General features: G+C 41.4%; 1 protein-coding gene across 1 annotated transcript; it reads left to right on the plus strand.

Moving 5' to 3' along the window:
* Positions 1–3,782: 3,782 nt before the first annotated feature.
* Positions 3,783–116,897, plus strand: MBOAT1 (membrane bound glycerophospholipid O-acyltransferase 1). Its single transcript, XM_082848485.1, has 13 exons — positions 3,783–4,029; positions 59,431–59,576; positions 60,462–60,539; positions 64,202–64,297; positions 86,168–86,223; positions 88,498–88,552; positions 89,998–90,181; positions 92,075–92,267; positions 96,917–97,020; positions 98,990–99,054; positions 101,156–101,288; positions 103,845–103,996; positions 115,558–116,897. The coding sequence occupies exons 1-13, from the start codon at positions 3,934–3,936 to the stop codon at positions 115,682–115,684; spliced, it is 1,485 nt and encodes a 494-aa protein (XP_082704611.1). The 5' UTR covers positions 3,783–3,933; the 3' UTR covers positions 115,685–116,897.
* Positions 116,898–144,179: the final 27,282 nt, after the last annotated feature.

The raw sequence follows: 144,179 nt of genomic DNA on the forward strand, positions 1-144,179 counted from the left end.
TAAATATCGTTCTGTGTATTTTTAGTTAATGGTGTTTTGTTAGTGAGATTTATTTCTACATTTGCTTATCCGTGACTAATTTCTGCTTCGTATTTCTCATAACTGGCTTCTTTCAGAGGTTGGCATATTATTTTGGATTCTTTTGTCTTTAGACATATCAGCATCTCCCTGATGTAAGTACAGAGGTTAGCAGGCTGAGAGGACTTGTGTCGATTTATCTGGAATGACTAAATGATAGTATTCTCAGGGGAAAATGCTATATTATGCAGCAGTAAGAGCTAAATCTAGTAGGTGTTTGGTTATATTAATTTCTTAATTTTTCTGAACATGAACAATTATAAAAACGATGTTTAACTGTGACCTCAACTCAGAAAATACGTTAGGCAGGTAGGAGGTAACAGATGGTCCAAGCAAACGCAGAATGGTTGAGCTAAGACGTGACGGAGTAGGGCACTGATTGCAAAATCTAAATTCCCTATGGTTTTGTGTGGATGATGCTTAAAGAAACTGCTTAAAAAGCAGGAGTGATACCCATCGTGGGTCAGTTCAGACCATTCTCCAGATCAGATCTCAAATGTTAGGTGTGGAGTTAAATGTTCTATGCAGGCAACAGTTTCTGCCGTTTTCCTGAAGGTGGACTCCTAGTATAATAAAAAGATCTCTGTGTAATAAAAAGAACAATGGAATAGCCAAGTTTGCATCCTACTTTTGCTGTTTACCAGCTGGATAAGCTAACTGCGATGTACCAGAAACTTCGTACTCTCGTGAATAAAAATGGAGAGGGTGATGACATAATAATAAAAGTGATAACACCTGCCCTTTCAACCTCAGAATTGTTGGGAGGATCAAAAGGGATGATATAACTGAGTGTGCTCTGTGAATACACAATATCATTACACGAATATGTGGTATTATTATCATGGTATTTTATTTTTACGTGGGTTATGTCCTTATAGATGGTTTTAATTAGTTTTTGTTGGTGATTATTTTTGATTGAATCATGAGAATTTATCTTCTTGAAGGGTTACACCTTTGTAAACTCTGAGGCTGATTTTCATTCAATTTTGTTGTTTGAGCATCTTTGGCTGGGTCTGGATTGGCATGAGACTGGTGTTGAATTTTTATCAGTCGACAGTATCATGCTGCCTCCCTGAAATACGCCAGATCCTTTTTCAGGTCTTTTTGTCTGGCCTTTAATTTTAGACCAGTCATCGGGATCAGCACTGGATCTTCTGGATGACTTCACATTCTGAGTATAGCTTCAGAAAGGAGATTAGAAACTTGACCTTGAAATCAAGCCTCATTCTACGGCAGACAGAAAACAGGTGAGACCGAGCGCCTGTAGCATCACCCCAAGCCACCTCATTTTTGAACAGTAAATACAGTGCTTTGTCCACAGGAATGACAGGCCTGTGGGTGTATGAGTGGGCCTCTTGATAAAGAGAGAAATGTTTTGTTTCCGAGGAGGCAACGTGGCATAATGACTGAGGGCCCAGGTTCTGGAATCAGACAGGCATGTTTTATTCAACCTCCCTAAACACAGCCAAGATACTTAAACTCTCCAAACTCCAGGCTTCTCATCTATAAAATAGAGATTATAATAACAACCACGTGGGTTATTGTCACTGGTAAATGAGAGAGCTTTTTAAAAGGTATATCTAACATGTAATAATTATTATTATGAATTGATCTCTGATGGAAACAGAGATAAAGGGGAAGGAAAAGAGAGTGATGAGTCCATGGTACAGCTCTTATACATCTTAGAATCATATCCCATCCTCCAGAAGCCAGCTGAATTAACCTATAGTGTAACTGATCCATTCTTTTGAGGCTGCATCACCTGATAGTTCTTTGAACGTTAATTGTACTACAGTATCAGTAAAACAGAATTAAGATTTAAGTTCTGTGATGTTTTGTTTTCAAGATCTAAGCGTACTTCCTCCATTTTTAAGGGGAAATCTTAGACTAGATGATAATCTGTGTTTTGTTGAGCAGAAGAAAATCCGTGTAGGGCTAATCTTCTGTTTTTAAACCTACGCCAATGTGAAGACTAGTTTTTGAAGTCTGAAGAGCATAGCTTTGCGGAAAATTATGAGTGGTCTGAGCATTTGCTTCGTAAATACTACCCAAACTGGCCTACTTTTCTTTTCTGGCAGTTCACGTTTAAGTGTTGATTTTTTTTTTCTTTTAACAACGCTTTCTAGCTCCTTCTGCCCTCAGACACCTCATGTAAGCTGTCATTTTGCTCAAGATAAGAGGAACATTGCTTCAATTCTGGTCAGTTTCTAGAACTGTGTGATATTTAATGAGCCTGTCTAGCCTAACTGAGCCTCAGGCATATGCCTGTGTGTGTGTGTGTGTGTGTGTGTGTGTGTGTGTGTGTGTGTGTGGTGTGAAAAGCAGATTGTCATCTGGTGGCGGTGGCTTCCTATAAAATCTCCATGGGGACAGGGAGTGGTGGGGACATGAGTTGAGAAACTCTGGCCCGGCCATTTAAAGTTCTGTGCAGCTTTTTGGTGATGAAGCTCTTCCAGAAGGCCAGGGTGAGGCCCAGCCTTGGAGGGGAAGTTGTTGTGACCATCTGACAGGCCTTCAGTTGGATTTGAAGCTGGAAGCCATGTTGATGACAATGTTAGTTCTGCCCCAAAGTTACTGGCCCCCTGTTTGGTCGGATTCTCCACCAACTAATCCGCGGCTCTGTGGCTCCTACCAGCTCCCAGGAAACTGCTGATGCAAAGCTTTGGGCTTGGTTACCTGGTGAAGCCTAGAGATTGACAGCAACTCAGTTTTCTTTGTTTTTTCCTACCCATCTGATTTCCTGCTTTCCTGAAAGCCGCCTTCATCAGCGAGCATACAACAGTTCTTGGAAAGGATCAAGACGTTTATGATTCTCAGAACCTATTAATCAACTAAAGTTTTCCAAGTGCCAGTGATACACTTGGGTGTCTGAGGACAGAGAAGCGAAGGGGCCAGGTAACTCTTTTTAGAACCGGTTCTGGCAAAAGCTGATCAGAATGCACATAACTGTAGCACCGTTTCTTACAGGGGTGAAAAGAATTCACAATCCAAAGGGCCGAACATTAATGGTCAGAAGCTAGCAGTCCTGGTGTCTGCGCCTGTGTGACACAGACCATGTCAGATCAGGGTGTAGGAAACTATGTCTTGCCCACAGGCACGTAAGGAGAAAAGGAGGCTGGGTGCTGGGGTGCTGGCTGGGAGCCCCGGGGTGTCCTTGGGCTTCGAGCCCCTGGCAGATTAACCCTTTGCCGCAAGGACTGCGAGGGAGAAGCCTTGCAAGGAAAGTGCAGGAAATCTTAGCCGGCGCGGGGACCGGGAGGGCCGCGGTGCCGACGCTGCGACGGAACCAGAACGGGGTGGGGTCAGGGTGCTCCCTAGCGCAAGGAGCCCGCCGGGGTGACCGGGATGGAGGTCGTTTCTTGTGGCGGGGAGGGAGGATGGGGAGCTCGGGCGAAGTAAGAGCAGAGGATCCTCCCGCCCCCGGGGCCGCGCGCCGCCAGGCGCCGGGCTAGGCGGCGGCGTCCTTGTCGTCGCTTTCCCTCTCGGGTTGGCCCGGGCAGGGCGGGCCGGGTGGCGCTCGAGGGCCGGCCTCCGAGTCCGCACTTTTCCTCCCTCCCTTCCTCCCTCCTCCCGGGCAGTCCCGGGCGGCCGGGCCAATGAGCGGCGAGAGGAGGGGAGCGGGAAGCAAACGCTCTTGGCCGCAGCCCTCCTGCCGCGCCCGCGGCCACTGCGCCAACGCCAAGTTTGCGCCCCGAGAGTTTGCGCTGGGTCGCGTCCTCCGGCTCGCCGCTCGGTCCCCGCGAGCCAGGCGGCCGCGCGGCCCTCGGGACAGCCACCCGCGCGCACTCGGGCGGGAGGACGCCGAGCGGGGTGGCGCGGCCTGGGGCCGGGGCTGCCGCCTCCCGAAGATGCAGGATGGCAGCAGAGCCTCCTCCCAGCCTCTCCTACCGCACCACGGGCTCCACCTGTCTGCACCCGCTCAGCGAGCTCCTGGGCATCCCTCTGGACCAGGTAACGGCGGGCGGGCGGGCGGCCCTCGGCTGGAGCGGGAGCGCGGGAACCCTCCCGGAGCCGGAGCGGGCGTGAAGCCTGCGGGGGTGTTGGTGGGGATGTTATCTACCTCCGTCCCCGCCCCCATAGCAGATTTCACTGCTACAAACTAGACAGGTGGAGTTTTGTTTGTTGGTTTTAAATTGATGTTTTTCTCCTGTAAGTGTGAAAAAAATTGGTATACCTTGCACAGAAGGTTCGAATAAACTTTTTTGTTTTGTTTGAAGTTTTGGGTTTCCTCGTTTCCTGTAACCCAGGGCTAAAACATTCTGATAAATGACTCAAGTGTTTCTTTCATCAGTGTAGTCAAGTCTTTATTATTTTTAAGTTAGATGAAACTCCTTAGAAACTGAACCTGAGTGATCTATATGCAAAAGCCTGTAGCTTTTGAATGAGAGACCTGGGTTTTCTGCAGTGAGGCTTGTGAAATCGGGCTGACAGTTATTTTGTACCACCTGTGATCAACATCGTCAAGGGAGGAGGGACACAGGATGCTGTGGTTTTCCCAGGGCCTTAGGTTATTCAGTCAGTCTACCCTCGGGGGTCCAGGCTCCCTAGTAGGACAGGTTAGTGGGAGAAGAGAGGCACTGTTGCAGGTATTTGGACTGTCCAGCAACTGTCTGCTACCATTAAAACTGAAAATGGCAGCAAACAACGGTAATTCCAGGTAAGAAATTTTCTCGAGGGTTGAGGCTATCTTAACCCCTTTTCTTGTCTCCTTAGGTGCTGCAGGCTAGATAGGCCCTGTATTTAGCAGTGAGTCAATAAATATACAGTTGACCCGCGAACAACACGGGTTTGAACTGCATGGGCCCACTTATATGTGTATATTTTTCAGTAGAAAATACCACAGTACTGTACCATCCGAGGTTGCTTGAATCCACAGTTTCCGAGGAACCACAGATACAAGGGGCCGACAGTAAATTATAGACAGATTAACCCCATGTAGTTCAAGGGTCAGCTGTATGTTATTTAAATGGAATTGGGTAAGGCATGCTGGAGGACGGCCCACTAGTGATCTTTTAAAAAATTCTTCTTTCCTTCAAACAAGAGTATACCTGCTGCTCTTTCCACTCACATTCCCTCAGCAACGAGGAAGTGAGACCTAGATGTTTCCCGTATTCAGATGCTGTTTACTGAGCCACCCTTCCACCTGGCTCCCTCTGAGGATCTGATTCAGAACTCCACCTGATCTGACTGTCGGCCATCAACTGTAAAATCCAGACGGTCAGGAAATTGGGAGAGGTATCAGCTGCTAACGCCTGTTCTTGTAGTGAGAGTGTAGTGACTGCCAGGGACCTGCAAAGGCAGAAATAATACCAAATTCTTTAGCCCTGAAATGAAATATAACTCAGAGCTGAATTTCCTTCAGGGGAGTTCGTTGGTACTTACCCCTCTACTCTCCATCACAATTTATTTTAATTGCATTTTCCATTTTCAGCAATTCAGCACAGCTACAGAGAAGAGGAATCCAGGGAGGTTTTTTGTATGGAAAGAGTTAGATTGTTAATGAATCCCAGAGATTGACGACTGAGAGGTGCCTAGGATGATGTTATTAAGTGCTTTGTAACTGCCTCCACCCTCATCCTCCATCTCCTGGATTTCTGGCAAAAGGAATTCTGGTTTTAATTTATAAAAAAGAACAAGAGAGCCTGTGGGATGTTTAAGGCTGGAAGGAAGGGATTTCTGGGATGAACTGAAGGAAAAATTGTGGGCGATAGGCAAGGAAGGAGCACCTGTGATCTCTTAGATCTTAGGAAACCCCACTGCCCTCCAGCAGGGTCAAATCTAAGCGACTCTCAGTGGAAGAAGCACTGAAAGGGCAGTGCCCCAGCTGGCTCATTTCAGGCCGAGGGAGAATCCCAAACCATAAATAATGTGGTTTGAGGCTAAACTGCGGCTTGAGAGTTTGGAAGCTTGATGTGTTTTTCTCCCTCGCACTTTCAGGGGCTTTTTAGTTGTTAGACTGACTTGGGAGTAATTTGTGCTCTGCCAGAAAACTTCCTTTATGACTGCTGGCTGGTATTCTACCCTCCTGGAGCCTCAGAGTCTTCACGTGTAAAATGGGAGATGACAAAAAGACCTACATTTTGGAGCCGAGACATTTTATATACATATAAAATGCCCTACAGTCCTTGTATCAGACAGGGTCCTGGCAGGAAACAATTCAACTCAATGGATGGCAATGAAGAAACTTTGATGAACTACTTAGAGAGGTGTGGGTGGCATTAAGGGAACCAATAAAGGAGGTTCAGGTACCAAGACCTGGGCAAGGGAAAGGGAAGAAAGTCCTCTTGCCAGGATACAGGGGGGAAGTAGAGAGAGAACCTCAGCCCTTCTGCTCCCCATCTCCTGGCCTTTCCATCTCTTTTTTCTTGCGGTACGCGGGCCTCTCACTGTTGTGGCCTCTCTCGCTGCGGAGCACAGGCTCCGGATGCTCAGGCTCAGCGGCCATGGCTCACGGGCCCAGCTGCTCCGCGGCATGTGGGATCTTCCCGGACTGGGGCACGAACCCGTGTCCCCTGCATCGGCAGGCGGACTCTCAACCACTGCGCCACCAGGGAAGCCCCCTTCCATCTCTTGCAGTGGCCCCCAGTGGGTGGCTGGCCTGGGGCACCTGGGCGATGTGGTCTGCAGGGGCTCCCCCTGGGGCACAAAATTGGGAAGAGAAAAATGGAGCCAGGTCTGGAGGACAGTCCTAGGGTGAGAGCCCAGTCCTTGATACATGTTTGCTCCTGGCCCATTAAAGAGTGACTTTTTATTGGCCTTCGATTTGCTAACAGTGATAAAACATATACCTCACGTTGTCCAAGTGGTTCTTCATATGCCACTTAAAGATAGTGAATCCTTTTCTTAATGTCTTAACATTTCACACGTGTATTTTTAATTTCTGTATTGATTGCACTTGTGAGAATGTCTTTGGCTTCTGGGTCTCCCTGTGTCAAGTTGTTTATTATTTGCAAAACCTGAAATATCTGTTGAGCATTCTACTATGTGAGTGAAGAACTCTTTTTTTAAATATTTTTACTGGAGTACAGTTGATTTAAATGTTATGTTAGTTTCAGGTGTACAGCAAAGTGAATCAGTTATACATATATCTACTCTTTCTTAGGTTATTTTCCCATATAGGTTATTACAGAGTATTGAGTAGAGTTCCCTGTGCTATACAGTAGGTCCTTATTAGTTATCTATTTTATAAATAGTAGTGTGTATATGTCAGTCCCAATCTCCCAATTTATCCCTCCCCCAACCCTTTCCCCCTGGTAACCATGTTTGTTTTCTATATCTGTGACTCTGTCTTGTAAATAAGTTCATTTGTACCATTTTTTTTAGATTCCACATATAAGCGATATCATATGATATTTGTCTTTGTCTGACTTACTTCACTCAGTATGACAGTCTCTAGGTCTATTCATGTTGCTGCAGATGGCATTATCTCGTTTTTTTTTATGGCTGAGTAACATTCCATTGTATACATGTACCACCTCTTCTTTATCCATTCATCTGTTGATGGACATTTAGGTGGCTTCCATGTCCTGGCTATTGTAAATAGTGCTGCAATGAACTTTGGGGTTGCATGTATCTTTTCAAATTATGGTTTTCTCTGGATATATACTCAGGAGTGGGATTGCTGGATCATATATATGGTAGCTCTATTTTTAGTTTTTTAAGGAACCTCCATACTGTTCTCCATAGTGGCTCTCTTTAATTATTTTTCATCTGATTCTTCCATTTATCTGTTCTGTTAGCTCATGGGGGGAGCCTGTGTGCAATTGTGACTATACTCAGGAAAAGTCTATGGTTTTAGTTTCCAGGGACTTTTACTAGCCTGGCCTCCTCCTAAAGATGTTAAATGCAAAATCATCTTATTTAATTAGAGACTAGAGCACAGCAGTTCAGATCCAGAGTATAGGAAATGGATGACTTAGGGGCCTTCACAGGTGCCTCACAGATGAGTTTGATGAAAACTGCGTTTCTAGAATGAGTTTCTTTCGAGCAGATGTGGAGCTCGGGCAAAGAACTGAGGATGACTATTTTGTTTGATTTTTTTGTTTAAATCATCTGCTCATGCCCTCTCCACTCAGTTTTGGTCGTGGGGTATGGCATGATCTGTCTTTAAACTATCCTAGCCTTCGAAGTTTGCAAAGTTGACTCAGCTACCAGGATAGACGCGGTAATACTGACGTTGCTAATTTGTGTGGTACACGGTCGTATCCTAGGAGCTGTGCAAGAGGAGAAATTCCTGGCTTTAAGGAATTTGCAATTTGGTGGTGGGGAACCCTGAGTGCCAGGAAATGATTTTTGAGATTAAAGCAGTCCAGGTTTAGGCCTATTTATGTAAGCTTGTGTTACAGTTTAAAAGGCAAGATCAGTGAAGACCAGCTCTGAAGGCCTGACCCTCTCGACTTATGGTGATATCAGCAGTGGGTTTTGATGACTCCACCGGGGCCTCTGACCACAGTGTCTGTACCTGCCTGGAGCTTTCAGTCACCTGGTTGGTTCTTTTGCCTATTCTTGGAAAGCCCAACCCTTAATTTTCTCTTCTTATCTAAGTCTTGCCCTTGGTTAAAAGCCCAGCTCACATTCCACAGTCATTATTAAATCAATTAAATATTTATTTAACACTAGTAGTACCAGGGACTTGGTCAGGTCTTAAAAAAAAAAATCAAGGTTCCTATCCTTGAAGAGTTTATACGCCCATGGAGGAGACAAAAGACCTATAGAAGTGCTGTGTCCTCACAGACCTATGTAGGTACTAATAGAGGTTTGTAGGTGGTACCTTAGTGGAACAGAGAAGGGAAAAGCCACAGGACACCTTGGACTCTTGTGGAATTTACTGTTTACCTTTGACACGGTTTATATTTGACACTTGACACAAAATGTTACCTTATTTTGTTAGGTATCCTGCCTGGTTTATAATACTGAGTTTCAAACTAATTTAAAGTCTCCTTGAAGTCTAGGTTTTATCTATCCTGGTATTCCAAGCAAGTAGTAGCGTGCTCAACAAATGCTTTTCATTAGTAGCAATATATGCCAATGCTGACGATATACATGATCAGACTTTGATACAGAATCTTCTGTTTTTAAAGTGGAGAGAGATGGATCTTTGTGGGAGGGGTGGGGAGGGTCCTCTACCGAACATTCCCCCTGTGGGTGCTGCCTCCAGGCTGTACTCTTGGGTTTCTGACTTGAACAATCTACTCTCCACCCTGGGGCTTTCCAGCTGACCCCAGGCTCAGGATGCATACGGCAGGTCACAGAATGTCCATCCTGCAGAGAGCCACTTCATTCATTTTTTTGAACTACGAGGCTAGGTCTCCTCTCCCCACTTAATTTCCCTTTCACTGTCTGATAGTGAAATCATCGGCTCATGGGAGGAGCATCATTTGGCTAGACTACAAACAGCAAATACTGAGTTTCTGCCATGTTCCAGGAATTCCTGGGACTGGGTGAGGCTGTTATCATTCAAACATGAATAAAATAGGGTCCATCCTCGAAAAACTCATTGTTGGGTGGGGTGGGGACACAGAAGTCAACCAATGTTGCTCCTGTGTGGTGCCTGGACCTGCAGCATCAGCCTTGAAACTTGTTAGAAAAGTTATTCTCTGCCTGGCACCCTGTCTGCTGCTCTGGGCACAGACCCAGCCAGCGGGGGATTTCATGAGCCCTCTCGGTGATGCTGGGATGCCCAAAAATTTGAGAACCACTGCTGTATGCAGATAAATGGGATACAAATTAATTAAGCGCAGTGGAGGCGGGTGAGGTGTGGTTGTCAGAGAGCATCTCACAGGTGAGGAGGACCACGAACTGAGTCTTGAAGGCCGAAGAGGTATTTGTCAGGCAAAGTGGGTAGAAAGAACAGCACATACAGAGGTGGGGAGGTGTGAAACTGTGCACTTCGTTCAAGGAACTGAGTCCACTGAAGTGGCTGGTGAGGCTGCCCTTGTGAAGATTTTGGGACTCTAGGCTGGGGAGGGAGGCAGGGGTCACATCATGAGGAAGCTGGGAGGCTCTGGTGAGGTGTTTGTACTTCACCCTGCAGAGACCAGGGGGAAGCAAACTATTTCTATAACGGGCCAGACAGTAAATATTTTCGGCTTTGCAGGCAGTACAGCCTTTGTTGCACGACTCAACTGTGCCATTGTGCGGTGAGAGCAGCCATAGACAGTATGTAAATCGTTGGGCCTGGCTGTGTTCTCATGAAACTTTATTTATGGACTGAAATTTGAATTTTATGTAATTTGCACATTTTGTGAAATTTTCTTCTTTTGATATTTTTTTCCCAACCCTTTAAAGATGTAAAAACACGTAGTTAACATGCAGGCCACACAAAACAGGCAAGGGCTGGATTTGGCCTGAGGACTGGAGTTTGAGACCCCTGTTATAGATAATTTTCCTCACATTTGGCGGATGGACCGTCATCAGTATCTATTGTGAAATATGCTTCTGGGATTTGACTCAGACCTAGTGAATCCAAATACATTTCCGAGTGACAGGGCTGCCCAGGTGATCCTTGTGCTACCTGAAGTTTAGAGGCATTACTACCATCCAAGGGAAGGCGTTGAAGGGTTTAAGATGTGAAAGGATTTTCATTTTGTGAAGTGGGGCAGGAGGTCCTGGCTGAAGGAGGCAGGGATGGAGCAGGGGTTTTTGACAATGAGTGGATGTTTGGAGCAGTCTTAATGGGGGAGCAGAGAAGGAGCGGCCTGGGGTCAATTTAATGGGTTGCTGAGTATAATCGACGCACTGAAAATCAAAAATTTCAGGATTGGTGCCAATATGTGGTTTTTGTCTTTCAGCAGCTCCTTGTAGGAGCAAAAGTAAAATAAATAGCTGGACGTTTGCAGGGAAGGTTGTTGGAACGTTAAGAAGTAAGGGTGTTGAAAGATGCTGACAGGTAGCTGGAGGTGATGGCAGTGAAAAGGGAAACATTTGGAGATTGGAGGGACTTTGAGGGGCGGGTGCAGGGGAAGTGAGAGAGCCGGGGGCCAGGGTATTTAAGATGAAGATTCCTAGGGAAGCTTCCCTGGGCAAGGATGAAAGTCAAGGTGTGGCCATGGGAGAAGGGGTGAAAGTCGATTCAGTTTAGCAAGTCGAGGAACTGGGGAATTTGGTTGATCGTCCTAAACGTTGAAGCTGCCTAGGTGACTGGGGGTGTGAGGTGGAGAGAAAGACTCTGTGCTACCTAAACTCTCCAGGAATGTGGAGGTAGATTGGTAGATCCTGACAATGAAGAAGGACCAGAGAGGGTATGACAGGCTCTGCTATCAGGCACTCAGCCAGCCACTCTCCAGGGCGCATCTCATTTAATGTTAGAACGCAGAGTGGGGTCTGGAGGGAGGTACTTCCTGGCTGGAAGGACGGTGCCTCTCAAAGGGCGTTGGAAGGGCTCTCTTAGCCCCTTTATCAAAGGAGGCAGCAGCTGAGCCTGTTGAGCGGGGGTCAGCCTGCTCTGTTCTTTCAGTCCCACCACCCCCTGTTCCCTCCAACCGACACCATCCTAGGGCCCAGTTCACACTTGGCACTACTTAAACACTTTATTGAATAAATACAATACCAAACAAAATACATTCAAATGCTTTCTAAAGAAGTCAATTTTAAAGGTCTTTCCGTTCAGGTTAATGACAAACACAGTAAAGGCAGATACGCTACTTTCACATAATTGGCTGATTCTATACAGCACTTACATCTTTTAGTCCACAAGTATATTCTTAAATGACAGAAGGATGGTGGAAGAAAAATGGTCCAAAGCAGCAATGGGGGAATCTGGAAAAGCAGTGACTTTCTTCTCTCTCCTTGCCGTTTGTGGTGGTAAAATGGGAAAGCAGACGCCTGGGGGCGGACAGTTCTCCCTCAAGGCTAAGAGGGAGGGAGAGAGCTGGGAAGACACCGAGGCTTCCGGGAGCAGAGCAGACTGAGGGCTTTGAGGAGGACCTCGGAGCCCATGACTGCAAGCCTGCATGCCGGGCACAGGAGGCTCAGGGATGAGCGGCGGGGTGCTCGGCAGGTAGAGGTGTCCCCGGGGGCCCCAGAGTCCTGGTAAGGCCGCGGCCAGCGACTGACCCTGGGCCTTGTGGTCTTTCCTGGAGCTGCACACAAAGAGGGTGGGCAGCCTGGGAGCTGGGCAGGGCTCGAACCCAGGACTGCCTCTGCAGACTTTGCTCATAGTCACTGCCCTGCATCCCAGCCGCTGCTTCCCTGGGCGCTGTACCATCAGTGCAGCGGATGAGTTCTTTCCTGTGCCTCAGATCCACTGCGTCGTTCACACCTTCCAGCTTCTGCTCACACTTTTCCCTCTGCCTGACATTAGTCCTCATCCTCATCCTCATTTCCTTTTTCATCCCCTCCTGTCTGCTCTCTGGAACCCTGGCCTTGCTCTCTCCTCTCCCCTTATAGATCATCCCCCCGCCTCCCCCAGGGCCAAATGGATCCGATTTTATTTTCTTTTTTTCTCCATAGCACTCTCTCCATACTGTATGTGCTTCTCTTTTTGGTGGGAGAGATTATGTTTATTGACTTTGTATATGCATATCTACTTGTCTGCATATTGGTTATGTGTGTGTTTCTGTCTTTTTTAAAAAATTGAAATATATAGTTGATTTACAATGCTAGTTTCAGCTGTACAGCAAAGTGATTCAGTTATATGTATATTTTTCAGAGTATATTCCATTGTAGGTTATTACAATATAGTGAATATACAGTACATATATTCCCTGTGCTATACAGTACATCCTTGTTGCTTACCTATTTTATGTATAGTAGTTTGTATCTGTTAATCCCATACTTGTAATTTATCCCTCCCCCCGCCCTTTCCCCATTGGTAACCATGAATTTGTTTTCTATGTCTGTGAGTCTCTTTCTGTTTTGTATATAAATGCATTGGTATTATTTTTTAGGTTCCATATATAAGTGATATCATGTAATATTTGTCTTTGTCTGACTTACTTCACTTAGTAGGATATACGCTAGGTCCATCCATGTCGCTGCAAATGGCAATATTTCATTCTTTTCTCCCACATGGTGCCTCTTACTTTATGTCTCAGATATTTATCATCTTGCTGCCCTGCCTGATTCTGAGAGGCTTCTCTCTGTACTGGCTTATGGAGTACCGGATGCCAAATATTGGGCCAGAAGGGGATACAGAGATTAATTAGGATCTCTGCCTTCTAGGAGACAAACCAATGCGCACTTGGTAAATTACTTTATTACGTGTAAACTCTTGTAAAGCAGTGTGTTCAATGCTCCAGAAAATGTGTACGTGTGGGCCTCAGCACTCCTGGGCCTGTCCTGGGGAAGGTGAGGGGAGCTTCCTGGGAGCTGCTGCTTTAGAAGGAGAAGGGGAAGGTGCAGCGGTGAGGCCAGGTGGGACAGGCAGAATATGCCAGGAAGAGGAAGCTGTTTGAGCAAAGGTACTGAGGCTGAGGAAAGATGACCTTTCTTCTTGGGCAGGGAGTGAGGCTGCATCTTAGTCATCTTGGTATGCTTGTTAGTACGAAGTAAGAACTAAATAAACTTGGTTCCCTTGAAGTGGAATTTTATTTACATAATTTGCACTGGAATGGATGACTAAGTGATGATAAAATTAGGAGCCGGTTCTTTTTACCAACTGGTTAAACCTGTTTATTATTTGGACCCTACACTTCAGATCGAATAGGCCTAATTTCTGATTTGAGAGTTAATTAATGGCCCCATTACTGATAGTTAAATGTGAATCTTGGGTTGTTTAAATATAAAATTCTCCATTCCCGTTTTCATTATGTGGAGTTGATAGATGCATTACTTACCATTATAAAGGCAGATATTAATATCATTTTTTGGGACCAGTTGTCTCAAGTGTGTGTGAACACCATGTACAGTTTTCCTTTTGCAGTTTGAAGTCAAGTCACTTACATACAGAAAGTGCTGTATACCCAAGTACTCCCAAGTGTTTTTGAAGCACAGCCTCTGAATTACATTTATAAAGAAAAATTTCATGGAAAGATTATAAGGAGATACAATCTGGAAATATCTTTTTGTAGCAGCAACTTGTAAAAAGAATTCAGCCTGTGTAATTTAATAACAGTATTTGGTTGTATGCTTTTCAGAAGCTTTCTATTTTAGGTAAGTCAACCCTTTCAGTAAACAAGACAAAGGGAGAACTTGCTGCAGTCTTGTTAATGACAATTTCTAGTAGTTTTGCCAGGATAGCAGAAGGTTAGAGAATAATCAGCGGGAAAAGTAACTTCAAGTAGTTTATTCGGGTTAAAAATATGCTTTATTAAAAGCCCACTGTCCCATAGGGCTTAGAAATGTGATCATCTGCCACAAGATGAACTCATTAACCCATTTTAGTTAGCCAAAAAATAGGCACTCGGTTAATCATTTACCGTCTTCCTTATAATAGTGGGGCTCTGCCTATAACTTTGTTATCAGTGGTTAATCATTTTTTGAAGTATGGTTTTGAAAGTCCACACAGCATAAAAGGGGCTCTCAGTGTTGCGTTAGGATTTCTGGCTGGGGGATGGTGCTGGGGATTTTGCAACCATCGTATTATTACAGATACTCCATTCTCCAGCCTATTTACCAAAACGACACCACAAAGCTCGGGTTTGAAAGCTGCATTTGAAAAAGGAGCAGGGGTACATTGGAAAAGTTTTGTTCAGAGAGTTCTAACTTCTTATTTCAAACAAGTAATTAAAAAATGAGTGGTTGTCTCCCCCCCACCCCTATTTTTGTCTCATTCTGTACTTCTCATTTGAAACAGTCAGCAGAGGTATACAACACAAGGTTGCTAAGGCCTAGAGGGAGTTGCTAAATTCAAAAGTCATTTTGTGAAATTTTATGAAGTGGTTTAACTGTGAGTGTCCCTGGGTTGAGACTTCTTTCGTCCAGCGACTTTTTTTTTTTTATCCCTGGCATCATTTTTTGCTCTGTCTTTTTAAAAATTTAATTTCATTTATTTTAAATATTTATTTATCTGTAATGTTTTGTGTTTGATTAATTTTTTTGGTTTTTATTTTGTATAAATACAGTTTAAAAAAATGAGTTTTCTGACTAGGTAGCTTATGGACTTAGTATCAAACCACAAGGCAGAAAAGGGGGTGTAATGAAAGGTCAGTCCCTGTGGTGTACACCCCCCTCACGCCCCGCCCCCAGTTTGCAGCTGCTCAGATCCGCTCCCCGCTGGTGGCCAGAGGTAGGCGAGGCTGCCATGTACACAGAATCTTTTTGTCTTTTCTGACACAAACGAGAGTGTACGGTTCTTCCACTCTTCGCCTTTTTAAAAAAACTTAACAGTGTCTCTTAGGGATTGATTCATATCTGCATCTACAGAGTTCTTGTGACGTTGACTTCCTTTCTGCCTTTTCTGAGAGTTCTGCTTCTCTGCTTCCAGGAACGGCCTTGTCCTTTAGCAGACGCTGAAAGACGCTGGTGGGGGTGGGTGATGAGTTTGGGGAGGGGTCTCCCACATTGGCATGGTCCCCAGGAACATGGAGAACATGGGGACCACGTTCAGTGGGGCAGGTGGGGCGACGGGATGGGCACTGAGCTCAGGGCGAGCAGAAGATGGGCTTTGCCTCCAATTTCCCTGGGAGGGAGAGCGCACACTCTGGACTTAGGCATGAGGACATTAAAGATTCCCTTTCCCTTGTGCCCCAGGGATGAAAATGGTTCTGCCTCCCACTGACCCGGAGTCAGCGGAAGTTTTGGTCTCTCCGTCTGCTGGAAATGATGCTCTTTAAGCCCAATGCAGCTCTAAAATTCTGTGATTCCAAGATCTTCAACAGTAGCAAGGACGGCTGGGTTTTAGATTGTAAAGAAACACTTCTTGAGGGTAAAGGCCCCCCTCCAAGGCCTTTTCTTTCTTTCTCTTTTTACTTTTCAGTGGATGTAGCTAAAAGGATTGTATCTGTATATTTTCCTTTCTTGTTTCTCCCAGTGAAATGAGTGCATTTCCATGCATGTTGGCTGAAGCGAATTGACCTTCAGGGCTCTGGAATCTCTCTTCTTCCACCTCCTCGTTAGAGCAAGGTCAGAACGCCTTAGGAATTTGTGTGCTTTACAATGGAAATAAGACCGTGTGAAAAAGAGCTTCTGTTTCTTGTTTACTAGAGATGTTGAGCTGGTTTTCCTCCCTTCTCAATTCCAAAAGAGAATCGCCATTCATCTCCAAACAGTAAGTGTTAACCTGCCTGCAGGTTACTGAACAAAAGGGAAGCAAATCAATTTGTATATGAAATTCTACTCAGAGAGCTGTTTTCTACACATTGTGGAGGGAAGAACAAGAAGATTTTTCATTTTCTTAATGTGTAGGGTCTGGGGTTGGAGTTTACAAAAAGAGTATAATAAAGGACTGTTTTGTAACCTCAGCCTTATCGAGTTAACATTTACCTCAGTTTTATAGTGAACCTAAGTTGCAAAACTTAAGTTGACTTATGTGTTTATCTTTCTGCTGAGGTATTGAGAGCCGTCATAGATATCTTTATCCGACGGCCAGTTTTGTTATCTTAGTTTGAAAGAAGGGCGAAAGGAGGCTATAAACTAAAAGTAATCATTTCATCAAGATGCCAGGTGGGACCCAATTTCACTGTCATAACCAGTAATGAATTATGCCTGTGCATCTTAGCTAGTGGAAACTGCAGAGAGAATTAGAAAGACAGTAGTGGGCTGTAAACTGATTTAGAAATTGACCACTTACAAGTTTTTAGGAGAGCTGGAAAACCAGCTCTTGTGTGCTTGGCGACCCTCAAATATTTATTAGAGTTATATGTGTCGAGACTTGGTTCTCTGTTGCAGAGTTTCTAGATGCTATGGAGAAGTTAGAAACGAGCAGGAAAAATGGTCTAAGAACAACTGGACTGAAGGTTCCTAAACAAAAAAGGAAATGAACTTGAGTAAAAGAGTTGACGAAAGATGGCAAGAGCCACAGACTGTGGAGTAGCCATCAGTGAGGACCATAAAATGCCGGTTAGGTAACCATGGATGGGGTGTGCCACTGATGCGCCTCATTTCCTGAAGAAGGCCTTGAACTTGATGGCCTCAGAGAAGTCCTTTGTCGTGTCATTTTGTAATTATCCCTCTTTAGCTCGAGGGAAAATACTAAGGGTCTCACCAATATTTCAAGAAGCGACTTGCACCTCATCTAAGGTTTGCCCTTTGCTTCATAATAATAGATCACATTCTATGGTAATTAAAGAAAAACAAACTTATTTTGGAATAATTTAAAATTCACAGAAAAACTGTACTGATAGTACAGACAGTTTTTATATGTGCCTCCCCCGGTTTTCCTCAATGTTAGGTACACTTGTCAAAAGTCAAACATCAACACTGATAGAAAACCATTAAATAAATTCCAGACTTTTTGAATTTCACCAATTTTTCCACTAATGTCCTCTTTCTAGTCTAGGATTCTGTACCTTACAATTCACCCATTTCAAGTGTACCAGTCAGTGTTTTTTTTTAGTATATTCACCAGTTTGTATAACCATTGGCATAACCAAGAGAAGTCTCAGGAGACATGACACGTGAATGCAATGTGGTGTCCTGGATGGGATCCTGGAGCAGAAAAAGGGCATTGGGTAATAAGGAAATCTGAATAAAGTATGGGCTTTAGTTAATACTAGTGTATCAATATTGGTTCATTAACTATGACAGATGAAACCTTTATATGTAAGGTGCTAATAATAAAGGAAATACGTTGTAGGATATATGAGAACTCTCTGTATTATCTTTGCAATTTTTCTGTAAATCTAAAACTGTTCTGAAAAATAAATTTTATTTAAGACATGATGCTTTTTATTTTAAATCAAGGATTGTTAGTTGTGCTATGTCTGTGAACATTGGGACCAGCGTGCTTTTAGAGAATTTTCGAGTCAGAAGAATGGAAAGAAAGCACACAGTTACACTGGTATGTGTCTGTGCTTTACTTTAAAGTCAGATTTATTAAAATCATTGCATGCATCTAAGTCACTTTCAGTAAAGATATAAAGGACTTTTGGTTCATCCTGAATCCATCCGGTAATCTTCATGAATGAATAGTTGTTTAGTAAGATAAATATTTCTCTCCCTGTAACATCAAACAGCAGAACCACCCCCGGACAAAACTCTCCAGGCATTTACCATTGCTCAATGAGATATTTCCTCATTATTTTGACCACAGAAATGCTATTCTGCATCTCAGTTGTCCATTCAACCGGACCATTCTGAGTGTATATTGCTTAAGCCACAAGAATTCACGCGAAAATCTTCTCAAGGCATTATGGAGTGCAAGCTGTAAAAAGTGACTAAATTTTAGACCCAGGCTGTGTAATGAATGTTTGTGTTTCCTTCTGGGTTCTGTCCTGTGAACTTACCTTGCTCTAACATAGTAGGAACAATGCTGGAATAGACTTTGAAGAGCCGGGTTCTAGGCTTAGAGCCAGTCTTTTGTAGATGTGTGACCTTGGACAAGCTATTTAACCTTTCAGAGCCTGATTCCTTATTTGTAAAATGAGCTAATATATATACATTAGGGGTGTTTGTGTATTTCAAATGAGGCAGGTGATCCATAGGGAAGATTTTAGTAAACTGCTCAGTAATTATGTGGATGTTGTTTGCTATCATTTCCCCATCACCACCTTCATCACATTTTTGAAGCTCATAGGGAAAAATGCTTATGTCATAGCACTGAGCTTAAGTGAGGTGAGTGTAGGTGGCATTTGGAGGGGAAGTTGGGTTTTCAGTTAGAATCTGGTGAAGAGTAAGAAAAGACTCGACTTTGGGGATTCTATGGGATGAAGGAATTTCATACTTCAAGGCAGAAAAGATGGGGCCAGAAGAAGGCAGTGAGTAAAGAAAGGGGTGACAGCTGGAAAGAAAACTTTTTTTTTTGACTGTAGTGAAATGGGAAGGTGGGGATCCAAGCTGAAACATTAGTAAACTTAGTGAACCCAGGAAGTGAGAAAGAATCTCGCATAGGAATGACTCTTTTTATCAGGTAAACATTACCTGTGTTGGAATCAGATAAGGTGAGAGGGAAGGTGAGAGATTTTGAACCTAGTTCCTATGAGGAGGATTACAGAAGGAAGAAGAGGTGTTTAACTTAAAGAAGAAAAGCCTTAGATAGGATATAATAGTAGTTTTCAGATATTTGAAGAATATAATTATGATGTGTCCTCTGCAGAATTAAAGGATGGAAACTTCAGCGAGGTAGGTTTCAATTGTCAGAAATTTCTTATTAATGAGAGTTGTGTAGATAAAAGAATTGATCATCATTGGAGTTCATGAGTCCCCCATCCCAGGCAGTATTCAAGCAGAGGCTGTGTGGTGATGACTCCTATTGTCAGGGTCTACTCCCTTCCTTCCTGATGTCCTTCCCTGCTTGCCCTGAGTTCTTTCTTTATCTAGCTGTCAGTCCACAGTGATCCTAGTTTCAGTATTAATTCACAAGTAAGTCAGTGGTTTAAAGAGTGACCTTTCTCAATGGGCATTTAAAGATAGAAAGATCCCTAAATGTTAAGCAGTAGAGGAATAGTTAGATTGAATTATGGTATACTCTAGCTGTGGAATTATATACAAGTGTTAGAGAAAATAAAGTCAGATTGAAAGATATTCATCATATTGAGTGAAAAGAGCAAGTTGAAGAACAGTATGTATATTATGATCCCATGTCCTGTTTAAATTTAAAAAAATAAAAATGCTCTCTCTTTCATCTATTTATCTATCTGGTTTTGGAATGATAGTCACCAATGTGTAGCTAGTGGTCACAGTGACCTTGACCCTCTTAACAGTCACCCCGATTGCTGCAGAGGATAAAGGAAACTTTAAATTTTTTACATCTGTGTTTTCTTAATTAAACATAGTATTTGGGTATTTAAAAACATTAAAAGGAAAGGTCTTCAAGACCCAAAGGAGTGAAATAATTGTGCAAAATATCAGGTTGTCTGGTGGTTATTTTGGGGCTCTCCCAGTCATAAAGCAATGGGGTTGCAGAGGGGAGTATAAGAGTGTCTTGGCAAACGGAACTTCTTCTGACAGAAATGGAGAAACTGGAAACAGAGGTTGACTGAGAGGTGAACTAATGACTTCTGCTTGAGCCATATTAAGATGAGAGCAGGATTTCAAAAAAGAAATGCCCTGAAGGCAGTGTGAGGCATGAGAGATCAGAGCTGGGGAGATGGAGACTTGGAAGTCATTGGCATGGGTTGGGGTGGGGTGAATGAAACCAGGAAAAGGAACAAACTCACTGAGGGCGGAAATGAGATGAGACCACAGCAGAGACTTGTTCTGGTGAACACTCCCCATTGAATGCCTGTGGAGGAGCCCAGAGAGAGTGCAGCATTAGGAAGGTAATTTAGTAGCACAGAAATGGGTGAGGGTGGGAGGGGTGTTGCAGGGCCCTCAAGGGAGGAGGAGGGTTGAATTTTTTGAGAAAAATATTGTTTGGGATGGTGGAGAAGGCAGTTTTAGAGAAGTGGTGAAGAGGGAAAATGATACAGTGTTTAGGGAAGAAATGGACATATGTGTAGACCATTCATAAGAGGAATCTGATGGCTTTGAAGAAGAGAGATGAGACAATGGCAGGAAGGGCCAAAGGGAGGTTTGTTTTCGGTTTTAAAGATAGAGGGGAGGGCCTCCCTGGTGGCACAGTGGTTGAGAGTCCGCCTGCTGATGCAGGGGACACGGGTTCATGCCCTGGTCTGGGAAGATCCCACATGCTGCGGAGCGGCTGGACCCGTGAGCCATGGCCGCTGAGCCTGCGCGTCCGGAGCCTGTGCTCCGCAAAGGGAGAGGCCACAACAGTGTGAGGCCCGCATACCACAAAAAAAAAAAAAAAAAAAAAAGAGGGGAGTTATCCATATCTGAAGACAGGAGTGAAGAAATCACAAAACCTGTGGAAAAGAAGTTGACAGAGACTCGATGCAGAGTGGGTTAAGTGTGAGAGGGGACAGGATCCAGCACATGGTCAGCTGAGGACATGGAGACAAGGTCCCCTCTGCACCTGGAAGGGTGGGTGTGGGCCTGAATCACTTCAAGATGGAGACAGGAAGAAGCACAGGTTGCTCCTCCTGAATAGCCTTGGCTTTGGTTCTTCATTTGACTGAAGAATACCTGGATGAACATGTGAAAACAGATTTATCAGCATTTGTTCTTCAGAAAGAGCCGAGTAGATGGGAACCATCAAAAGGGTGGGACAGGGCTCAAAGTATCATAAGGACTTAAGGCATCCTAAGGACATAAGGTGTCATGAGGTGACTCAAGTTGTCCTTGTTTACAGTGGTCACCATCAGAATCACCCGGGCAACACTTTAAACGCAGGGATTCCTAGGCCCCACCCCTGATCTTTCTGAGTCAGAATTTCCTAAGAAGTCCCAGTCTAAGACTGAGGGAGTCTAAAGAATCGACCTACATCAGCGAGCAGGGAGACAGAGTAGTGGAAATCAGTGAAGAAAAACAGAAAAAAAGAATAAAAAGAAATGAGGACAGTTTAAGAGACTTCCAGGACAGCATCAAGCATACTAATATTCACATTTTACTGGTCCCAGAAAGAGAAGAGAAAGAGAAAGGGGCAGAGAACATATTTGAAGACATAATAACTGAAAACTTCCCTAACCTGAGAAAGGAAACATATATTCAGATCCAGGAAGCACACAGAGTCCCAAATAGGATCAACCCAAAGAGGACTACATCAAGAGACATTGTAATTAAAATGGCAAAAATTAAAGATAAAGAGAGAATCTTAAAAGCATCAAGGGAAACACAAGTTACAGGCAAGAAGGGAGTGGCATGATCAAATTGGATTTATCCAAGGGGTACAATATGGTTCAATATTCACAAATCAATCAGTATGATACACCACATTAACTGAAGAATAAAAATCATATGATTGGGGCTCGTTGGTGGTCCAGTGGTTGGGACTCCGTGCTTCCACTACAGTGGGCAATGGTTTGATCTCTGGTTGGGGAACTGGGACCCTGCATGCCATGCGGTGCTGCCAAAAAAAAAAAAAAAAATCATATGATCATCCTAATAGATGCAGAGAAAGCTTTTGACAAAGTCAACATTCATTTATGATAAAAACTCTCAACAAAGTGGGTATAGAGGGAACATACCTCAAAATAATAAAGGCCATATGTGACAAGCCCACAGCTAACATCATACTCAGTGGTGAAAAGCTGAAAGCATTTCCTCTAAGATCAAGACAAGGCTGCCCATGCTTGCCACTTTTATTCAACTACTATTAGAAGTCTTAGCCACAGCAATTAGATAAGAAAAAGAAATAAAAGGAATCCAAATTGAAAAGGAAGAAGTAAAACTGACACTACAGATGACATGATACTCTACATAGAAAATCCTAAAGACACCACCAAAAACTACTAGAGCTCATTAATGAATTTAGTAAAATTGCAGGATACAATTAATATACAGAAATCTGTTGCATTTCTACATACTAACAATGAACTATCAGAAAGAAAAATTACAAAATTAATCCCATTTATAATTGCATCAAAAAGAATAAAATACCTAGAAATAAATCTAACTAAGGAGGAAAAAGACCTGTACTTGAAAAACTGTAATACACTGCTGAAAGAAATTGAATATGACACAAGCAGATGGAAAGATATACTGTGCTCATGGATTGGAAGAATTAATATTGTTAAAATGACCATACTCCCCAATGCAGTCTACAGATTTAATGCCATCTCTGTCAAAAAACCAATGACATTTTTCATAGAACTAGAACAAATAATTCTAAAATTTGTATGGAAAAACAAAAGGTCCTGAATAGCCAAAACAATCTTGAGAAAGAAGAACAAAGCTGAAGGTCATGTTCCCTGATTTCAAACTGTACTACAAAGCTACAGTAATTAAAATAGTATGATATTGGCACAAAACCAGACACACAGATTAATGGAACAGAATAGAGAGCCCAGAAATGAGCCCACACTTAAATGGGAAATTACGACAAAGGAGGTAAGAATTTACAGTGGGGAAAAGACAGCCTCTTCAATAAATGGTGTTGGGAATTTTGGACAGCTTCATGCACAAGAATCAAACTAGACTACTCTCTCTTACCGTGCACACAAAAAAATTGAAAATGGATCAAAGACTTAAATGTAAGATCTGAAACCATAAAACTTCTAGAAGAAAACATAAGCAGTGAGCTCTTTGACATCGGTCTTAGGCAATATTTTTTTGGGTATGTCTCCTCAGGCAAGGGAAACAAAAATGAAAATGAACATATGGGACTACATCAAACTAAAAAGCTTTTTAGGGCTTCCCTGGTGGCGCAGTGGTTGAGAGTCTGCCTGCCAATGCAGGGGACACGGGTTCGTGCCCTGGTCCGGGAAGATCCCACATGCCGTGGAGCGGCTGGGCCCGTGAGCCATGGCTGCTGAGCCTGTGCGTCTGGAGCCTGTGCTCCGCAACAGGAGAGGCCACAACAGTGAGAGGCCCGTGTACCGTGAGAAAAAAAAAAGCTTTTTCACATTGAAGAAAACTATCAACCACACAGAAAGGTCACCTAATGAATTGGGGATGACATTTACAAGCAGTATATCTGATAAGGGGTTAGTAACCAAAATATACAAAGAACTCAGAAAACTCAATGTCAAAAAACTAAACAACCTGATTAAAAAATAAGCAGATGTTCACATCCCTGTTTGGGTCCCAAAAATGGGGGGGCAGACAATCTGCATAGACATTTTCCCAAAGAAGACATACAGATGGCCAACAGGTACATGAAAGGATGTTCAACATCACTAATCACCAGGGAAATGCAAATCAAAACCACGGTGAGATACAACCTCACCCCTGTCAGAATGGCTATTTCAGAAAGACAATAATTAACAAGTATTGACAAGGATGTAGAGAAAAGAGAGCCCTTCTGCACTGTTGGTGGGAATATAAACTGGTGCAGTCATCATGGAAAACAGTATGGAGATTCCTCAAAAAATTAAAAATAGAATTATATAATCCAGCAATTCCTCTCCTGGCTATTTACTCAGAGAAAACAAAAACACTAATTAGAAAAGATATATGCACCCTTATGTTCACTGCAACATTATTTACAATAGTCAAGATATGGAAGTGACCTAAGTGCCTATAAATAGATGAATGGATAAAGAAGATATGATATATATACACAATGGAATATTACTCAGCCATGAAAATAATGTAATCTTGCCATTTGTGACAACATGGGTATACCTAGAGGGTATTATGCTAAGTGAAATAAGTCAGACAGAGAAAGATAAATACTGTGTGATTTCACTTATATGTGGAATCTAAAAAACAAAACAAATGACCAAACATAGCAAAACAGAACAGAGTTATAGATACAGAGAACAAACAAGTGGTTGCCAGAGGGGAGGGTAGTGGAGGGAGAAAAGAAATAGGTGAGGGAGATTAAGAAATACAAACTTCCAGTTCTAACACATATATATGGAATCTAGAAAAAAAAAAAAAATGGTTCTGAAGAACCTAGGGGCAGGACAGGAGTAAAGACGCAGACGTAGAGAATGGACTTGAGGACATGGGGAGTGGGAAGGGTAAGCTGGGACGAAGTGAGAGAGTAGCATGGACATATATACACTACCAAATGTAAAATAGATAGCTAGTGGGAAGCAGCCACATAGCACAGGGAGATCAGCTCGGTGCTTTGTGATCACCTAGAGGGGTGGGATAGGGAGGGTGGGAGGGAGATGGAAGAGGGAGGGGATATGGGAATATATGTGTACGTATAGCTGATTCACTTTGTTATACAGCAGAAACTAACACACCATTGTAAAGCAATTATACTCCAATAAAGATGTTTAAAAAAAAAAAGTTACAGTAACCAAAAATGAGTTACAGGTATAAAATTTACAGAATGGGGAATATAGTCAATAGCGATGTAGTATCATTGTATGGTGATGTAACTAGACTCTTTGTGGTGATCATTTTGAAATGTATAGAAACATCGAATTATTATGGTGTAAATGGAGCTAGCATAGTGTGATAGGTCAATTACACTTCAAAAGCGAACAAACGATCTCATAGAGAAAGAGATCAGATTTGTTGTTATCAGAAGCAGGGGGTGGAAAGAGGCGGAACTGGATGAAGGTGGTCAAAGGGTACAAACTTCCAGTGTAAGACAAATAAGTACTAGGGATGCAATGTACCACATGATAAACAGAATGAACACTGCTGTACGTTATATATGAAAGCTGTTAAGTGAGTAAACCCTAAGATTGCTCATCACAAGGAAAATCTTTGTTTCTTTCATTTTGTATCTATAAGAGATGATGGATATTCACTAAACTTATTGTGATAGTTGTTCATGATGTACGTAAGTCATATCATTATGTGGTACACCTGAAACTTCTTCGGTGCTGTATGTCAATAATATCTCAATAAAACTGGAAGGAAAAAAACCAGACTCAGTCTACACTTCAGGATCTGCCTGGGATGCTAGGAGTCATTTAAGAGGAAGCATGCCTTTCTGGAGCATAAATACGTTGCATATTGTCTGAAGGTTTGTCTGAGCCTTTACTTCTCTGGGGGCTTGTTCTGAATTTTTGCTCACTTAGGGATGTCAAGTCTTCCATGGTGATCAGGCACCTTGCTATTTCTAAGGCTGGGCTGGCGTTTGTAGGTGTGGATATGTGTTTGGTTGTTTACTGTTCTTAGCCTGCCGTGTTGTGTCTTGTTCCCACAAAGATTCCAAGGCATTTCTGAGCACCGTGGAGTCCTTTTCTCTAGGTGCTCTTCCAGGTTCACAGGGTTGCCTCTTACGCCTCACACAGGCAGACCTCAGATATCTTGGGGGCTCAGTTCCAGACCACTGCAATAAAGCGAGTATCTCAATATAGCAATTTTTTCTGGTTTCCCGGTGCATGTAAAAGTTATATTTACACTATGCTATAGTCTGTTAAATGTGCAATAGCATTATGTCTAAAAAAACCAATGTGCCCACCTTAATTAAAGAATACCTTATTGCTAAAAAATGCTAACCATCATCTGACTACACAAGGTTGCCACAGACCTTCAATTCGTAAAAAACATTATCTGCAAAGCACAGAAAAGTGAAGTGCAATCAGACGAGGTATGCCTGTATAGTGTTCCCATTTCACTTTTAAACTTAGGTAGAAAACCAGTGCGTTGTTAAGTTTCTTCCTTTCTTGACCTGACTTATGGAAATTCTTCTTTTTCTGCTTATTCTTTCACATTAATTAATCCAGGAGTCTAACTCTTAGTGCCGAGACTCTCTTTTCTTCCTTCTTGCCGAAGGTAGAGATTGCTGAACCTCTTCTGGTGTTGTAAATTGTTTTAAATTTGTAAAATAAGAATTTGGAACTATTTTTGTAGGGGAAGTGGGAAGAAGAAAGTGAGCTCTATGGAACCATAGTAGACATTTGCCCCGGAGAGCACTCCCCATAAACTGTGGAAGAGCCGTTTAGGTGCTTGTACGAGATGTGATCCCTATATTTTGTTATGGAATTTGCAGAATTATCCTAACAATTATTTTTTTCCCGTCCTCATTTTAAACACAAGCAGATCTAGGCTCATTAAGATTAGATCACTTGTCCAAGGACACCCGAGCTAGCTAGTGGCAGAACTGGTTGTCTGACACCAAAATTGATGCTCTTTCCTATATGGCATGCTTACTATTTTGTTCATATCTTCGGAATTAATAAAATGTGGCCATGGTGAGAAGGCTAGACCTCTGTATTACATGGTCATTGCACACAGAGTTGCTGTTGGTCGGTGTTTAAACATTCCAGGAAGCTTGGGAATCCTCTCTTATGTCTCAGAAGGACGTTATATTCGTATCTGAATGAACAAGTTGTGACGGTCCAAGATGTTTTAGCGGAAAAACATAGGAAGGTATTTTTATCCCAAAGATGTTTAGGTTTGAAATAAATGTTTCCAACCAACTTGGTAAATAGTTTTATAACCATATTTACAGGCTGCAGGTTTTGCTTAAAACGGAGTGGCTTATGCTTTGCTTTCCACATGTCAGAGTGTAGAACTTGTTTAATTAACTAGAAATTAGTCATTGGGAATAACTCAAGGTTCTATGTTTTTTCTTCTGAATTTCTGGTTAGTTTATTTACTTTCAGAAGTAGATGTTCTCTTTCTCATGTGGTTTTCTTAAGTCCCAGACTCAGATAGAGTTAAAAAGCCTTTACATTGTCCAAGGTGTACCTTTGATGGAATATTCTGATCTGTGCTACTTCTTCAAAGGTTCCGCCAGGGCTCTGGTTCAAAGTGATGGCATTTCAGTCTGGCCTCATTGACCCTCCAGATTCAGGCCCGGCAGCCAGCCAGGGAAGAACTTGCCCGGCAAACTTGCTTCAAAGAGCAAGTGCTTATCTATTCTACACAGGGTCACACTATTGCCTCTCTTTCTGTTTCTCATTCCCTTACCCTAGGCTGTAGGAAGGGTGGTGAAACTCAGGACACGTGGATTTGTAAGTGGTTGGACCTGGAGAATGAGGACAGTAGGGATAGGTATGCTAGAAGCATCACTGAAGATGGAACACTTGTTGGTACAGCCACTATGAAAAACAATGTGGAGGTTCCTCACAAAACTAAAAATAGAATCACTGTATGATTGAGCAATCCCACTTCTGGGCATATTTACAGAGGAAATGAGATCTCTATCTAGAAGAGATATCTGCATCCCCATTTTCACTGCAGCGTTATTCACAATAGCCAAGACATGGAAACAACCCGTGTCCAATGACAGATGAATGGATAAAGAAAGTGTGGTTTGTATATGTACAATAGAATATTACCCAGCCCTCCCCGCCCCCCCCCACCAAAAAAGGAAGTCTTGCCGTTTGTGACAACATCGATGAACCTTGAGGGCATTATGCTAAGTGAGATGAGTCAGATACAGATAAGCACTGTATGGAAGCTTCCGGCAAACTCCAGCCCTCTTACCCACATTTCCTTCCTCCCAATCATTTATTGATGTACAATAGTAGTTAAAGGCAGGGAGTCAGAGCTGGTATTAACTCCCTGTGAGGGCAATTGGCTAACCCTCCCTGCATTTTAAAAAAAATGTTTTATTTTACATTGGAGTATAGTTGATTAACAATGTTGTGTTAGTTTCAGGTATACAGCAAAGTGATTCAGTTATACATGTATCTATTCTTTTTCAAATTCTTTTCCCATTTAGGTTATTACAGAATACTGAGCAGAGTTCTCAGTGTTACATAGTAGGTCCTTGTTGGTTATCTATTTTAAATATAGCACTGTATACATGTCAGTCCCAAACTCCCAGTCTATCCCCCCTTTCCCCCAGTAACCATAAGTTCCTTCTCTAAGTCTGTTTCTGTTTTATAACTAAATTCATTTGTATCATTTTTTTAGATAATGCATATAAGTGATATGATATTTGTCTTTCTCTGTCTGACTTCACTTAGTATAATAATCTCCAGGTCCATCCATATTGCTACAAATGGTATTATTTCATTCTTTTTAATGGCTGAGTAATATTCCATTGTATACATGTACCACATCTTTTTTTTTAACACCTTTATTAGAGTATAATTGCTTTACAATGGTGTGTTAGTTTCTGCTTTATAACAAAGTGAATCAGCTATACATATACATATATCCCCGTACTCCTCCCTCTTGCATCTCCCTCCCACACTCCCTATCCCATCCCTCTAGGTGGTGGCAAAGCACCGAGCTGATCTCCCTGTGCTATGCGGCTGCTTCCCACTAGCTACCTGTTTTACATTTAGTAGTGTGTATATGTCCATGCCACTCTCTCACTTCATCCCACCTTACCCTTCCACCTCCCCGTGTCCTCAAGTCCATTCTCTACTTCTGCGTCTTTATTCCTGTCCTGCCCCTAGGTTCTTCAGAACCTTTTTTTTTTTTTTTAGATTCCATATATATGTGTTAGCATACGGTATTTGTTTTTCTCTTTCTGACTTACTTCACTCTGTATGACAGACTCTAGGTCCATCCACCTCACTACAAATAACTCAATTTCATTTCTTTTTATGGCTGAGTAATATTCCATTGTATATATGTGCCACATCTTCTTTAACCATTCATCTGTCAATGGACACTCAGGTTGCTTCCATGTCCTGGCTATTATAAAGAGAGCTGTAGTGAACATTGTGGTACGTGACTCTTTGAATTATGGTTTTCTCAGGGTATATGCCCAGTAGTGGGATTGCTGGGTCATATGGTAGTTCTCTTTTTAGTTTTTTAAGGAACCTCCATACAGTTCTCCATAGGGGCGGTATCAATTTACATTCCCACCAACAGTGCAAGAGGGTTCCCTTTCTCCACACCCTCTCCAGCATTTACTGTTTGTAGATGTTTTGATGATGGCCATTCTGACCCGTGTGAGGTGATACCTCATTGTAGTTTTGATTTGCATTTCTCTAATGATTAGTGATGTTGAGCATCCTTTCATGTGTTTGTTGGCAATCTGTATATCTTCTTTGGAGAAATGTCTGTTTAGGTTTTCTGCCCATTTTTTGATTGGGTTGTTTGTGTTTTTTGATATTGAGCTGCATGAGCTGCTTGTAAATTTTGGAGATTAATCCTTTGTCAGTTGCTTCATTTGCAAATATTTTCTCCCATTCTGAGGGTTGCCTTTTCATCTTGTTTATGGTTTCCTTTGCTATGCAAAAGCTTTTAAGTTTCATTAGTTCCCACTTGTTTATTTCTGTTTTTATTTCCATTTCTCTAGGAAGTGGGTCAAAAAGGATCTTGCTGTGATTTATGTCATAGAGTGTTCTGCCTATGTTTTCCTCTAAGAATTTTATAGTGTCTGGTCTTACATTTAGGTTTTTAACCCATTTTGAGTTTATTTTTGTGTATGGTGTTAGGGAGTGTTCTAATTTCATTCTTTTACATGTAGCTGTCCAGTTTTCCCAGCATCACTTATTGAAGAGGCTGTCTTTTCTCTACTGTATATTCTTGCCTTCTTTATCCAAAATAAAGTGACTATATGTGCGTGGGTTTATCTCTGGGTTTTCTATCCTGTTCCATTGACCTGTATTTCTGTTTTTGTGCCAGTACCATACTGTCTTGATTACTGAAGCTTTGTAGTATAGTCTGAAGTCTGAGAGCCTAATTCCTCCAGCTCCGTGTTTCTTTCTCAAGGTTGCTTTGGCTATTCGGGGTCTTTTGTGTTTCCATACAAATTGTGAAATTTTTTGTTCTAGTTCTGTGAAAAATGCCATTTGTACTTTGATAGGGATTGCATTGAATCTGTAGATTGCTTTGGGTAGTATAGTCATTTTCACAATGTTGATTCTTCCAATCCAAGAACATGGTATATCTCGCCATCTGTTTGTATCATCTTTAATTTCTTTCATCAGTGTCTTATAATTTCTTATAATTGTCTCCGTAGATAGGTTTATTCCTAGGTATTTTATTCTTTTTGTTGCAGTGGTAAATGGGAGTATTTTCTTAATTTCTCTTTCAGATTTTTCATCACTAGTGTATAGGAATGCAAGAGATTTCTGTGCATCAATTTGTATCCTGCTACTTTCCAAGATTCATTGATTAGCGCTAGTAGTTTTCTGGTAGCATCTTTAGGATTCTCTATGTATAGTATCATGTCATCTGCAAAAAGTGACAGCTTTACTTCTTCTTTTCCGATTTGGGTTCCTTTTATTTCTTTTTCTTCTCTGATTGCTGTGGCTAAAACTTCCAAAACTATGTCAAATAAGAGTGGTGAGAGTGGGCAACCTTGTCTTGTTCCTGATCTTAGTGGAAATGGTTTCAGTTTTTCACCATTGCGGACGATATTGGCTGTGGGTATGTCATATATGGCCTTTATTATGTTGAGGCAAGTTCCCTCTATGCCTACTTTCTGGAGGGTTTTTATCATAAATGGCTGTTGAGTTTTGTCGAAAACTTTTTCCGCATCTATTGAGATGGTCATATGGTTTTTTTCCTTCAATTTGTTAATTTGGTTTATTACGTTGATTGATTCTGTATACTGAAGAATCCTTGCATTCCTGGGAAAAACCCCACTTGATCATGGTGATATCCTTTAATGTGCTGTTGGATTCTGTTTGCTAGTATTTTGTTGAGGATTTTTGCATCTATGTTCATCAGTGATATTGGCCTTTAGTTTTCGTTTTTGTGACCTCTTTGTCTGGTTTTGGTATCAGAGTGATGGTGGCCTCGTAGAATGAGTTTGGGAGTGTTCCTCCCTCTGCTATATTTTGGACGAGTTTGAGAAGGATAGCTGTTAGCTCTTCTGTAAATGTTTGGTAGACTTGGCCTGTGAAGCCATGTGGTCCTGGGCTTTTGTTTGTTGGAAGATTTTTAATCACAGTTTCAATTTCAGTGCTTGTGATTGGTCTGTTTATATTTTCTGCTTCTTCCTGGTTCAGTCTTGGAAGGTTGTGCTTTTCTCAGAATTTGTCCATTTCTTCCAGGTTGTCCATTTTATTGGCATAGAGTTGCTCGTAGTAATCTCTCATGATCCTTTGTATTTCTGCAGTGTCAGTTGTTACTTCTCCTTTTTCATTTCTAATTCTATTGATATGAGTCATCCCTTTTTTTCTTAATGAGGCTGGCTAATGGTTTATCAATTTTGTTTATCTTCTCAAAGAACCAGCTTTTAGTTTTATTGATCTTTGCTATCGTTTCCTTCATTTCTTTTTCATTTATTTCTGATCTGATCTTTATGATTTCTTTCCTTTTGCTAACTTTGGGGTTTTTTGTTCTTCTTTCACTAATTGCTTTAGGTGTAAGGTTAGGTTGTTTATTTGAGGTATTTCTTGCTTCTTGAGGTAGAATTGTATTGCTATAAACTTCCTTCTTAGAACTGCTTTTGCTGCATCCCATAGGTTTTGGGTCGTCGTGTTTTCATTGTCATTTGTTTCTAGGTATTTTTTGATTTCCTCTTTGATTTCTTCAGTGACATCTTGGTTATTAAGTAGTGTATTGTTTAGCCTCCATGTGTTTGTATTTTTTACAGATTTTTTCCTGTAATTGATATCTAGTCTCATAGTGTTGTGGTCGGAAAAGATACTTGATAACGATTTCAACTTTCTTAAATTTACCAAGGCTTGATTTGTGACCCAAGATATGATCTATCCTGGAAAATGTTCCATGAGCACTTGAGAAGAAAGTGTGTTCTGCTGTTTTTGGATGGAATGTCCTATAAATATCAATAAAGTCCATCTTGTTTAATATATCATTTAAAGCTTGTGTTTCCTTATTTATTTTCATTTTGGATAATCTGTCCATTGGTGAAAGTGAGGTGTTAAAGTCCCCTTCCATGAGTGTGTTACTGTCGATTTCCCCTTTTTGGCTGTTAGCATTTGCCTTATCTTGAGGTGCTCCTATGTTGGGTGCATAAATATTTACAATTGTTATATCCTTTTCGTGGATTGATCCCGTGATCAGTATGTAGTGTCCTTCTTTTTCTCTTGTAATAGTTTTTATTTTAAAGTCTATTTTGTCTGATATGAGAATGCTACTCCAGCTTTCTTTTGATTTCCAATTGCATGGAATATCTTTTTCCATCCCCTCACTTTCAGTCTGTATGTGTCTCTAGGTCTGAAGTGGGTCCCTTGTAGACAGTATATATACGGGTCTTGTTTTTGTATCCATTCATCCAATCCATGTCTTTTGGTTGTAGCATTTAATCCATTTACATTTAAGGGTGTTATCGATATGTATGTTCCTATTACCATTTTCTTAATTGTTTTGGGTTTGTTATTGTAGGTCTTTTCCTTCTCTTGTGTTTCCTGCCTAGAGAAGTTCCTTTAGTAATTGCTGTAAAGCTGGTTTGGTGGTGCTGAATTCTCTTAGCTTTTGCTTGTCTGTAAAGGTTTTAATTTCTCCATTGAATCTGAATGAGATCCTTGCTGGGTAGAGTAATCTTGGTTGTACGTTTTTCCCTTTCATCACTTTAAATATATCTTGCCACTCCCTTCTGGCTTGCAGAGTTTCTGCTCAATGATCAGCTGTTAACCTAATGGGGATTCCCTTGTATGTTACCTGTTGTTTCTCCCTTGCTGCTTTTAATATTTTTTCTTCGTATTTAATTTTTGATAGTTTGATTAATATGTGTCTTGGCGTGTTTCTCCTTGGATTTATCGTATATAGGACTCTCTGCACTTCCTGGACTTGGTTGACTATGTCCTTTCCCATATTAGAGATGTTTTCAAGTATAATCTCTTCAGATATTTTCTCAGTCCCTTTTGTTTTCCTGTCTTCTTCTGGGACCCCTATAATTCGAATGTTGGTGCGTTTAATGTTGTCCCAGAGGTCTCTGAGACTGTCCTCAATTCTTTTCATTCTTTTTTTTCTTTATTCTGCTCTGCAGTAGTTATTTCCACTACTTTATCTTCCAGCTCACTTATCCATTCTTCTGCCTCAGTTATTTTTCTATTGATTCCTTCTAAAGAATTTTAAATTTCATTTATTGTTTGTTCATCATTGTTTGCTCTTTAGTTCTTCTGTGTCCTTGTTAAAAGTGTCTTGTATTTTCTCTATTCTATTTCCAAGATTTTGGATCATCTTTACTATCATTACTCTGAATTCTTTTTCAGGTAGACTGCCTATTTCCTCTTCATTTGTTTGGTCTGGTGGGGTTTTATCTTGCTCCTTCATCTGCTGTGTGTTTCTCTGTCTTCTCATTTTGCTTAACTTACTGTGTTTGGGGTCTCCTTTTCGCAGGCTGCAGGTTCATAGTTCCCATTGTTTTTGGTGTCTGCCCCCAGTGGCTAAGGTTGCTCCAGTGGGTTGTGTAGGCTTCCTGGTAGAGGGAGTACTGCCTGTGTTCTGGTGGATGAGGCTGTATCCTGTCTTTCTGGTGGGCATGACCACGTCCGGTGGTGTTGTTTGGGGTGTCTGTGAACTTATTATGATTTTAGGCACCTTCTCTGCTAATGGGTGGGATTGTGTTCTTGTCTTGCTAGTTGTTTGGCATAGGGTGTTCAGCACTGTAGCTTGCTGGTTGTTGAATAGAGCTGGGTCTTAGCATTGAGATGGAGATCTCTGGGAGAGCTTTTGCCATTTGATATCACGTGGGGCCGGGAGGTCTCTGGTGGACCAGTGTCCTGAGCTCCGCTCTGCCACTTCAGCGGCACATGCCTGACACCTGGCTGGAGCATCAAGACCTGTCAGCCACACGGCTCAGAAGAAAAGGGAGAAAGAGAGAGAGAGAGAGAAAAGAAAGAAAGGATATAAAAAGAAATAAAGTTATTAAGATAAAAAAGTAAATCCACCAATAATAACAAGTGCTAAAAAGTATAGTAGAAAAAAGAAAAACGGAGAGGCAGAACCCTAGGACAAATGGTAAAAGCAAAGCTATACAGACAACATCACCCAAAGAAGCACACACACTCACAAAAAGAGAAAAAGGAAAAATATATATCTATATTTTTTTAAAAAAAGGGCTTCCCTGGTGGCGCAGTGGTTGAGAGTCCTCCTGCCAATGCAGGGGACACGGGTTCATGCCCCGGTCCGGGAAGATCCCACGTGCCGCGGAGCGGCTGGGCCCGTGAGCCATGGCCGCTGAGCCTGCGCGTCCGGAGCCTGTGCTCCGCAACGGGAGAGGCCACAGCAGTGAGAGGCCTGCGTACCGCAAAAAAAAAGAGAGCAACCATATCAAAAAACAAATCTACCAATGATAATAAACTCTAAATAGTAAAGTAAGATAAACATAAAAGCAGAAACCAGTCAGTTGCATACAGCAAACCCCAAGTCTCCAGTTGCTCCCAAAGTCCACTGCCTCAATTTTGGGTTGATTCGTTGTCTATTCAGGTATTCCACAGTTGCAGATACATCAAGTTGATTGTGGAGATTTAATCTGCTGCTCCTGAGGCTGCTGGGAGAGATTTCGCTTTCTCTTCTTTGTTTGCACAGCTCCCGGGGTTCAGCTTTGGATTTGGCCCCGCCTCTGCGTGTAGGTCACCTTAGGGCATCTGTTCTTCGCTCAGACAGAACGGGGTTAAAGTAGCAGTTGATTAGGGGGCTCTGGCTCACTCATGCCGCGGGGACGGAGGGTATGGAATTCGGGGGCAGCAGAGGCCAGCGTGAAGTTGCATCAGCCTGAGGATTGCCATGTGTTCTCACGGTGAAGTTGTCACTGGGTCACGGGACCCTGGCAGTGGCGGGCTGCACAGGCTCCCCGGAAGCGGGGTGTGGATAGTGACCTGTGCTCGCACACAGGCTTCTTGGTGGCGGCAGCAGCAGCCTTAGTGTTTCATGCCCGTCTCTGGGGTCTGCGCTGATAGCCGCGGCTCGCGCCCGTCTCTGGAGCTCATTTAGGTGGTGCTCTGAATCCCCTCTCCTCGCGCAACCATAAACAATGGTCTCTTGCCTCTTAGGCAGTTCCAGACTTTTCCCAGACTCCCTCCCGGCTAGCGCTAGCCGTGGTGCACTAACCCCCTGCAGGCTGTGTTCACGCCGCCAACCCCAGTCCTCTCCTGGCCCTCTGACCGATGCCCGAGCCTCAGGTCCCAGCCCCCGCCCGCCCCGGCGGGTGAGCAGACAAGCCTCTCGGGCTGGTGAGTGCCGGTCGGCCCTTATCCTCTGTGCGGGAATCTTTCCGCTTTGCCCTCCGCACCCCTGTGGCTGCGCTCTCTTCCGTGGCTCCGAAGCTTCCCCCCTCCGCCACCCCCCTGTCCCCCACCCCCCTCTAACCACGAAGGGGCTTCCTAGTGTGTGGGAACTTTTCCTCTTTCACAGCCCTGTCCCCGAGGTGCTGGCCCCATCCCTATTCTTTTGTCTCTGTTTTGTCTTTTTCTTTTGCCCTACCCAGGTACATGGGGGGTTTCTTGCCTTTGGGGAGGTCTGAGGTCTTCTGCCAGCATTCAGTAGGTGTTCTATAGGAGTTGTTCCACATGTAGATGTATTTCTGATGTATTTGTGGGGAGGAAGATGATCTTCGTGTCTTACTCCTCCGCCATCTTGAAGGTCTCCCCTGTACCACATCTTCTTTATCCATTCATCTGTCGTTGGACATTTAGGGTGCTTCCATGTCTTGGCTACTGTAAACAGCACTGCAATGAACATTGGGGTTCATGTATCCTTCCTAACCATGTTTTTCTCCAGATCATATGCCCAATGCATATATTTGAGCAATGCAGCTGAAACTAATTTTACTTTTTTAAGGAACCTCCATACTGTTCTCCATAGTGGTTATACCAATTTATATTCCCACCAACAGTGCCTGAAGGTTCTCTTTTTCCACACCCTCTCCAGCATTTATTGTTTGTAGATTTTTTGATGATGGCCATTCTGACTGGCATGTGGTGATACGTCATTGTAGTTTTGATTTGCATTTCTCTGATAATTAGCGTTGTTGAGCATCTTTTCATGTGCCTACTGGCCATCTGTCCTCCCTGAGTTTTAAGTCTTTTCATTTGTTGAATGGATATGAGAATACCTGCCTCACAGCTTTCTTAAGAGGATGGAATGAAAAAATATGGAAAGTGCTGAGACTATAGAGAATGAAATTAATTTTGCTTATCCCGTGGTGGGCACTCTCCTAGGTGGTAGGCTTACGGAGATGAGTAAAACTTGTTCCTTGCCTACAGAGAATTCAAACGTAGCTAGAATATACACACACACAAAAAAACATTGCAATTATGTGTGCCAATTAAAATATTTGATACATACGGTAGTACAGAGGTAACGCAGAGGCAGATACCTAGCTCTGTGTGCATATGTGTGTCCAGAGATGGGGGTTGGAGGGTGGGAATGAGGAGATGGTTTCCAAAAGAATGGAGTTAGGTAGGGAGTTGGGGGTTAGATGATGGCAGACGCTGGGCTGTATCTGAAGGGCTTTAAGCCTGGGAGAGACATGGCTGGGTTGTTCTAAGCAGTTCATTTGGTGGAGGATGGTTTGGGTAAGTATAGGCAAATTGCTCACCACAAACTTTGGCGAGTCTTATAGTCACACAGGGGCTAGTTATCCAACCAGTGATTGAGGCCCAACCCTCAGCCTTGGCTTAGTGACTAGAGTCCTGCTCTCCAGGGTAACTGCCCATCCCTTGTGTGCCTGTCTGCCGGTGTGGGCTTCCAGTCTAGTCTAGTCTACCTGCATTGTCCCAGCTCTTCTCTGCCTACCTGTTGTGAATGGCATCACTGTAGACAGAGTCCCGTCCTCCCCCTGCGCCACCACCTACCCCATCTGCACAGTGGCCAGGGATGCTGTGATCAACAGAGCTGGCTTTGGCAGCCAGGCTGGACTTCCCTGTTAACACCAGGCCCTAGATGGTCCTCAGCATGCTCCCCTCCTGGGTAACCCTGATGCTAGGTCCCTGCCTCTTCCCTTCTGTCTTGCTGTGAATTATTGCCTATGGATTCCTAAGATACTGTTCAACTTAAGGAGAAGCGATGTCAAAGATTTTGGAGCTGAGTGGCAAGCCTTTGGCGCAGGGCCCTGTCAACAGTAGTAACAACTGTCCAGGTCCTGTTGTTAGCTTTGCTAATTAGTCTAGAATCTTGATTTTTGTTGGTGAACTTACACTTGATGGGACTCAGTGATAGACTCCAGCCAAACAGAATGCCATCTTATCCATTCACTGTGACTAATACAACTGGTAAGCCGGATGGAAATACTGATGTTGGGTAGTCATTCTGTTTATCTCCCATATAGGAGACTTTCTCTGCAAATTCAAAGTCGGATCAGAAATAAATGGAGTCAGCTGGGTGTGGGCATCATGGTCACGGGTGATTGAGCCAGGCTGGCCAGATGGACCCAGTATGGCTGTACCTGAGTCAGCTGTTTGTTGTACCTGTTTACCTAGAGGGTGCTCACGTAGTCAACTCTTTTGTCTTTTTTTATTTGTTTTTTAATGAAATCCTTGCAGACCTCCCCTTTCTGTAAACACATTATCTAGATCATAGTACCATGGATTAGATTACAGTTTATTTTAGTTACATTCCAGCCTGGAGGACAAGATGGCCTTCCAGTCACCTTGAGTGAGAGAGTAACAAAGGGGAGAGGAGGACGGAGAGTTCTCTTTGGCTGTAGCTATAGCTCACCTCTCTGAAGTGGAGTGGGAGATAAGGTGGGTGGATTTTCAGCGTCTGGAGAGCTCTGTATGTCAACTTGTTCTTTTTTTTTTTTTTTTTTAGCGGTATGTGGGCCTCTCACTGTTGTGGCCTCTCCCGTTGCGGAGCACAGGCTCTGGACGCGCAGGCTCAGCAGCCATGGCTCACGGGCCCAACTGCTCCGCAGCATGTGGGATCTTCCCGGACCGGGGCACGAACCCGCATCCCCTGCATTGGCAGGCGGACTCCCAGCCACTGTGCCACCAGGGAAGCCCTGGGATTAGTTTTTTAGTTGAATAAATTTAAGTGACTACTTTTCATCTACTTTAGAGTTTAAGAGAGAAGAAAATATAAGGAAGAGGAAAGGCCAGCAGTTGAAAACAGAATGAAGTGGGAACAGGAAGAGGAGGACAGAGGGAAACTGATAATGAGGAGGTGAAAGAAAAGAAATTTTAAAAAAGAAGAAAGAAGTGACTCAGGTCCGGGATGTTGTGCTTCCTCCTCCACCTGAGATGGTCCTACCCTTTTGAGTGGCTCTGATCACTCTTGTCTTAGTGGGGTTGGGTGGGTGCTTAGGGAGGGGAATCACTACAGCAGTGGCCAGAGGTCATTCCTAATTCATCCCTCTCTGTTGCAGCCACCAAGATGGGAAATGCCCTCAACGGGCAAGTCCTCTGGCAGCTGTGAAGTAGACAAGATTAAATTATCTGGTTTCTATTTTTAGCCTGCTGTTAGCACTGCCTAGAACTGATCAGTTCAAGGTAATCATTTGCTACTATTTCTATTTTAATTATAGTCTCCTTAAACTCAGTTTGGGCCACATCAAACTGGTTTCTGGTCATTTCACTTTCTTTCATTCTTAGATTTTAAGTTCTAATGAACTTAAAATTCTATACCTCCAACTGGAAAACATTTCACAAGTTTGCATAAGAGATGCCATTTATTAAATAGAAGTTTTCATTAAATTCACTTGTCCATGGATACTGTATGTTTTGAAGTTAAAAAATGAAAATTAACAAATAATTGGTATTAACAAATTATTGGTATTTGTTGGGTGGTAGAAGGGAGAGTTGGTGTCATATTTAAAGACCAGAAATTTAAATAATGTTAGGGTATAACTCAAAAGCGGAATTTCGTGGGCAGATTCACCAAATGCAGATGACTGTTGAGTTTAGTTAGCAAAATATCAGAGCAGCTGATTCTGTGAGGGGCAGAATGTGGGGTGCAGGCAATCCAGGGCCACTGGTGGTTATTGGAACAAGAAAGGGGTTAGTGAGTTGCCCATGAGGCCTGAGAATCCACGCTGGGAGGCCCTGGGGAGATGGCAGGGGTGGGCAAAGGATGGACAATGGCAGGGCCAGCGTGGGGAAAGATGGGCAGGAGAATCGGGAACATATGAAAATGGCCAGTAGTAAGAGCAAGGGGGATTGGAAGTGGTTGGAAAAAGGAATGAGGGGGAAATTAAAACAGGTCGGAGGGTATTAAACTACATCAGAGGTTTGTCAAAAAGAGCCGAGAGGTGTCTACTTTCTGGGCAGTGCAAAGATCATCCGGGTAAGGATCTACTCTTCAAGGAAGAAACAGCCTAGTAGTGGAGATGGCATGTACACAGATACTTAGGGACTAGATAGGATGTGATGGGTGCAACAGGCTGGCATAAGGCAATCGCAGTGGCCGCCGAAGGCAGGGAGAGATTCAATGCTTGCCTCTCTCTGATCCTTTGAGAGAAGCTACTGGCTTTTTCTTTTTTAAAATCCAACTCTTAGCAAGTCCCTGATACCAACGAGGCACCCACTGTAGGTTTGGTTTTCTGAGAGTGGCCGTTCGGTGGGATGACTGTGCTCTAACCATTCTATTGGTGTCAGTGTAATGGATTTATTTCCCATGCTGTCGGTGTAGACACCAGTGACTTTACGTGAAGTGGATCAGTTCATCATTGCCTGACAGATGGCAGCCAGCCTGCTCCCACAGGCTAAGTCACTTCGTCCCAGCCAAAGCACTGAAAACATTTATAAGAATTTTTTGAGTTAGAAAGGATCTTACTGATCATTAGTATGATGTATGATCTCCTGATTTTTCTCCTGATGATCTCCTGATTTTTCCTGATTTTATGATCTCCTGATTTTTCCACTTGGAAAGCTTAGGACCTCGGTGTTAGATGAGTTGTCTGATGTTCAGTGTATAATAGTCGTTGACTGCAGCCCACGATGAGCCTATCTCAGAGCCAGTCTGTGTCTGGTCCAAGATCAGGGAATGGAGATCCTTACTCTGATTCCAGGTGTCCTTGGAAGGGCCATCACATTTAGAACAACAACTAAATATTTCCCAGAGTCCTATGATCCTTCTCTAACACTCTCCTGTTTCTGTAGCATTAGCTACTTGCTAAGTATTGCAACAGTGGAATCTTCATAGAAGTAGGTAGCCATGGCAAGCTTAGCTTTTACTCTAAAGAAAAATGGTGTCGTGTGGGGTGGTGTTAGGAGTCCATTCATTGAATAAACAAGTCATGGCTGTGTGTACAGTACGTACACATTGTAGGGACTTTCTTGGTCATCATGTGCAGGTGCCCTTCTTCCTCTGCCTCTTCCTCTTTCCCCGTAGAATTTACATCATTGGAAGCCAGTAGCAGGAGGCAGTAACTTCTGCCTTATACTGTGGAATGGTCAGATTTAAATGTAAGACAAATAGGAAAACCACAGTAGGAGACAGGAAGTCGCATCTTGGCTTGGTAGGCTTCTGAGGTGAGTAATTTTTTTTTTTATGTTTACACTACTGAAAAAAATCAAATTACGTACTTTAGAGGATGAATGGGTTACATATAAAACCCAAAGGTCTTTTCACTCCACACTGACAGGGAGTATCTTTAATGCTCACGTGCACCTGTAGAACCTTTTAGACGACTGTGGGATGTGAGTCTTGTGAGTGACACCTGATGCCAGCTAATCTGCCCCATCGTCATTCATCCTGCCACCAGGGACTTAGAGAAGCTGGCATCAGAGTAAAGGGAAGGAGGGAAGCAAGGTGGTAGAGGTGGCGGCAGACAGGCTGAGCTTTGGGGGAAAAAACAAAAGTGAGAAAATAAAGTTTTAGAGAAAACAGACGTTTTAGGATGATGCGTCAGAAACATTTGCCAAGTTTCATAAGAAATCCGGTGTTGTGCTTCACTGTGTTGTCCATATCGACGTACCTTGGTGGATTTTTTTATAGGCGTACTTGTTATTATAGCGTCCCCAAGGCAGGTCTGAACCCTTCTGTTTGCTGCATAAGTTCATGAAGCAGGAGAGAATGTAACTTCCTGAAGATCAAAGGCCAGCTCGCTGGCGAAAGGTGACTGAGCACCAGCCTATTTTTAATTGCCGAAACACCAACAATTAGGGTCTTTATTAGTGTTTTCATCCGGGTAGTGACTATGGGCCGGTAATTCTTGATGGTAGGCTAGACGGTTAAAAAAAATTTCAGGGTTGCTACTGTGTATGAGATAGCTTTGTAAACTGTCCAGTTCTATCCATTTTTATGGTTAATAATTATGAAGCTAGACATCTTTATCATCTTTGAAATGGAGTAAAAACTGATGGTAAATGCCAGTATCCCTTCTGCATCTTACTTTGGGACTGCTTAAAGCTTCAGCTTAAAAAAAAATTAGCTTTTAACCACAACGCTGCACTGTATTAATCCTGAAACAAACAAAGCCAAGAACGCGCGTGCCCTCATAATCACGCTCCAGATCGTTCTTTGCCAGCAACAGCTGTGATGCTCTCTTGGGCTACTTGATATGTGTTGCAATTATATATATCTTTTTCAATATGTAATATTTTTTTTCTTGAATTTCTCTTGAAGAGAAAAATACAAATTTCTCTTAAGAACCTAGGCTTAAAATTCTCCATTTAAGAGAAAGCAGTGTCTGTGCTACAGATAATTTCTCTCCTAGGACCTTTCTGGCTATATTATTTTTATTAGCTAAAAGACATATTTTTGTGGGCTCTTAAAGGGGACCAGATTTTAGGGGAGGGAATGGTTTTTGGTTACTTCTCTGTTTCCCCTCCTTGCCCGCAGCCATCTTCATTCTGAACTTACCAAGCGGCAGCTTTGCTGTGAACTCTTCTTCTTGACTGTCTTAGTAAATGATATATCCAGGGTAGATTAATTTGCCTCTCGTGGATGTCACTGCCCCTCTTCTGGTGTGTCCCCATCATGTCAGACATGAAAATAGAAATCGAAGGAGTTTAAGAATAGTAACTAAATTTTTGCTTTGAAAATTCCTCTCCATAATTGGCTACTTGGTATTATTTTTATTCAGTGTGGATCCCATGAGTGGAACTGTTTGCAAGTACTCTTGACCCCCCAGTGTTGCACACAGCAGGGCACCTGGTGCTGTGCGTGACACCAGGAGGGGCCGCCTGGAGGTGACCGGTGTGGCCGTGCTACACACCCTTCTACAGATTGGTGGCCTGGGCACGTGGGCACATGGACACGTGATACTTTTTTCCCCCCATTTCTCCCTCAGATGTTTTAATTTTCCTCTTTCGAGCATACTAAACAGCATGAACCATATTATGAGGCTCAGTTTTTATCTAAGAACAAGTACGTCCTTACCACCTGGAAGAGGTGGTCCACTGACATCCACGTACATTGTGTATATGCGTACACACACACACACACACACACACACACACACGTCTTTCTTGGACCGCCTTGGATGTGGAGGGCACCACAAGCATTGCAATTAGTGCCATCACAGATTTGTTGAGTTACTGTGCTATCATTTCCAAGGTTCCTTCAAACCCTTTGTTTTTTGTAAAACATGCAAATCTCTGCAGAAGTCCTGACACGGTTATTATTAGTCCCGTTTTTCATTTGAGTCTGCAGAGGCCCCAGTAAGTGGCTGGCCCCAGGTTACTGGGACAGGTAGCCTGTGGAGCTTGGTCCTCAGGATGGAGAGAGAGCTGCTCCCCGGCCCCCGGCCCCCCGGCCTGGTGCATACTGTGATGTGTAGGACTGGTTGGTCCCTTGGGCATTGAGAAGGGGTGGGTGGAGTGTGAGAACATCAGGGTAGATTGACCGTTGCTCTTCCACTCTAGAGAAAAAAGAAGTCGGCAGTCTTCCAGTCAGCAAAGCCTGGGTATCATTTTGCCTTTACTCACATAGCTGTGATCCACTGTAAAGCCAAGAAGGGAGCTAGTTAGAGTCATCTTTGGAGCCACCAGTTGTGGGCACCACTGAGTGATACCTGTTGTAGCTGTCTTAGTATTTCTCCTTTCTTTCCTAGGTTTTCTTTAACTTTCTTTTTCATGCCTTTTCTCATTCCTTCATTCTACAGAGATTAAATGCTTATCACGTGCCAGGTACTGTGCTAGGTGCCAGGGATCCAAAGAGTAATAAGCCACTAGGTTTCTGTCCATGAGACCCTCACATTCTGTTCGAAAAATAGACTTTATCTAGAGTTTTAATTGTTTACACTATTCTGCCAATTCTAGGACCTCATCTGAGTTGTAGAACAGTCTTGTAAGAAGCAGCAGTTAAACCATATCCTTCTTGTCTTTTCCCTTCTTGTTTATTTCCCTTCCCCAACATTTTTGTCTTTCTCCTTTCTCTGTACCTTCAACCCAGTATTCCTAAATGTTTACTGGCACTGCCTAGTTCTTCATGTAATACTCAGATCTAAAGACTTGTCCGATTTCTGGTCTGTCTCTTCTAAGACAAACAAAATTTTTAATCTCTTTTGTGTCCTCCTACGTATGAACAGCCAAATGTATTCTGACTTTATTTCAGGTATTTTCCAAAATGAGTCATTAATCATTTCTGATGAAATGTTTCCATTCAGTTGTGGTGTCTTTTAAAACCGGTTTGAATCTCTATGATTATTTTATGGAATTTTAAGATTTAAATCCTGGATTAACTTTCAGAAGTTTTTCTCTTGTATGGGAACAGAGGTCTAGAAAATACCAGTTTCTATTACTCAGAGACCACAAAATTCCAGTTTTGTGTGACATGGAGGAGAACTTGCCTTTTCTTCATAGAGTCCATCCAGGAAGCTAAACTATGTTCATACATTTTTACACTTTTGGCCTTTTTTCCCATATGTTTTTGTGCATCCTATCACACTGAAATGTTTATTAAATATACGATTGATGATCTGTAGATCTACACCAAGGTGTTATATACATATATATGTATACGTGTGTATACATATACACACATATTTTACATTTATGTGTTTGCAGGACTTTTCACTGTAGTTCTGGGAATTTACTTTCCTTGGAACAAGAATATGGTATTTGCTAACTACAGATCTGGAAAGGCAAGAAAGCTGATTTCACGTTCTGTTTGCTTTTAAGAGCAAACGTTGAGAAAGCAAGGCAGCAGATCCTCTGATTTGCAGGTAGAGTGTTGGAAAATTGAGGCATTCCTAGGAATCAGTTTCTCGTAACAGTTTGTACCACAGCATATTTATTATCTCCTCTTTTGTTTTCCTTCTGTTCAAGAATGTGTAAGGATCCCCTACTGTTAGCAGTGCTGCTGGGGTTGGATTGATGGGGTTAACTGTAATGTTTACTGTTGAAGTTGGGAGGGAGGATTAGATTGGAAAGAGATTGGTGGGTTTGGTTTCTATTAATTTCCTCTAAATGTATGCACGTGAAATAACATTGATCATTTTAAAAAGTGACACCTGTGTCTCAAAGAAGGCCACTTCTGATGAAGTCACCCGTGGCTCCGAAACAGCCCATCCTTGCACATCAGCTTTTCAGTAAATGTTTTCTGAATGCCCGGTAGAGGCCTGGAACTGTATTCCTTACAGGATAAAGAGTAAGCATGGCCTTCAGAGCCCTTTATTACTTATTCTCTGCTCTGCCTTTCCTTTACCTACCTTTTCTTATCCCCCTAATGTGCTGACTAACCTCCCTTGCTCCTGAGCCTTTCATTCACTCATTCATTCATTCATTCACTCCAATATTGAGAACCCAATATATAGCAGGCTCTCTGGATACACTGATCAAAAGGATAGACCTGACCTCTGCCTTCTTGAAGCTATTGCCCAGGCAATGAGATCATTACAACACAGTGCAAGAAGTGCTGTGACCGCAGAAGCTTGGGTGCTGGGGAGCGGCAGAAGGGAAGACTTCCTGTAGGAGGTGACTTCTAAGCTGCAATTAGGAGGATGGAGGAGGAGGGGAGGGAAGGGTGGGCCATGGTCAGAGGCTGGGAGATTAGTTAAATGGCTGTTGAAGTTGTCCAGGTGAAATGAATGAATGAAGGTAGATGTAGCCGGGAAGCAAATGGATTTGAGAGACTTAGGAGGTAGAATTAATATAGTGAGGAGATTGATTCCGTTTATGGGATTTAAGAGAGAGGTACAGTTCTCTGGTTTCTGGCCTGAATAATTGGATGGTTGAAGGGCCCACCCTTAGTTAAGAGGCCTGGCGAAAAGGACTAGGTGAGGTGGAAGATGATGAGCTGTTATGGACCTCGTGAAATTTAGGCGTCTGTGGTTTATCCAAGTGAGGATTCCAGTAGGCACAGGGGTGTATGCCTGGGAATGTAGGAGAGACATCTGGGTTGCAGAAAAAGATCTGGAAGTCATCGGCTGGTAATTGGAGGCACAGGCGTAAGAGAGATCCTTTGGCATATATTGGCAATCACTCGGCACGGGAAGCGAAGCTGGCCCAGAGGGCACCATCTTAGCAGGGGTGGGCGGCAGGGGAGCAGCTCTCAAAGGAGAGGGGTAAGGAGTGATCAGAAGGTAAAGACAACCAAGGGAATGTCAGGGAGTCAAGAAGAAAGAGCAGAGGATAATGCACTGTGTTAGATGTTGCTGAGAGCTCATGGCAGGCACAGACTGGGTAAGGTTCATTGACTCTAGCAAACAAGGAGATGGTTGGCGATTTGCTCAGAGCAGTTGTTTTGGAGTGTTAGGGAGATGTGATTTATGGCATGAAGGGGAGGGGAAGAAATAGAGTCTGATTTTAGGGGTTCTTTGTAATTAAATTTTAAAAGTACAAATCCTTCCCCCAGTCCCTCCCTATGACTCTATAGGTGGGAGAATTAATAAGCACCAAAGAAACGTTTGCCCACTACTTGAATTTTTTTTTTAACCTGTAGTTGGTCATTTGTTTCCTGCCTTTGAAAACGGTTGTCTTGTTTCCTGTTGAGTAGGCTAAGGTTGTTTTTTGTTTGTTCGTTTGTTTTTTTAAAAAGGGATGCACAGTTCCTTTGACTCATGGTCCAAATTGGAGTTTCCCTTTTATTATAAACATATTTTAGAGAAGGTGATTACATAATAGAAACTGGAAATAGCTTAGTACTTAGGGACAGGCAGAATCACAGATATTCCTATTTTGATGTTCCCTGGTTGTACAATAGCCACGAGGCCTTCGGTCTGTCCTCTCTTGGAATTGTGGCATTTGTGTTGCGTCCCGTCTGGCTCCACAAGAGCTCTGTTTTATAAAAGCTAAAAGGTGATCTGTTTTATTTTCAACTTAAAACTGAATTAAAATTAATTCTGTGTCGAGACTTTTGAGAATTTCATAAGTCTGAGATAATGGGTCACACCCTAGGATGTTGCATAAGAAAATATAGCCCTGGTTCTGCATTTTCCCTTGTCCCCAAAGATCTCACTCACAGTAGCATCTTTTTTTTTTTTTTCATCTTTATTGGAGTGCAATTGCTTTACAATGGTGTGTTAATTTCTGCTTTATAACAAAGTGAATCAGTTGTACCTATACGTATGTTCCCATATGTCTTTCACAGTAGCATCTTAAATAGTAAGTAGTATTATGGGTGATGGAAAAGCAGATCCACCTGTGGAAGGCACTTTCTTTGGAGTGGTAAAGTTTTTACTTAAGTCCACCAGGAAGGAAATTGTTCAGGTCAGGTGTTTTGTTTACGAGGCAGTGATAGGTTGTTGGGGAAAGAGGTGACTTGGGAGTCTGTTTTCCTCTGTTTTGTTAAATAAACCTTATTTAACCTCTCCATTTTACCCACTGGGGAAACACTGATGATATTTGTACGTACTGCCTCCCTAGGGACATGAAATAACCAAATGCAGTGTGTGTGTGTGTGTGTGTGTGTGTGTGTGTGTGTGTGTGTCTAGTTACTTTTTTTTATAAGATGACACTATAGTATCATAGTGTTACTGATTCATGCTCCATTCCGGTTGGCTTATGTTTATTGATTAATTCTACTATTTCATATCGGTAATGTCTAAGAACTTTTAAATAATAAGGAGATTTTTTTAAATGTTAGAGTGATGAATGTGGCCTCGTTAAAGTACTCAGTTGAATCTCACTTGGGAGAGAAGATGGACTAATTGCATTTTTACATTTAGGACAGCTGCTGACTATGTAAGAGCTTATGCATTTGGTAGGCCATAAGTGATGGGGGGACGTTCATCATTTATATGCTTTTTACTAAAGGATGTGCAGAGAAATTGATCAACTCTAATTAGTACATTTGAGCTCTTCTTCTTGTTACTGTGTTGGGTAAACAGCTTGATGGGGAAAAAAAGATAATATTTAGCACACTTGGAGCATTTCATGCTGGTCAGGCACCGTGGTCATCACTTTACATGTATTAACTCATTTAATTCTATGAGGGTAGCTATATTATTATCCTCATTTTACAGAAGAATTGGAGTACAGATTAGATAACTAGTTAAGTTGAAGAGCTAGGAGGTAAGTTAGGGTGGGATTCAGTCCTCGGTAGTCTGGCTCCAGAGCCTGTACTCTTATCCCTATACTCTGCTAGCTCTCATTACAGTGTGCCCTCCTTTGTCTGCGGATTAGAAGTTGGTTGAATCCGTGGATAGAACCTGAGGATAAGGAGGGCCAACAGTCCACAGATTTTGGCATCTGCTAGGGTCTTAGAACCAATCCCCACAGATACTGAGGGACCCTGTACTATTGATTGAATCTGAGTGCTTCATTGATCTGCATCACTGCCTTTCTACTATAATGAAAATGTTAATCCAGTGGCTAATAAATTCATTGGCCAAAGGCCAATAATAAATGAAAAGATGTTCAACCAGTAGTCAGGAAAATGCAAATTGAAATTAATATACTACCAGTTCTCTACCTGATCGGAAAGATTAAACAGATTCATAACATCTGCTGCAGGCAAGGGTGTGGGGAAAGGACACATACTCATATGTAGCTGGCGGGAGGGCCAGCAGTTATTACAAAACTGCTTAAACTTTTAGAGAAAGTAACCTGGTCATATTTATTGAAATTTTAAATAAATATTCTGTTTGATCAAACTCCTAGGAATTTATCTTAGAGACATAAAATCACCAGTACATAAGGATGTATGTACAAGGATTTTTTTTTTAATGGTGCTATTTGTAATGGTCCCAAACTGGAAACCACTTGGCAGTTGGAGGATGCTTGCATAAATTATGTCACATACATAATATTGGCGTTTTGGGAAACTAATCAACAAAACCCTTTTCTTCCTCTCCTAGATGTGGAACCAGTTAGGAAATAAGACCCAAGAGACAGCCAGAGGGAGATCAAAATATTATCTTTATTAGTGATAAAGCTGACTGACCAATCTTTACCCTTGAATGAGAAAGACTTATGCCCCCAACTACTGGTACTCATGGGAGAAGGGCAGCAGGGCAGGGAGCACAGAGCAGAGAATGTCCTTGTTTAAATGCAGACTGGCCCCCAAAGACAGAAGTCCCAGGGGGCTGAACCAGGCATGCCCAGTGTCTCCTCTGCGATTCACCAGTTGGCTAAGTCATTCTTCCCTCCCTGAGGAGGAGGAAGCAAGGGGTCAGTGTGGACAGAAGGTGGAAATTCTCCTTTTTTATTTTCCCTCCTAGGGAATGGACTGGAAATTATTTTGTCCTTATGGAAATCTACGAGGTGGGGAGTGTTCCCTCTCCCCCAACACGTATTTCGGAATATCATGCAGCTTTTTACTTTTCAAAGTATAAACCAGCTCAATGTGAGCAGACTTGGGAAGATATCTGTGATATTTTGTTAGTGAAAAATTGAGTTGCAGGTAATTTTTATACCGTGATTATATTCAAAGGAGAAACCGTGTATATGGGTATATTTTTGCAAATAGTAGAAAGTATTTAAAAACATACTGTAGTTTGCTAAGAAGAATGGTGGAGAGTGTGTGTGGAAGGTTGACAATGGGGAAACTGAGGTTTTACCCTGCACGTCTCTGTATTTGTTCAGTTGTTCAAATGAGCAATTATTAATTTTATAAGAAAATGAAATGTATATTTGAAAGTTGCTACCATATATATATTTTTTCAGATTACTTTTCCATTATAGGTTGTTACAGGATATTGAATATTGTTCCCTGTGTTGTACAGTAACTATGAGGTAGATCTTAAATTTCTCATCACAAGAAAAAAAAGTTGTAACTGTGTGTGGTGATGGCTGTTAACTAGAATTACTGTATTGATCATTTACAGTACATGCAAATATCAAATCATTATGTTGTACACCTGAAACTAATATAATGTTATCTGTCAGTTGTATCTCAATAAAAAAAAAGAAAAGATTATAAAGTCATCTGCAGACGTTGCATGTGCTTGTTCAGTGGTGTTTTCTACAGCAGCCTGTTTCCCCTCCCCTCTTTGGCAGTCCAGGGATCCTTACTCAGAACTTATTTCTAGATGGGCCTGTCTGACCTCCTGCACCCTGTTTTATTTCCATCCCACACCCAAGGCTGGTGGGGAATTTGGGGCAGTTGTGCTGGCCTCCTTCGTTCTTGTCCCAGTCTGATTCTCAGTGACTGTGTGACCCAGGCTGAGTGAGTGGGCATCTCTGGGCTCCACTTTCCTTATCCGGAAAATGAGATGTTGGAATTACGTGAGAAGATTGAACTAACTGAATCATTCTGGGGTGGCTGAGCCGATGGACTCTGGACCCAGTATCCCCAAGTTTAAATTGCAGTGTTGCCACTTACCAGGTGTGTGATTTTTGGGAAAATTTCTTAACCTCTCTGTGACTTACAGGCAGAAGGACTTAGAGCAGTGCTGGGATATAGTAAGCACCCTAAATACTAGCTATTATTATTATTAATATTTTAACTGGCTAACAATGGAATTAATTCTAATGGCGAAATGATATCTCCAGAGGAGGTGGGTGACAGCATGCTTGTGGACAAGGTTTTTCAGGATTCCTCAAATGGTTTTGAATTCTATCAAGTCTTCCCTGTACAGAGGTATCTCCAGGCGAGGAGGGGGCTCCAGCTTTTGCTGAGACTCAGCATCCCTCACAGTTTGGTTTGGGTCTTGCTAACTTCCCACCTGCAGGAGCAAGGAAAATGAGGTCTGTTTCATTCCATGTCTTTGAGTAGAAGATTTTTATTGGGAAGTGTTAGAGGTTGAACTGTGTTCCTGCAAAATCCAAATATTGAAGTCCTAACCCCCAGTATCTCAGAACATGACTGTATTTGGAGATAGTGTCTTTAAAGAGGTAACTCAGTTAAATGAGGTCATTTGGGTAGGTCCTAATCCAATGACGGATGTCCTTATAAAAAAGAGGCAAGGAGAGAGGCCTCAGAAGAAAACAACCCTGCCGACGTCTTGAATTCAGAGCCTCCAGAATTGTGAGATAATAAAGTTCTGTTGTTTAAGCCCCCCAGTCTGTGGTACTTTGATATGGCAGCCTGAGGAAATTAATCCAGGCAGCTACTAAATTCTCCCTGAGTGACAGTATTTCTGGGGAGAATGTTTGAAGTTGAGGGGAAGCAGTACAATGCAATGAGTGAGGACTCAGGCCAGGTTTTAAACCCTGGCTGTGTCACTCACTAGCTTTGTGAATTCAGCCTTTGTTTTTCCTTCTCCTACTATGTAAAGTGGGAGTAAGCTACTTCATAAAGTTGTGAAGCTGAAATTACATCATTTATGTAAAGTTTATCACTGTGCCCAGCACTTGGTAAGCGCTCAGAAAAAAAAAGTGCTTATTGTTATGATGAGACAGAATATCAACTAGAAGTTTGTGTGGCTATACATTACCCACATTATCAGTCTTAAATCATATTTGTTCATCTGCAAGCTTGGAAAACACTGGCTTATTACAGATTTAAAAGCATTTCTTGCTGACATTCCAAGGAGTTTAGATTTAAAGTATAACAAGGATGTCTTTGAAAGTGCAAAGTAGCTGGAGAGTATGGGACAGCCACTGTTTGTTCTGTGGTACAGAAGGGAATAGCATTTTTCATACTTTCCTGGGCCACACGCATTTGTAGGAGGCGGTGCACAAAAAGCACTGTTTGTGGAGGAGGGACAGCCCGCCTTTAAATAAGGAATTGCTTAATTAGATTGGTTTTGTCTGGGAACATATAAGGCAGCGTTGCTGAGAAGAGCATTCCAGGCCTGGACAGTTGCCTCGGTCTCACTGGTGAACCTCTGGTAAATCACTGTAGCAGGGAAATCATTTTGGACTGTTAATCTTTGCTGTTCGTTAAAAATAGCCTGCTTGGGGGCTTCCCTGGTGATGCAGTGGTTGAGAATCTGCCTGCCAATGCAGGGGACACGGGTTCGAGCCCTGGTCTGGGAGGATCCCACATGCCGCGGAGCAACTGGGCCCGTGAGCCACAACTACTGAGCCTGCGCATCGGAGCCTGTGCTCGGCAACAAGAGAGGCTGCGATAGTGAGAGGCCCGCGCACCGCGATGAAGAGTGGCCCCCACTTGCCGCAACTAGAGAAAGCCCGCCCGCAGCAACAAAGACCCAACACAGCCATTAAAAAAAAAAAAAAAATAGCCTGCTTGCATCTCTTCATTAGGAGGAAGGCAATGTTTTGTGCTCCTGGCAAAGTTTGGTTTTTTTGGGAAGCGTATGAAGGCCATGGAACACAACTCCCAAAGAAATGCCTTTCCAGCAGCACATGAGAGCACAAAGATTGAAAACTTACGTTGGAAAATTGCAGCTCAGTGTGATTGGGCTTTGGTGAAATAAGAAGTCACACCCTTGGGTACGTGACTTTGAAATCTTGCGAGAGCAGTGAAAATTGAGCTCTTGCTGAATCCAAGTTATGTTGGATCAAAACAACTGTGCTCTACTGCTTCCTTCTGTAGAAGGGCCCACATAATTGTTTAACTGTGGAGGGCATATTGTTGGAGATCACGAATGAAAGCGCAGCTTTCTTTCCTGGTCTAGAGGGAGGGCATCAGTAGAAAAATTAAAACTTGGCACACCTTCCTTTTTTTTTTTTAAATTTAAATTTTTAAAATTTAAAATAATTTTGTAATTATTTTGCAAAAACAATTGTTTTGCAAAAACAAAATAATTGTGTAATTTTAGAGGTCTAGTTAGTAACAAAGTTGTTCTGTAAAAATTTATAAATACACAAGTGAAATATACAAATACAATTTTTACATGTTTTAAATGAAAATACAGTGGTCTGTGCTATTGACAGAATGTAATATTCATATATGAGTTTAAATAGTAGAATGGAACTAGAAATTAACTCACTGCTTGGCATGTTTGTTTCAAAATAGTAAAATTTAAGAAATGGAAAAGAGGTTTTAAAAGCGATTTTTTAAAATTAAATAGTGCATCCAATATAGCATTACTAGAACAAATATGTTTATAAATACATTTATTCATGTAGTTTCTAATACTAAAAGTAAAAACTTGACTCTTTGACTACTGTGCAGAGTGATATCGAGAATTAACACTTACCTTTTAAATGTGAAGAGTTTATTAAGTGTAAAGCTGCGTATTTTCATCTTCTCTGGCCATGCACATCACGGTTACTCCTGACATTTTGCTGCCTGTAAAAAGGGCGTTTTTCTTTAAGGTGAAACTTTTTACAAGTTGACTTCTATTTATGCCTAACTCCTCCCTAAACTTTATTTATAGTAGGTGCTAATAAATGCAACCCTGAGGATAGAGTAGAATTAAATAAGAATTGTTGTGAGTTTCTTAGAGTGCCCTGATTGTGTGTGTGTGTGTGTGTGTGTGTGAGAGAGAGAAATTCGTTATGGAAATTACATTATGAGTTGAAAAAAAATTTACAAAGAATTTGCCTGGATTCCTGTCATCTTGATAAAACCGCCATGTTCAATTTTACATGTTATCTTTGCCTTTTTTCCATATGCCATTATTGTTTTTTTTAAAACATGTTTGTACATGTCCATACAGTTTTATATTCTGCTTTTTATTAGTTACAGCAATGTTTTTCATTTCATTATAGGTGCTTTGTAATGCCCATTTTAATACTATTATACTGAACGGGTTTACCATTAATCACTATCCCTCTGTTATCCTATATGTAGGTAGATTTTGCTTTATTTTGTCTTGTAAATAATGCCTTGACAGTTTTTCAGCATTAAGCTTTTTACCAACCAATGAATACATTTCCAGGAATTGGTCAAAAGTACGACTTGTAGCAAATACTACCATATTCCTTTTGAAAAGGATTGTAGTGCAAGGTGCATCCTTTGTTTTATATGTTAACCAGCGCCTTGAACTTTTAGGTTCCTTCTTGCTACTAGAAATAATACTGAGGTGTACTTTTTTTGTGTGTAAAAATTTGGTGCACATTTCTAATAGAGGTGATAACAGTGGGTTTAAAATTTACAGCCACAGACAGATATGCAAAAACGGAACTTTTAAAATTTCTCCCTACTAAACTTAATTTACCTTTCAAGCTGAACTGCCAGTTTCAGGCAGCTCACCTCCCATTTAAGGCTGTAAAGCTTCGTCTCCCTCTGCACCTGGGACTGAGAAGCAGCCCTTCCCCGCGGCCTTGGCAGGCATTGGGTTCCCGTGCCATTGGAACCTTGCTGGCCTCTGCTCAAGAGGGGCCCATCTTGTGGTCCTCTGGAGTGCCTCTCTACAGGGCTGGCCATCTCCCAGGGCTGCATTCTGAGAAGCCGGGCCACCCTCTCTTCTGTGATAACCTGCATCCTTCCTCCAGACTTCTCTAGGGATGCCATCCGTTTCGATGGTCTGAGCATCTTTGCTCTTACCCTTTTGTCCCCATGTCTAAGTGGTACTCCTGACCCACGGAATCCCTCCTTCAGATCCCTGGCCAAACTTTTTTTTTTGCGGTACGCGGGCCTCTCACCGCTGTGGCCTCTTCCGTTGCGGAGCACAGGCTCCGGACGCGCAGGCTCAGCGGCCATGGCTCACGGGCCCAGCTGCTCCGCGGCATGTGGGATCCTCCCGGACCGGGGCACGAACCCGTGTCCCCTGCATCGGCAGGCGGACTCTCAACCACTGTGCCACCAGGGAAGCCCCCTGGCCAAGCTCTTTATCAACTTTTGTGCCGAAAAACAGCTCTTATATCATTAAGAGCTTTTCTTCCCTCTGGGATTATGGTAGAAACTCCAATGCTTTAAATTCTTCAGTTTTGCTCCTGATCTATGAAGATAAGCTTTCAGGATTAAAAAGGAAAAAGAGAGCTTTCCTAAATTTCTGGAGACTGCTTTGACTTTCAGATTTACCTCTGCTTTAGGTTTAGAAGAATCTAATCAGGAACTGGAAAACCCAGGGGTTGACTCTCTCGTCCTAGGCTGCATCGCCTCTCCCTGTGGAAGAAAGGGTACGTGGAAGACTCAGGCAGCTGCCTGAATGATGGGTGCGAAAGGGCATCCGTCCAAGAGCAGCAGGGAGGGGACTGGGGAAGCCGATTCTTAACAGCCCAACAGTGGTGACCGCATATTGAGTTTAATCTGTGCACAATTTGTGTGTTAACTTAGTGGATATAGAATAATATTAATAGCAAGTGCGTGTCAGAGCCAGGACTGTTTCCAGTGATTTTCTACGTTAACTTCTTTAGCCCTCAAAACAACCTGAGAAGTAGTACTACTGTTACTGCCTCCGTCACATGAACCCGGAGCCTAGACGAAGCGAGCTTTGTAACTCTTCAGCCAGTAAATGGTGAAGCTGGGTCTTGCAGCCCAGTAGTCTGCCTCTGCTGGTAACCGCTGGTTCTGTTGCTGGTCACGGGCTGGGAGGCCACAAGTACTTAACTGATTATTATTGAAAAATGCTTTTCTCTTGCATTTGTTATAATTTGGTTCTCTTCTTTCGGGAGTTTGATCATTTCATAAAAGGTGGTTCTTTTCCTGTTTAGGAAGGCATCATCCCTTTATTGTTTTGGTTTGTTTCTATACTTACGTATATTTCCTTACTAACTTAGCTGTTTCTCTGATGTGGATAAAGAGACTTCTTTATCACTAGGGTTTAAACTCTGTATCATCTCAGGCCAGTGTTCTGCTTTCCAGAGTTGTGTAGTTATAAAAACCTGTTTATTAGGGAAAAGGGCAAAAATATGTGAAAGTGGAGAGGTGAGTAGAGTGAACTTTTCACGTGCCCAGCACTCAGCCTCAGTAGTTTGAAGCTCATGGCCAATCTTGTTTCATCTATACCAGGAGTTCTTAACCTTGGCACTACTGACATTTTGGACTGGAAAATTCTTTGTGTGGGAGGCTGCCCTGTGCCTTGCAGGGTGTTTAGCAGTATCCCTGGCCTCTACCTACCAGATGCCAGTAGCACCAACCCCCCACCCCCTTTCTGGTTATGACAACCAAAAGTGTCCCCTGGGGAGCAGTTCATCCCTAGCTGAGGACCACGGATTTATACTCACTCCACTCTTCCCATCCCCTCAAGATTATTTAGAAGTAGATCCCATACATTAAATCAAACCCATTTGGGGATATATTTTTAAAATATAATGTCTCCAAGTTTGTTAGTCCATTAGAGAGGAAGGGAACAAAGATCTCATTATGTTCCTATACGAATTGTTGTCACGGCAGCTAGCCACTCTTGGCTGCAGAGATGCCCATAGTTCCTACCAGCTACCAGTATTGATATGAACAAGGAAACACTAAGAAATTGGTATTGTGCTCCAGCCTGTACATTTTTTAAAACCGTAGTAAAATATACATAGTGTAAAATTTTCCATTTTACCCATTTTTAAGCATATAGTGCAGTTCAGTGGCATTAAGTACATTCACATTGTTATGAGACTATCACCACCATCCATCTCTCCACTCCTCAGTCCTTGGCAACCACTATTCTACTTTCAGTCTTGATGAATTTTACTCTTCTAGGTACCTCATATAAGTGGAGTTAGATACTTGTCCTTCTGTGTCTGGATGATTTCACTCAGCATAATATCTTCAAGGTTCATCCATGTTGTAGCATGTGTCAGAATTTTCTCCATTTTAAGGCTGAATAATATTCCACTGTATGTATATATACCACATTTTGTTTATCCCTTCAACTGTTTATAGACATTTGGGTTGTTTCCACATTTTGGCTCTTGTGGTATAAACATGGTGGGCAAATATCTCTTCAAGACCCTGCTTTCAGTTCTTTTGGGTATATACTCAGGAGCGGAATTGCTGGATTGTATGTAATTATATTTTTAATTTTTTGAAGAACCACTGCTTTCCATGACAGCTGCACCATTTTGCATTCCCACCAGCAGTGCACAAGGGTTCTAATTTCTCCACATCCTTGCCAATGCTCATTATTTTGTCTTTAAAATAATCACCATCCTAATGGTGTGAAGTGGTGTCTACTTGTGGTTCAGCCCGTACCTTTTAAGCTGTACCTCTGGTAATTGAAAAGCAATTCTGCTAGAACCTTCCTGCTAGAACTAAGTGCTGCTATTGTGTATTTCTACTTTTACCTTGGAACAGTTTGCCCTGAACCCTCAGCTAGCCATCTGTGACTTACTCCTGGGAAGAGGCGGGGGGTGTGGGTTGTGTTTGTATATAGGGGAAAGCTTTTAATCCATATTGAAGCGTTGCATTTGCACATTTACCATGAACAGTTAAGGGAAAAGATTCTGGTTAGATATGTATGGAATCAGAGACCATTAGAGCTGGAAGAGGCATTAGAGACCAGTTCATAAAAGGAAATTGAAACCCAGAGCGTGTAAAGCTCCTCTTCTTGACTTGAGGGTAGTGACAATGTCTCGCTCACTGTCCCCAGTATCTAACACATAGAGTCAACCACTAAATGTTTGTGGAATTAATCCATGAATTACCTAAGCCTGACCAGTTGGCTTTTCAGTGTCAGGACTAGGGCATTCAGTTGGTTACGTATGACATTATGGTGACTAAATAATGGCAGTTTGCTTCAATGGCCAAGTGAGTCTTCTCTTTCTCCTTTTCAGTTGCTGGCGTGACAAGACTAGATGTAGTTTTCCCACAGTGAGGCCCTCTCTTCCTTGGAGATAGGTTTGAAGGGGTCTTGAAGACGACCAGCCCAGCTCAGGAGCCCTGAGGAGCCCTGGGTTGGCTGAGTGATGGCAGTCAGGCTTTGATCACTCTTAAATCTCTTCCACTTCATCCTTGCCTCAAGCTTGCACAGTCCAACCTCCCTGTCCTGTATTTGTGTTTTGCATTCTGGGAAAGCCCGGCTCCTAATGGGTGCCTCTGTAGGTCTCTCTCTTTATTCTTCTAATCTAGGAGGTCGCCATCCTGCCTGCATGTTAGAATCACCTGAACACTTTGAAAAGGCCTGACGACAGGCCAGATCAATCAGAATGGTTGAGGATAGGATGCAGGCATTATTTTTTAAATTTTTTAATGTTCGTAACATCCCTCAATTTTCACGTGTTTCAACAGTTTTCCTGATTGTCTGCCTGAATCTCATCCCTCCTTAACGATGAACTTCTTGTCATTTACTTTGGATCTAAAGGCACACAGTGTTGATGTTACTTTACAATTTCTTGTAGGTTATTTGTGTTCTCTTGCCAGTTAGATTATAAACTCCTGGAGGCAGGGATCATGCCTTTTTTCTCCTTTGTCCTGTTGGCTCTCAAACTCGAGTGTGCATCACAATCACTTGGGGGGCCTGATAAAACACAGATTGCTGGGCCCACTCTGGGAATGTCTCATTTAGTAGGTCTGGGTGGGGCCGGGGATTGTGCATTTCTAACAGGTTTCCAGGTGATGCTACTCCTGCTGGTCTGGGGACCATACTTTTGAGAACTGCTGCTCTAGCCCCTGAACCATTCTTCATGCACAAGGATGCTCAATAATTACTGGCCAGCCAAAAAGAATGGTGCAAATTTCCCCTCGCTTGCTCTTCTGAGTAACTATGTTCTGCTCTCACTGTGGGCTAAGAGAATGAAACAATGTGTGACCGATCGTCTACAAGTAATCATAACTTTGACTTTCTGGTTGCCAGTTCCTTTACATTCTGAACCTTGCTAAGACAGTTATTTTTCTTTTTGTGTATATGTGTGTGTGTGTGTGTGTGTGTGAGTGTGTTGTTGGTTGTGCATTTAGGCTATAAAGAGATATGACCACATCATGCAGGATAGGATCCCAGTTCATCTCCTGTCTTTCAAGGTAGAAATCAAGTATGAACAGTAGTAGGAATAAGTTTTTGGAAAGACTGGGGAAGGGTGATCTCCAAATAGAGGGGAAACACAGCACAGTCAATTTTAAAAACAAGAAATTCTCTGAAAGTGTTATTTTCTATGAATTATAAGGAGTTTAAAGTATTCCTGTTATTGGGAAAACACATGAGCTTTGGGTGGAGCTGACGTTGGCTACTTGCAGCCCTACCTTGGAGCATAACCCTGATGAATTTCACTAACAGCCACAGTTTTTTTGTAGCATGAAAAACTGTCGAGACTGAAGTTGAGGGTTTATTCAGATACTCCTATCCTCCATCCGTTCTAAAAGCAAATTGATACCGAAGTTTTCATGCTGAATACTCTAAAAAGCTTAAACTGCTTTTCCCATGTTAATTAATGGTTAAACCACTTAATGTATTTTGGTTTTGTGTTAAATCAGCTGATCTTTTCTAAGGGTATTGGGGAATTATTTTATAGTTTCTCTTAGGTAAAATATTTTTGAGAGAGAGATCACTGAGAGTTTTCTAAGGAGATGTGGTGCCTATTTTGCATGACTGGATAGTTTTGATGTTGAAAGCTGATTGCGGGGCTGGTTCTTACTTTGTGGGTCTTTACTGGTGCACCTTGGATTTGGGCAATGTTCTTGTTTATTTCGTGTTAATTTAAAATGAGAACAATTAGACTCAGAAAACAGCTGATGATTGTTTTGGAGGAGCATGTGTTTTCTGAGGTACCAGTGAGGGAAGCCTCATGGATTTGATTCATCTGCATCTCCAGAAGAACATAATGCTGGGTGGGGGGGGAGGGGAAGACACCCAGCAAAGTGATCTCACAGTCTGATAAGGCCCCTTCCAATAGAAAGTCTCCGGTTTGTTGGTGGGAAAGCAGCTTTGGCTAGTCTCAGAGATTGGAGAAGGAAGTTTTGGGTTTGTCACTTCTTATACCAGATGAGGGTGTGGTTATCTTTTCAGTCTCTCGCACCTCCTCCAAACGAATGCTCTACTGAGGAAAACATCCAAGTCTGAGATGCACCTTGACGTAGAATCTGAAAGAAGTAGGGAAAACTCACACACAGGCCAAACAGTAAAAGTCTCAATTCTCTCTTTTTTTTCCCGTACAGGTGAATTTTGTGGCATGCCAGCTCTTTGCTTTGTTTGCTGCTTTCTGGTTCCGCAGCTACTTGAGTCCTGGTAAAACCAGTCCTGATGTCCGGCATGCGTTCGCCACCGTTTTTGGCATCTGTTTTGTCATCTTTTGTTTTGGCTGGTGAGTACGAGCCTCCTGAATTCTAATATTTATCATTTGGTTTTGTAGCGATATTCTTGGCATTTCCCAGGCACTAAGGAAAGAAAAAAGATATTTACTCGTATTGTAAAATGTTGGGGATGTTGAAAAATCTCCATTTACTGTAAGAAACTGGAACCAATAAACGGACTCTATTAGAAATCAATTCAGTGAATTTTTCTTAAAATTAGACTTCTGCTGATCTCACCTTGGGTCATGTAAATGGAATGTTCTAAGGTTTAATTTTCCCGACGAGGGACCTTTCCTAACTGTTGTAGATATTGGTGTTTTTCTTGCATCACTGCTAGAGATACTGGTGTTAATCCTGCATTTAGAATAGAATAACAGTTTTCGTGCTGGTGTTAGGGAATGTGTCATTCTTTAACAGAGAAAACCTGTGGTCTAAGATGTTCTCTACTAGGAAAGCTGGGCAAATCCCCGGGGAGGGGTACTTCTTGGGGAAGAAGTTTTAGGAATAAACATTTCTAGAAGTACAACTTAAGGGAATTTGTGACTTTGTTCAGGGTAGTAGATTATGGCTCTTCCTCCTTCAATGAAAATTTGAGAAAGGATGATGAGTATTTTGGTATCTGGGGCAGCTCGGTTGTGGTCTTGATACTTTAAAATTGAAAGAAAGAACTCTCTTCACTGCAGTTGGCAGACTATGTCATGTCTTCCTAGTGTCACACAGTATCTTAATTACATAGGACGAAAATACTTGATTTATTTTCTCCTACATAAACATGGGGTAACTGATCACTTGCTTTTTTGTGGGAGTGGAGGTGGAGGTGCAGTATGGGTGGCCAAGAGGTATGTTAATATGAAATATATTCAGTGTTTCCCTTTCCTCCCCATGATGGCCTACAGGTACTCTGTGCATCTTTTTGTGCTGGTGTTAATGTGCTATGGAATCATGGTCACTGCAAGCACATCCAATATTCACAGGTAAGACCCTGGGAATGAACAATGCAAGGTGAAGCTTTTCATGATCTTTGAAATATATTTCTAGGATGAAGGGATGCCCTCCCCATTTGCCACATGTGGCATATCCTAAGTGCTTTGGGATATCAGAAAGGAGGGATGGGAGACCTTAAATGCTGGGAGTCTTCAGAGAAAGCTTTATGGAAAAAAAGTGTGATGTGAATTGGGACTCAGGAAAAAGAGTTTGTCAGAATGAGGCAGCCTCATTCGTGATAGCACCAACCTGGAAGCAACCCAGATGGTCACACTATGGAATACTACTCAGCAATAGAAAAGAATGAATGATTGCTACACACAGTGCCATGGATGAATTTCAAAATCAACATGCTGAATGAAGGAGGACCCACAAATTCTGTTCTCAAAAATGCAAGCTAATCTGTAGTGACAGAAATCAGATCTGTTATCTTGAACTTGGCTGAGGTTTTCTGAGTATGAAATAGGTCAAAATTGTGTATACTTTACATATTTCCAATAAGTGTTAAAAAAAGGAAGAAATATTCTTACTATGCTATTTTGACTTCAAAGTGCAGAAGTAATTTAATTCTCCCTTGAAGACTACACGCTTGAACAATCCAGGGAGATACCTGGAAGAGCTGTTTTGCACTGTCTCTCTTTCCCATGGTCTTTCTGAAACCTCAGAATTAATTCAGCCTCAGTAACACTGGAATGGAAGCTCTGTGGGAACAAAGACTTTTCTCTCCTTTTCACTGTTATAGCCTCAGAGCCTAGAACAATACCTGGCACAAATAAAGGCTCAATAAATATTTATGGAATGACTGAGTATACTTGAAAAGAGCTTCACCCTTCTATGGCTTCCTTTCTGATGGCTTCTCTTAAAAAGCAGATGCCTTATTTCAGCCTCAGAAAGTTCTTTGATTACTGAGACTATTAGCACAATCGTTTTCCTTCTTAAAAGCACTGTAATTTAATTTTTGAGTGTATAATCTTGTAATTACTTCCAATAAATTTCTGATTTGTAAGGGAAAATATTTTTGCCTGCTTTTAACTTGAATAGTCATTCAACTTTGTATTCAAAGGAGCTCTGGAAATTTGAATTCTAATCATCTCTCTTCTAAGTGCCCTCCTTGAAGGGGATAGAGTCATTCCTTCAGAAGGGAAATAGGAAATCCATATTTCTATAATTTGGTACGAATGGGTTTTGGAAATGCTTCATATTATGACAAAATGCTTTTTTCCCTGGGAGGTAAAGATGCCTGACTTTTCCTGCACTTGATGTTGGAAGCAATTAAATGATTTATAAAAGCGTTGTTGCATCTCTAGAGCACATTTCCAGCTACCTTACCGGTTGTAATTTGTCACCTTTCCCCACACTTGTGTGATGTTGGTGAGGTGCAGTCTGTTTTGCAGAGGGTCAAGCTGCATTTCCAGGTTCTCTGGGTTAGTCTCCGGCCAGGAGTGGAATCTTCCAGCTTTGGCAGAGACTTTACAGACAGGCTCTGACTGTTTCCCCCAAATAATGTTGTGGTAGCAGAGAGCCATGTCATAAGACCGGAAAGAAAAAATGCCAGAACAAGTTCTTCCCCTCTTTCTTTGCTTGTGTGGTTGCCAGTACTGCAGAAATAGGGAGTGGTTCACATTTCCCGATGGATGGAAGTTGTTTCCTATTGCCGCTGGGAAAGAACAAGAAGCTGGAGTCAGGAAGCCTGGCTCTTTCCAGCAGTGTGGGTTTGGAAAAGCCGGGCAGCTTCTTCGCATGTCAGGTTTCCTGCCTATGAAATGTAGGGTTTGTGGTGGTTTGAGCTTAAGTTCTCTTCGAGACTAGAATTTCTGGGTTCTCTGTGAATTGTTTTCCTCTTCCTTTCACCCAGTTTTGAGCCCTGTCCTATGCATAGCTGGGAATAGGAGGGGACAGGGAACATTTGCAGCTATGTGGAACTAACCCATTTCAGGACTGACTGTTGTTATTCAGGATTTATCTAGAGAGTTCTTGGGGTACCATTTCTGTTTCCTTCCCAAGCCACTCTGTTGGGCAGAAATCACAGGTAGTCACTTACCTCATATGAACCGACTGGAACAGAATATAATATCTCCTGGGATGGAAGGCCTCATGTGGGAACTCGGTGATGCAGCTGCCAATTCTGGAGTACTTGCTTGGTGCCAGGAGCTAGGCTGAGCCCTCGTAAATATATTATGTTTCATTATTTTGATCTATAGACCCGTATTTAGTATATCACTTAATATTCTATTACATTTAATATTTCCTGTCATTATTGCTAATATATTCTTTCTAGGACAACTCTATAGGATACAGATTTTTTTCCTGAGATGGAGAAAAATGAAAGCTCAGAGTTGGGGAAACAGATCCATACATATGATTTTAACGTTATGATTATATATGTTAGCAGGTAGCACTAGAGAAATACAGGCAGTGGAGCAGCGAATGGTGTTGGGAGTGGGGGTGGGATGGATACAGCAAGGCTATGCCAGGTGACATTGGAGCTGAGCCTTATCTGATAGTTTCCAGATAGACCATAGGAGGGAGCAAGGAGTTGCAGGCAGAGGAAGGAGAAAGATTCCTGGCCTGAAAATGCAGGATGTAGTTGTGGAAAGGGAGCAGTCCACTGTGGTTTAACACAGGGTGGACCTGGAACATGGTTGGAGATGAGTCCAGAAGGAAAGGTAGAGCTTAGCATGCGAAGCACCTTGGATGCTGTGTTCAGGAGTTTTGATGTGATTAGATAGGGGGATCCACTGGAGACTTTTAAGACCAGTAACATTCATTTGTTGTTTGTTCACTCGACACACAGTGGGTTCACTCAGCACACAGTAGGTTCACTCAGCACACAGTGGTGAATGAAACACACATGACCATCCTTGCATTCATGGAGCTATCAGGCTTGTAAGGGAGACGGTAGTTAATCAGATTATCACCGATCTTTATAGGTACAAGTTGATGAATGTTTTGAATGGTGTGTGTCTGTGCCTTGGGGGTTTATACTATAGGATGGTCAGGACCTGTCTTGAAGGAGGCCGGGGAGTGAACGTGAGTAGGTAGGTGGTAATTGAAGCCTCAGGCATCAGCAGGGAGGGTCCTAAGCAGAGCACTGGGAATGCTAACACCTAAGGAGTAGATTGAGGAAGATGAGCTGAGCAAACGCCTTGGAAGAACTGACCAGAGAGCTGGGAAGGAAACAAGGAGAATGGAAGCCAAGAGAACAAAGTGTTTTGGGAAGGGAGTGGTTGGCAGTATGATGATGGTTTGTATTTTAGGAAGATCATTGTGTAAACAGGATGGTTTGCGAAGAGGAAAATCTGAGTGAAGGACCTTACAGGCCAGCGGTTCCCAGCTCTGGCTGCACGTTGGAATTATACCTGCTAGGTGCACCCCGTCCCAATGAAATCAGGGTATCTGGGGGTGGGGCCCGGTGCTCCCCAGGTGATTCCATTACGCTGCCGTAGTTGAGAACTACTGCAGTGGTCCAGGTGAGAAAAGACGAAGGGCTCAGAGCAGCGGGTGTGAAAGTGAGGAGAGGGGATGGGCTGGGATGGAAGTGGACCACATAGGACTTTGTGACTAATTGCACGTGGCGGGTGAGGGAGAGAAAGAAGAGAAAGTTGATTGAACGGGTGCGCAACAATCTGATCCTCTGTGTTTTTGGTTCCAGATACTCCTTTTTTGTAGCAATGGGCTACCTTACGATATGCCACATCAGCCGAATATACATCTTCCACTATGGCATTCTCACTACAGATTTTTCTGGGTGAGTATCTTAATTTGTGTGGGGGCAGTTGGACTGCTGACTCAGTCCAGCAACCCCTTGACTGCTGAGTCCCTTGACTCGGTCCCTTGGGGTCTGTAAAGATCAAGCATGCACGTAAGAGTCATCGGCAGCTCATTAAATCAGTTGGTAAGACTGTGCTAATGAAGTTGAGGTTGGAGATTTGATTGATCTGTGGGACGGTGAGCTCTGCTATGGCCCGCGGGCTATATCTGTCCGGCCACCCGGTTTTGTAGTTACACTGGAACATACCCAGGCACTCATTTATGTGTTGTCCCTGTCTGCTTTTGCACTACAGTGGTAGAGTTGAGTAGTTATGACAGAAATTATATGACCCACAAAAGCCAAAATATTTACAATCTTGCTCTTTACAGGGAAAGTCTGCCAACCCCTATTCTAAGGCCCTTAACACAGAGTTGGTGTTTATCACCTACTGGTTAATCATACAAAATTCTTCCATACTAGTTGATGAATAGCTGCTACCCTGAGCCCCGTGAGTGCTGCCTGGCTGCCCTGGCCCCCTCCCCAGATCCCCCAGACTTCTAGCGATGAGAAGGGCAATGCCTGGCACAGCAGGGGTCTCCATACTTCTTCTAAAAATTTTGTCTGTTACCATAGCCTTAACCTGGGGGCCACCCCTCTCCTGATTGGTCACTGGGTGAAGACGGCAGTGGATCAGTGAAAATTCTATTGCTCTGTTGGTATTTGCTTAGGAGCAACTTTTTATGAATCTTGAGGAATGGGTACTAAAGCAGAGCTGCTTCTCATGACACACTGTACATTATCCACGTTATTTCCTTAGGAGTTTGGTCATGGTCTGCGCAGGCAGCCTGGAGTCAGGGAGAGCCTGGGTTCTCCTCTCAGGTTGAATTGCCTTTCATTGGATGAGTTGGTAGAGAATAGTCAATGAAATAAAGACCTACAGATTACTGCCCATTGGTGTGAACTTTGCAAGTTGTGCAACTAAACTGTCCCACTGTGAAGAGGCTTCGGAAGGCAAAGTGTGGTTTGGGACGCAAAAACTGTTGCATTGGGATTTCGATGACCGTAGTTTGGTCTCAGACTAGCTTTTTGGGCATCGGTTCCTCTTTACCCTCGGTCCTTTCGATTTTACCATTTTCTCTTTGAATTGCCTCCTTTCTTTATTCCTTTCCTCCCAGATTGTAGAGCATAATTTTTCAATTTTTCTGAAACATGTTCACAAACTTCTTTACTTTTTAACAATGTGTACTGCTAATAAAATATGGAAAATATGGCAGCAACAAAGATAACAATATAGTCGTGAAGTTATAGCATTAAAAGTAATTTTATTTTATTTTTAACAATAACATACATGTGTCCTTTAGAGGAGTAATTGTAATCCCCTGTTTTTTTTTAATATATTTTTTAACATCTTTATTGGAGTATAATTGCTTTACAATGGTGTGTTAGTTTCTGCTGTATAACAAAGTGAATCAGCTATACATAAACATACATCCCCATATCTTCTCCCTCTTGCATCTTGCTCCAACCCTCCCTCTCCCACCCCTGTAGGTGGACACAAAGCACAGCTGATCTCCCTGTGCTATGCGGCTGCTTCCCACTAGCTATCTATTTTACATTTGGTAGTGTATATATGTCCATGCCACTCTCTCACTTCGTTCCAGCTTAACATTCCCTCTCCCCGTGTCCTCAAGTCCATTCTCTATATCTGCGTGTTTATTCCTGTCCTGCCCCGAAGTTCTTCAGAACCATTTTTTTTTTTTAGATTCCATATATATGTGTTAGCATATGGTATTTATTTTTCTCTTTCTGACTTACTTCACTGTGTATGACAGTCTCTAGGTCCATCCACCTCACTGCAAATAACTCAATTTTGTTTCTTTTTGTGGCTGAGTAATATTCCATTGTATATATGTACCATATCTTCTTTATCCATTCATCTGTCGATGGACACTTAGGTTGCTTCCATGTCCTGGCTATTGTAAATAGAGCTGTAATGAACATTGTGGTACATGACTCTTTTTGAATTATGGTTTTCTCAGGGTATACGCCCAGTAGTGGGATTGCTGGGTTGTATGGTAGTTCTATTTTTAGTTTTTTGAGGAACCTCCATACTGTTCTCCATAGTGGCTGTATCAATGTATATTCCCACCAACAGTGTAAGAGGGTTCCCTTTTTTCCACACCCTCTCCGGCATTTATTGTTTGTAGATTTTTTGATGATGGCCATTCTGACTGGTGTGGAGTGACACCTCATTGTAGTTTTGATTTGCATTTCTCTAATGATTAGTGATGTTGAGCATCCTTTCATGTGTTTGTTGGCAATCTGTATATCTTCTTTGGAGAAATGTCTATTTAGGTCTTCTGCCCATTTTTGGATTGGGCTGTTTGTTGTTTTGATATTGAGCTGCATGAGCTGCTTGTATATTTTGGAGATTAATCCTTTGTCAGTTGCTTCATTTGTAAAGATTTTCTCCCATTCTGAGGGTTGTCTTTTCATCTTGTTTATGGTTTCCTTTGCTGTGCAAAAGCTTTTAAGTTTCATTAGGTCCCATTTGTTTATTTTTGTTTTTATTTCCATTTCTCTAGGAGGTGGGTCAAAAAGGATCTTGCTGTGATTTATGTCATGGAGTGTTCTGATTGTGCTTTACTCTGAGAGTTTCATAGTGTCTGGCCTTACGTTTAGGTCTTTAATCCATTTTGAGTTTATTTTTGTGTATGGTGTTAGGGAGTGTTCTAATTTCATTCTTTTACGTGTAGCTGTCTAGTTTTCCCAGCACCACTTATTGAAGAGGCTGTCTTTTCTCCATTGTATATTCTTGCCTCCTTTATCAAAGATAAGGTGACCATATGTGCGTGGGTTTATCTCTGGGCTTTCTATCCTGTTCCATTGATCTATATTTCTGTTTTTGTGCCAGTACCATACTGTCTTGTTTACCGTAGCTTTGTACTATAGTCTGAAATCAAGGAGTCTGATTCCTCCAGCTCCGTTTTTCTTTCTCAAGATTGCTTTGGCTATTTGGGGTCTTTTGTGTTTCCATACAAATTGTGAAATTTTTTGTTCTGCTTCTGTGAAAAATGCCATTGGTACTTTGATAGGGATTGCACTGAATCTGTAGATTGCTTTGGGTAGTATAGTCATTTTCACAATGTTGATTCTTCCAATCCAAGAACATGGTATACCTCTCCATCTGCTTGGATCATCTTTAATTTCTTTCATCAGTGTCTTATAGTTTTCTACATACAGGTCTTTTGTCTCCCTAGGTAGGTTTATTCCTAGGTATTTTATTCTTCTTGTTGCAATGGTAAATGGGAGTGTTTCCTTAATTTCTCTTTCAGATTTTTCATCATTAGTGTATAGGAATGCAAGAGATGTCTGTGCATCAATTTTGTATCCTGCTACTTTACCAAATTCATTGATTAGCTCTAGTAGTTTTCTGGTAGCGTCTTTAGGATTCTCTGTGTGTAGTATCATGGCATTTGCAAACAGTGACAGCTTTACTTCCTTTCCGATTTGGATTCCTTTTATTTCTTTTTCTTCTCTGACTGCTGTGGCTAGAACTTCCAAAACTATGTTGAAGAGTAGTGGTGCAAATGGGCAACCCTGTCTTGTTCCTGATCTTAGAGGAAATGGTTTCAGTTTTTCACCATTGAGAACGATGTTGGCTGTGGGTTTCTCATATATGGCCTTTATTATGTTGAGGTAAGTTCCCTCTATGCCTGCTTTCTGGACGGTGTTTATCATAAATGGGTATTGAATTTTGTTGAAAGCTTTTTCTGCATCTATTGAGATGATCATATGGTTTCTCTCCTTCAATTTGTTAATATGGTGTATCACATTGATTGATTTGCATATATTGAAGAATCCTTGCATTCCTGGGATAAACCCCACTTGATTATGGTGTATGATCCTTTTAATGTGCTGTTGGATTCTGTTTGCTGGTATTTTGTTGAGGATTTTTGCTTCTATGTTCATCAGTGATGTTGGCCTATAGTTTTCTTTTTCTGTGACATCTTTGTCTGGTTTTGGTATCAGGGTAATGATGGCCTCGTAGAATGAGTTTGGGAGTGTTCCTCCCTCTGCTATATTTTGGACGAGTTTGAGAAGGATAGGTGTTAGCTCTTCTCTAAATGTTTGATAGAATTCTCCTGTGAAGCCATCTGGTCCTGGGTTTTTCTTTGTTGGAAGTGTTTTTTTTGTTTTTTTTTTTGCGGTTCGTGGGCCTCTCACTGTTGTGGCCTCTTCCGTTGCGGAGCACAGGCTCCGGATGCGCAGGCTCAGCGGCCATGGCTCACGGGCCTAGCCGCTCTGCGGCATGTGGGATCTTCCCAGACCTGGGCACGAACCCGTGTCCCCTGCATCGGCAGGCAGACGCTCAACCACTGTGCCATCAGGGAAGCCCCTGTTGGGAAGATTTTTAATCACAGTTTCAATTTCAGTGCTTGTGATTGGTCTGTTTGTATTTTCTATTTCTTCCTGGTTCAGTCCCGGAATGTTGTGCTTTTCTAAGAATTTGTCTATTTCTTTGAGGTTGTCCATTTTATTGGCATAGAGTTGATTGTAGTAATCTCTCATGATCCTTTGTATTTCTGCAGTGTCGGTTGTTACTTCTCCTTTTTCATTTTTAATCTATTGATTTGAGTATTCTCCCTTTGTTCGTGATGAGTCTGGCTAATGGTTTATCAATTTTGTTTATCTTCTCACAGAACCAGCTTTTAGTTTTATTGATCTTCGCTATCATTTCCTTCATTTCCTTTTCATTTATTTCTGATCTGATCTTTATGACTTCTTTCCTTCTGCTAACTTTGGGGGTTTTTTGTTCTAATTTCTATAATTCCTTTAGGTGTAAGGTTAGGTTGTTTATTTGAGGTTTTTCCTATTTCTTGAGGTAGGATTGTATTGCTATAACGTTCACTCTTAGAACTGCTTTTGCTGCATCCCATAGGTTTTGGGTCATTGTGTTTTCATTGTCATTTGTTTCTAGGTATTTTTTGATTTCCTCTCTGATTTCTTCAGTGATCTCTTGGTTATTTAGTAGTGTATTGTTTAGCCTCCACGTGTGTGTATTTTTTACAGACTTTTTCCTGTAATTGATATCTAATCTCATAGCATTGTGGTCGGAAAAGATACTTGATATGATTTCAGTTTTCTTAAGTTTACCAAGGCTTGATTTGTGACCCAAGATATGATCTATCCTGGAGAATGTTCCATGAGCACTTAAGAAGAAAGTGTATTCTGCTGTTTTTGGATGGAATGTCCTATAAATATCAATTAAGTCCATCTTGTTTAGTGCATCATTTAAAGCTTGTGTTTCCTTATTTATTTTCATTTTGGATGATCTGTCCATTGGTGAACGTGGGGTGTTAAAAGTCCCCTACTATGATTGTATTACTGTCAATTTCCCCTTTTATGCCTATTAGCATTTGCCTTATGCATTGAGGTGCTCCTCTCTTGTGTGCATAAATATTTACAATTGTGTCTTGGATTGATCCCTTGATTAGTATGTAATGTCCTTCTTTGTCTCTTGTAATAGTCCTTATTTTAAAGTCTATTTTGTCTGATATGAGAATTGCTACTCCAGCATTCTTTTGATTTCCATTTGCATGGAATATCTTTTTCCAGCCCCTCACTTTCAGTCTGTGTGTGTCTCTAGGTCTGAAGTGGCTCTCTTGTAGAAAGCATATATACGGGTCTTGTTTTTGTATCCATTCAGCCAGTCTGTGTCTTTTGGTAGGAGCATTTAATCCATTTACATTTAAGGGTATTATCGATATGTATGTTCCTATTCCCATTTTCTTAATTGTTTTGGGTTTGTTATTGTAGGTCTTTTCCTTCTCTTGTGTTTCTTGCCTAGAAAAGGTCCTTTAGCATTTGTTGTAAAGCTGGTTTGGTGGTGCTGAACTCTCTCAGCTTTTGCTTGTCTGTAAAGGTTTTAATTTCTCCATCTAATCTGAATGAGATCCTTGCTTGGTAGAGTAATCTTGTTTGTAGGTTTTTCTCCTTCATCACTTTAAATATGTCCTGCCAGTCCCTTGTGGCTTGCAGAGTTTCTGCTGAAAGATCAGCTGTTAGCCTTATGGGGATTCCCTTGTGTGTTATTTGTTGTTTTTCCCTTGCTGCTTTTAATATGTTTTCTTTGTATTTAATTTTTGATAGTTTGATTAATATGTATCTTGGTGTGTTTCTCCTTGGATTTATCCTGTATGGGACTCTCTGCACTTCCTGGACTTGATTTACTATTTCCTTTCCCATATTAGGGAAGTTTTCTACTATAATCTCTTCAAATATTTTCTCAGTTCCTTTCTTTTCCTCTTCTTCTTCTAGGACCCCTTTAATTCGAATGTTTGTGCATTTAATGCTGTCCCAGAGGTCTCTAAGACTGTCCTCAATTCTTTTCATTCTTTTTTTTCTTTTTTCTTTATTCTGTTCTGCAGTAGTTAATTCCACTATTTTATATTCCAGGTCACTTATCCCTTCTTCTGCCTCAGTTATTCTGCTATTGATTCCTTCTAGATAATTTTAAATTTCATTTATTGTGTTGTTCATCATGGTTTGTTTGCTCTTTAGTTCTTCTAGGTCCTTGTGAAACGTTTCTTATATTTTGTCCATTCTATTTCCAAGATTTTGGATCATCTTTACTATGATTACTCTGAATTCTTTTTCAGGTAGACTGCCTATTTCCTCTCCATTTGTTTGGTCTGGTGGGTTTTTACCTTGCTCCTTCACCTGCTGTGTATTTCTCTGTCTTCTCATTTTGCTTAACTTACACTGTTTGGGGCCTCCGTTTAGCAGGCGGCGGGTTCATAGGTCCCGTTGTTTTTGGTGTCTGCTCCCAGGAAGACACCAAAGGTTGGTTCAGTGGGTTGTGTAGTCTTCCTGGTGGAGGGGACTGGTGCCTGTGTTCTGGTGGATGAGGTGGATCTTGTCTTTATGGTGGGCAGGACCACGTCCAGTGGTGTTTTTGGGGGTGTCTGTGAACTTATTATGATTTTAGGTAACCTCTCTGCTAACGGGTGGGTTTGTGTTCCTGTCTTGCTAGTTGTTTGGCATAGGGTGTTCAGCATTGTGGCTTGCTGGTTGTTGAGTGGAGCTTGGTCTTAGTGTTGAGATGGAGATCTCTGGGAGATCTTTTGCTGTTTCATATTACTTGGGGCCGGGAGGTCTCTGGTGGACCAGTGTCCTAAACTCAGCTCTCCCACTTCAGAGGCTCAGGCCTGACACCTGGGCAGAACACCAAGACCCTGTCAGCCACATGGCTCAGAAGAAAAGGGAGAAAAGAGGGAGGGAGGGAGAGAGGGAGGGAGGAAGGGAGGGAGGAAGGAAGGAAGGAAGGAAATTAAATAAAGTTGTTAAAATAGAAAAGAATTATTAAAAATAAAAAAGTAATAAAAAAAAGGAAAGAGAGAAAGAAAGAAGAGAGCAACCAAACCAAAAAACAAATCCACCAATGATAACAAACGCTGAAAACTATACTAAAAAAACCCAAAAAATCCCCCCAAAACAGACAGTCAGAACCATAGGAGAAATGGCAAAAGCAAAGCTATACAGACAAAAATCACACAAAGAAGCACACACACTCACAAAAAGAGAAAAAGGAAAAAATATATATATAAAAAAATTTAAAAAGGAAGAGGGCAACGAAATCAATACACAAATCTACCAATGATAATAAGCTGTAAATACTAAACTAAGATAAACATAAAACCAGAAACAAATTAGATGCAGAAAGGAAACCCAAGTCTACAGTTGCTCCCAAAGTCCACCACCTCAATTTTGGGATGATTCGTTGTCTATTCAGGTATTCCTGAGATGCAGGTACATCAAGTTGATTGTGGAGCTTTAATCCGCTGCTCCTGAGGCTGCTGGGTGAAATTTCCCTTTCTCTTCTTTGTTCGCACAGCTCCTGGGGTTTAGCTTTGGATTTGGACCTGCCTCTGTGTGTAGGTCACCTGAGGGCATAAGTTCTTTGCTCATACAGGACAGGGTTAAAGTAGCAGTTGATTTGGGGGCTCTGGCTCACTCGGGGAAGGGGCTAGGGGTGCAGAATGTGGGGCAAGCCTGTGGCGGCAGAGGCCGGCATGACATTGCACCAGCCTGAGGTGCGCCGTGTGTTCTCCTGGTGAAGTTGTCCCTGGGTCATGGGACCCTGGCAGTGGTGGGCTGCACAGGCTCCCGGAAGGGAGGTGTGGATAGTGACCTGTGCTCGCACACAGGCTTCTTGGTGGCGGCAGCAGCAGCCTTAGCGTCTCATGCCCGTCTCTGGGGTCCGCGCTTTTAGCCGCGGCTCATGCCTGTCTCTGGAGCTCATTTAGGCGGTGCTCTGAATCCCCTCTCCTCATGCATCCTGAAACAATGGTCTCCTGCCTCTTAGGCAGATCCAGAGTTTTTCCCGGACTCCCTCCTGGCTAGCTGTGGCGCACTAGCCCCCTTCAGGCTGTGTTCACGCCGCCAACCCCAGTCCTGTCTCTGGGATCTGACCTCTGAAGCCTGAGCCTCAGCTCCCAGGTCCTGCCCGCCCCGGCGGGTGAGCAGACAAGCCTCTTGGGCTGATGAGTGTTGGTCGGCAGGGATCCTCTGTGCGGGAATCTCTCCTCTTTGCCCTCTGCACCCCTGTGGCTGCGCTCTCTGAAGATTCCCCCCTGCCCACGCCCCGTCTCCACCAGTGAAGCGGCTTCCTAGTGTTTGGAAACGTTTCCTCCTTCACAGCTCCCTCCCACTGGTGCAGGTCCCATCCCTATCCTTTTGTCTCTGTTTTTTCTTTTTTCTTTTGCCCTGCCCAGGTATGTGTGGAGTTTCTTGCCTTTTGGAAGGTCTGAGGTCTTCTGCCAGTGTTCAGTAGGTGTTCTGTAGGAGTTGTTCCACATGTACATGTAGTTTTGATGTATTTGTGGGGAGGAAGGTGATCTCCATATCTTACTTCTCTGCTATCTTGAAGGCCCCCTTTTTAACAATATTTATTTATTTATTTATTTTTGGCTGCATTGGGTCTCAGTTGTGACACGCATCCTCCTCTGCAGTGCGCGGGCTTCTCTCCAGTTGTGGCGCGTGGGCTCCAGAGTGCGCAGCCTCTGTAGTGGCGGCATGTCGGCTCTCTGGTTGTGGTGTGTGGACTCAGTAGCTGCGCGCCAGCTTAATTGCCCCACGGCAGGTGGGATCTTAGTTCCCTGAACAGGGATCAAACCCCTGTCCCCTGCATTGGAAGGTGGAATCTTAACCACTGGACCACTAGGGAAGTCTCAAAAGTAGTTTTAAATGGTGGTCATAACTTTCCCTAGTGTTTAATCAGCAAACTTTATTTTTTTTGGTTCAACCTCACAACTGGGCCCCCCCACCCTGTCCCCCATACTTAGAAGAGTTCCTGGCTCTTCATAGATGTTCACTAAAGGAATGAGTTAAATACTCTAGTATTTGTCAGTCCTTTTTTTTTTTTAATGCTTCCAGGAGCTTCAATTAAACAGCCCCTCCAGCCATATTTGGTTGGGATATTGAACAAAAAACTTTGACTTTAGCCTAAAGTAGATTATTATTTGTTTCTCATCTATATCATCTTTCTTTTTAGGACACAAGTGTATATTCATTCATTCATTTCTACAACAATTTTTTAGTCTGCAATATGCTATGCACAGTGCCAGGTGTCAGAGACACCATGCATTTTAGCAGGAGGAGGGGTATTCCTGGCAAAGGGAATAGCTCTGCAGGAGCACAGACATGTGAGGTGCTTGTGGAGGTCTCAGAAAGCCACCTTCCTTTCCCTGCCACCCACATTCTTATGTCAGAGCCTGGCAGTCCCCAGAATCCATCCACTGCCCCTCATGCCCACTGCCACCACCCTGGATCACCATGTCTGCACCTTTCCTAATTGGCCATCTTTCCTTCCATCCTGCACCTCTTCTCCAGTCTATGCTCTCTAGAGTATCTCTAGAGTATCTCTAGCTCTCTAGAGTATGCTCTCTAGAGTATCTAGAGTATCTCTAGAGTATCAAAGCCAATGGTGATTTGGACCTGCTTCCTTTGCTGCATCGCCTCCCTGTGTGCACTGCATGTGGCAGCAGTGCAGAAAAGTTTAGGGTCTGTGCATGCGCTTGGTTACTTCATGTCTCTGCGCCTCTGCCTTACTCGTTCCCCTGATGAGAAGCCCCTTTTCCATCCTTAAGTGTATGGAAATCTCTCACTTCACTTTTTATAACCCAGCTCAAAGATTACTGCTTTACAGAGCTTTCCCTGCTGGCCGCCTCCTCCCTCCCGCGCCCCCTTCCTTCCACCTCGTGAGTCCCTGCATTTGGACCTGTGTAGCAGGAGGCCTCTCATCTGCTCTCACTGGCTGGTGCTGCCCATCGCCCGTGAATCATACTCACTGAGACCCCAGTGCACGGAGTGTTTGTAGGTGGTGAGCACGGGCACTTCTGCTCTCATCCATTGATTTGTACGCTTAGGTAGTGTCATGTGTTTATCCCCAAATTTGTTTATTCCAGTTTGTACTTATTATAAATAAGCTGATTACATATGGATGTGAAAGGAGAGAGAGTGGTTTGTCTAAATCTAGGTAGGGTCCTTTGGAAAGCCACCGAAGCAAATTTAGTATATTAAAAGTAATAGTGGTTGAATTAAATGTGATGTGGCTGAGGAAGCCGAAAGGATCTCAGGGAGGATTATACCAAGTAAAAACTCTGCACTCAGATTGCCCTGCAAGCATCTTTACTTCCTTTTACCTTCTCAATCCTTGTTAGAGGAAACAACTCTGGAGATAGTGGATGGGATTTATGTAAGAGAGTAGCCACCATTGATCAGATCCACACTCCAAGGAAGAGCTTTGGTCCTGCATTGAAAGGTTCATTCATTCATCATTCAGCAGACCTGACTGAGAAGCTATATATGGCAGGCACAATTATAGGAGACAGAGGTGACCAAAGACTGTGGAATGAATGTAGTTACCTATTTCAGGTTTGTATAGGAAGGTCAGATGTGAGCACGTCATTGTGTACTGGCTTGACGCGTGTTCCCCCAAATTCGCGTCCCCCTGGAGCCTCAGAATATGTCCTTATATGGAAATAGGACCTTTGCAGTTGTAACTAGCTAAAGTGAGGGCATACTAGATTCGGGTGGGCCCTAAATTCATTATGACTGGTGTCCTTCTAAGAAGGCCACGAGAGAGATAGACACAGAGACACAGGGAAGATGGCCATGTGAAGATGGAGGTGGAGATAAGAGTGACACAGCTACAAGCCAATGAACTCCAGGGATTGCCATCAGCCACAGAAGCTAGGAAGAAGCATGGAACAGATTCTCCTTCGAAGCTTCCAGAAAAAAACAACTCTGCCAACACCTTGATTGGGACTTTCTGATCTCCGGAACTGTGAGACATTACGTTTCTGGTTTTAAGCCCCCCAATCTGTGGTCATCTGTTATGGCAGCTCTAGGAAATGAATACCCATTTTTATATGATTCCATACCCTTTGATGAGCTGACAGCTGTCCCCTGGTCCTGCCTCCACTCTCCACGTTTCACTCTGTTCTCGTCACATCTCCTCCTCCAGTGGTTTTGCCCATAAAACTGTAAACTCGTGAATGACTGTTATGTCATTTTTAATATAATCAGAATTGTGGAAAGTTACCGAAAGGAAAAAATAAAGAGCAAATAAAGGGAAGACAGTCATGTGCTTGTGAAATGGGGTGGATTTGGGGTTTGACAGCAGGGGAGGATGGAAATCAGTTCCTGTCCATTCCGCTTTCAGTGGCATAGGCATAGTCATGATAAATTTCCTTAGGTGATGTTTGTTCTCTGGCATTTTTTGGATCTTCTTGTATTAAGAAATCTCTGACTTTACACACAAAAGTGTAGACTGTTTGAATGAGAAAGGACACTTTTGTTTGGGAAAGGATACAACAAAAATGTGTCTGCTCCTGTAAGTAGGATGTGATTTAGATCCCTGATTGTGGAGTGACCATACTTTATCCAGTTCTTGGAGGGTATGTCTTTTTTTAAAAAATTTATAGGGCATTATTAAGCAGCAGAATTATTTTTTTTTCCTGTCACCATAAATGCACAGTGCCTCACTGATATAAATCCATCTTCTCGGATAATGTCAGAAACATAAATGGACGGGTACGTACTGAAATTGATAAGATGTTTTAAATCACAAATGGTCAGTAAGAGAGATTCTTTTCCAGTGTCTAGTCTCATTAAGAACATGCAAGCAACCACCAGTTCTCCTTCAGAACGGAATTTGTTTAACACTACTATTTATTTCAGCCTAAAAATCTTATTTAGGATTTTGTTGAGGAATGAAGCAGTGACTTGAAGTTGAACTTGGCGTTTTAAAGCAGCCTGATGTGATAGCTATTCTCTTTTGAGCATGCATGTGAACCTATGTGCTTAACATACTTACTTAGAGTAAGAGCACAGACAGGAATTGAACAGGATTGGAGTATGTTAGTGTTTGTGTCCAATAACGTATATATGTTTTTAATTTGGGGAGAGCACATAAACTTGTACTTCAGATGATTCTGGGGCTCGCAATTTTGTTACCATTCTGAAAGTAATCAAGACTGATGTTAAATGGTGAGGACGACACACAAGATACACTTTTATTAGTGCTGCTAATGTAGTTTGTATCAATACATGTAGAAGCCAGTGTCCTCCATGTTTTCTCTGTGAATATGGGTGATTAACAATACTGGAACATCTACTGTTCTCCCCGGGGAAGCTCAACAACTGCTTGTAATAAAGCTGATACTTGATTCCTTTTAAGTTGGTGATAGTGAACTGATTCCTTTTTGCTCACAGAAGAGCGCAAATCAAGTTTTCTTCTGAGGGAAGCAGCAAGAAGGAACCTTAATTCCTTTTGCAGGCGAGGCCAGATTCAGGCAGATAATTGCTCTCCCATCATGTTGGCAATTTGAGTTACCCATGTGTTTTTGAAAACATTATGAAATGAGAACTCATACGCTGCTAGTGGGAGTATGAATTGGTACAACCGTTCTGGGAGGCAAGTTAGCCATAAATTTTAAGCAAGAATTTTTTTAAAGTTTATATCCTATAATAGGATGAATTCCTAGGAACTGAATTACCTTAAGGAAATCAAATTTATTCATAAGTGTGTTCAACTGTTGTTGATAATAGTGCAAAATTGGAAGCTCCTAATCGGTCCAAAAGAGGTGAATGATTAAATTATGATACTAATATACATCCATTAAAAATGATGTCGTCAAAGAATATTTAATGACATTGGAAAATGCTTACAATATAATGGAAAATCAAAACCACAAAACAAATACATGTATTAAGATTCCTTTTTTTGTGTGTGTGATACGCGGGCCTCTCACTGTTGTGGCCTCTCCCGTTGCGGAGCACAGGCTCTGGACGCGCAGGCTCAGGGGCCGTGGCTCACGGGCCCAGCCGCTCCGCGGCATGTGGGATCTTCCCAGACCAGGGCACGAACCCATGTCCCCTGCATCGGCAGGCGGACTCTCAACCACTGCGCCACCAGGGAAGCCCTAAGATTCCATTTTTATGAATGTGGACATGTGTAGAAAAAAGAGTGGAAGGAAATAATACATGCTAAGACAGTGATTCTGTCTGGGGTTGGGGGGTGGTCTTCATTGGTGATTTAAATAATTGTTTTATTGTTTTATATGATTATAATAATAAATTCTAAATGTTATTTAAATATATTTGAATGCATACTATGCATGCGTATCGTGGTGAACTGCAGCCTACACCAGTGGAACAGTAGTCGTTTGTGTTCCTGGTTATCCTGCTGGGCATTCTAGAAGTGTCACTTGCCCACATCCCTTGGAGCAGTGGAGATCATTGCCCTGTTGTTCCATGCGAGATGTTTTCCTCTGTTGGTTTATGATATCCTGATCACTCTACCTAACCAGCCCAGTATGTGCAGATAACTGGGTTCTATAATATGAACAAAAGAAGAGATTTGCAAAGAGATTTCCAGATTAGCGTATTTCATGTTTCTCCTTCAGTCTGCTGCCAGCTTTTCAGTAAGTAGCACCATCATTTGGAATTTAATTCTGAGGACATGAGTATAAGTTATACCAAGTATATTTGGCGGGTTCCTGTTAAAATGGAGAGCTGGTGATTCTGTTGTTGTTGAGTGCCAAAGTATAGAGATTAGATGGGTCTGAACAGATACCAGTGAACTCTGAAGTGAGTCCAGAGGAGTTTCCATTGCCTTCATTTGCAGCCCTAGGAAGCCTGGTGGAACCATGTACTTTCTTTGCTGTGACTCCAGGAGTCCCTTGTTTTCTTCCCCCAGGCTGGCATAGTTGATAGGAGTTTGGGAGCATTGTACTAAAGGTATAATATCATCACCTTCCTCTTCAGTAGTCCCGGAAGCAGGGGGATACTGGAGGGGCAGAAGCAACAGCCTCCTGTCTGGCCCTCAGCTCTTGGGTCTGGGCCACGGGCTGCAGTTTGCATTGTATCTTGGCGCCCCTAGTTGTGCAAGATCCAGCCCCGTCCTAGATTGCGGTTGATTGGAAGTTTGTTGCATTGGATTCTCCCATCCTGTCAAACTTCTTGCTGGCCTGACTCCTTGCTTTCCTAGTATGTATGCATTGTAAGTGGATTTGTATTATAAACAAAGAATTGATGAAAAGATAAAGTATAACTTTTTGCATCTAAAATCACCTGTTAGGGAAAATAAGATCCTTGAATGTCAGATTTGGCTTGATGCTGTCCAGCCAGCTGTGATTGGTTGGCTCTTTTGACACCTCTAACTGATGACTGCATCACCTCATTGTTCCATCCTAGCTTTACCAGGACAGAGAACTTAACCACTTAAGGTCCAAAGATTAAGCTACAATAGGCAGGTTATCCTGGAATACTGCTCAAAACAGAGTTTTGCTTAGTGTTTTAAAAACAGGTTATTTTTTGTTGGGAGTTGACACAGGAAATGGAAATGGATGAATGGGTACCACTACTGGTAAATTGCCCGAAGTCTGTATCAGAAGGCATTGATTTTATATGTGTGTGTGTGTGTGTGTGTGTGTGTGTGTGTGTGTGTGTGTGTGGTGGGGAGAGCAGAGTGGCATGGTTGTTTCTTTTTACTCTAAACATATCTCTATCTGCCTGTTTTCCCCATACTTTATTTCCCCCTATATTTCTTTATCCAAATTAGACTAATAATTTTAGGTTCAGGAAGAAAAAATTTTCTTCAGCTTTTTTTTTTTTTATCATGAAAAAAATTCACAGGACAAAAGAGAAATGGCCCCATCTCAGCCCTGCTGGATTCAAACCTTGGTTTCCGATTGGTCAGATGGTTCCCATAGATTCAGGGGCAGGGGCCTCTGACTGGTGAGTGTGTAAAAATCCGAGGACAGGGCCTACTTCTCAGGGGGTGGATACTCTGAGCACAGCTAAGCTTCTAAGGCCTCATTGTCCTGAGGAAGTCCTTTGGCTGCATCAAGGAGCCTTTCTGTGCCCTTCGTGTGCTTGTAGTATGTGCTTCGATCTCCTGGGTTTTGTATTTTTGCCGGAAAAAACGTGAATTCCAATCACAGACCAACAAACACGTCTTAGATTATATTATGTTTTGATTGAAATGCAACATCGATGGTATTTGAGTGTTTTTTAAAATATATTTATGTATTTATTTTGACTGCATTGGGTCTTTGTTGCTGTGTGTGTGCTTTCTCCAGTTGCGGCGAGCGGGGTCTACTCTTCGTTGTGGTGCGCGGGCTTCTCATTGCTGTGGCTTCTCTTGTTGCGGAGCACGGGCTCTAGGCACGCTGGCTTCAGTTGTTGTGGTACACGGGCTCAGTGGTTGTGGCTCATGGGCTCTAGAGTGCAGGATCAGTAGTTGTGGCGCACGGGCTTAGTTGCTCCGCGGCATGTGGGATCTTCTCGGATCAGGGCTCGAACCCGTGTCCCCTGCATTGGCAGGCGGATTCTTAACCACTGTGCCACCAGGGAAGTCCCGGTATTTGAGTTTTATCCTAAGTCGGTAACTCTCTGGATTTGACTCTGAAATCTCAGTAAGCTGTGCAGTCTGAGTTTGGCATCTGATCTGCCCATCGGTTTAAATAAATTGATCAGTGAAAAGCGTTCAGAATGGACTTCCTCTGTTCAGGAGCGTATGGCGCTCTTCCTTATACCCACAGAAAAGTAAGAATGGAGGAGGAATCTAACTCCATTTCCTTTTCTGCAAGTTGTCAGTATGTTGTTTTTTATAAGCCCATGATCACATGTGTGAGTCGCTTCTTATTTAAGTTGCTAGAAACTTCTTCAGATGTTTAAAACAGAAACAATATATTATTAAAAGTATAGTCTAGATCATGGGTAACAAAATTTGATCCATAGCTTCTTATTTTTTCCCCCAAAAGAGAGATTTTTTTTCCCTTAAAGAATGATAACAATGTGGTTCTTACATAGGCCCAAAGGTACAGATTGAACATGGAGTAATTATTATTTATTTACATTGATCTAGATACTCAGTAGTGTGTATTACATTAGTCTGGGTTCTCTGAGAAGCAGACGCCAAGGTGAGAACAGATGTATGAGATTTGTTGGGCGAAATACTTGTGAGGGAAAACAGGGAGGCAACTGGATGAGGCTGGGAGAGCCATCAGATTAAAACGCACGTCTCACCCCTGAGATGGGAGAGGGAAGGAAGGAAGGGAGGTCTTGGACTGCAGTGCAGTTCTGAGCCTGTTTCAGCGAGTTCAAGGATGAGTCCTCGAGCTGGAATTCCCTGGCTGAGGAGCACCGCGCCTGGTCTGGAGGGCGTGGCTACCCTGCTGTGCTCAGTCATTGGCTGGACGTAGCCTCAGGGAGGCGTGGGCTGAGCACCAGCAAGGTGGTGGAATCAGAGGATGCAGCTGCAGCCAGTCAGTTACGCACCCCCAGCAGCCAACCTGAGAGGTGCTTTCTCATGCCCACCACTTCTGTGAATAGACTCTAAATGCTTTGCTGAACGTGTGCCTAATTATGGAATACATTAAATCTAACCCCAGAAAGGGGAAAACAAATGGTACATTTCTGTAGAGGCTGAAGGTCAGGCTAATTCCATGACACATTTCCTTTATGGATATATCAATGTTTTAGACCCTTTTAAAATGAAGTTGTGAATTAAATCAGATGTAGGAACTTGGTTTGCAAATTGCATGGTCACCAGAATGTGTGTCTCAAAACACAAAAAACGTGTGCCAGGCTTTGTTTAAAGAAGGCTGGAAGTTTAAGTCCTATTACTGATTCCTCAGGCTTACAATCTTACAGGAAAAAAAGCACAAAGAGGCTTTGAAAACAAAAACAGTCATATTTGGCAACTACATTGAATGTGATGCTTAGTGTAAGTCCCTTTCAAGAAAAACAGCTCTCGGCATCTGTTGTACATCCTGGGTCAGAGGTGTTGTTGAACATCAAGAAGATGAGCTGTGAAGTTATATATTTGTCTGTAAGACGAAATTGCTCTTATAGAAAGTTTTGATGTAATCCTTATTTCTAGGACCCCAACCTCGGTGTTCTGGAAGCAGTTATTTTTTTCACTATACAAGAGAGTGGTCAAAATTACTGTCAGCTGTGAGCATGTCTTGCTGTGCTAGAATGACCACTTTGGGGGCTCCCTTGTCTGCCACCCCCCACTTCTCCCCAGTCCTGGAGAGCAAGTCACCCCTCCCTTCCACAGTCAGACAAATCACTTCTCCTTCTCTTTGCCTTACACAACATTAGGAATCTTGTTTCAAACGTTGGCCACTGGACTTTTACAAATAAGATATAAAGTTGGGTGTAGGTGTTAAGATGTCAAAGGGCATTTGTTGACACTTTCTTTAAAATAGTTTATCTTATTAGTTTATATTGACAGTTTAAAATATTACATGCTTATTATTTTAAAGAGATGGAAAATGGAAATGAGGACGAGAGGAATTAAAGAAAATGGACTCACAGAGAGGTGGCTGAGTGCAGTGGACACATCAGCCTTGGCCTAAAGATGGTTTGCGTCTGATCCCATCCTGCCACACCTGGGTGTGGCCTGAGCTCAGGGCACAGAGGCTGTGCGGCATCCTAGGTTTATCCCAGAGATGCTGTCATAGAACGTTGACCAAACCTCAGCTTTCTATGTAAATGAGTCGCCAGTCCATACGGGTCAGAGATAGCAAATTCAATAAGAAGCTATGAGAATCGAGATCAGATTACCAGGCTAAACTTAGAAGGTTTGAAGGAAAGTAGGGTAGTCGGGCAGTGGGATTTTATCTCGTCTCACTGGGCAAGGATAGAGCTATTAAAGGTACTAAGCTAGGCTAGATGATTGGAAAAACAGATGTCTTTTTTAAAATTAATTTTTTATTGGAGTAGAGTTGATTTACAATGTTGTGTTCGTTTCTGCTGTACAGCAAAGTGAGTTGGTTATACATTCACATATATCCACTGGTTTTTAGATTCTGTTCCCATACAGGTCATTACAGAGTATTGAATAGAGTTCCCTGTGCTATTCAGTAGGTTTTTATTAGTTATGTGTTCTACATATAGTAGTGTGTATATATCAAACCCAATCTCCCAATTTATCCCTCCCTCCCTTTCCCCCCTGGTAACCACAAGTTTGTTTTCTACATCTGTAACTCTATTCTGTTTTGTAAATAGGTTCCTTTGTACCATTTTTTAGATTCCACATATAACGATATTTGTCTGTCTTTGTCTGACTTACTTCACTCAGTATGATAATCTCTAGGTCCAACCACGTTGCTGCAAATGGCATTTTCATTCTATTTTATGGCTGAGTAATATTTCATTGTGTGTGTGTGTGTGTGTGTGTGTGTGTGTGTGTGAGATGTGTGTGTATATATATATATATATATATATATACACACACACTACATCTTCTTTATCCATTCCTCCACTGATGGACATTTAGGTTGCTTCCATGTCCTGGTTATTGTAAATAGTGCTGCAGTGAACATTGAGGTGGATGTATCATTTCGAATTATGGTTTTCTCTGGATATATCCCCAGGAGTGGGATTGCTGGATCATATGGTAGCTCTATTTTTAGTTTTTTAAGGAACCTCCATACTGTTCTCCATAGTGGCTGTACCAATTTACATTCCCACCAACAGTGTCAGAGGGTTCCCTTTTCTCCACACCCTCGCCAGCATTTATTGTTTGTAGATTTTTTTGATGATGGCCAGTCTAAACCGGTAGGAGGTGATACCTCATTGTAGTTTTGATTTGCATTTCTCTAATAATTAGTGATGTTGAGCATCTTTTCATGTGCCTCTTGGCCATCTGTATGTCTTCTTTGGAGAAATGTGTATTTAGATCTTCTGCCCATTTTTTGATTGGGTTGTTTGTTTTTTTGATATTGAGCTGCATGTGCTATTTGTATAGTTTGGAGATTAGTCCCTTATCAGCTGCTTCGCTTGCAAATATTTTCTCCCATTCTGTGGGTTTTCTTTTTGTTTTATCGATGGTTTCCTTCACAGTGTAAAAGCTTTTGAGTTTCATTAGGTCCCATTTGTTTATTTTTATTTTCATTACTCTCAGAGGTGGATCAAAAAAGATCTTGCTGCGATTTATGTCAGAGAGTGTTCTGCCTATGTTTCCAAGAGTTTTATAGTGTCTGGCCTTACATTTAGATGTTTAATCCATTTTGAGTTTATTTTTGTGCTTATTTTGCGTTTATTTTTATGGTGTTAGAGGATGTTCTCGTTTCATTCTTTTACGTGTAGCTGTTCAGTTTTCAGGTGTCATTTTAATTGCAGCTTTATTGAGATATAATTCACATACAATGCAATTCAACCACTTAAAGTATACAATTCAGCAGGTTTAAACACATATGCGGAGTGAATTTACGGAGTGTAACCATTTTACCACAGTTAATTTTGCAACATTTTCATCACCCACCCAACCCAAAGAAACCTGTATGCATTAGCTGTCACACCTCATTTCCTCCCAATTCCCCGAGACTTAGGCAACCAGCAACCCATTTCTCTGTGGATTTGCCTAGTCTAGATATTTCATATAAATGGAATCATACAATATGTGGCCATTTATGTCTGGCTTTTTTCACTTAGCATAGTGTTCCCAATTCCCCGAGACTTAGGCAACCAGCAACCCATTTCTCTGTGGATTTGCCTAGTCTAGATATTTCATATAAATGGAATCATACAATATGTGGCCATTTATGTCTGGCTTTTTTCACTTAGCATAGTGTTTTCAAGGTCTATCCATGTTGTAGCATGTATCAGTACTTTATTGTTTTTATTGCTGAATAATATTCTATTAGAGGGACATATCACATTTTATTTATCCATTCATCAGTTGATGGACATTTGGGTTATTTCTTTTGGGGCTGTTATGAATAATGTTTCTCTGAACATGTATGTACAAGTTTTTGTGTAGACATGTTTTTATTTCTCATGGGTATATACCTAGGAGTGGAATTGCTTGGTCATGTGGTAATTCTATGTTTAACGTTCTGAGAAACTGCCAGACTGTTTCTCAGGTAACTGCACTGTTTAATATTCCCACCAGTAACGTGTGAGGGTTCCAATTCTCCACCTTGTGGCCAAAACAATCTGTCTTTTTGATTCTGGTCATCCTAGTGCTTGTGAAGTCGTATCGCATTGTGGTTTTGATTTGCATTTCTCTGAGGGTTGATTACTACTGAGCATCTTTTCATGTGCTTCTTCACCATTTCTTTATCTTTTTTTAATATAAATGTCCATTCAGATCCTTTGGCCATTTTTAAATTGTTACTTTTGTCTTTTTATTATTGAGTTGGAAGCGTTCTTTATGTAGTCTAGCACGAGTTCCTTAGCAGATATATGATTTGCGCATATTTTCATGCATTCTGTGAATTTCACTTTCTTGATTGTGTGTGTCCTTTGAAGCACAAAATTTTAAGTTTTAATGATATCCATTTAATCTATCTTTTCCTTTTGTTACTTGTGCTTTTGGTGTTACATCTAAGAAGTCATCGCCAAATCTAAGGTCATGAAGATTTATGCCTGTGTTTTCTTCTAAGAGTTTTATAGTTCAGCGCTTACATTTAGGTCTTTGAACCATTTTTAGTTACTTTTTGTATGCTTTTTATGTGGATATCTAGTTGTCCCATCGCTATTTGTTGAAGAGACTATTGCTTCCATTGAATTATCTTTTTGTGTGTGTGTGATTTTTTTTTGAACATCTTCATTGCAGCATAATTGCTTTACAGTGTTGTGTTAGTTTCTGCTGTATAACAAAGTGAATCAGCTATATGTATACATATATATGGGGATATAGGTATACACTGAATTATCTTGACATGCTTGTCGACATGGGTGTCACTTCTTAGGCTTGTATTGGATGGCTTTTTTCAAAATAAGATTGGTGCTATTTTTGGTCACTAAATGGTTTATTTACAGGCAGCTACATTTTACAAATGTATCTTTTACTATGTGTGAATGAAAGAATTGCCTTTAAATAGAACAAAGCAGGTTAGAGCATATTCGCATGAAGAAGCCAAGATCATATCCATCCAGGTGGAACCAGGGCACTGGATTAGGTCACCTCCCAAACCAGCGCTTCTTACATTTAAATGTGCATTTGAATTCCATGGAGATCTTGTTAAAATGCAGGTTCTCATTTTCCGGGGTGGGAATGGAGTGTGAAAGTCTATGTTTCTGACAAGCTCCAGGCGATGCTGGCAGGGCTGGTCCTAGAACTTAGCTTAGAGTAAGAACGCAAGAGGGAGTTTCTCCGGTGATCTTCTTGTTCACTGTTGCCTATCTACTTCTTTAAAGTGATTTGGAAGGGAAAAACAATTGTTTGAATTCTGTATTTCATAATCTTCAAGATGAAACACTACCATGCCCAGAAATGGAATAAATGTTTTCTCCAGGGGCAGTCCTGCCAATCTTGATTGTTTTCTGTCTTCCTTTTAGGCCTTTGATGATTGTCACTCAGAAGATCACAACCTTGGCATTCCAAGTTCATGACGGTGAGAAAAACAGCCCTCCTTTTGGTTCTAAGAGTGAGCCTGTCCTTCAGAGCTCTTCTTTTCTACCGTATACACAGTTCAAAGGCTAGACAAGGGCTGGCAGATCTTGCAAAAAAAATTGCAGCCCACTTTAATCATAGCTTTTTACTTTCCCAGCTATTATTTACCATTTCCCTGCTGAATCCTTAGTCTTGGCTAAAATGTTTATATTGAGAATGGTGGGTTTTCTGTTTAGTTTTACAGTGTTTTAAATTTAAGTTAATGTGTGGTGCTCTCTGCCCTTCATTTCCAAATCCATTCAGAAGAAATGGAATCCTTTTTCTTTGGTTTACTCTCCGAGAAGCTCATGAGGTAATAAAATGTTAAACAGCATTGGCTAGTTAACCATTTTTGGGGGGTACAGGGGCTTGGAAAATTATCTAATGAGATTAGCCCAAACCTATAAAAAGCTGGGAAGAAAAATTATCTTTTCTTTCTATAAAACTGAACATTTTCTTCGCTCAGGCCCTTCCTGATAATGGCCAGAAAGTGTGATTATTTCCACTGTTAGTACTGGGTTCCAGGAAAGGAGGATGGCCCTTCCATCCATGTGGAAGGTTTCAATATGGGCTTAAGAGGCGCCAGGTGCAATTAGTAAAGGTATCTTCTGCGGATTCGTACGGCTCTGGCAAATGCTTGGCGACTGTTGAAACTTCTTTTTGTGTTGACGGGTTGGGAAGATTTGGTCTCTGCTAGCGAGTCTTCCTGTTATTCCTTACAGCTGGGGAGCTGATTTAATTTCGTTTTGACCCTGTCTATTCCTAGTTCATACTTGGTGATTTAGTCATTCTGTAGAGAACTGAGTAATTTTATTCTGAGGATGGAGTCTTTCTAGGGTGAGCAACGGTCCTGGTTTGCCCAGAGCCCAGAAGTTTCCCAGGATATGAGCTTTTTAGTGCCCACGTTGGCAAAGTCCTGGGCAAAATGGGATGATTTGGTCCGTATTTTTGTACCTGAAAACCATTTGGTAGTTGTTATAGACTCCCACTAGCACCGTAAGTCAATAGCTAAAATCAATTTAATTCCTGGGATTGCCAGAGGTGTACTATTTGATGAGATCTTAGAAAAAAGTGAGTGTGATTTTTTTTCTTTTATTAACATGGCTTCTTGGTTTTGTTTTGTTTTTAATACACAGGATTTTTGCCTAAATTTACTTTTTAAAGCATTCTCAGTTTACCCTGTTGTTTGGAACATCCCTTACATGCAGCAAAATGTTTATTTGCCTTTTTCTTTTTTTTTTTCTTGTGTGTGGGAGGAACAGTAAATTCCAGAGACACTCTGCCTTCTCTTAGGCATGTTTTTGAGTTGCCTTGATGGTCGGTAACCCTAATCAGTCTTAGCTGAATATACAGTTTTAAAGTCGACTTCTTCTGCTCTTAAGATGACAGTTCGGTTTCCTTGACTATTAGTTAACATACAGATTTTATAGGAAGCACAAATGTGATTTGGTTGGGAGTTTTTCTGGCATGGATGAGTTTTAAAAGAAGAAAAACCTCTTGATCATTCTTTTGTGTTTTCCATGCATTCAGGGTTACGTTTCCTGTTTTTTGTGGAAGAGGAAAGTCCCCTATTCCTTTCCCCATCCATTCCATTGCATTCCCAGCTTATACCAGGTATCTGCACCCAGCATAATCAGGAAGGCAGTTAGGCAGGTGCTGGCTGCAAAGGCAGGCTTATGTCTCTCATGGAGCAATGAAAACGTATACAGCATGGTAAGGAGTGTATGAGGTGTGAAGGGTTCTCTGGGATCCATGTTCATACTGTGTGAATTAAATCGGGGTAACCCCTGAATTCTCCCCTCTTCATAACCTATAGAGACTTTCCTCCTCACACGTGTCCTTACAGGCAGCCCTTTGATCCATTGAAAAAAATGGAGAACGGGGACTGTTTATGATCGATGAAACAAAAACGAATCACTTCTTTCAAATGAGTTTTTATAAGCCTCTTTAAGGATTAAGTTATCTACTTCACTTAAAACTTCTTATTTCTTGGGACTTCCCCGGTGGCACAGTGGTTAAGACTCTGCACTCTCAGTGCAGGGGGCCCAGGTTCTATCCCTGGTCAGGGAACTAGATCCCACATTCCACAACTAAGAGCTCACATGCCACAAGGAAGATCCCATATGCTGCAACTAATACCCAGTGCAGCCAAATAAATTAAATAAATAAATAAATATTTTAAAAAAACAAAAAACAAAAAAAAAACCTTCTTATTTCTCAATATTTCTTTTCATAGGATTAGGTCGAAAGGCTGAAGATCTTTCCACTGAGCAACGTCGGCTTGCTGTAAAGTAAGTTTGACAATATATTCTTGAGCCCCTTGGGTACCAGTATCCAGAGATCTTCCTTAATGTTGTTTATTGAATGAATCTGCTATTGATGGACACTTGGGTTGTCTACCAGTCTTTGGCTCTTATAAATGGTAAGCCATGATAACCTTGTCCATAGGTCATTTTAAATGGGTTTGGGTATAGCTGTGGGATAGATTCCCAGAACTGAGAGTGCTAGATCGAAGGGTAACTGGCTCTGTATTTTGTTAGTTTTACAGGATTCTCCTTCAGTGGGGTTGTTCTCTTTATTCCAAAATTATTTTTATTGGGCATGTGTCTGAGGGTTACCAAGAAACAGTTAATTATCAGTGCCTATCAGTATGATTATGCTGGCATGAAAAAAGATAGGAAGTGGGGTTGGAGAGATAAATATGGGCTGGAGAATAGGATGAAGGAGGAAGCTGAAGGTGGTCTTTGGCCAGTGTTGATATGTAGTAGAAAGAGGATGGGTATCGGAGAGGAAAGGAGGCCGTATAAAGTAGGAGAATAACGCTGACAGAGGAGCAGAAATGGCTTATGGGGAAGAGTGGTGCAGCCATGGTGGAGGGTTCCTACCAGAGAGTAGCAGGAAATAACTGGGATATGTAAGAGAGGGTCCCAGCTTCATTCCTTCATTAAGAAATTGGGACTTGGAAGCCACGTAGAAAGTTATCATTGGAAGTCTAATGAACCAAGTTCTTTGCTAAGCATCACGGGGGTGTAAATGCTATAGGGCATAATTCCAGTGACTGGTTAGCAATGGCATCTGAGGAAGCCTTTGCCCACAATTCTGTCCTGCTTGACGAGCATGCCCTTTCAAAGGCCCTTAAAACACTAGACAGAACTGGTCTCTAGAAATTTTTTCCCGCCACTACCCTTGTCCGTTGTCCAGGACCTCGTGTCTGGATGCCAAAGCAGACAAGAGGCTGTTACAGCTGTAGTTTGTGTGGCCTCAAGTGGAAACCGGTTCTACCCATCATTTGTTTTGTATTTATTTTGGCAGTTGGGAGGGAGTTTTCCCATTTCAAAGCATCTCAACCAACTCACGTTAGGTCGGGTTCCGACCCTGCCTTATGTTCAGTACCTTCATTTTCTCTGGTAGACAGACAGCCAAGGTTGTTGAGAAAGAACGTTTCCCAGCCTCAGGGTTGCCCTTGGCCCACTCCTGGCCCTCCGCGTTTATAGCTGTGGGTGGCCAGCAGAGGGCGCCACGGAGTGCTGTGCCTTCTCTGCGCCACCCACCTCAATAACTTCCTTTCAACTAGATTTCTCCTTAGACGGATTTTTAAAGAACCAGAACAAGGAAAGATCATGCCACGTTTAACAACCCGCAGAGACAACACCTGTGTTTACGATCAGCATATTTGCAAATATGAACGAAAAATCAAAGACTGAAGACTCTTCAACTTTTTTCTTTATTTTCGCAGAGCAAAACCCTCCTTTTTGGAATACGTAAGCTACCTTCTCAACTTCATGAGTGTCATAGCAGGCCCTTGTAACAATTTCAAGGAGTATATAGCCTTCATTGAGGGGAGACATACACACATGAAGTTGCTGGAAGTGAACTGGAAGGAAAAAGGCTTCCACAGCCTGCCAGAACCTTCTCCCACTGTAAGTTTTTAGTGCCAAGTATTTACCCAGAGGTCCAGAAAATGAGCTTTGCTGCCAGGGCTGACTGTCACTTTTAATTGTTCTAATTAAAAAGCCAAACAGTTTATCAGAAATCTTGGCTGGTAACATTTTCCCCCCGTTTGTTTAAAATATCAATATTGGTATTTATTTGCAGTAGTTCTCTGTGTTGGAGCAACAGATGTTTATTTCACAGAGCCAATTCACAGCTCATTGGCTGGGAATATTGAAGCAATTAACCCATTTGCCAACCAGCCAATATTTAGTGCCTACAATGTGCCTATGACTGTGCTTGTTAACACATTCAAATTTATGAGTGTTTTCTCTTTATGAATAGAAATTCATAGACAGCCAAAAGATACTATGTCATAAATGGTGGAGGAGGAAAGAGTGGGACCAGAATAAATGTGCTTTTTATTGCAGATCCTGCTTTTATGACAAGGGAAACCAGTTTTACACTGGCATGCCTGTAGTTTGGTCATATTGACTTTGAGAGAGTTTAGGTGGTTTTTTTAAACAACATTTAAATTTTAATCTGAAATGTATTAACCTCAGATTAGTCAACATGTGCTTAATTCACTGAACTTTACAAATATGCTGAATTTATCCAGATCAAATATCCTGTATTTAAGGGAAATTTGTAATTAATTGAAGGGATGGGGAACATTGGAAAGGGAGAAATTGAGGATAATTTAAATATTTTTAGGCAGCATTAAGTATTTGAAAATTTAAGTGATTAATAGAGCATGCATTTTTGGAGAGTTTTGACACATTTGGGTCCTCTGCTCTTTATGATTACTTAGATGTCTCAGCCCCAGCGGTTTTATTGACATAATCTACGAGTGAGGTCACCGTGGCTGGGAGACATCAAAGTAACCACAGGTGTTTCTAGGGAGTATCTGTCACAGGAGTGCTGCGTTTCACATACTTGAATTTGGAAAATAACATTATTAGAGAGTCTTCACATCACCCTCCAAGGAGACTCTCGCATTTTTTTGTGCCCAGAGAACATGAAGCGGTAAGGTTGCATTTTGGCTAAGGACACATGGATGGGAGGGGCTGGCGCACACAAGCTGCTGGCCCCTCAGCAGTGTCATCATAGTTAAGCGTGGTGCGCACTTAATGGGGAGCCCCGCACTGCTTTCAGCCCCTTGTAAATATTGACGCGCTGAAACCCCAAGCCACCCTCTGGGGGAGGTGCTACCGCTATCCCTATGTTACAAGTAAAAGAAGTCTGTTTTTATAAAGTTGGGAACTATAATTCTGTTGATGTTTGGAATGTCAGGGGAACCAGGCAAAACGATTCCATCCAGGGGAATTGAAAACCTCTGTATAGCTTAACCCCAGAGCAGACTACATGTAAACCATCCAGAAAGGTTTTCTAAAGCTTTCTACTACCTGCCCACGTTCTGGCTCAGACATGTAATCATGTGCACATAATCCTTCCCAACTAAGCCTCTGTGCCCCTTGCTGGTGATTCAAACCCATTTCCTTGGCTCTGCTGGCTGCAGGACCGCAAGGCCAATGGTTCGTTCTTTCTGATGGAAGATCGCCACCCTGTAATGTCCCTGATTTCTCTTATGTTTTGGGTAATAAAACCAGCTGCCCATTGTTGGTAGAATGTGCCGGTAAACGTTTTCTTTTGTTTTAGATCCATCCACCTCCGGTGTCAGAGGTGTATTCTGCATCTACATATAGCACACAATGCCCATCACCCAATACGTGCCCGAGGAAGAATGCCTTTTGCCACTCCTTCTAGAGAATATTGCCAAAGCGGCTTTGAAACGGCTTTGTTCTCAGTGTGCCTTTGCTGAAATTGTTTTCCTCATACCAGTGTCTTCTGAATAGTTACCTCATTTCTCCCCCCATTTTCAGGGAGCCGTGATACACAAATTGTGCATGACCTTGGTGTCTCTCCTTTTGTTTTTGACGCTTACGAAGACCTTCCCTGTCACCTGCCTGGTTGACGACTGGTTTGTTCATAAAGCAAACTTTCTGACCCGACTCTGCTACTTATATGTGGTCATGCAGGCCTCGAAGCCGAAGTATTACTTTGCCTGGACGTTAGGTGAGTTTGTTGGAGGGTGCTAACTGAATGAGGGAAAAATGATACTCCTTGGACGGCTTGGCCAGGGCAGCATTTGGATCAGCTAATCTAAAAAAAGTCCAATGCGTGATGGAAGGCAGTTGAGCCAGGGTCACTTTCTACCTTCCGGAGTAACCCTCTTCTTTCCCGCCGCCCATAAACTCAATTATCTGTGATAAGGAGGAAAGAAATCCCGGCTGTTGTTATTAACAGACGTCACAACCTGGAAGCTGCTTCTTCTACCAATCCTACTTGGAAAGTTAGGGGAAAATTCCAGAATGATCTGGCTTTCTGGTAATTTTTCTGGCTTGTCTGTAATACAGGATATACACTGACTTAATTGTGTCAACACACGTGCTCATTTAGGTTACACTTCTTTAAGAAATTGTTGGTTAAGCTTCATGCCTTAGAAAGAAACTGATTTCAAGTGACTTTTTTTTTTTAAAGGTAGAAAGTTCAACTTAATTTGGTATTATCACACTTTTTTCCCCCCTGTGAGATAACTTTAGTCAATATTAAGGTTTCATCTCTTTCCTTTTAAATAATTTCAGACCAGAAAAGTTGAAACCTTTGCTAAAGTGAGCAGTAAACCTTCTGTTTACTTACCAAGAATGGTAAAGTATTTTGATAAGGCATGGTAACCGTATCTATTTCACATTTGGAACCCTTTCAGGAATGGAAGTTTAACACCTTAGCTGCCAGTGACCTGGGGCTTGATGTCAGGGAACAGTGACTTGGTTTATGTAGCCAAATAGATTATTAAACTCAGTTCCTAGTGCTCAGTCCATATTTCATAAGGGCACAGCACTTAATTGAGTTCTCGTCTCTCATTTCATGCTCCACGTTTATAGCCCCCAAATCAAGTTTGTAGCTACTGTTTTTTTCATTTATTATTTTTATTACGGTAAAATATACATAATGTAAAAGTTGCCATTTTAACCATCTTTAGTGTACGATTTAATGGCGTTAAGTTCATTCAGCGTTGTGCAACCATCGTCACCACCATCCATCTCCAGAACTTTTCCTGAAACAGAAACTGTCCATTAAACAAAGCAATAACCCCCCATTCCTCTTTCTTCCCTGCTCCTGGTCCAAATTATTTTTAAAGGTCACAATGTTCAGAGACAAGTTCAGTCTAGCGCAGTATTTATGTTACGCTTGACCAGAGAGAGACTTCAGAGGTTTTCCAAAATTTGCCACGGGGGAAATTTTGTTTCTGGTCCCATTCAGTTTAATTCAAGGAGTTTTTTTGTGGAGTACCAGTCTGTGTGCTATGAGGAACTCAAAGGTGAGTAAGATATCTCAGCCCTCAAGACCGTTACAGTCTGTGAGGACACAGACGTGTACACGAACCAGGCAATACACGTCAAGAGCTGCCCCAGTAGTAGGATTACAGAGGGGATGATGTATATGGATGGTCCTTGGGGAGGGCTTCCAGAGTCTCCGTGTGTCTGATTCCTTTTTCTGCAGATGCTTTATTATTGAAAAATAATTTCCTTCGTAGGTAGGCATTAGGCCTACTATGGATGGAATACTGGGCATATTTTTGTATGTGAAGTAGAGTTTTCGCTTTGCTCCAACCTTGAGAGAGAGAGAGGGAGAGTGTGTGTGTGTGTGTGTGTGTGTGTGTGTGTGTGTGTGTGTGTGTGTGTGTGTGTGTGTGTGTGTGTGTGTGTGTGAGTGTGATAGAATCTCACTCCTTTCCTAACTTCTACTTCTTCACTTTTCCTCCTTTTCTTTTCCCCTCTCCCTCCCCTTCCCGCTGCCATATTCTGTATCCCAGGGCTTATGGGCTGGCTTCTGGATTAAAGCAGCTCCTGATTTAAGGAGGAAAGAAAGGCCATGCCGTAGCCTCATAGGGAAAGTCTAACACGAGGTGGGTTGTGCTGGCGGGGACCTGGGTGGGGAGGGGCTTACGGGGCACAGGGGTGTCTGCCGTCAGTCTGCTCGTTGCGGAGTGACCCCAGATATTTGGAATAGAGGAGTGACCCTTTCCATGGACAGCTGTCTCTGTGGACTTACCTCTTTGTCTGTTCTCCCCCACTGCCCTTTCTTTATTGTTTCTCGTGGCTTCCGTAGAAACACTTCATTACTTTGGCCTCCATTTGAAGTTTGTTGTAGTTTAGATTGCATGGGCTGGTCTGAAATTAAGCTTTGTATTATTTATGAGTAAAGAAGCAATGAATAGTGTAACAGGGAATGTTTAAACTGCTTAACTGAATAATTGTTTTATCCAGCTCTTTCAAACACCATTTACATATAATTGATTAATAATACATGCTTATAAATTTAATCCTTAAAGCTGGCCTCTTGATGAATCTCAGCTGAGTTGCACTGTGTAAGCCTAATTCTAGCTACCGTTTCTATGGAAAGAGTACAGCTATTTTCTTTGGACTTAGCATAGGAGGCTGGTTGGTTGTTTTTCTTCTAATTAGTACTAATGAGTGAGACTCAATTTTAGCCCAGGCTGTGTTCTAAAGATCACAGATTCCAAAATGTGGGTGTCTAAATGAATTTATCTTCAGTCATATGTTAGAGCCGTGTACCATGCAAGCGAAGCCAGTTTTAGACTGGTGAAATTAGAACCTCTAACTGCTCTAAAGCAAAAACCAGTCTTGGATACAGGGTAGCAGAACGCGCTCGGGGGAGCAGGGAATTCTGACCTCCTCTAAATGCAGCAGTTCGGAGAGTCACCGCTTCTGGTCCTTACATTTATCTTTCAGACGACTCGTAGCCACTCAGGCTGTGGAACCGGAGTTCTAGTATTCAGATTCTAGCACTGTTTAACATTGAGATCACTCAGGTGGTAACATTACTAAGCTTTAGTCTTCTTCATAGCAAGATGGGGGTGGTAATAATAACGATAATAATGGTGGCAGCTAAACATTCTTGAGTGCTGTCTTGGGCCAGGCCCTGTGTTATGCACTCTACATATATTCAATTTGGGTTAATCCTTTCAACATCCCTTTAAAATGGGGACTGTTATTACATCCATTTTCTACTCAGGGGAATAGGTTTCTAGAAGTTAGACAACTCTCCCAAGGCTGTGAATTGACCCTGTTCCCAAGTGGAGAAGGGAACCCAGGAGAGCTGTCATTCCCACCCTGAACCACCACCTTGCTCACAATGGTGTGATTAAATGAGAAATGTCTGTGGAATGCTTTACAGAATCCTGGGAAAATAGTAAGGACCAAAAAAAAAAAAAAAAGTCCTTCTTCTTCTTTTTTTTAGATCTGAGGCTGGAGATGGGAGAGGGAATTCCTGGGTTGCGATGCTGGTCCCAGCATGGTCAGCCAGCCCTGCTTTTAGTTGTCAACACAACCCTCAAGGGCTTGTCCCCTCCTGGTTTAGTTTATTTCTGTCATTCGCAGTTTGTGCCCACACATTTTAAAACTCTTGGTTTCTTAACTGGTACACTCTGCCTTTGTTCTTCTTTTTCTTTTCCACTGAGTTTCCCTCCGGTCGGCTTGGGAGAAAGACGTATTAGGACTCGGTACTTTTCCTCCTTTCTTCTAAAAGAAACCAGATCATTTTACAGTGAAGCTAAGAATAAGATAAGCGATACTAAATCATCAACGCTGCCAAAAGGGAAAGGAGGCATACTTAGAGCGGGTGATTTTTCTTCAGAAGTCCAGCTGGAGTTGGACCTGAACTCCCATAGAAATGGAATGAACACAACTAGCGAAGGAAAGGTTTCTCTGAGCTCTCCCCCAGATCTCAGACTTTAAAATTTCATGAGTTTATTTTTCTTAGGAAAATATTCTAACAGGCTGAACTTGAAAGAAGATAAGTGAAGAGAAAAAATTAGCCTCTTGGCGATCATAATACGACTGTGTTGATTTCATCAGATCTCTTTCTGAGTGTAAAAAATTTCATTAAAGAATTGAGTAGAACTGAAATACAGCAGGGGGGCATTTTCATAGAGTTCAGTGAAGTGACATAACGGTGGACACAGGAGCTTTTGGACTGACGTTGTGGGTAGGGTGGCTTTGGTCATTGTGTCCACATGTGGCCTCTATGGCAGCTGGTCCCAAATTCACATCTCTAGAACCGTTCTTTTTCTTAGGTTCTAAATTTTTCTAACTGTATCTTGGCTGCCCCAACTGATATCCTACTGGCATGTCATGCTTAACATGTCCAGAACAAGCTCCAATTTCTCTTTCAGAGCTGGTTCTCCTCCTGATATAATGATATCAGCCTGTGTCCCGCCATCTTTAATGACAGCTCTTGGACGGAGTCCCCTATATCTTCTGGTCTCTGAGCTTATATGTATTTTCACCTTTTTCCCTTTCTCCCCTTATATCCAGTTGGTCACTAAATCTTCCTGTTTCTTTGTTTTGCTTCTTCATTTCTCTTTTTTTCATTTTGCATTCTGTGAGCATCTAGCACCTTCCTTCTTACTTAGCAGGTGCTCACTAAATGCTAGTGAATGAATAAAAATGAATAAAAGTTGAGGTCACCCAAGAGCCCAAACTGATTCATAATGGTGCCAGGTCCTTTAAATTTATTTTGGTTTCTTTTCCAAGGAAACTCTCTCTCTTCATCTTAAAGCTAGACAGACATTTAGTATCTGTTAAAGCAGCAATGTGACTTTTGCTCCACATCCTAATGTGTTGTTTTAAAAACCATAGCTGACGCAGTGAATAACGCAGCTGGCTTTGGGTTCAGCGGAGTGGATAAGAATGGAAATTTCTGTTGGGATCTGCTTTCTAACCTAAACATCTGGAAAATTGAGGTGAGTTTATCATGCTTTTGAATCAAGCTGCCATTGTGAATAAAGCAGATGGTTTGCTGTGAGTGTGGCATCCACAGAAGTTTATCATCAGTGTGCGAGGAAAAGCTGCTATCAGGAAATGCTGGCTCCAGCAGGCTCGGGGACATTTTGTATCTTGGAACTTCTTTCCTTTTTTTTTTTTTTTTCCTTTCTTTTAAGGTGCCTACTTTCTTGGCAGTATTAATGGTTCAAGTAGTAACAACACACGAAAAATCTGAAAAAGAGCCAGGAAAATCTTTGTGTTGCTTACATTCCTGTTCTGTCAACTAGAAAGTACAGATATCATTTTCTCTTGTTCACATTCTCCTTTCCTCAGTCAAGGGTACAGACTAGCAGTTGTATTTAGATTTCAGCATTGCCAGTGTTCTTGGTGGTTCCTTTGGAAACATTTGTAATGCCTTCGCTTTTAAGAATTGTAATTGGTGCACAGCTTTTAGGCCACTAGAATTAGTGTGGTTTTTCTTTTTCGCTGGCTTTGTTCTTGGACCACAGTTCTGGATATGTTTCCGTCTCTAGAGGTGGTCTCTCTGGGGCCCCATCCTTCTTGGTTCGCTTGGCATTGTCATCCCTCGGAGCTGAAAGGAATGCCAAGTCTTGGGCCCTTTTCCTCCTGGCAGCTGGTTGGGAGGAAGGGCATGATTCTCAACATACCAAAGTGTTGGTTCTCCAGCCACGTGACTCATGGTTGCTGGTGGTTGATTTTCCACCTGCCACAGGGCAGGCAGAGTGCCACTGGCGAGTTTGGGCAGAAAGGGGATGCCATATAGGGCAGGAATCCCGGGATGTGGAGACTGACCACCTGCCACCCACATTTGGTGGAAAGTAGGCCTTCAGGGGACCTGTGTTCTGGGTAAAGGGCTGAGTTATGTATTTATTATAAAAGAAAACAAGAGAAAGTTTGTATTTCCAATAAAGTTGATATAGAACAAGGAGCTAAAGGATACCAAGGAAGTCCGACTTATTTAAGGCACCTTGAAGCTGTGTGTATAGCATTTTATCAGCCATAGAAGGTGTCTAAATGGATAAATAAAACTCCGTAGGGTTTTGACATTAAAAACTCATAGTGCAAAAGTCTGTCTGTCCGTCCATCATTGGTCTGATATCTCTCTCCCTTCCTTCCAAACATATTACATTAGGCCAGTGTGTGGCCTAAGATTTTCTTACGGTTGAAACAGAAAACAGTGACATTTGCACTTTTCAACTTCGTTAGGAATTCTGGTTCTTAAATGTTTGCTTCATGCTTTCTACCACCAGCCTTTAATAAGTCTTTTTTTTCTTCTTTTTTCTTTTGAATGAGAAAACCCAGTTGCTGACTTATTTTGGAATCTCTCTTTCTCAATGGTTGATTTACCTGCCTCATTGCCAGTTGGGTGATATCTGTTTCCTTTTCTGTATTGTGACTCCTTCCTGCATAAAATCTCCTTACTATTCTAGATACAATTGGAAGCATTTGAACCTGTGCTATTTGTAGAATAACTTCACCAGACTGACCTGGTTTACAGATGGCCACAGAATGAAAAGATGACAATTAAATTCAAGCCGTCTCCGTAAAGGCGCTAAATTCACATGATGAAACTTTTCCGGTGGCAAATCCCATTTTAGAGTATTTAGTTTTAAAATTCAGATGACTTAAATTTTGTGTTTCACCAGAATGGGAGGAAAACCTACAAAACATTCCTTCACTCGTCCTATAATTTGAAAATAGATTGAGAAAAATTGAGACTTTGTGAGCCAAGTTTTAGTTGCAAAGTAAATCTTATAAACCCCCGAAAATTTGACTGTGTGCAATGGAACAGCGGATCTGCTCCTGAGTCAGTACTCACTGTTGAAATAGCACGTCTAATCTGCCGCCAGGGAAATTCTGGGGAGGACTTTCCATTTCTTGGGGTATTTTTAAAGCTAATGATAGGTGTTATTTTCTCCTTTCTAGACTGCCACAAGTTTCAAAATGTACTTAGAAAACTGGAATATTCAGACAGCTACTTGGCTAAAGCGGTAAGGAAACCAAAAACGACCTCATTACTCATGGCACTGGGATATGTTTAGATGGGTGTCATTAGATGAACAGCGATAGTCTGCCAGTGGTAACCTCATCTGACACTTGTGTTTGGTATTAACATCTATGCTGTGTAAATGAAAAAGTAGAAATACAGTAATTTGAGAAGGTCACAAGGTAGCATATTTATTTTACTGTACCAAATACTTCATACTGCCATTACTGTGTACCAGGTACTCATTTAATCCTCATAACGATCCCATGAGGTGTTGGTAATTATTATCCCCATTTTACAGATGAGGAAAGTGAGGCACAGAGGGGTTATGTAACTTGCCCAAAGTCACACAGCTTATGAGCAATAGATATGAGCCCATATCTCATAGATAATAGATATGAGTGTCTCTCCAGAGCCAGGCTCTTAAGCTCTATGATGTGCTGCCTCTTATCTAGAGGAGAGCCTATTGCTCAGATGTCATGGAAAGTCAGTGTCAGCATCAGATCACTGAAGATTGCTGTGTTTATTTTATCCCCTGTATCGAAAGCTTTATGGTGCCCCAAATGCTTGTGCTTTTCAACTTTGCATTTTTGTTGTTTCTCTGTCCTTTTGTTTTTCTACACATTCCAAAATTAGAAACATTAGTTATTGTGGAACTAGTGATATGTTATCCTTGAAGTGGCAAAGTTGAGCTCGTGAATATTCCTTTCACATGAGTGCAGGGAGAGTGTAAAAATATTAAGCTGTTGATTCTGCTGTTTTTGATAAGTAGCATTTTTCATCAGTTAAAACATCGGGGTAAAAGAAGAGACAATGTACAATAATTCCAACAAAGTAAACTCATGCAACTACTCTGAACATGCAGTTTTTGAAAATTTGCCCTTAATGTTATTGCTATTCATTTTGCAAGTCATTTTAGCGTAAACCTCTTTCTGTATATTGAATAATCCCAATGTGTGGAGAGTCCTACAGTCTCCACTAGGAGTTTGTTCTACATAAACATTTTTTATGTGACTGAACATACATGTGGGCACATAAAAAATGAAAAAAAACTATTTAAAAATCATCTTAGAAAATAGAATATTTCATTCATACAAAAATGCAGAGGGTAAGAAACAAATACCCATGCAAACTACCTCTCATTTCAAAAAGAAACATTACAAATGGAGTCCCATCCTGTGTTTCTTTCCTCAAATGCATTCCCTTTCTTCCTATGAAGAGAGGGCCATAGTCCTTAGTTTGGGTTTAACTTGGTCACTTTTGACAGCCCATCCAGGCTGGATTGGTATTAACTGTTGGGATTTCTGTTTTACTTTTCATCTGGGCCCTCTCATTTAGGAAGCCATGTAGTTGCTCCTGTGGTGCCACTGGCAATCCGTGGACTGAATTTGGCAGGAAGTCCCCTGTCATGTTGTTTTAATAAACAACCAAGAAGCTAAAGATCTCCAGAGTATTTGCTGACAGCTTCTAGATTCTTACGATGTCCTCCCTCTTTAAGGCAAATTCATGGATTGGAATCCAATAGATACCGAGGACTGAAGAAGCCATATAACTGACACGTTGATTTTGTGCTGGAGTCATGGCCAAGAGAGATGAGAAGGCTGCAGTGTTGATGAGTTAGATGACATTGGGGCCAGTGTGGAAAAGTAAATTAATTTAGACGAAATAAGGATCTCACTTCTAAAGACCCTGATTCTAAAAGTTTTAGTGCCAATGACACTTATTTATCCATAAGTATCCTGGTAGATTAGGCCATTGGTGGAATAAGCTTCTATAAGGCAGGAGCTCTCATTGGGGAAAAGCGACCACTCTTTTATTAGATATTGTGTGATGGGGTCCAGATCATTTAGTCCTATGGAGGTTAAACATTCATGCATCTTACAAAGGGATTGGACTGTGTGAATGGCCCATGTGGGAGTGTTTAAGAAAACTAGAGCTCAAAGCTGCTTGGATTGCGCTGCAAGTGCCTGAAAAGGGTGAGGCAGGCACGCCATCAATATTGGATCAAATGATTTCTGCATGATTGGTTCCAAAATGATGCAGGTGTAGGTGGAAGTTTCTGGTATGTTTGACCTGTGGCCTGTTGTACCTTCCTGTCTTCACAGAGTGTGCTATGAGCGGGTTCCCTGGCACCCCACAGTGCTAACCTTCATCCTGTCTGCCTTGTGGCATGGTGTCTACCCTGGATACTACTTTACCTTCTTAACTGGAATCCTTGTCACGCTAGCAGCCAGAACGGTAAGCTCCCTTTGGCTGTGGGGTCTTTTGCTTAGTAATCGGATGCCTGTGTGTTTGTGTTTTAGGTCCCAGCAGAAGTGGTGTTGGGGGTGATGGTAGGAGTGATGTTTTGAAAAATCAACAAAAGTCTTCCCATTAGAGAAATACTTAAATATATTGGAACTTATGGTCATAAAATGGTTAAGCATTTTATTTTCATATTACTTGCAGGGGGTGTATGCAAAACAAAAGGACTTTTAGGAACAATGTTTAGTGCCTTAAGAGATGAAAACATGTTTAATCATTAAAGGCTGTAAACATACAGTCTACTAATTACAGGTGACAATGATTATTAACGTAGGCTCTGTAAAACTTCATTTTGCTTATACTCTACTTAATTTCTCTTTTCATTATCCTACACCTAAAAATAATTTGGTTTCAGAGCAACTGGAAAAATTGCAGCCATAGGAACTGTTCTCTTAAAGATTGCTCTCAGCCCTCATGTTGGATCCAGTTAAATTAGTTTGTGTAAAGTCCTTTGTGAATTTGATAAATTTGGTTCTCTAGGTTTTGGGGGTAGCCTTCAGTTTGTCCTAGACTGTTCCTGCCATTTGCTGGCTGTAGAGCAAGAATAATAACAATTAAAAAATACGCCTGCCCTCAAAGAATGAGATGAACATGTATATAAGTAATTACAATTCACTGTATTCTGTCAAATACAGGGCTTTGAATTTTATTTCCTTTCAATACTTGATAATGATTTTGGCATTCCTGATTCAGGTGCCAAGAGCTTTTACTGAGATTTGTTGAGCTGTATTTTTAGATGTGGATTTAGGAGTCCCAGCACAGCTATTCACTCGTTCTTTTTTTTATCTTAAAAATATATTTATTGGGTGCCTAGTACGTGCCAAGTACTGTGATGGGTACTGGAGAAAAAATGGAGAGTAGAACACATGTGGCCCCTGCTCCTGGTCTAGTGCTGGGAATAGAAATGGATAACTTCTTCATATTTGTTCAATGGAGAGACAGGTAGAGTGGGAATTTTTTTCCACTTCTTTTAGCTCTTCACTGATTCTTGAATTCATCTGTTCTATTAATATTTCAGGAGCCCTACTATATGGTAGTAGGTGCTGGGCTATTGCAGTGAACAAAAGTTCCTCGCGCATGGAATTTCTGTTTTAGTTAGAAGAAGGTTTGTGGGGATACATGTGTGAACAAGATGGATAATTGATTATTCTGATTAGCACTCTTTAAAGTACATATTTTACATATTTGTGCATTGAAAACAGAAGACATTTTCTTTTCTCCCGTACATATACTGACTTGGATCACAAAACTAAACACAGATGGGAGGACAAACTTGAACAAAGGCCAGAATTTTGTTAATACCTTCAGAGTATTATTTCTTAAGCTGTCTTTAGTTGATTTCAGTGGGTAGAAAAGGATTAATTTATGTAAAGCCTCTTGGGTGACCTGGAAATGTTTTTCACAAATAAGTTAGGTAAGGGATGGAGGGGAGAGGGTTGATAGAACAGTATTTCCATTTTTTTTCCAAAAGGAGAATGAACTCAAACAGTCATGAAGTGTCTCAGGCCCAGGAAGTTACCTAGTAAAATCTCTTACATGCTTTTCAGTACTGCCCACAGATGGACCCCTAGCCTCTGTCCTGAGGAACTCAGAGCCTAGGAGGTGCCCTCAGCTTCCCAGGCAGCCCTAGGAAGTCTTTCCTGATTTGAGGCTGACCTACCTGTAAGCCCGCCATTGTTGCAGCTCTGTCTTTGGTTCTGGCATCTGGAAATTAGGTGTCTTTCTGGAGCCAAATCTGTGTCAAAAGACCTATAAATGAGTATCCTTTGACCCAGCATTTTCCATCTCAAAGAATGTTGTTTCCTTGTCTGGAAAATAGGCATACTGATGCTTACATGATAGGCCTGTGTCCCGGGAGAGTCAACAGAGATGATACCCATAAGGAATTCGCACAGGCTTGGCACACAGTAAGCACTCAGTAAATGGTAGCTCATGTTATTATACTATTATATTATTACTGTTATTCAAAGGAAATAATTAGGAAACAGGGCAGAGACTTTTCTACAAGAGTATACATCACAGAATTGTTTACAGTAGCAGGGGAGAGGAGACTAACTTTCCCATAATTAAAATTGTATCAGATGAATATTTAATGACATGGAAAAACATTCATGCTATGTTACTAAATGAAAAACCAGGCTAAACATATATTGACGCCACTGGAAACGTAAATATGGATATATATGAATATAAAGGACTTGGAAGGTATGTGCCAAGTTTTTCAACAGTGCTTTTCTCTGGGAGATATTAAAGAAAAAAAATCTGATTCTGCTTAGCTCTTTAAACATTTTTCTACAGTGAATGAACTTATATTTTTTTAATAAGAAGAAAAACCATAATGGTATTTTTCGTTGAAAATAGAACTCAGATGGTTGGTAGTTTTTATCTCCTGTGTTCCTGAGGGGTATTACCTGCATGCATGGAGTAAAAGTTTCTATTTTTTGCATCCCCCCCCAACCCCACATCCACCATGACTTCCTTGGTGAGCAGGTGAGGAACAACTACAGACATTACTTCCTTTCGTCAAAAGCCCTCAAGGTTGTTTATGACATAGTCACCTGGGCTGCCACTCAGCTGGCCGTCTCTTATACCGTCGCCCCCTTCGTTATGTTGGCCGTTGAACCCACCATCAGTTTATACAAGTAAGTTTCCACTGTTCTCGGTTGCTCTATAGTAAACTTGTCTGTTCTGTGTTGGACTTAGGAGTTGGCAAATTGAATCAATCAGGACTGACAATCTCTACGTACGCTTTCGATGGGAAAATGTCTAGAGAAAGCTTTAGGAGGAAGTGTCCGTCCTGGAGATGCCAACAGACGAAGAGTAATACAGTGAGCAGAGTTGACAGGTAGCCCTTCAGCCATGACTAATGTAAGAAAGAGATGCTTATGGCAATGAATTCTGAAGGGATGTATCCAGATTACAGACTCAGAGGGTGAGTTCGCTGCCCTTTGCCTCTGTTTCCTGGGGTTAGGCTATGTTGGAGGCCGTGGGGCACTCAGAGAGGGACAGAAGCAGGCCGCAGCTGGGGCTGGGTTCACCCTACAGACAAGAGGCCTTTAGGGAAAGGGTGTCTTAGGGAAAGGGTGTCAGGCCCTTATATTCAAACACCAGCCCTCCAGATGAACTGCAGACCTCTTTGTGCTTTTATTGTTTCCCTCTCTTGTTGAATTAGTCGTGTTTCTCTGCTCTTGGAGAAATGGTTACATGACCTCTGGCAAGTTATTAACCTCTCTTACCAGTGTTTTCTCAACTGTACAATGAAGGTAAGAATAGAATTCACCTCCAAGCACCTTTAGGTGTTAGGATTGAATGAGGCAAACGTGCAAGGGGCTCAGCCCAGTGTCTGGCGTGTAGTCTGTACTGGATAAATACCAACTTGTGTTCTTTACTGATTTGCAGAGACTTTTGCAGATTGAGTTTGGACCATAGCTACAGTCAGAAAAGTGGCTTAGAAATAAACATGCAAACATGCCTTATTGTACGTCAGGGATTGGACTCGCTGGTCAGGAATGATCAAAGAAATTTTACTACTTGGTACAGGTATCAATGTCTAGGATGATTTTTTTTTTTTAGGTTATAGGAAAAGAAGGTAGAGGGAAGTACACCGTGCTCCTCAATGAATTCTGTTTCTATAATGCCAGTTAGGTCACAGGAGTTATGTCCGTATAATATGGAAGTTGAGCTGGTTTATACACAAATTTTTCTAGATAAGGGATGCCAGAAGAGTGGAAAAACGATGAAATCTTCAGCCAAAAATAGCCCTCAGTTCAGCTGCTACAGCGGTAGGAGCCATGAATGCCCGCCCAGCGCTGGGCTTCCTCTTCTCAGAGGCGCCCTGCCCAAGCTGCACCATCTTCGTTTACCTCCTCTGCACCTCCCCTCTGGGCAGCCCCACTTGCTCACAGCTCTATTGTCCTTTCTCTTGTCTCAGTGCCCTCTAGCCAGCATTTGCCCTTCATTATCTGGGACTTTTATTGCCCCCTGAAGCAGCCTTAGCCCGTTGAGCTATCTGCCTAGGCTGTCCAAGTTTCTGGCTTGGGTGTTCATTGTGTTACGAAGTCTCATAGGTTTTGAGTTGTCTGCTTCCGTCTTCATAGGTTAACTTGGAACCCTGGGCCCTTCTCTCCCTTTTCTTTGGAGGTGCCCAATCCCCTCCACACTCCCTTACTCTAGGGCAGAGAGCTGCTAGTGAGGAGATGACTTTTATAAAAGAAATGGAACAGTGAAATAAAAAATGTTCCGTTAAATCAGATTTTTAAAAATGAGGTACTTGTTTTTTTATAACAGGCATTGAAACACATTGACTTGCATTCCTGAGTAAGATGGATGGGGCTGAGGGTTTCCCCCCGTGTTTGGAAAATCTAAGTGCCTATGAGGACTAATAAACAGGAACTAGAGAGAGACAGAAAAACCACCCTAGTCCTGGTGTTTTAAGCACATGATGTTGCCAGATGCAAGACTTTTTTCAGGAATATATGTATCACGTTGTAGCAGAAATGCCTGTATTTAACTCAGTACCATTTAATACCTACAGTGTGCTGGGCACTTTTCTAGAAGCTGGGGGATGGGATGGTGAGCAAAAGATAGAAATCATTCTTACTTCCATGGAGGAGATAGCTTGGTGGAAGTGACAGGAAATAATTGACAAATTTATAAATACCCACTAAGATCATACTCTGAGTGAATGGTACAAAGATTTATGAGAGCCTGTACCAGGAATCTGCTCTTGGGAGGAAGCAGCGTTTGAGTCCTGGAGTCTGAGGGTGCTGAGAGTGGTGGATGGGACACTGTGGGTTGTGTTCCAGACCCAGGGAGCAGTTGTGATAGGAGGAAGCCCCGAGAAACATTGAGTGTGGGCAGAATATAGAATCAATCCAAGGTAGAGAGTAGTGAGCTGAGAAGAGACAAGAGTAGGTATCAGTGTCCCTGTTTATCATATATGGAAGTGGAGGCTCAGAGAGGGTGAGCAGCTAAAACACACACAGCAAGGCCCGAGTTTCAGATGCAAAAAAAATTTTTTTTTTTTTTTTAAACAGCAAGAGCAGTAGTGCAGTTACTAAAAATTTCTCTAGGAGAAGCTATTTTGGAAGAATGTTACTGCTAGGGGAGTAGCACAAAGTGGTGATTTGTTTGTGATCACATGCATTTAACCAACTAAGCATGCTAATTTCTATATTTAGGCAGGAGTTCGAGGGAAAGAATTCAATCATTATCAATCCAGATCACTCATGTAGATTTCCATTTCTTTTTAAAAACAATCTATTTTTTTTTAGAAAACACCTTTGTTTAGGGTGAAATTGACATTTCTGTCACCTCTGTCAATTACAAGCAATTCAACCTAATATGTTATCTTGTTTTCATAGTTGCTTATGTATATAATTTAAGTTCCCTGTCTAGATCAGCTCTGTCCAATAGAAGTTTCTACAATGACCAAAATGCCATCCAATATGTTGGCCACCAGTGCATGTGGCTGTTGAGCTTTTGAAATGTGGCTAGTGTGACTGAGGAACGGAGTTTTCAATTTATCTAATTTGAATTTTAACAGCCACATGTTGTCAATGGCTACTAGATTGCCTCTCAAAAAAAGTTTTCAGAATCTTTTAAAAACAATTTTTTTCAGAAACTCTTATGAGAATCACTGAATCTGGCAAAAGAAATAAAAATTGAATCATCTTTTTAGTCGAGGTGGGTCTAGATGCATTCCAGATCTGTTCCTCACTAGGGGATAATTTAAATAACTGGCAATGAATGGCAGTTGTATGCAAATCCATTTCTCAGGATACCCTTCCCTTATTGACATTTAAATGTCAGATGGGCTTCATTTTTCTGGCTAGTCACTTTTCAATGTACAGTGACTACAAATCCCAGCTTTAAATTTCTTAGTCTAATTTTTTTCCTTTAAGTTGTAAATGAGCCCCAGGTGAACATCTAAATGTATTATGAAAGAACTTGTGATTCCGAAAAGATGATAGAGTAGAAGGACTTGAGCTTACCTCCTCTTGTGAAAACACCAAAATCACAACTTGTAACTGCTGACCAACCATCAACAAAAAAGACTGGAATCTACCAAAAGAGATATTTTATATTCAAAGACAAAGAAGAAGCCACAACGAGACGGTAGGAGGGGTGCTTTCGTGACATAAATCCTATACCCGTCAGGTGGGTGACCCACAAACTGGAAAATAATTATATCACAGAGGTTCTCCCACAAGAATGAGAGTCCTGAGCCCCACATCAGGCTCCCCAGCATGAGGGTCTGGCATCAGAGCATTTGGCTCTCAAGGCCCGTGGGGCTTGAGTACAGGAGCTCCACAGGACTGGGGGAAACAGAGACTGCACTCTTGGAGGGCATGCACAAGTTTTCATGTACCCTGGGACCCAACACAAAGCAGTACCTCCATAGGAGCTGGGGCTGGACCTACCTACAAGTCTTGGAGGGTCTCCTGGGGAGGCAGGGGTCAGCTGTGGCTCACTGGGGGTGGGGAGGCAAGGACACTGGTAGCAGAGGCCCCAGGGGATATTGATCAGCGTGAACTCCCGCAGAGGTTGCCATTTTGGCATCAAGACATGGACCTTCCCACCAGCCTACAGGCTCCAGTGCTTGGACGCCTCAGGCCAACCAACCAGTAGGGTAGGAACACAGCCCCACCCATCAGCAGAGTGCATAAAGCCATACTGAGCTCGCAGCCACCTCTAAACACACCCCTTGACATGGCCCTGACCACCAGAGGGATAAGACCCATCTCCACCTACAAGTGGGCAGGCACCAGTCCCTCCCACCAGGAAGCCTGCACAAACCTCAAGACCAGCCTCACCCACCAGAGGGCAGACACCAGAAGCAAGAGGAGCTATGATCCTCCAGCCAGCAGAAAGAAGACCACAAACACAGAAAGTTAGACAAAATGGGACAGCAGAGAAATATGTTCCAGACGAAGGAACAAGATAAAAACCGACAAGAACAACTAAATGAAGTGGACATAGGCAACCTACCTGAAAAAGAATTTAGAGTAATGATAGTAGAGATGATCAAGATCTCAGAAAAAGAATGGAGGCACAGGTGAAGAAGTTACAAGAGATGTTTAACAAAGAGCTAGAAGATTTAAAGAACAAATGAACAGAAATGAACAATACAATAACTGGAATGAAAAATAAAGTAGAAGGGATCGAGAGCAGAATAACTGAAGCAGAAGAACAAATAAGTAAGCTGAAATACAGAATGGTAGAAATCACTGCCGTGAAACAGAATAAAGAATGAAAAGACGTGAGGACAGTCTCAGAGACCTCTGGGACCACATTAAATGCACAAACATTCACATCATAGGGGTCCCAGAAGGAGAAGAGAGAGATAAAGGGCCTGAGAAAATATTTGGAGAGATTATAGCTGAAAACTTCCCTAACATGAGAGAGGAAACAGTCAAGTCCAGGAAATGCAGAGAGTCCCATACAAGATAAACCCAAGGAGGAACACACTGAGACTAAAGACAACAAATATTAAAAGCACCAAGGGACAAGTAACAAATAACATACAAGGGAATCCCCATAGGGTTATGAGCTGAAACTCAGAAACTCTGCAGGCCAGAAAGGAGTGGTATATTATGTAAAGTGATGAAAGGGAAAAACCTACACCCAAGAATAGCCTACCCAGCAAGGCTCTCATTCAGATTCAACAGAGAAAAAGTTTTACAGACAAGCAAAAGCTAAGAGAATTCAGCACCACCAAACCAGCTTTATAACAAATCCTACAGGGACTTCTCTAGGCAGAAAAGAAAAGGCCACAACTAGAATCAAGAAAATTAAGAATAGGAAAGCTCATCAGTAAAGGCAAACATAAAGGTAGGAAATCATCTGCACACAAATATGATATCAAAACCAGCAATCGTGAGAAGAGGAGAGCACAAATGCAGGATATTGGAAATTAAGTGACCAGCAACTTAAAACAATCTTGTACATATATAGACTGCTATATCAAAACCTCATGGGAACCATAAGCCAAAAATCTACAACAGATACACACCCAAAAAAAGAAAAAGCAGTCCAAACACAACAATAAAGATAGACATCAAATCACAAGAGAGAGAACAAAAGAGGAAGGGGAGGAAAAAAAGACCTTCAAAAACAAATCTAAAACAACAAAATGGCCATAAGAACATTAATATTGATAATTACCTTAAATGTAAATGGATTAAATGCTCCTACCAAAAGACATAGACTGGCTGAATGGATACAAAACAAGATCCATATATATGCTGTCTACAAGAGACCCACTTCAGATCTAGGGACACATACAGACTGAAAGTGAGGGGATGGAAAAAGGTATTCCACGCAAATGCAAATCAAAAGAAAGCTGGAGTAGCAATACTCATGTCAGACAAAATAAACTTTCAAGTAAAGACTGTTACAGGAGACAAAGAAGAACACTACAAAATGATCAAGGGATCAAGCCAAGAAGAAGATATGACAATTGTAAATATGTATGCACCCAACATAGGAGCACCTCAATATATAAGGCAAATGTCAACAGCCATAAAAGGAGAAATCGACAGTAACACAATATTGGGGGGGGGACTTTAACACCCCACTTTCATCAATGGACAGATCATCCGGAGAGAAAATCAATAAGGAAACACAGGCCTTAAATGACACATTAGAACAGATGGACTTAATTGATATTTGTAGACCATTACATCCCAAAGCAGCAGAATACACTTTCTTCTGAAGTGCAGATGGAACATTCTCCAGGATAGATCACATCTTGGGTCACAAGTCACACCTTGGTAATTTTAAGAAAATTGAAATCATATCAAGCATCTTTTCCAACCACAACACTTGAAATTAGAAATCAATTACAGGAAAAAAACTGTAAGAAACAAACATGTGGAGGCTAAACAATATGTTACTAAACAACCAATGGATCACTGAAGAAATCAAAGAGGAAATCAAAAAATACCTTGAGACAAATGACAATGAAAACACAATGACCCAAAACCTATGGGACACAGCAAAAGCAGTTATAGGAGGGAAGTTTATAGCAATACAGTCTTTCCTCAGGAAACAAGAAAAATCTCAAACAACCAAACCTTACACCTAAAGCAACTAGAGAAAGAAGAACAAAGAAAACCCAAAGTTAGCAGAAGGAAAGAAATCATAAAGATCAGAGCAGAAATAAATGAAATAGAGACGAAAACATTAGCAAAGATCAGTGAAACTAAAAGCAGGTTCTTTGAGAAGATAAACAAAATTGATAAACCTTTATCCAGACTCATCAAGAAAAAAAGGAAGAGGACTCTATAAATCAATAAAGTTAGAAATGAAAAAGGAGAAGTTAAACTGACAGCACAGAAATACAAAAGATAAGAGACTACTACAGATAACTATATGCCAATAAAATGGACAAATTCTTACAAAGGTACAACCTTCCAAGACTGAACCAGGAAGAAATAGAAAATATGAAAAGACCAATCACAAGTACTGTAACTGAAACAGCAATTAAAAACTTCCAACAAAAAAATTCCAGGACCAGATGGCTTCACAGGTAAATGCTATCAAACATTTAGAGAATAGTTAAACACATATCTTTCTGAAACCCTTCCAAAAAATTGCAGAGGAAGGAACACTCCCAAGCTCATTCTATGAGGTCACCATCATTCTGATAACAAAACCAGACAAAGTCATCACACACACACAAAATTACAGGCCAATATCACTGATCCTCAACAAAATACTAGCAAACTGAATCCAGCAACACATTCAAAGGATCATACACCATGATCAAGTGGGCTTTATCCCAGGGATGGAAGGATTTTTCAATATCCACAAATCAATCAGTGTGATACACCACATTAACAAACTGAAGAATAAAAACCATATTATCATCTCAATAGATGCAGAAAAAGCTTTGGACAAAATTCAACACCCATTTATGATATAAACTCTCCAGAAAATGGGAATAGAGGGAACTTACCTCAACATAATAAAGGCCATATGACAAACCTACAGCTAACATCATTCTCAATGGTTAAAAGCTGAAAGCATTCCCACTAAGATCAGCAACAAGGCTAGGATATCCATTGTTGCCACCTTTATTCAACATAGTTTTGGAAGTCCTAGTCATGTCAATCAGAGAAAAGAAGAAATAAAAGGAACCCAAATTGGAAAAGAAGAAGTAAAACCGTCACTGTTTGCAGATGACATGATACTATACATAGAAAGTCATAAAGATGCTACCAGAAAACTACTAGAGCTCATCAATGAATTCAGTAAAGTTGCAGGATACAAAATTAATACACAGAAATCTCTTGCATTCCCATACACTAACAACGAAAGATCAGAAAAAGAAATTGAGACAATCCCATTTATCATTGCATCAAAAAGAACAAAATACATAGGAATAAATCTACCTAAGGAGACAAAAGACCTGTACTCAGAAAACTATGACACTGATGAAAGAAATCAAAGATGACACAAACAGATGGAAAGATATACACCATGTTCTTGGAATTGGAAGAATCAATATTGTCAAAATGACTATACTACCCAAGACAATCTACAGATTCAATGCAATCCCTACCAAATTACCAATGACATTTTTCACAGAACTAGAACAAAAAACTTTAAAATTCGTATGGAGACACAAAAGACCCCAAATAGCCAAAGCAATCCTGAGAAAGAAAAACGGAGCAGGAGGAATCAGATTCCCTGACTTCAGACTATACTCACAAAGCTACAGTAATCAAAACAGTATGGTACTGGCACAAAAAAAAAGACATATAGATCAATGGAACAGGATAGAAAGCCCAGAAATAAACCCACGGACCTATGGTCAATTAATCTACGACAAAGGAAGCAAGAATATACAATGGAGAAAAGACAGTCTTTTCGGTAAGTGGTGCTGGGAAAATGGGACAGCTACATGTAAAAGAATGAAATCAGAACATTCTCTAACACCATAGGCAAAGAGAAACTCAAAATGCATCCAAGACCTGTAAAACTCTTAGAAGAAAACATAGGCATAACACTCTGACATAAATTGCAGCAATATCTTTTTGGACCCACCTCCTAATAAAAATAAAAACAAAAATAAACAAATGGGACCTAATTAAATTTAAAAGCTTCTGTACAGCAAAAGGAACCATAAAACAAAAAGACAACCCGTAGAATGGAAGATAATATTTGCAAACGAAGCAGCTGACAAGGGATTAATCTCCAGAATATGCAAACAGCTCATGCAGCTCTATGTCAAACAAAACCCCATTAAACGAACAACCCAATCAAAAAATGGGCAGAAGACTTAAATAGACATTTCTCCAAAGAAGCAATACAGATGGCCAAAAAGTATATGAAAAGATGCTCAACATCACTAATTATTAGAGAACTGCAAATCAAAACTACAATGTGGAATCACCTCACACCAGTCAGAATGTCCATCATCAAAGTCTATAAACACTAAATGCTGGAGAGGGTATGGAGAAAAAGGAACCCTCCTACACTGTTGGTAGGAATGTAAATTGGTACAACCACTATGGAGAACAGTCTGGAGATTCCTTAAAAAACTAAAAATAGAAATCCCACTCCGGGGCATATATCCGGAGAAAACCATAATTTGAAAAGGAACATGCACCCCAATGTTCATTGCAGCACTATTTAAAATAGCCAAGACATGGAAGCAACATAAAATGTCCATTTACAGAGGAACGGATAAAGAAGATGTAGTACATATATACAGTGAATACTACTCAGCCATAAAAAAAGAATGAAATAATGCTATTTGCAGCAACATGGATGGACCTAGAGATGTCATACTAAGTGAAGTCAGACAGAGAAAGACAAATATCATATGATATCACCCATATCTAGAATCTAATTTAAAAAAATGATACAAATGAATTTATTTACAAAACAGAAAGACTTACAGATACCAGAAACAAACTTACATTTACCAAAGGGGAAATGTAGGTTGGGGGGATAAATCAGGAGCTTGGGATTAACATACAAACACTACTATATTATAAGATATCAATTGATAACCAACAAGGACCTCCTGTATAGCACAGGGAACTCTACTCAATATTCTGTGATAACCTATATGAGAAAAGAATAAAAATGTAGGTGTATATATATAAAACTGAATCCCTTTGCTGTACACCTGAAACTAACACAACATTGTAAAGCAACTAAAATCCAATAAATTTTTTAAAAAAAGAACGAAGTTGTCTTAGCTCAGGCTGCTATGACTAAATAGTATAGACTGGGTGACTTAAACAGCAGACATTTATGTCTCACAATCTTGGAGGCTGGGAAGTCCAAGATGAAGATGCCAGCAGATTTGGTTTCCGATGAAAGCTCTCTTTCTGGCTTGCAGAAGGCTACCTTCTCACTGTGTCCTCACATAGCAGAGAGAGAGACCGAGGGAGACAAGGACAGCAAAAGAGATGGGGTGAGGGACAGTGAGAGGGACACAGAGAAAGATGGCTCACGCTCTGATTTGCCTTTATTTTCTAATAAAGGTACTAATGCTGTCATGGGGGGCCCACCATCATTGCCTCATCTAAACCAAATTACCACCCAAAGTCTACTTCTCCAAATACCATCAGATTGGAAGTCAGGGCTTCAACGTATGAATTTGGGGGAGGACACAAACATTTAGCCAGAGCAGAACCTTTCTATGAAATCATTTTCAAAAGCAAAATCTCATATGTTGTTGTCTTTAACTAGACAGCACTTTATTAAATTCAATGTATAAGAATGTTAGAATTTGTGTAGGAATTTTTGTAGATAGCAAACTCCTTGAGAGTAGAACTATGCTTTATTCATCTGTGTATCTGGAGTACCTAGTTTAGTCCTAGCATGCTCTATAAATGTTAGCTGAGTTTTTCCATAACAAAAAGATGGAAGTATTGCTTAAAATTTGAGAGAAGTATGGAGTGTCAGAATAGGTTACTAAACCTCCCTGGGAAGTTGAAGTTTTTCTCCCTTGACTTCCAGAATATTTGGCTTTAATCTAACAAAATTGCTCCAGTGTAGATTTGGCCACATGTAAAAGATTAAGGCAAAATGCAAGAACAAAGTACATTTTACGAGAGCAGACTCTGAAAGCTGGAGTTCCTCTGCCTGGGGTGTGCCTGTGAGAATCCCAGCTTACACTTGCTGAACCAGTGTGTTTCTCTGTAGAGCTGTTATTCACCCTCATTGATGTCCTGGTTTAAATAGTAAATCAGATGGTCACTTACCTGTGGCTCTTCACCCCTCTGCTAATTACTACCATTGTGTCTGTACGTCTCTTCTTTTCCATTCCCAAAAGGAGGGGTGGGGTCTTTGCCTTTTTGTAGATCCCACGTCAATGCTTCGTACATCCTAGGCAGTAAATGCTTATTGAAAGAAGAAATGAAGATATGTTTGCTTCTGCTGAAGTTTTTAACTATTCTATATATATAGACCTGACATTATATATCTATATATATATATAGACCTGACATTATGATCACAAAAGCTGGGGAATTATATGTAAATCAGTTGTGGGTCCCCTGCCCCTTAACATTATTTTCCTTTGCCCTTGAAAAAGCATTGGAGAAAGTGTAAGTTCAGTTTTCCCAAATGGATATAGAACCATTTTATAACAGCTGCTTTCTAATTACTTGCATTCATTGATGTGTACAGTATTTACTGAGCATCTACCCTGTGTCCAGTATCACACTTATGCAATAAGTCCACAAACCTCGAAAGCAAAACTTGTTTTAGTTTGGATGAAAATCGAGTTATGGAGTAGGCTTTTGAAATCTGGATTCCTCAGGCTCATAATATATACAGGAACCCCTGACACTTAGTGGAGCACATTGGCCAAAGGGTCAGTTGCATTTGTGTTTGGGGAACATAGGGTAGGGCTTCAATTTCATTCCGTGCATCCTTAGACTTTTAATATGGTGGTCTTTCTAGCTGTCAGGGTTAATTCTCTCGATCTGCTTATTACGTCAGTGAGACATTGCCATACGTCTGTCTGCAGATGGGCTGGTTGGTTTGCTCTGCCCAGCTTTGTGGTTTTGGTCCATCCCTGGCCCACTCACCCACCAAAGGGAGTTATCTGTGGAGTGGATCAAGGCGAGCCTGAGTGCAGTCAGGTCCGCCAGTGCCAAGAGGTGATGTAATTGCCTCATGTGACATTTCCCACATACACCCTTGTTTGAAATATAATTTGTGTGTTTATTCCTAGGTCCATGTACTTTTACTTACACATTATCAGTCTCCTGATCATACTGTTCCTGCCAATCAAACCACAAGCTCATAATCAAAGGCGGCCTCAGACTCTGAACTCTGTTAATAAGAAAAAAATAGATTGATACCTCCAAAGAAAAGAAACAAACAAAAGCTGAACACATAAGACTGCAAATCACTGGACAGAGGAGATAAAAAGACTCCAGGCTTCTCCAGTGACTTAGAGGTGATGTTTACATGCATCTATTTTGTTTTGATTTTTTAAGTGCAGGGAGTATTTTTATAAAGCTTTTTTTTGTACCATTGAATCAGCCATGTCCAGTTAATACTTTCTAGGACATTTGAGTAGTATGGAGGTGTGTGGAGAATGTTCTAGAACTGCAGAGACGGTCCATTCTGGGCTAGCTGGGTCTTCACTTTTCTGGCATGATCTCCAACCACTGAAATCTGGACGTTGGGAACCCGGGCGTCTGCTCCAGAAGTTAGAAGGTAAAGCTGAGATGACTTGTCTTCCAGAACATATGCAAGATGGTTGTTCCTTGGGAAGCCCCCAGTCCCTTGACTTGTGACATTACTGTTCTCAAACACATTAACTACACTCAGAAGACTGCGGGGGAGGGACCGTGTGGAGGGAGGTTTGCAGAATACTGAAAATTCAATGAGCCTGGAGGACTGTGAATGGACACTTGAATGGACTGGAGGTCAGGCACGTGCCCTGAAGGTGGCTGCGTTTCCCCCGCCCCCACCCCCCAGGGATATAACCCTTCTTTCTTCTGAAATGAGCCAAGATTGGAAATCAGAAAGTCTCCTGTCCACATACCAGAAGTCTCAGAGGGGCTACTGTTTTCCATTGCATATGTGCCATCTGCTGGCCCAGGCATGGCCCTGAGAAGACACCCAGATTTCACACCATTAAGGCAGAGGGATGTCTTTTTATAAATATTTTTTAAAGTAATTTAAAGTTATATTGAAGTTTGGGAAGAAGAGGCAGATATTTCTCTTTTCTCCCCTCACTTCTCAGAGGTGTTCATGATCACAGCCCATGATGTTCACTCGGGCTGGTCTCCATTTTTTTTCAGTTTCATAGCTGATTAAATCCGACATTGTTTTAGTTGAATCATCCTATTAGAAAGCAGAGATTGAAAAACGGTTTTCCTTTCTATCTTTGTAATGAATGTGCTGTGGCTCCTTTGGGAAACTTCTATTGGGTGATATTCTATGTGGGAGAAGGAAACGTGGTATTATTAAATGTTGTGGAAAATAATAATGATAATAATAAAATATATGCTACAATGTTGTACCCTCAATCAAATACTTTGGGAGGAGAGAATTTGTTCAAATCAGATGGTTAAAAATGAGTTTCTTACTAAATCAATACTGCATTTCTACATAAAGGAAATATTTCTAAAAAGAAGTGCTTTTTGTTTGTGTCAGACTTGCCGTTCTGAAGCGTGTGTGTATTTTGTGTGTGTTTTAACAAATGTGTACAGGGTTTTACTTGCTTAAAATTTGGGCATCACACGTTCAATTTGTACTACGTGTCAGGTGCTTGGATGTTTTTGGTTTGATTTCTGATCTTCGTTCCTAACAGTGCAGGTAAGATTAACCTCCTTTTAGAGATGAGGAAACAGAATCAGGAAGATGGCTGCTAACTGCCCCAGAGTCACAGACTTAGTGCTTGAGCTGAGATTTGAACCCAAGACGGTCCCAAGAGAGCCAATGGCCGTGGATCTTTCTATGAGGTATCCTGCTGGTGCGTCTCTTTGGACAATGAAATGTGAAATGATGTGCTTGTCCCTTAAATAGTTTGTGTGGTCCTGATGCTGCTCAGAACCTGAGCTCTAGTCCTTATGTGAGACAATGGAAGTTAAGAAGTAGCACTTTTGTGCCAGCATAGGAGGCTTACCCCAGTTTAACCAGGGAACCTTGTGGTAACCCTACTTTGCTGTCCCAGGAGGAATATTAGATAGTGGATAGAGGGAAGAGAATGCAGGTGCCTAAAATCTGTCAGGGTCTGTCTCCAACAGGAATATTTTGAGATGCAAGACCAAGAAAAATACCCATCTTGCACACCAGCAAAAATGGTATACATCACCATTGGCATGGAGTGTGTGGAATAATCCATCTTACAATGAAATCTTTGAACTTGCAATATGATTTATGTCTGGGGTTCTCTGTATTTAGTATCTTCATTTCTGAGAGAAGAACTTTGGTGGCGAGAGGAGAGGTGATCATTAGGGAGACCAGCAGTCCTGCTTTGCAGAGACTCTGCCAACCTCTCAGTCCTGGGCAAACAAGGACCACTGGTCCCTTAAGAGACCACTCAGAATCAATTACTCATTATGGAATGGAAGTCAAGCCTGTGGAACCTGGGCTTATAGATTCTCTATTTCAGACAGTGCTAGGTCCTGGGACACCCTTTTCATATTATGAGGCCTTATTCAGTACTAAAAGGACAACAACTCCAAGAGCAATTAGTACCTTTTTCCCCCTGAGAACATTTAACCATAGAAAAAATTTCAATTTAGGACAAAAGTTTAAACAGAAGATTGGGACTGTTCCTATTGCCTTAGAGTTCCTAGTTGTCCTAAACATAATATGCATTTAATAAATATGTTTCGGGTCGATGAGCTTGCAGTTTAAAAGAAACACTTTTTAGGTTTTGTTTTTGAAAAGGCCAGATTTAAAATATTCTATTCTAGTTCAACATCACTAATCATCATGGAAATGTGAATCAAAACGACAATGAGATCTCACCTCACACCAGTCAGAATGGCTATCATCAAAAAGAACACAAGGATAGAAAGCCCAGAGATAAACCCATGCGCCTATGGTCACCTAATCTATGACAAAGTCGGTGAGAATATACAATGGAGAAAAGATCGTCTCTTCAATAAGTGGTGCTGGGAAAACTGGACAACTACATGTAAAAGAATGAAATTAGAACATTCCCTACCACCATACGTGAAAATAAACTCAAAATGGATTAAAGACCTAAATGTAAGGCTGGATACTATAAAACACTTAGAGGAAAATATAGGAAGAACACTCTTTGACATAAATCACAGTAAGATCTTTTTCAATCCACTGCCTACAGTAATGAAAATAAAAACAAAAATAAATAAACAGGACCTAATTAAAAGCTTTTGCACAGCAAAGGAAACCGTAAACAAAACAAAAAGACAACCCTCAGAATGGGAGAAAATATTTGCAAACGAAGCAACTGACAAGGGAATAGTTTCCAAAATATACAAACAGCTCATGCAGCTCAATATCAAAAAAAAAAACAAACAACCCAATCAAAATATGGGCAGAAGACCTAAATAGACATTTCTCCAAAGAAGACATACAGATTGCCAACAAACACATGAAAAGCTCCTCAACATCACTAATTATTAGAGAAATGCAAATCAAAACTACAATGAGGTATCACCTCATACTGGTCAAGTTGGCCATCATCAAAAAGTCTACAAACAGTAAATGCTGGAGAGGGTATGGAGAAAAGGGAACCCTCCTACACTTTTGGTGGGAATGTAAATTGGTACAGCTATTATGGAGAACGGTATGGAGGTTCTTAAAAAACTAAAACTAGAGCTATCACATGACCCAGCAATTCCACTCCTAGGCATATATCTGGAGAAAACCAGAATTCTAAAGGATGCATGCACCCTGATGTTCACTACAGCACTATTTACAATAGTCAGGACATGGAAGCAGCCTAAATGTCCACTGACAGAGGAATAAAGAAGATGTGGTATATATGTCCAATGGAATATTACTCAGCCATAAAAAGGAACAAAATAGTGCCATTTGCAGAGACGTGGATGGACCTAGAGATTGTCATAGAGAGTGAAGTAAGTCAGAAAGAGGAAAACAAATATGTGGAATCTAGAAAAATGGTACAGATGAACTTATTTGTAAAGGAGAAATAGAGTCACAGATGGAGAGAACAAACTTACAGTTATCAAGGGGGGAAGGAGAGGGTTGGATGAGTTAGGAGATTGGGATTGACATATATACACTACTATGTATAAAAGAGATAACTAATGAGAACCTACTGTATAGCACAGGGAACTCTACTCAGTGCTCTGTGGTGACCTCAGTGCTCTGTGGTGACCTAAATGGGAAGGAAATCTAAAAAAGAGTGGATGTATGGATACATATAACTGATTCATTTTGCTGCACAGCAGAAACCAACAACATTGTAAAGTGACTATACTCCAATAAAAATTAATTAAAAAAAAGAACACAAGTAACAAATGTTGGCAAGAAGGTGAAGAAAAGGGAGCCCTTGTACACTGTTGGTAGGAGTGAGATTTGGTACAGTCACTGTGGAAAACAGTATGGAGGTTTCTCAAAAAACGAAAAGTAGAACTACCATATGACCCAACAATTCCACTCCTGGATATATATCCAAAAAACCCCAAAACACTAATTCAAAAAGAAACAAGCACCCCGGTGTTCACAGCAGCATTATTTACAATTGCCAATGTATGGAAGCAACCTAAATGTCCATGAACAGATGAATGGGTAAAGAAGATACACACACAAACATATATACATATATATGTACACACACATACTGGAATACTACTCAGCCATAAAAAAGAATGAAATTTTTCCATTTGCAGCAACATGGAGTGACTTAGAGGGCATTATGTATGCTCAGTGAAATAAGACAGAGAAAGACAAGTACTGTATGACATCATTTATATGTGGAACCTAAAAAATACAACAAACTAGTGAATAAAACAAAAGAAGTAAACTCACAGATATAGAGAACAAACTAGTGGTTACCAGTAGGGAGAGGGAAGGGAGGGGCAACACAAGGGTAGGAGAAAAAAGGGGTTATTATGGGATTATATGAAATCATGTATATGAAACTTCTGAAAATTATAAAGCACTATAGACTTTAAAGAATATTTCATTCAATTAAAAACATTTCTATTTTAGTTTTAAGGTTACCATAAAGAAGAGGAACATTATTCAGTAGTTGCAAAAAATCAGTAAGTGCTTCAGTCTGAGATTTTGACAGGCTGAGAGAGAAAAAGGCAGAAATCGGGAGGAAAAAAGAGGAGTTGGTGGGTGGTCCCAGAATGGGGTGGGTGTGCCCTCTGTACTCTGCAGGCTGAGGGCGGTGAGCAGAGGGTCCTTCTGGCCAGCCCTTCTCCACCCTGGCTGCACATCACAACCACAACAGGAAGTTTAAAAAGAAGTGATCGATGCCCAGCCTCGCGAGAGACCACATCTTATCTCTTCTTGTCTCCAGCACTTGGCATAGTGCTTGACATGTAATGAAGAGTCAGTAAGTGTTCACTGAATGAATGAGGAATTGAAGCATGTTTAATGCGTTGTTGGGTTTGACAGTTTTGATGGAGTCAGTTTTGTGCTGGGGAACATCTTTTCTGCTTTTCAGAATTAGTTTTTGAAATGAAGGCATGTGTCTTCAGGGAATTCTGAAAGCACATTATGTGAAATAGCCACTCAGGCAGGCAGTTTACATAGTCTGAAACCCCCTGATCTGCCCATCCATTAATTAATGCATTTTCATATTTATCAAATTTTGTTGGGTCTGGAATGGGTCTGGCATTCTGTTAGGCACTGCAGGTAAAGATGCTGAAGACCCATTCTCTGCCCTTGAAGAGCTCACAATGTGACCAGAAAGACAAGATCCAGAGCATGTGCTGCAGGAATACCTGGGGGAATCCCAGCATGCAGAATGACAGAGTGATTGGTCGCTGTATCCTTGTTTTCCTGTAAGTTTGGAGCTACCTCATCTCACAGTGCCTGAAGGCTACCCAGCACAGCACCATCACCACTCACCAGCTTCTTGTCCGGGTGAAGTTAAGCCTGCCCTTATCCTGAAATTGGATGCTGCCTTTGCATCAAATCAGTACCAGTTAATGCAGTGGCCATCCAAAGGAGCAGGCTGTGCTTTCACAGTTGCCCAGAGATAGTGGGGTGGCTAGTCCCCTCCTGGAAGGATCTTTAGTGAAGGTTCCAGGCTCAGTGAATGATGTGATGAGGCCCAAGAGGAAGGGCATTTGCTGAGAGAAGGCCCAGCCCACCTGAGCTTTGTCTAACTACCTAAACTTACATAAGGCTACAAGCTCCAGGAACAATCGCAAGCCACCATCCCACCCCCACCCCTGGGCTACAGCAGTGGTTGCAAGCCGCTGCCGCTGGACTCCAGGAGAGGTCTTGAACTGTCACCATTTCCATCATGTGCTCTGGGGGTACACGTGAGCTGCTGATGCCACCGAAAACCCCAGGACAGAGCACCAATCACCTCATCTGCACAGTCCCTATCAAGGGCGTAATGGTCAGCACACACCGAGGAAAGGGGCGACAGACATCCACACTAAAAACAGCCCTCACACCAAAAATATTAAAGCTACACAGGGACACTCCCACATATATATAACCCTCTAAGACCATAGTAGATAATTGTTTCTCTTAAACCCCCAAAATAAGAGAAATATAAGTAAAATGAAGAAGCAGAGGAACCACTTCCAGTTAAAAGACCAAGAGAATTCCCTTGAAAGACCAAACAGTGAAACAGACCTCTTAAGTCTAATAGACACTGATTTCATAAAGGAGATAATGAAGATACTGAAGCAATTAAGAAAGGCTATTGACAGAAATGCAGAGTACTGTAAAAAGGAACTAGAGACTATAAAGAAGAACCAAGAAAAATTAGGAAACTCATTTGCTGAGACAAAAGCTGAGCTAAAGGCAATGAATAGCAGAATGAGTAAATGACCTGGAAGATAGAATGATGGAAAGTACCCAATCAGGACAGCAGACAGAAGGCCAAATGACAAAAAATGAAAAAAAAATGATACAAATGAACTTATTTACAAGATAGAAACAGACTCACAGATTTAGAGAACAAACTTATTATTACTGGGGGGAGAGGGAGGGGAAGTGGAGGGATAGATTGGGAGTTTGGGATTGACACAGACACACTGTTATATTTAAAACAGATAACCAACAAGGACCTATCATATAGCACAGGGAACTCTATTCAATATTCTGTAATAACCTATATGAGAAAAGAATTTGAAAAAGAATAGATACTTGTATATGTATAACTGAATCATTTTGCTGTACACCTAAAAACTAACACACCATTGTTAATCAATGATACTCCAATATAAAATAAAAAATTTCTTAAATGAAAGCAATATGAGACCTATGGGATAGTATAGAATGTGCTAATCTATGCATAATAAGGATTCCAGAAGGGGAAGAAGGAGGAAAGGGGAATGAAAATGTATTTGAAGAAATTATGGCTGAAAACTTCCCAAACTTAGACAAGGAAACATATCCAGGTACAGGAAGCACAGAGATAGCCACACACATCCACACTAAAAACAGCCCTCACACCAAAAATATTAAAGCTACACAGGGACACTCCCAAACAAGATAAACCCAAAACAGACCTACACCAAGGCATATTATAATAAAAATGACAAAAGTTAAAGATAAAGAGAGGATTCTAAAGGCAGCAAGAGAAAAACAAAGGGTTAATTACAAGGGAACCCCTATAAGGCTATCAGCTGATTTCTCTACAGAAATGTTGCAAGCCAGAAATGGAGTGGCAAGATATATTCAAAGTCCTGAAAGGGAAAAATCTGCAACCTAGGATACTCTACCCAGCAAGACTATCATTTAGAATAGAAAGAGAGAAAGAATTTCTCAGACAAGCAAAAACTAAAAGAATACAGCAATACTAATCCTAAAAGAAATATTTCTATTCTCTAAATAGAAAAGTAGTAAGAATCTATAGGAAAGAGAAAATCACAATTGGGAAGCAAATCACCCAAATAAGCCAGTACACAAATCAAAAAACAAAAAAAAAATCAAAAAATTTCTGTGAAAGTGAAGATAACCACAGTGAACAGCAAAAGGATGAACGTGAAGATGTAAAAGAGGACATCAGAATCATAAAATGTGGGGGAGGAGAGTAAGAAAATGAGAAAATGTAGGGTTTTTTTCATTTCCTAGAAGGTGTTTGAGCCTATATGACTACCGGTCTAAGGCAACTAGATATAGGAAGCAGTTAATAATACTTGAAAAACAGGGTAAACACAAGTCAAAAACATACAATAGATTCACAAAAAACAAAAAGAAGAGAACATAAGTATAATACAAAAGGAAATCATCAAACCACAAAAGGAAGAACAGAAAGGGACACAGAAGAAACATAACATCAATGGGAAATAAGGTTTAAAATGGCAATAAATACATATCTATCAATAATTACCTTAAATGCCAATGGACTAAATGTTCCAATCTAAAGACACAGGGTGGCAGATTGGATTAAAAAAAAAAAAAGAGCCCACAATATGCTGCCTATACAAGTCTCACTTTAGGGTAAAGGACACACGTAGATTGAAAGTGAGGGGGTGGAAAAACACATTTCATGCAAACAGAAATGACAAGAAAGCGGGGGCCGCAATACTCATATCAGACAAAATAGACTTTAAAACAAAGGTTATAAAGAAAGATAAAAAAGGACACTATAGTAAGTCCCCTACATACAAACCTCTAAGTTATGAAATTTGAAAGATGCGAACATGCGTTCACATGTCCAATCACATAAGTTTGTTCATGTGTCTGGTGTACATTGTCACATGTGTGCATCCTCTACAAGTGGTTGTGCCTTTGTGTACTTTATTGTACAGTACTGTATAGAGTACAGTAGTACAGTATCTTTATTTCAAGCCCAGGATGTCCAGAAGCAAGTGTAAAAGCAGTGGTGATGTAGCTGGTACTACTGTACTTTTCAAGGTACTGTACTGTAATATTAAAAATGTTCTCTTTATTTTTTGTGTTTGTTTTTTATGTATTATTTGTGTGAAAAGTATTATACACCTATTACAGTACAGTACTATATAGCCAACTGGGTTAGTTGGTTACCTAGGCTAACTTCGTTGGACTTATGAACAAATTGGACTTATGAACATGCTGTTGGAATGGAACTCATTTGTATGTAGGGGACTTACTGTACATAATGATAAAAGGATCAATACAAGGATTTTACTCTCATATATATACAGCATATATACACCTAATATAGAAGCACCCAAATATATAAAACAAATACTAACAGACATAAAGGGAGAAATTGATAGGAATACCATAACAGTAGGAGACTTTAACACCCCACTCACATCAATGGACAGATCTTCTAGACAGAAATTCAATAAAGCAACAGAGATCCTAAATGATACAATAGAACAGTTAGACTTGATATTTTCAGGACACGACATCCAAAAAAAAAAAACCCCAAACCAGAATACACATTCTTTTCAAATGCACATGGAACATTCTCTAGGATTGAGCACATACTAGGGCACAAAACAAGCCTCAACAAATATGAGTACAGAAATTATCTCAAGCATCTTTTCAGACCACAACGGCATGAAACTAGAAATCAACCACAGAAAATGAAATGAGAAAAAAATGATTACATGGAGACTAAACAACATGCTACTAAAAACTAACGGTCAACAATGAAATCAAAGAGGAAATTAAAAAGTACCTTGAGACAAATGACAATGAAAACACAACCATACAAAATCTATAGGATGCAGCAAAAGCGGTTCTTAGAGGGAAGTTCATAGCAATACAGGCCTTCCTCAAAGAACAAAAATCTCAAATAAACAACCTAACTTACCACCTAAGAGAATTAGAAAAAGAAGAACAAACAAAACCTAAAGTCAGCAGAAGGAAGGAAATAATAAAGAGTAGAGAGGAAGTAAATAAAATAGAGATTAAAAAAGCAATAGAGAAAAATCAATAAAACCAAGAGCTGGTTCTTTGAAAGGGTAAACAAGATTGACAAACCTCTAGCCAGGCTCACCAAGAAATGGAGAGAACCCAAATAAACAAAATAAGAAATGAAAAAGGAGACATAACAACTGATACTGCAGAAATACAAAAAATCATAAGGGAATACTATGAACAATTATATTCCAACATATTCAACAACCTAGAAGAAATGGAGAAGTTTCTAGAAACATAGAGTTCACCAAAATTGAATCAAGAAGAAATAGATAATTTGAACAGACCAATCACTAGGAGTGAAATAGAATCTGTAATTTAAAAACTCTCTACAGACCAAAGTCGAGGACCAGATGGCTTCACAGAAGAATTATACCAAACACATGAAGAACTTATATTGATCCTTCCCAAACTCTTCCAAAAAACTGAAGAGGAGGGAACACTCCCAAAGACATTCTATGAAACCACCATCAACCTAATACCACAACCAGACAAAGACACCACCAAAAATGAAAATTACATGCCAATATCTTTGATGAATATAGATGCAAAAATTCTCAGCAAAATATTAGCAAACTGAATCCAATAACACATAAAAAAGGTCATATGTCACAACCAAGTGGAATTCATCCCATGTTCACAAGGATGGTTCAACATATGCAAATCAATCAACGTGATACACCATAGACAAAAACCACATGATCATCTCAATAGTTGAAGAAAAAGCATTTGACAAAATTCAACATCCACTCATGATAGAAATTCTTACCAAACTGGGTATAGAGGGAACATATCTCAACATAACATGAGCTATTTATGACAAACCCACAGCCAATATAATACTCATGGTGAAAAGCTGAAAGTCTTTCTGCTAAAATCTGGAACAGGACAAAGATGCCCACTCAAACCTCTTCTATTCAACATAGTATTGGAAGTCCTAGCCACAGCAATCAGAAAAAGAAAGAAAAGGTATCCAAATTGGAAGGGAAGAGGTAAAATTGTCATTATATGCAGATGACATGATACTATATATAGAAAACCCTAAAGACTCCACACAAAAACTACTAGAACTGAAACAAATTCAGCAAGGAAGCAGGATACAAGATTAACATACAGAAATCAGTTGCATTTCTTTACACTAACAATGAAATATCAGAAAGGAAATGTAAAAAAAAAAAAAACCCAAAACCTTTTAAAATCACACCCCCAAAAATAAAATACTTAGAAATAAACCTGACAAAGGAGGTGAAAGACTTATATGCTGAAAACTGTAAAACAATAAAGGAAACTGAAGATGATTCAAAGAAATGGGAAGAAATCCCATGCTCTTGGATTGGAAGAATTAGTATTGTTAAAATGGCCATACTACCCAAAGCAATATACAGATTTAATGCAATCCCTATCAAATTACCCATGACATTTTTCACAGAACTAGAACAAATAATCCTAAAATTTATGTGGAACTATAAAAGACACAGAATCACCAAAGCAATCCTGAAGAGAAAGAATAAAGCAGGAGGCATAACCCTCCCAGACTTTAGACAATACTACAAAGCTATAGTAATCAAAACAGCATGGTATTGGCACAAAAACAGACATATGGATCAATGGAACAGAATAGAGAGTCCAGAAATAAACCCATACCCTTATGGTCAGTTACTCTTTGACAAATGAGGCAATCCTATATGATGGGAAAAAGTCTCTTCAGCAAGCAGTGTTGGAAAAGTTGGACAGCCACATGTAAATCAGTGAAGTTAGAACACACCCTTTCACCAGACACAAAAATAAACGCAAAATGGCTTAAAGACTTAAACATAAGACATGATACCATAAAACTCCTAGAAGAGATCATAGGCAAAACATTCTCTGACATAAATCATACCAATGTTTTCGTAGGTCAGTCTCCAAAGGCAATAGAAACAAAAATAAACAAATGGGACCTAATCAAGCTTACAAGCTTTTTCATAGCAAAGGAAACCATAAACAAAATAAAAAGACAACCTACAGAATGGGAGAAAATATTTGCAGTTGATGTAACTGACAAGGGCTTAATTTCCAAAATACACAAACAGCTCATACAACTCAACAACAACAAAAAAACAAACGACCCAATCAAAAAATGGACAGAAGACCTAAATAGACATTTCTCCAAAGAAGAAATACAAATGGCTAATAGGCACCTGAAAAGATGCTCAACATCACTAATTATTAGAGAAATGCAAATCAAAGCAACAATGAGGTACCACCTCACACCGGTCAGAATGGTCATGATTAAGAACTCTACAAATAGCAAATGCTGGAGAGGATGTGGAGAAAAGGGAACCCTACTACACTGTTGGTGGGAATGTAAGTTAGTAGAGTCACTATGGAAAACAGTGTGGAGGTTCCTCAGAAAACTAAAAATAGAATTACCATATGATCCAGCAATCCTACTTATGGGCATATATCCAGACAAAACTCTAATTCAAAAAGATACATGCATCCTATATTCATAGCAGCACTATGCACAATAGCCAAGACATGGAAACAACCTAAATGTCCATTGACAGATGAATGGATAAGGAAGATGTGGTACATATATACAGTGGAATACTACTCAGCCATAAAAAAGAATGAAATAATGCCATTTGCAGTAACATGGATACAACTAGAGATTATCATACTAAGTGAAGTCAGAAAGAGACAAATACCATATGATATCACTTATATGTGGAATCTAAAATATGACACAAATGAACCTATCTATGAAACAGAAAGAGACTCACAGACATAGAGAACAGACTTGTGGTTGCCAAGGGGAGGGGGTTAGGGGAGGGATGGAGTGGGAGGTTGGGGTGAGCAGATGTAAGCTTTTATACGTAGAATGGATAAACAACAAGGTCCTACTGTATGTCACAGAGGACTATATTCAGTATCCCATGATAAACCATAATGGAAAAGAATATTAAAAAAGAATGTATATGTGTGTGTATACATATATATGAATCACTTTGCTGTACAGCAGAAATTAACACATTATAAATCAAGTATACTTCAATTAAAAAGAGCAAAAAAATAGATAAATTTATGTAAGGCTACCTCCCACATGCTGAGAGGAAGAAAACTAGCAGTTACTGGCAATTCCTTTCACATACATTACTTAATATAGTCTGGGAACTTGCTATTAATATCCTCTTTCTGCAAATGTGGAAGCCAGGGCTCAGAGACTAAGTAAGTTGCCCAAGGTCACCCAGCTTGTTAGAGCTGTGGCTTGGATCCTGGTCCGGCTAAGTCTGAAGTCCATCTTGCCTCTTGGGGCAGAAGCCCTTTCACAAAGCATTTTAAAGCTGAAAGTAACTCTATAAGTCACCTGGTCCAGTGGTTTCCAAATGCAGGTGGGCTGACCCTGTCCCTTGGGGAGCTTGTTAAATAGGCAGGGGGTAGGGGCAGGAGGGATAGATTTGCTGTGGACAAAACGCTGACTGCCATCTAAGGGGAGGAGCAGAAATCCTATCCATGGAAGGTAATGGAAACCTTCCTCTGCTCTTACCTTCTGTGGGTTGGAGGGAAAGAGCAAACTGGTGGGGTGTAACCACACCAAATCATTCGACTCTGGTCAAGAGAAGGCATGTTGAAGCTTCAGTCAGTGCTTGTGCTGCCATAAGACCTTTTGTTTAAAATGATGCTCAGGCCAATTTGAAATATGCACAGGTTGGCCTAGACGTTTGGGACCTGATGTATTTTGTGGGAGCAAACTGCTTTGCCGGAAAAATGAACAGAACTTTGGGGGAATTCGCCGTACCTACTTGGGAGAAGAACGAGGCTGCAGAATTTGGGGACCTGAGAAGGGAATTCCCAGAGGTCAGGGTGACTTTTAAGAATAGGAAGGGGTAGAATTGCTGGGCTGTTCTGGAAGTTTCCTCTTACTGCCATAGCTAGAGATACCTTCCATCTCAAAGAAGGTGGGGATGGACCTTGGCTCCAGTTTGGGCTGGCACTGGGGGGAGAGAAGAGGACAGACTAAGAGAGAAAAATGCAGCCGCCACTAGAGATGGGAGCGAGATAATCCCAGGAGTGATCCAAGCCTCCTATGGAATCCCCCAAATGACTGATCAAAATATTGGCCATAGGGTGGAGGGCGCTATGCTCCCTCTCATCCCTGTACTTAGACATTCAAGTGTCTTAGAAAGCGAGAGACTTGGGAGATATTCAGGGACTAGACAGATACTCGGTTACAGAGTCCAGGGTCCCGCTCCGCAGATATTCTGGTTTAGTTAGTTATGCCCAGGAAGCAGTACTCTTATCTCACTCCTGGTTGGGAGCTCCTGGCTTGGTATTATGATTATTACATCTGAGGTAACTCCCAGGGAGTTTCATGACTTGCCAAGGCACCACATCGCTCTTCTGTAGCAGAGCTGAGGGTAGAAGCTAATTCTCTCGTTCCAGCAGAGTCTGTACGTCCCACAGGTACGTATGCTTCTGGCGGACACCCAGCGGCCTGAACTTCACGGGACAGATGGGGCTAAGAGGAGCCCCCTGAAGTTTTCTACGAGAAGCCTTTGGACGAGCACGCTCCTGTAAGGCCTGCGGTAGTGCAGGTGAGCCCTGGGTGTGCTTCCTCGGACCTGGACATCTGCATGCCCTGGGGACCAGTTGGCCCCCACGTGTCGTGGCATAATGTCAGCTGCTAGGCCGCCTCGTGGTTTTTCCAGAACGGGTGATCCAGCCAGTGGAGGCAGGTGGGGAGCACTTTTCTGGACTGTACAGCGCCTTTTTCTCTGCCTTTCTGGATCCACATAGCCCTAAGGACCAAGTGGCCTCTTTTGTTCTCCAAACAAATTCATCCGGAATAAGCACTTTTGACATACAAATATACACGGTCTAAGCAGTTACCAGCAACAATCGTCCATTCATTCCGGGCCTTCTTTCTGTCCATTGTCTTGTGTTTCACAGGCAAAACAACGTTTCAGCATTTCCAGCTGCAGTCCCGGGGTGCAACCCTCTCTGTGTTCACTGGCGCAGAAAAGCCTCAGAAGCTGGGACAAGTTTCCTGCCTGGTCACCAGCCCCTTTCTCCGTTCCGTCCTTCTCCAAGCTGCTGCCAGAGAACCTTCCTGGACGGCCCATCAGGCCTGCGTCCTCTTCATAAAACCTTCTGTTGCCTCCTGCTGTCAACCGCAGAAAACCCACCCCTTCCCTTCTGACCCGAACCAGCCTGGTTTCTGCCCCACTTAGAGCCCCGTCCTGGCAGCCTGGGGCATTGGTGACTCCGTGCCTTTGTACCTTTTATTGTCACTGCCTGAAGACCTGCCTTTTCTGAGCGGGCACTTCCCAAAGCAGGAGAGACACGCCTTTCTAGCAGAGCAAACAGAGCGTATAAGATGCTGCTTTCACTGTGCCAGCTTCCTCCACTGGCCTCTGGATTCTGCTCCGAGATGCCCAGCACCACCTTGTGTCCCAAGTGATGTGATTTCATTTGTCTCTCCCCAACCAGACTGCCAGCTGCCTGACCACTACGAGTTGTGTTTATCTTTATACCTTCATACCTATCAAGGCACTGACTCACATGGGGACTGGAGCCAACTGTTAGTTGAACAAATGAAGGAAGGAATAGATTCTACTCCCTCTGGCAGTATTGTTTCCCTGGGGTGAGGGGGCAGCTTGGGGAGGCAGGTTGGAGTTGCAGCCCTGGCCCCTGTGTTTAGAGACCAGCCCTACAAATGGCCCTAATCATGACCAAAGGCTCCACGGTCCCTTGTCCTTGCACATCCAAGTTTCCCCTTGCATGGGGTGCTGGACCAAGCTCTTCCGGCCACTGGGGTTCAGGTGCGGTAAGATCAGTGTTGCTGGAACCCAGTCCCTGGGGGGTGTCCACTCACTGGACTCCGTGTTGCTGAGATCTTCATCTTTTATAACTTGGAGTAATTGTAAGGTTCTGTTGTCTGCATAACCAAGGCTTCATTTATCCATCCCTTGCTAATGGACTTTGTCTTCAGCTGCTTGGGCTGCCATCACAAAGGCCCACAGACTAGGTGGCTTAAACAACAGAAAGTTATTATCTCACAGCCTGGAGGCCAGAAGTTCGAGATCGAGGTGTTGGCAGCGTTGGTGTCTTCTGAAGCCTCTCTCCCTCCCCGGCAGATGGCCGTCTTCTCCCTCGATCTTCATATGGGCTTCTCTGGTGCGTATCTATGTTCTAATCTCCTCTTACAAGGATGAGAATCATTGGATTAGAGCCTACCCACAATAACTACATTTTAACTTAATTACCTCTTTCAAGTCCCTGTTTCCAAATACAATCAGTCACATTCTGGGGTACTGGAGTTAGAACTTTATATAAGAATTTAGGGAGGACACAGTTCAGCTCATCCAGACCTTCAGGCCGTCCTCAGTGTTTCCATGGTAATAAACCAAGCTGGAGTGCACATCCTTTTGTATTTCTCCGTGCATACATGGCTGATAAGGTAGATACAGGGAAATGGAATTGCAGGAATCCTAGGAAATGGATTATTGCCTGTCTATGTGTTATTGTTCTCCAACCAGTTATAGGAATTTTCCCATAGCCCTGCAGGGTATAACAGTTCTTGGTCCACAGTCACATCAGACTTGGTATTACCAGACCGTCGTTTTGTGCCAATCTGATCATTGTGAAAAAATATACGGCGAAAAATAATTCTCCTTCCCAGGTCTGTCCTCAGTGCTCCTGTTTCTTCCCTAGAGGCAGCCACTGTTATCTTCTTTGTATACAGCCTTTCAGAGAAATTCTGTCCCCCAGATCCGGCTTTTCAGAAATATCATGAACATTTCTCCATGTTATTGCAGAAACTTCCTAAAAGTTGTTTTTAATGGCTGCGTGGTATTCTGTGGATGAATGTGTCATAGTTTTGAAAAACACCCCCCTAATGGTTGGACACTGGTTGTTGCTTTGTTAAAAATATTCCTTCCAGAAAATTTTAAAATTCAAGAATAAAGCATCTGTAATCCCAGTACCTATTGACATGTTATTATATTTCTAGTTTTTTTGTAGTTAAAAATGTTTTTCATATTCTTATAGGTACTTATTTGTACAAAAGCCTAAGACTTCCTATGGAGTTCGGAATTCTATTTTTTATTTAACTTTACAGTGTGAGCATGTCCTTGAGTCATAAAATCCAACATTCCTTCCTCTTCTGCTCCAGTGAACCCATCGAAGAATGAAAATCAGGGAGGCCATCCTGGGGGTGGGCTTGAGCATGGGCTCATAATTTAATTTTTTAAAAGGTAAATTAATCGCTAACTTTAGCTCTTTAAATTATTATTAGTAAGAAATTACTTTGACTTATCCCCATAACCCATGGAGGCCGAAGCCTGCGTCTCCGAGCCTGTCAACCCACTGCCTGCTAAGTGACTTCATTGAGCCTCTCAGTAAGGAGGATGTGTATGTGAAGGAAATATGAGCCTGTAAGGCAAAGCAGCGCTTTTGTTTATAGCGTGGAACCCTCTTCTGAAAGCTACCAAGCAGAAAGCGTTCTCACAGAATGAGTTCACTGCCTTCTCAGGGTGGCCAAAAAGAAAAAAACAAAGAAAAAAAAAACATTAGGAGAAAGAATCTCAGTAGAGAACACTATTAAAGTACATAAACTTCAAAAGTTGCTGGGACCTTTAAAAAATCCACAAGCACATTCTGCATCAATAGATCTCGTATGAATAAAGTATTTAAATTAAACTTCAGGTTTGTCAATGCTCAGTATAGCTGAAGTGGAAATTGTGAGCGTGGTTAACATAACTGTGGTCTTTTAAAAACTTGTAAAAACTTGAAACAATGATTTGCAAACTGGATTCTAATTATACTTGGGAAAAAACTCCAACGAGCACAAGACATCCCGGACCTGAATTACGAGTGTGGTGTGTGCATACGTATTAAACGCATATATGACACATATAAACTCACTACAGTCATTGGAACTTCACTCCTGGTAAGGGAAAAGTGTGAGTAATATTTCAAGAAAAATCACACTGTAAAACCCCAAAGTGCTGTCTTTTGGATGCTGCTGAATCACTGTTTCCATGAGTCTGAAGCACTAAGCGTGGTAGAATTACAAGAAAGTGCCGACAGGAGCTTTGCAACTGAGCAGACAAAGGGCTTTGTGCAAGGTCTCCGGCCCTGGAGCAGCCTGGGAACCCCTTGGGTGGGTGACTTCTTAATGTTTCCCAGCATAAGCAGGGTAAGTCTCAGGCCTTAGTTAAAGTCTACATTTTTGCAATCTTTCTCGAGGTAGATGTAAGAGAAAACAAGGAAGCGGTCAAAAGACATTAGAAATGACAGAGCTGCTTTCAATTATAAGAGATAAATCACCTCTGTGTCCAAAGATCAAAAACATTCTTGACTTGAATGTGGATGGCTTTTCTGAAGTGGTGTGAAGTAGTGACATCTTGTGGACATTTATGGTAATTGCCGGCAACTCATATCGCTTTACAAATCCAAACGTCCATTCATTTGTTCTTCAGATCTTCCTTCAGTCCTTCATTCATTCATTCACTCACTCTCTGAATATGTAGCAATTGCCACTTTAACCTCTGGTGTTCCTTTTAAACCATGAATGACAGTCATTTATGACTTTATGACAGTCACAGAGGTCAGATTTTAATGACTGTTCCGGTAGAGTCAAATACTGCCCTGTCCTCTCCTTATCTGAAAACAAAAACAGGAGGTTGTGTGGACTCAAAGAAGCACAGATGTTGGAGGCGAAATAGCTTTGTTTAAGCCACGTTTCTGCTTCTTACTCGCTGTGTGACCATGGAGAGACAATCAAGTCACTGTGACATGGGGCTATATGAGCTCTTTGGATGTCAACTTCCTCATCTGGACAAGGTGAGTATCTGTAAAAGGTCACCAGCAAGGTTGCTTTGGTTTCTAACAACCTACGACTTGATATTTTTCTTGGCACTCTTGTGGGTCTCTCTATTTCTAGGAGTAAAGCTCCCCAGCCAGTGGGAGTGCTGGGCTGAGCTAACTTATTTTTTGACCTATAACTTTGGAGTATTTTGTTGCCTGAGTAATACGTTCTAGGTGGTCAATTTCAAAAGGAAAATAAAAGCATTTTACGTACGATCTTTCATCCTTGATATTCCAGTATTATAGTGGGGGCAGTTAGGCAAGTTTCTTAATTTAGAAAGAAACAGGTAAATATTTTAGCAAATATTTAAAGCTCCCCTGTGTGTCCAACAGGTCTGTTCACCCAGGTGAGTAAGTCATGGGCATCTTCCTCTTTTGACCCAAAATTACTAGGATGAGCAAGGCAGTAAGTGGATCTTTCTTTCTAGGTCTCCCTTCCCAGTTCATTTGTTTCTCAACAAGACAAGGCACTTGGATCAAATTCACAAATTGGGACTTCCCTGACGGTCCAGTGGTTAAGACTCCACGCTTCCACTGCAGGGGATGCAGGTTTGATCCCTGGTTGGGGAACTAAGATCCCACATGCTGCATGGCCAAAAAATAAAAATTAAAAAAAAATTCACAAATCAAGTTTATGCCTCACTATCATAGGGAAAAATATTGATATTAGAAACCAACATATCTTTGGGACAAATTTGTTTTTTCCTCCCTCCCTCCCTCCCTCCTTCCCTCTCTTTCTTTCTTGTAATTAGTTTCCTAAACATTACTGGAGTAGTTTCAGTCCCTCGTGAAAAGAAGCGATATTCCATTTCACCCCATGTTTTATTTGTAATTGGCAGTTCATAAAACCCATTCCCATACATTCTCTCCTTTGTTTCCCAAACCAAGAAAGTGAGGCGAGTGGAACCAGTTGTTACTATCCATTTTTACCTTAGGAACCTGAGATCTGAAAAAACTGAGTAACTTTCCTGTGGTCACACATGCAGTGAGTGACAGGGTTGGCATTGGAACCCTGGGCTGCCCTCTTGGGCTTAGGTCTGGTGTCGCCAAACTGTGTAAGCTCTTTTCACGAATTGTGTCAAAAACTCTTCTTGTGCTATTAGCTTGAATAAACTGTAGTTAGAATTTGTTTTTGAAGCCTTGTTAATCTCTGAGAATGATCCCTTTAGAAAGGCAGAAAGGCCACAGATGGTCTTGCAGTGTGTCTTCCCAGAAGCAGACCTTCCCTGAGATGAGGATTTCATGTTGAGTAGCAGTAGTTTGTTTGGGAAGTGATACCAGGAAGGATTTGGAATGGGGAAGTGAGACAGGATAGAGACAGAAGCTAATACAGGGTGCACTCATTAGTAGATTACCACTGTGGGCAACTGGGGCTCAGACTGCTGGGGACCCCGGGAGACAGTGGAGAGCACACCCCAGAGCTGTCCCACCCAAGAACAGGAAGCTGAAGCATTCATGGACCAACTCTCATTTGTCACTGGGACAACTCCTTAGTGGCATGGCAGGTCCTGCAAGCAGGCCCAGCACGCTCAGCAGGGAAGGATGGTCCTCAGCAGAGATGCAGGGGGATTGCAACAAGCAGCTGCTGCACTCCCAGGAAAGGTGCCGAGAGCATGTGGACGGGCACTGGCTGCACCCTCATCAGTTACACCTGCTCTTCCTGTATCTGGTGTTATTAGGACCGTGAGTCCCATGCCTAGCACGACGCAATGTGGTAAGGGAGACACAAAATACATTTAAAGATCTAGAATCTCTACCTATCACAATGGGCTAATTAAAAATACATACACACTTGAAACAAGTAACACTGGAAGACACTTATTAGCAAGTGTCACAATGAGTAAGATGGATATCAAATACTGTAAGAGTTCAGAGAAAGGAGAGATCAGAAAATCTTGCTGAGAAAGAACTCCAAGAGCTGGTGACATTTGGGTAGGAGAGTGAAGATGGAAGGTGGGATCGAATGAAAAGCACAGGCAGGTGTGTACATACTTCTCCTCTGTCCTCTAGACAATGGGAAGTTGAAAGCCCCCCACCCCCATTTTATTAAATTACTATATGCATATAGCTTAAAAGAGTTTAGAGAATTATGATGTGATGTAAATAAAAGTAGATCCAATATTTTTTAAATAAATAATAAAATACAGGCTTATGCATACAAAGTTACAAAGGTACTACTGCTGATAAAACAGATGGGTGGGTTGCAGTGAAAGCCAGGCTTAAAGTTGATAGCTTTAAATGTGTGTATTTGTAAAGAACAAGATCTGAAAATAAATGAGCTTAGCATTAATTTCAAGAAGTTAGAATAAGAAAAGCTTAAATAAACTCTCCCCAAAAGTAGAAAGAAGGAAATAGTAAGAGAAAAAAAATTAATGAAATAGAAAACAATCAAAAAAAGAAGATCAGGGCTTCCCTGGTGGCGCAGTGGTTGAGAATCTGCCTGCCAATGCAGGGGACACAGGTTCGAGCCCTGGTCTGGGAAGATCCCACATGCCGCAGAGCAACTAGGCCCGTAAGCCACAACTACTGAGCCTGTGCTCCACAACGAGAGGCCGCGATAGTGAGAGGCCGGCGTACTGCAATGAGGAGTGGCCCCTGCTTGCCGCAACTAGAGAAAGCCCTCGCACAGAAACAAAGACCCAACACAGCCATAAATAAATAAATAATCAATAAAGCTGAAAGTTGGTTCTTGGAAAGGACTAATATAATTCATAAACTCTAGTAGGAACTGATTGAAAGAACACAGGCAGAAAACACAGCTAATGTCAGGAATCAAAAAGGAAACAACACTGCTGCAAGATTTTATGTATATTATGAACAGCTTTAAACTTATTAAAGTTAGGTAAGTTAGATAAAATTGATACACTCCTCAACATATTAGTGGTGACTAAAATGAACCCAAGAAGAAATAGAAATATCAGAACAATGTTATAACTATTAAATAAATTGTGTCTGTAATTAACAAGCTTCCCATAAAGAAGACTTTAGGTAGGCTTAGAAGTCCCACTGATGAATTCTGCCAAACTTTTAAAAAAGAGTGAATAGTAAACTTTAAAAACTCTTTCAGAGATTAGGAAAGGAAAAAAAAAAAGATAATTCCCAATGCTTAAATAATCTTGATACCAAAACATGACAAACATTATAGGAAAAACTATAGTTGAATCCACTCAAAAAATCCTAAACAAAATACTAACAAAGTGCATTGAACAGTATATAAAAAGGTAATAAGCCTTGCTCATATTGTTATATTTGGGAATGCTGGCTTGGTCCAGTATTCAATAAATAAGGAGTGTGATTAACATTCTTACAGAATGAAGGAGAAAAACGATAGTGATCATGTTAACAGATGCATAAAAAACAATTGGAAACATTCCATTATCTGCTCATGATTTTAAAAAGCCTTGGCAGGCTTCCCTGGTGGCGCAGTGGTTGAGAGTCCGCCTGCCAATCAAGGGGACACGGGTTCCTGGCCCGGTCCGGGAGGATCCCACATGCCGCAGAGCAGCTGGGCCCGTGGGCCGTGGCCGCTGGGCCTGCGCGTCCGGAGCCTGTGCTCCGCGGCAGGAGAGGCCACAGCGGTGAGAGGCCCGCGTACCAACAACAACAATAACAAAAAAGCCTTGGCAATGCCACACAAATACAAAGGATCATAAGAGACTGCTATGAAAATTACACACCAACAAACTGGACAATCTAGAAGAAACGGATAAATTGCTAGAAACATGCAACCAGCCAAGACTGAGTCAGGGAGAAAGAGAAAATCTGAAGAGGCTGGTTAGTAGTAAGGACTTTGAATCCGTAATGAAAAACCTCCCAACAAACAGAAGTCCAGGTCCAGAAGGCTTCACTGGTGAATTCTACCAACCATTTAGAAGAATTTAAGAAGAATTAAATTCTTATTTAAGAAGAATTAATTTAAGAAGAAGAAGAAGAATTAATACCAGCCCTTCTCAAACTCTTCCAGAAAAAGAGGAGGGAACACTTCCAAATGCATTTTGCAAGACCATCATTATCCTGATACCAAAACCAGAAGGGGACACCACAAGAAAATTACAGGCCAATATCCCTGATGAACATGCATGCAAAAATCCTCAACAAAATATTAGCAAACCTAATTCAATAATATTGTTCATTAAAGAATCAGACATCATGATCAGATGGGATTTATCCCAGGGCTGCAAGGAAGGTTTAACATCTGCAAATTGGTCAATGTGAAACATCATGTTAACAAAATGAAGGATAAAAGTCATGATCATCTCAATAAGTGCAAAAATAAATTTGACAAAATTTAATATCCATTTATGATAAAAACTCCCAACAAAGAGAGTATAGAGGGAATGTACCTCCATGTCATAAAGGCCATATATGAAAAGCCCACAGCTAACATCATTCTCATTGGTGAAAAGCTGAAAGCTTTCCTCTAACATCTGGAACAAGACAAAGATGCCCACTCTCACCACTTTTATTAAACTTAGTATTGGAAGTTCTAGCCAGAGCAGTTAAGTAAGGAAAATAAATAAAATCATCCAAATCAGAAAGGCAGAAGTAAAACTATCACTATTTGCAGATAACATAATATTATATATAGAAAACCCTAAAGACTCCACCAAAAAAGCTCTTAGAACTAATAAATTCAATAACATTGAAGGATTCAAAATCAATGTATAAAAAAGTGGTGTTTCTATACACTAATAATGAGCTATCAGTTGTAAATGGGACTGTTTAAGAAAACAGTCCCATTTACAATTGCATCAGAAAGAATAAAATACTAGGAATAAATTTAACCAAGGAGGTAAAAGACCTGTACACTGAAAACTCTAAGATATTAATGAAAGAAATTGAAGAAGGGGTTAATATCCAAATATATAAAGGACTCATACAACTCAATAGCATAAAAACTCCTTATCAGATATATGATTTGCAAATATTTTCTCCCATTCCATGGGTTGCCATGGAATCAATTCTCATTAAAACCAGAAAAAATTTAAAAAGTGTATCATTCCAGTGCTCAACCCTCTCAAAAGTCTTGAGAAAGTAGAAATAGAAAGGAAGTAACTAATAAACATATAAAAGCCTATAGCAATTGTCATATTTAGTAGTGAAATGTTGAAGGCTTTCCTCTTGAAATTGGAGATAGGAAAATGTGTACAGTCTATGCAATAAGGCGATATAAAGAAATGAAAGATGTAAGGGTTGAAAAGAAGAAGTAAATCTTTTATTAAATGCAGATGCTATAACTTTATAAACAGAAAACCTTTAGAAAAAACATACAGATAAATTTTAGGATCAATAAAGATGGTTAGCAAAGTCAGGTAGTACAAGAGCTATATACAAAAGTATTTCTGTGATAATAAACAGAAAAGCAAAAGAAAATGAAAATAGCTAGACACAGGGACTTTCCTAGCGGTCCAGTGGTTAAGATTCTGTGCTTCCAATACAGGGCATGCGGGTTCGAACCCTGGTCAGGGAACTAAGATCCCACATATATGTATGTATAACTGAACCACTTTGCTGTACACCTGAAATTAGCACATTGTAAATCAACTATATTTCAATAAAAAATTTTAAATTAAAAAATAGCTAGACACAAAATACATATTATAGAATCCCATTTTATAAAAAGTTCAAAAAATAGAAAAACCCAAAGTATATTATTAGAAGTCATGGTAATTATTTTTGAGAAAGATGGAGGGGGCACTAGGGGTCCTAGAGAGTTGGCAACACTATTTCTTGATCTACATGGTGGTTACACAGATGTTCACTTTGTGATAATTGAGCTGTACCTTTACATTCTGTTCATTTATCTGAATGATGTTAAAATTTAACATAAAAAGCCAGATTAGTCAGTTTAGTACGCAATGGTATCTATAAATATATGTAATATAATTTTGGTTTCAGAAACAGTAAATGATTTGAATGCAACTAGAAGAAAACCAACCAGGATTAATTTATAACCACAGAACTCCACCATCACATTGTGTCAGAAGTACAACACAATAACGCAAGAATGTATAAACCTAATGTGGACACAGAAGTAGACAATGCCAGGAGCGACATCACCAAGGTGGTGACGTAGGTCATTTCTGACTTTGCTCCCTATCACAAGAGCAATAACTAACAACTATTCACAGACAAGATACCACTGAGAATTCTAGAATATCGGTGTGAGTTTGAAGCAACCTCTGCAACAGAGACCAGAACAGACTTCATTAGAAGGGCAAGAAGAATGGCTACAAGCTGAACACATTGCCCCTCTTCCAGGCCATTGCAGCACCATGCTGAGAGGTCTTCCCTGAGCCTATGGTTCCTCCACTGGGAAAAGACAGACCAGGGTGACATATAACACTGTGGGTTGCTCTGTGGGAGCCCCTAGTCCGGCTTTGCCCTATAGAGATTGTAAGGGAGTCTGCTGGGCTCAACTACTGGGAGGGGTTTTCCAACAAACAGCATTCAGGTCTTGGCAGACAAAGTTCCTACCTGCAGAGCCCAGTGGTAGTCCCAACCAGTGGATTTGCTCATCTGCAGAACCAAATAAGGGGCATAATCTGACCAGGGAACTCAGCGGGTTTCAGGACATCCTCATTCAGGTCTTCAAATGAGGAGTTTTGCCGGGCTTACAGCCTGGTCTGCCCCTGCCCAGGCAGAATTGCTGAGTCATAGCCAAACCCACTGTGGAATAAGCATGGCTCCTGGCCCCTCTTGACCAGAAAGAGTATCTGGAAAAATTTGACAATTGCCTGAAGTGGGCCCTCCAATCCTTCCCAGGCAGGAGAGCTAAGTCCAAACCTCATCTGCTACAAAACTTGACTCTTAGCCCCATCTGACATGAAGGGCTGCAGAGAAGACCTGGAAGATGCATAACCCAGCAATGCTTAAGCTGAGAGGAAGGCAGGCGGAGCTGATCACCCTCAAAGCAAAGCCAGTACCGGGCATGGAGTTGTCACCTGCTACACCAAGGCAGGGGAGTTAATTCACAGCCCCACCTATTGTGGAGTATGTTTCCCAGCTCCATCTGACCGGAAGGGCTCCATGAAAATACCTGGAAGCTGCTGTATAACCCAGCAATGCTTGAGCTGAGAAACAGGTAAGCAGTGGTGATTGCCCCCAGAGGCAAGCCAGTGGCCCTGTTCAGACAAGAAACTTGGGGCATGGATCAGTTTGAGTCAACATCACAGACCAAGCGCCTTGGTGGCTTTGGAGCTGCTTCTCTTGCTGCACCCAGACAGGGAAAGTGATTCATAGCCCCATATATTGCTGAATACGAACTTCAGCTTACCTGACCAGGGAACCTTGCCCAGAACACATGGGTAGCTGCAGCCCATTCAACATCTGTGCTTACAGTGGACTCTGAACAGACAGCACAGCTTGTGGTTTTCCCTGTCTGCAGAGTAAAACCAATGACCTCACCTGACCAGGATATTCAATGCATGCTCTCGCATGATTTGGGCCCCCAAACAATGAGTTATGAAAGCTCTGGAGCCCATCCTCTTGCCCTACCAGGACAGGGAAGCTAATTCATAGCCCCACATACTGCTGAGTATAGTATCCAGTTCTGGCCATCCAGTAAGTCTGATGAGAGAATTCAGGCAACTGCAAAGTCCATCCTACAGGCTCACTTTGACAGGGAACCAAGCCAGCAGTTCTATACAGTTGTTGACAGCAAGTGGCACCTCCCACCGCTGATCTCAGAGCTTGAACAGTTGTCTCACAAAAATAGACCCTAATAGCAGGCCCCATGTGCCCAAGGACATTAGCAGCAGACACGTCCAGAAACCCAAACTGAGCTGACTGTTGAAGAACTGTCTCTGCCAAAGCAAACCTGCAAAGCCCAAAAGAAGAGACCACTTACTCAAACATGCAAATACCATGTAAGGAATAAAAGATCATGAAAAATCAGGTAAATATGACACCACCAATGTAACTAATAAACGTCTAATAACTGACTCTAAATATGTGCAGATCTATGAACTGTCAGAAAAAGAATTCAGAATCATCCTCTTAAAGAAGTTTAGTGTACAATAACACACAGACAACTGAAAGAAATTAGGAAAACAATGCATGAACAAAACAAGAAGTTCAACAAAGAAACAGAAACTATAAGAACAGACACACAGAAATCGTAGAGTTGAAAAGTACAATAATGGGAGTTAAGAATTCAATAGGGAGCTTCAAAAGCAGACTTGACCATGTAGAAGAAAGAATCAGCAATGTATAGCACTTGAAATGATTCAGTCAGAGAAGCAAAAAGTAAACAGAAAGAAAAAGAGTGGAGAAAGCCTACAGGCTTATGGGACAGAATGAAAAGGAATGATATTTGCATTATGGAAATTCCAGAAGGAGAAGAGATAGAGATAGGGAAAGAAAGTATATTTAAAGCAGTAATGGCTGAAAACTTCACAAACATGAGAAGAGAAATAGAAATCTAGATCCAAGAGGCCCAAAAGACGCCCCATAGGTTGAACAAGAATAGGGCTATATTGAGACACATTATAAATAAACTGTCAAAAGTCAAAGACAAAGAATTTTGAAAGAAGCAAGAGAAAAGAGAGAAGTTACATACAAGGGAACTACCGTACAACTATTAGAGGATTTCTTAACAGAAATATTTCAGGCCCAGAGAGAATTGGATAATATATCAAAACATTGAAAGAAAAAAACCTTGTCAACCAAGAATTCTATACCCAGCAAAGTTGTCCTTCAGATATGGAGAGATAAAGGCTTTCCTGAACAAACAAAAACTGAGGAAGTTCCTCACCACTAGACCTGCTTTACAAGAAATGCTAAAGGGAGTTCTTAGAGTGGAAGTAAAAGCATAATAATTAACATCAAAAAAACATAAGAACATAGTGTAAAAGTCACTAGCTATAGTAAATATATAGTCAGAGTTGGATTCTGTAATACAGTAATGGTGGTATGTAATTCACTTACAACTCTTTTAAAAGTTAAGAAATAAATGTAGTAAAAATTACCATAAACACAATAATCGGTATTATTTACAAAATATAAAAAATATGCAAATTATAACATCAATAACATAAAGTGTGAGGAAAAGTGTAAAGCATAGGAATGTTACTGAAGTTGTTATCAGTTTAAAATAGGGTGTTATAATTTTAAGAACTCTCTGCCAAAGCAAACCTGCAAAGTCTGAAAGAAGAGACCATTCATGTGGCCTCATGATAACCATAAGGGAAAACTTGTAGTAACTACACAAAAAAGTCAAAACATACTGATACCAAAAGATATCAACACACACACACAAAAAGCAGCAGGACAAGAAAAAAGGAAAAATGGATCTACAGTCCTTACCTATCAATAGTTACTTTAAATGTAAATGGACAAAATTCTCCAATCAAAAGACACAGAGTAGCTAAATGGATTAAAAAAACAAGATCTAACAATATGTCGTCTACAAGAGACTCATTTTAGCCTTAAAGACACACATAGACTGAGAGTAAAAGGATGGAAAAAGGTATTTCAAGCAAATAGCAATTTAAAAAAAAAGGCAGGTGTAGTTATAAGACAAAATAGACTTTAAACTAAAAATAGTGAGAAAAGACAAAAAACATCATTATATAATGATAAAGGGGTCAATACATCAAGAAGATATAGTAACTGTAAATATTTATGTACCCAATTTCAGAGCACCTAAACACATAAAGCACATAAAAACTAACAGAGCTAAAAGGAGAAATAAACAGTAATACAATAGTTGGGGACTTTAATATCCCACTCTCAACAATGTACAGATCATCCGGACAGAAAGTCAATAAGAAAACAGTGCATTTGAACAACAGTATAGACCAAATGGACCTAACAGACAATACAGAACATTCTATCAGACAACAGAAGAATACATATTCTTCTCAGGTACACATGGAACATTTTCTAGATAGACCATATGTTATGCCACAAAATAAATCTTAGCAAATTCAAGAAGACTGAAATCATACCCAGTGTCTTCTCTGACTTCAATGG

This window comes from Leucopleurus acutus, assembly GCF_964270905.1.
Source record: "Leucopleurus acutus genome assembly, chromosome: 10".
NCBI lineage: Eukaryota > Metazoa > Chordata > Mammalia > Artiodactyla > Delphinidae > Leucopleurus > Leucopleurus acutus.

Bases quoted from the DNA above. Each gene is read 5' to 3' on its own strand.
- MBOAT1 (XM_082848485.1), top strand. From the start codon at position 3,934: ATGGCAGCAGAGCCTCCTCCCAGCCTCTCCTACCGCACCACGGGCTCC. The intron at 60,540-64,201 runs GTAAGACCCTGG...TTTTGGTTCCAG, and splicing joins AGCACATCCAATATTCACAG to ATACTCCTTTTTTGTAGCAA. The intron at 64,298-86,167 runs GTGAGTATCTTA...TCTTCCTTTTAG, and splicing joins CTCACTACAGATTTTTCTGG to GCCTTTGATGATTGTCACTC.